General features: G+C 39.0%; 1 protein-coding gene and 1 non-coding gene across 2 annotated transcripts; both read left to right on the top strand.

Annotated features, from left to right (window-relative positions):
- Positions 1 to 34,587: 34,587 nt before the first annotated feature.
- LOC140238483 (arylsulfatase B-like) lies at positions 34,588 to 103,414 on the top strand. Its single transcript, XM_072318388.1, has 9 exons — positions 34,588 to 34,742; positions 42,713 to 43,012; positions 45,623 to 45,809; positions 50,650 to 50,846; positions 55,444 to 55,651; positions 97,760 to 98,009; positions 100,672 to 100,880; positions 101,989 to 102,128; positions 102,971 to 103,414. Exons 2-9 carry the CDS (start codon positions 42,713 to 42,715, stop codon positions 103,094 to 103,096), a joined length of 1,617 nt encoding a protein of 538 aa, XP_072174489.1. The 5' UTR covers positions 34,588 to 34,742; the 3' UTR covers positions 103,097 to 103,414.
- Positions 73,533 to 73,639, top strand: LOC140239360 (U6 spliceosomal RNA). Its single transcript, XR_011901977.1, has one exon. It is a non-coding gene; the product is annotated as a U6 spliceosomal RNA (small nuclear RNA).
- Positions 103,415 to 144,179: the final 40,765 nt, after the last annotated feature.

Below are 144,179 nucleotides of genomic sequence, written 5' to 3' on the forward strand. Positions count from 1 at the left end.
CTCAATGTGTGAGAGTTGGCAGCCCTGAAATGGATATATGCAAGGTAAAGCAATATTGAAAAGAAGTAATTGCAAAGCAATCAGATTGAAAAGTCATATGTTTCTTAGCTTTCGTACAGGGGATCGATGAGTTTGGCTTGCTTGTTGCAGCAAATTTGAACTGGTCGGATGGCCATCTTTCCTTCAGGGAAGACCTTCAAGTAACTTGTGAGGCACAGCTTGTTGGCGTACAGCAGAGCCTCACTCCTTGGTTCCCATTGAACCTGGGCTGAAATGTATAGGTGCAGTAACCGAGGGCATTCTCCAACAGCCACTTGAAATGGTCGAAATGCACCCTGTAGTGTCCCAGCACAGCCATAGCCATCTATATCATACAGTTGATTATGTGTGGATAACCATGTTTCAGTTATGCCGATAACAGTGAATTTCCTTTCAATACCATCCAAAAACATATTCATATTATCAAAATTATTATTTATGCTTCTACAATGTAAATGTACTCAAGAAAATTCATGAGCAGAAGAACTACTGACCTTGAATTGACTATCAAACTGATGATATTCATCTGGAGTAGAATAAGACACAGGCCCATTTTCACACTCTGTATTATCTGTATGAGAAGGTAATAAATATTCTGAAAGTCCATGAAAATCAGTACTGCTTAATGTATCTAAAATAGTAGCCCGATTAGGCATCATATATCATACAAGGGATAAGGCCACACAAGCAGACAAACACACACACCTTACAGGGAGGGAACAGAAGTACAATAAAAAAAGTCACTTGTTCAGAAGAAAAAAAAAATGTTCACAAAAAATAACCTTCATTAATCGGTCAGGGAACCAAGATAATAAAATATGACCCTTTTCAAATCACGTAGTACATGTGTAGAAGAAGAAGAAAAAAAGATATACCACTATGTAAGATTTTTGAGGACGCTAAGGCAAGAAATGAACTTTTCCTTTCCTTGTTCCGTGAGTCCCGTACTGACACAAAGATCCTGAGATCCACAGACCAAGCGTTTACTGTTTTGGGATGTTTGTGTGCCGTGTTGAGCAGTGCAGCGTTTGTTGATGTCAGATCCTTGATGTAGGAGGAGGGGTATTGGCAGAGTTCATATGAAAAGAAAGAGATGCTGTAGAAGAACTTAATTATAAACGGGAGGTGGAAGGGGTGCTGTCAGCACAGAAGGATGCGGTGAATGAAGCTATGGAAATAAATTGACCAAGATGAGTTTCGAAACGTGCACATACACCGTAAGATACTAGAAAAAAATGATTCTGCTCCCCAGGCGAAGCTGAAATGTAGGTGCAGTAACCGAGGGCATTCTCCAACAGCCACTTGAAAGTCTGCCCACAGAGCTGGTCGAAATTCACCCTGTAGTGTCCCAGCACAGCCAGCTTACTTCGCCCTTCTCCTTCAGCTCTCACATAGCTTTGGCTTGGACCTCCTCCATTTCTAGACACCTCGCTGGTCCCGTTCGTTGATTTTTCATCAGTCGCCTGTTCAGTGACCTCTTCTGTGTAGTTCAGCGCTTTTTCCCTTCCATGAGGTCGAAACTTTGGAGTATCCATGGCTGCAGATCTAAGTTGTTATTCTTAAGGAGTACAAAAAGCGCCATTTACTGAATACTTCATTTCATTGATAATTTAGGTAATATTTTAATTGCAAGAAGGTTTATGTTTACTTTTCCGCAGTACATTGATCTCAAAATTCCAATGCAACTTTATGCGTCACTGTTTGGACCTCTTTTCATGCCTGTGAGTGTAGATGATGAAATACGGGAAGAATACTGTTGTAGTTGTCATCACTGTTTTTATTTGTGTTCCAAACTCCTTATGCCCCTTTCTCTCTTTCCTTCTCTCAACCATTAGCTTCTTCCAATTGTCCAGAGACAGCTGTTGAGTACGCTGACAATACCAGTTAACTGCAATACTAGGAATGGTGTTCGTGTAGGTCCCAGATGAGGTGACACTGACTATATACACATGATTGGTTTTGTTCTTGACTTGTACACTCTCCTTTATGATATCTCAGAAGTTTTGTAATATTTCCTTGCTATTTACCATCTTGTACTTTCTACTTCCTGTGCCACAGATGCTTCCAGTGTCTTGAATCATCCCTTTTTCAGCTTCTCTTGGTATCTTGGTGACCATTGGATGGTCTTGTCCACTGCAGATACCTGGTCCACAGGCACAAAATCTCCTCCACTTGTCTCTGAATGTAATACTTTGATAGGGTCCCTATAACATTTAGGGTTGACATGTATTACATTTAGGGCTGTTATTACAGTTTACGTTAAAATGCATTTCATTTAGGGTTAAGATGTATTACATTTAGGGTGGATATCACATTTAGCGTTAAAAATGATTACATTTAGGGTTGACATGTATTACATGTAGGCTCGTCTCTGGTTGTTACATTTATGGTTGACTCAATTATTACACTTAAGTCAAAATATATCACATTTAGGGTTGTTATTACATTAAAGGTTAAGGTGTATTACTTTTAGGGGTGATACACCAGTTAACCCTAATACTAGGAATGGTGTTCGCTGTCCCGGACAAAGTGACACTGACTACACATGGTTACTTTTGTTCTTGACTTGTATATTTTCCTTTATTATTATTTCAGAAGTTTTGTACTATTTCCTTGCTATTTACCATCTGGTGCTTTCTACTCCCCGTGCTACAGATGCTTCCGATATCTTGAATCATCCCTTTGTCAGCTTCTCCTGGTGTCTTGGTGGCTTGTCTACTCATTGCTTTTGTGATGCAACCATGCACACTATCAGCTCTCATGAAAATGTGTCCTGCCTCAAAAAAAAAAAAAAAAGTGTAATTGGACCTTATTCTTTGTAACTAGCCTCAACAAAGGAGAGCATAGAGATCTGTTTCTATTTTGAGTACTGCAATTGTCCGCGTACACAATCAGGTGGGAACAATGAAGAGAGTAAATGAACTGCGCATAAGCATTTGATACATCTGAGGCTTTTCTACCAGCCCCCGCTTCATTTCACGTACGCAGACAGCAGCGCCATTGTTGGTGGGAACACAAAATGTCTTAATGAACAACACCAACTTCTGTGAGAAGAAATAGTCCTTACACTCAAGCTTTGTCTCGCTAAGGGCTTTGTATGTCTACAGTATAGTATGACAACATCCGGGTCTGTTTTGGCCCTTTCCATTGCCAAATGAAGGGAAGTGCGGGCGCCCTCATCAGCCCTTTCTCTGTGTGCTACAAAGCATACGCATTCCTGGCATCCACATATGTAATCATGCTCTTTATTGTTGTGAATCTGGCTGTGATACCGGCACACAGCACATAAATCACAGCTTAGCATTGCAAAAGAAATGTTCATCCTACTAAAGACCCCCCGAAAGAAATGATATGAACACTATTTATACATTTCTACAAAATTCTTTAAATGCAGCTTTCATGCTGACAAACTTGAAGGTAAATACCTTCTCTGGGGAGCGTGGTCCAATTTATAGTGTGATACCTGTGGCCTATGTGATTCTACAAATCCTTGATGAGATTGTGAAACTCCTGTGAATACTTAATCGCTAGAGGATGTTTTCCTCGTTGATCCGCTTTCGCAAAATTACCATGGTGGCGGTGGATCATGGCGAATGCGATTTCTAAATCCTAATGTAGATAGAAAGTACGGATTCGCCAAATCAGGGTATTTTTTTTTTCTTCTGGATCATTTGCTATTGCTTCTACACGTACCTGTAGCTGACTTATTGATCCTTCTTGTGAAATTGTTCACAATCCATATCATGCGAGAATGGTAGGGCTGAGACCAGAAGTTGTCATGCACATTAACTCTATCATTGTTAGACATTATAGAGTTGCACGTTTGTGTGTAGATGGGGGGGGGGGGGGGGGGGTGGAGGAGGAGCAGATGCTTGCCTTTCATGGCCTCCTGCTAATCAGTTGCTGATCGAAGCCGTTTGCAGCGGCCCTGTTGCATACTTCTACTGCCCACTCCTCATATCAATATCATTCTCATCACTTTTTTGCCCGATATTCTTAAACACAAGTTCTAACTTCTCTACAAAGTGTTGATTTTCAGTGAAGTTCAACATTTTTAATTTTTTCTGCATAATATATTTGTATATAAAGTCTCTATTCACCTTACAATACAATGTCATAGGGTTTTTATTCGCTTTAAGTTAGTAGTCTGTCACTTATAACAGGAATGAATCCCTACCCTCTTCCAAGCCATCAAAGAATTATGGAAATCTGCCCCTGTTGTCTGACATGACCAATCATAAATAATAACTAGCAGCACCCGTGGAAATCCACGGGTCTGAGCAGGGTTCGAAATTGGCAATGGTCCGCTGGCCATTGGCCACCCAAAATCACGTTGGACTAGCTAAAAATCATAAAATTCTGAGTTACTAGTCCATCTGGCTAGCCAAAATATTGCTTCAGTGTCAAAATTGATTCTAAGTGGTCCGCCTGGATAGTTTAAAAAAAAAGTTAAGTGTGACCCCTGTGACTGAGGGTCTTTATTTTTTTTTCTCATAATACGATTCTGCACGTTTTTATTGATGAAATGACAAAAATGTTTTCTCATTCCTTTGTTAAATTGTGCTCTCTTCTGCCCATGACCACCCTTCCCAGAAATTTGATATTACATTAAATTTTAGCACATGCCCGGCGATCCAGTCCATTGGTTGGGATCTTCCAGCCACTTGCTTTTATTATAGAACTTGTGTTTTGAGGAGTTATCCACACCCTTGGAAGTCCAATGGTTGCCTTGTTGTCCCTCACCTACCACCGAGCACACACACACACACACACACACACACACACACACACACACAGAAACACGCAGATTTACAGCCCTGCAGAATAAAAAACAAAAACAAACATTCAGGGAAAAATTACTAAAAATGCTTATGAGATTCCCCAACAATCCGGCCCACAGATTCTTCTTGACAAAACAGGGAGATACCCTTGACACTCTGATTTTGATCTGTTCGATCAGGAATATCAAGTTTTGGCATAGGTTGTGTGGGCATTATTGCAATTTATGAGGTTATACTCTTATAGTGACAAAAATGTCCTTAGCAATTGATTTGTCCATTGAATTCTTTCAGCATTTCCTATAAGTATCTGTGATTGTATATTACATGGAAAAGTGCATAGATCGACTGCACGACACCCTTTACTGTCTTCTCCCGAAGCATAGATGCTGTGGGTTTGGTGGAAAACTATATTGTGGCATGATTTCTCATGCACTTGCGCTTAGCAAATATCTCCATGGCAGCAGGATTTTTTCACTTTTTCCCAACTGAAAGATTTGGGCCAGGATCTTTATGGTGGAAATATGTTTTGTCACTTCCAATGCCTTTGACCAATTAGTCAACAACAAGAAAAAAATTTGAGGTATATATATTTGTTTGTAGATAATTACTAGCAGTAAGTTTTCATGCAAAATGGGGGATTTTTCATTCATTTATTTTTTTTCCAACAGAAACAAATATTTCACAGAAATTGAATACATAAATTACATCACAATAAATAATGAAAGAAAAGTTTACAGAATATTTTTAGTACACGGAATTGCTGGAAATGGGGAGGAATGTAAAAAAGAAATGCTTGTAGGGTGCATGCCTCCCACATGTGATACAACAAATTATATATGATTGATGTACTTTTATACATGAAAGTGGAAATGTGGCATGTCAATACACCTCCATGAAATGTTATCCTTTGTGCTTGAGTTGTGAGATGTGTTTATGATTATGTATTTGTAGTATTGTTAATTGACATATTTTCAATTTTATTTTTTTCATAAATCTCTCAATGAAAAATACATTTGATATAACAAAATGTGATCATATATAATGTCATACTGGATGTACAACAAAAATTAATAACATAGAACCTGGCAGTCAATGTGTCAGAGTTTCGATCATAGTGTATTGCTGTAGAGAAATAATTATGGCATGATGAAAAAAAATAAAAGATTGAAAATGTTGACCTCAACAATTTGTGACTATTTTGTCATATCTTATTTGAAACTGAAGTTTGGACAGCTGTGAATGTTCATTTTCTATCAAATTGTAATACATTTTGTATCAAATTTAAAGCTTCATTACAAAGCTATGAATGTTCATGATCAGTTTGCAGTTTCACAGTTTTGTAAGTTCTTTGAAGAAGGCAATCGCATCAGTATTCAATGACAGCAGAATTGCACTTGGATGCAATTATTCCAACACTTATTTCAGAGACATGATCAAGAACATACGAAATACACAAATCACCTTTGTAAGCGTTGCTAGTAAGCTGTTAGATGTAAAAGAAATTTGCAAGTACTACATTTTTTTTTAATAGGGACCCCCTAATTGAGCAATTGAGCAATGAATATACACAGGCGATACTCATTTGAGTCTTTCATTTGTGATACGTTTATGTCTCCTTGTCATTTTCAGAGTGCAATTGTAGTTTTGGTTTGTTCTTTATGCAAATATGGTAAGTTACATAGCTGGGTTTAATGTGTGATGATACCCAAATCTATTACTTCCCCTTCCATTCTACTATGATGACCAGATTTCCCTCCTTACTTATGTCCTTGACCTCCACAAACACCTCTCACCTCCAGTGAGTCACCACTATCATTCCTTGATCATCCCTTGGGTATTCCACTAGCTGGTATCAGACAACATCCAAGCCCATCTTAATGTAAGTCTAAGGATAACCAGACCATGATTCATGACCAGCTTAAGCCAACCCAAGCATACTGTTCTACTGCTGCCCAGTGAGTACTTGGAAATGATGTTGAGTCTAAGCCCTTAAAGTTAGACCCACCTTTGTTTCCATCACAACCAAAGTTTTACCCAATAGAAAACCCTTCATTAGCATCGAGACTCCATCCCCATTCAACAGTTAATTTGTATGTTGGCCAGTTGAGTATAATTGTGATATATTGAGAATTGTAAGAATCATAAAGACTCAGAGATTTGACACTCAGAGCGAGAGGACAAGCTACAGATACCTCTCCAATAAATGCCTTACTTTGAAATATATTCACTATGTCACCTGTGACTCCTTCAACGTACCTCTTTAAATATATCCGATTCCAATTCGCAACATTGAGTACATGTGGACATTATGCATAGATCTCTCTCTATACCATCAGCAGTACAGTATGCAGAGACTCCAACTCTCCAGTTTTCGACGGGAGATCTCCCGCCGAAAGCCCATTTTTGCAGAATCTCCCGTTCTCCCGCTTGACATTAAATTTCTCCCGCTTGAAATGATTTCTTACTTAATTTCACTGTGTGTTGAAAAATAAGCCTTAGATAGCACGAGAGAGCATCTAGAACCCTAGACCGCAAGGAACTTCCTGCTCTTCGCACACATCAAGTTGGAGTCTCCGGTTTGTTAGGGGTTTCAGGCGGGAATCTCCCGACCAGAAGGTGCTTAGGGTTGGAGTCTCTGCAGTATGTAATTTTGTTCCTGACCATAACATGTAAGACACTGTCCTATTCTTTGTGTTGTGTTATCACTTTGTGTGCATTTTATTGGAAAATAAACTGTTTATTGTATGAGAGCATTTGTATAATTCATCTATTTTGTCATTTTTGTTGTGTTTTTCATTAATATCTTTGTTGTGCTGGTTGCTGTGAAGATTGTGAATAAAAAGGGGAATTAGATTCTTAAAAAAATAATAATAAACAAATTAAAAAAAAAATAATGAATTCCTGTATTCATCCTAAGGTGATTTAAAGTCTTGAAAGTAAGCCAAAGAACCATTAACTTTCCAGATACTAGTAGTCACTTTCAAAATGTCATAGGCATTTGGTATAACCAGATTGCTGAGGCACAGCAGTGGTTCACTTGCACCTGGTAAAACTGCAGAATGTGTATAATTAGGATAAGAATATTCTTTCTAGAGAGTATGAATACAAACTTTCGTGAGAATATATTCCATATTAAAAGACTGGAGATGACACTTCCAAACAATATGGCATTCATTGCAAGCAAAACAGTTTTTGTTAGTAAATGCCCCTCCTCCTCCCCCCCCCCCTTTTTTTTTTTTTTTTTTTAGTTATCACAGTAAGGAAAATACAAGAATGGCTACATCTCATACTGAGTAGGTGTACTAGGATTTGCTTTAAAAAAAGCATAATGAACTGTTTTGTAGATGTGCAATTTAGTATAATTATGTATAGCACAATCAACCCTTTATGAAAAGTGGTGCAGTGCATCTTATGCTAAGGATTTCATTGTATGCAGTGTTTTTCAACTGTACATGCGCATGAGTGTGTGTGTGTGTGTGTGCGTGTGTATGTGTGTGTGTGTACTGGCAGAGATATTGCACAGTATTCAAGTAGGACTGGAGAATCACATACACCCCCTTTATGAAAACTGGTGCAGTGCATTGTGTGTGTGTGTGTGTGTGTGTGTGTGTGTGTGTGTGTGTGTGTGTGATTGCATGTAGAGTGTTCAGTGCATTTTATACTTCGAATTTCAGTGTATGAAGTGTTTTGAAAGTATGTGTGTGTGTGCACATAGAGTGATTGGGGTCAGAGATATTTTGAGTTATTTTGAAAATATGGGGAAATTGTGACATTTCACTTGACCTTCATTGTGTAGTACTGTACATCAGGTATATATACCTAACTTGATTAAGTATATGCATTGATAAGTCTCCAATGTGAAAAACAAAACAAATCAAAGCAAAAGTTGTAACGCTCCTAGAGCTGTTATTTTTGCGAGGGGTTAATTTCGAAAATTTCTAAATCACTGTTGAATTTGCGAATTTAACACAACAATAAAATATTTTAAAAATTACAAAATGTCGCCATCACTAGGCTAATAGTGCTTGACAATAGCTTGGGTGCCAATTCACAAAAATCGACATCTTGTGACAATGTTATGATGTTCGTTACGTGCTCATTTCATAAAAATATATGTACACAACAAACAACAGCTTATATTGTATTTTACTCAATTTGAAAGCAGTCCGGCTGCAACACATACTCATGCATTTCAATATGACTGCCATTTATTTTCCTTTAATAGTGAAATGTACACAAATATTTATTGACATTTTCTTATTTTTAGGAAGATCAATAAAACGTGATCTTTACATTTATTCTAGCAATGGTGAATTTTGGTGGGGATGACAAATGTGTCCCAATTTCTGCACTAATGTACATAATCGTCTAGACAATGTTCAAATTTTCAACAAACTCAGCAGATGCTATTGCCAGTGAGACAGAATGTACAAATGGACACAGCATGCCCTCTCCTTCAAAGCCCCCCCTCCCCCCCCCATTACCCTTACTTGCAACAGTGTATGTGTTAGGCAATACAGCTAGTCTGCAAGATTACATAGAAGATGAACGTGCCGCTCTAATGTGAGGTTCACTGAATATCTCATTTGTATCTTTAACTGAGATGAAAATTAATGTGTTTGTGCGTGTGTGTGTGTGTGTGTTTTATATGCAAAATGTGAACAATAAGTTGGAATAAAAATTGTTTCTAGAATAAACCATCTACATCTATGGTTTATTGGGGGGGAAAAAGAGTGATGTCTCCTTATACTTCAGACTTTATTGCAGACATTTTATATGGCAGGATATTTTGTGACACAACTGACCTTCACATAATATGCATAAAATGTGATAACTCGAACATTTTTAAATCACTGCTCCCAATGGTAAGCAATACCTTTAATGTTTATAAGTCTCTTCCATTTTATGACAGAAGGAACATGTTAATTATCATCTACAAACTTAAACTTCAATTGGTGATTTATGTTCCACTACTTCATATAATAATCTGGAATTAAATGTCTTTAAAACAGAGCTAAAGGTTTTCAAGGAACGTTCAATGTGTGATCAATTATTGATGATGGAATCGAAGTAAAAAGCTTTTAAAATACAAGCATTGACCCAAGTTGTAATCAGTACCTGGTAATTCCTAAGATTTTTTTCCAACTTGACTGATGATTGCTTCTCATATTTGTGCATTCTGTAAGTCCATGTTAATGTTAAGATGAAATTCCTCTCCATCAAGATAAGTGAGCGGAGTAGACAATTCAGTAGACACGATAAACCTATTTACAAGCAAAACGCGCTCTGTACGCATCGCACACTCATCCACTGGCCATAATACCAAAATAGCTTGTAGCGGGTATATATACAACCGTATGCTATGATTCCTTCCTATGCGCCCCATACCTGTCAAACTCGGAGTTTCGGAATTGGAACATTCGACCAATCAGATCGTCGGATTGTTCCAATTGTGGGAGCCGATGTCAGAAGCGATCCGTTCCGGCCAGTCGATAAGTTCCACCAGAACTTATCGGAGGACTTTGGCCAGTATATCGGATCCCCCGGATCCAATCGGCGGGATTTTTGCCTCACCTCCGATAAGATCCTCCACGGCCGATTCGATCAGGGTCTCTACTGTACAATGGTTACAAAGTGGTAACACTGAAAACAAAATATATATAATTCGGATTTCAGTGTATGAAGTGTTTTTCAACTGCACATGCATGAGTGTGTATGTGTGTGTGTGTGTGTGTGCGTGAGTGTGTGTATGCGTGTGTGTATGCGTGTGTGTGTGTGTGTGTGTACTGGCAGAGATATTGCAGTTTAGTATTCAAGTAGGACGAGAATCACATACACCCTCTTTATGAAAACTGGTGCAGTGCATTTGTGTGTGTGTGTGTGTGTGTGTGTGTGTGTTGTGTGTGTGTGTGTGATTGCATGTAGAGTGTTCAGTGCATTCAGGGAGGTGAGACAAAATCTCTCACCTCCCTGGTGCATTTTATACTTCGAATTTCAGTGTATGAAGTGTTTTGAAAGTATGTGTGTGTGCACATAGAGTGATTGGGGTCAGGGATATTTTGAGTTATTTTGAAAATACATGTATGGGGAAATTGTGACATTTCACTTGACCTTCATTGTGTAGTACTGTACATCAGGTATATATACCTAACTTGATTAAGTGTATGCATTGATAAGTCTCCAATGTGAAAAACAAAACAAATCAAAGCAAAAGTTGTAACGCTCCTAAAGCTGTTATTTTTGCAAGGGGTTAATTTCGAAAATTTCTAAATCACTGTTGAATTTGCGAATTTAACACAACAATAAAATATCTTAAAAATTACAAAATGTCGCCATCACTAGGCTAATAGTGCTTGACAATAGCTTGGGTGCCAATTCACAAAAATCGACATCTTGTGACAATGTTATGATGTTCGTTACTTGCTCATTTCATAAAAATATATGTACACAACAAACAACAGCTTATATTGTATTTTACTCAATTTGAAAGCAGTCCAGCTGCAACACATACTCATGCATTTCAATATGACTGCCATCTATTTTCCTTTAATAGTGAAATGTACACAAATATTTATTGACATTTTCTTATTTTTAGGAAGATCAATAAAACGTGATCTTTACATTTATTCTAGCAATGGTGAATTTTGGTGGGGATGACAAATGTGTCCCAATTTCTGCACTAATGTACATAATCGTCTAGACAATGTTCAAATTTTCAACAAACTCAGCAGATGCTATTGCCAGTGAGACAGAATGTACAAATGGACACAGCATGCCCTCCCCTTCAAAGCCCCCCCCCCCCCCCCCATTACCCTTACTTGCAACAGTGTATGTGTTAGGCAATACAGCTAGTCTGCAAGAATACATAGAAGATGAACGTGCCGCTCTAATGTGAGGTTCACTGAATATCTCATTTGTATCTTTAACTGAGATGAAAAGTAATGTGTTTGTGTGTGTGTGTGTGTGTGTGTGTGTGTGTGTGTTTTATATGCAAAATGTGAACAATAAGTTGGAATAAAAATTGTTTCTAGAATAAACCATCTACATCTATGGTTTATTGGGGGAAAAAAAGAGTGATGTCTCCTTATACTTCAGACTTTATTGCAGACATTTTATATGGCAGGATATTTTGTGACACAACTGACCTTCACATATAGTCCAGGCTAGAAGGCAACCCAACCTTGTTTTTTGATATTATACAATGTTTTTTGATGGTTTCTTGTCAATTCGAGGGTGATGATTCCAAATCCGATTGATGCCACTCGCGTAACCTTGAGCATTTTCGGCAAAATGCAAAAATCCAAAATGGCCGCCAGATATGCTAATTCGGCCGTGATAAACACAATAATGTGCATTATATACAAGACCAATTATTCCACCCAACTTTGTACATTTCTGTTCCTAGAGTTACTCAATCTGCATTTGCAATTTCATATAGGATAATTTAGCATTTAAAGCTCTTTTTTTTTTATTCAAAATGGCCGCCATACCTATGCTTATGTACTATATGAATGGCAAAACATATGCATGCAAATATAGAACAAATTTACTGTATTTCCAGTCCCGTACCTACGTTATCATAAAGTGTTGCATGTGCAATATGTTGGGTGTCACTGACAATATATAGGGGGCCTACATATGAGCATTTAATATTCATAAACCTTACGATGTTGAACACAATTTCTTATATATTTCATTTTGTCTCAACAAAAGTCTCAACAATATAAGTTCATTAAACGTCTCGCAAGGAATCAATATACCATCATATTCTACATGCAGGCTGAATATTAAATTAATGTAATACTAACACAATATATCAAGGAGAATAGATACATGGTATTTATCAACATTTTCCCCTCCATTTTCAACATTATTTAATAATGTTGAAAATGGAGGGGAAGCTTGAAAGCAAAGCTTGTAATATGCATTCCCCTAAAACCGTATGAACAAAGTACAGAAAAATCCTAAACAGTAAGTGCAGAGATACATGGTTGCAGACAAAAACACATCGGACATTAATGACACAACTAAAAACCCTTTACATTGTAGATTTTTTTTTTTTTTCCAGCAAGGAGTTGGAGAGGGGGGCAGTCCTAAGGCGAGTTCGAAATGGATCATAACCTCCATCACTTTGATATAACTTAATTTAGAAGTGCCGCCTTGATATTATCAAGCAAACCTGATTTTCTTCTTGGATTAAAACAACATCAAAGACTGTTGAAGGCATAAACGAAACTGTCCTAATGCAATACCGTACAAACTGTTCATTAAACATCAACCAAGGAGCAATGTGAGATACCTCTTTCAGTTCTCTCACAGTTCCCAGGTGTTGATAATATACACTTTGACATCATGATCTCATTCAGTCTTGTCTTAAAACTAAAACTGCCATTTTTTATTGTCTTTAAAGAACCCTTTAATTGTATTGTATGTTTAGCAGCAGGCGACATCAGCCCCAAATTTGCAGAATTCTCAGGCTCAAGATGCATATTAGTCCTGCAATTGTTTTTATTGCAACCACATCTGGTGATGTTCAGCACTTCCTCAGGGGTCAGAGGGCGATTATTTGCCATAGAAACAGGATGAAGACATGAAGATTTGCTTGATCACCACCCGTCGAAGCCCTATGGCTTTGTTGCCAGGCCAGAGACAGTGTTGTACTGTGTATAGGTAACTTGGGTGGTATCAGAGATGACATCAGACCAGCATCTGCACCAACCTTTTTTGGGGTCAAAGCTTTCAAGTTACAGTATATTAGGGAAATCTAGGCTTGTGGGATTTCAGGCGCATTGATGGCAGGTTGTTCAAAGGGGCATTTCATGAAGTGTTTTGTCAGATCTTTTCTTTTTGACAAACTGTTATAAGCTATTAAATTCCTTGCATCTGATTGGCTGAGAGCAAATTTGTCAGACAAATTTTTCAGACAAAACACTTCATGAAATGCCCCCCCCCCCCCCCCATGCTATCGTGTTTGGAAGGTCAGGCTATGCGCTGACGGCACTGGTGACACTTGCCATCCTTTCCTTCCAGTGTGAGGGAGAGTGATCGAGTGCCAGTGAAGGAGGGTGGACTTCCCTGCTTGGAAGGCTTGCCACAGAGGGCTACCTTGAACATAGCGTTGGCAAGATGGTTACTAAGATGGAAGGCATGTGTCTGATGATAATCTAATAAAGGTTGGGGCAAAGTCTCCAGAAGATGAAGTACTCCACTATTGTCTTGAGATGGGTCAGTGCTCGGCTCTCAGCATGTCATCCAAGGACTTTCTATGAGACGTAATGGCAAGATCATCTGCAAACTTCCTACGTGAAGTGAATGTAATGTCACCACATATATGTTAAAAAGATCTCTAGTGGAGTTAGTTTACAGCCACCATTAAGGAGGCCATCATTTAGAGTCCTATCACAGCTGGTCTGGTTACCGAGAGCAATCCTGAATCTGCAAATGCTGAAGATCAAAGACAAGCAGTGTGAAGTTGTTATAACACTGCTTTCAGAATGAGGCAGCACTCTACAGATCTCAGTCTCCCTCGACATCATAGGCCTATACTCAAACACATTCACTCCGAAAAAAAAAAAACCGGTGGTAAAATTCATCTACCATATATAATTCATCTGGGTTAACAGTAAAAACTTTGGGGCATTGTTTTCATTTCAGAGATTTGACAGCAGGAAGTGAGGTGGTCCCTTTTTTTCCATTTTTCCCTGCCTCATGTTCTTTCTTGGATGAGGGGACTGAAAAAGTTTGTATAATATCGCTTTTAGATAACGTAGAACAGGACAGTTAATTGGAAATTTCATTTGTGTCATCATCTAGGATTCAGCCTTTTAATTCAGTAAATCAGAATGAATATTTTGATGCTGAACATCTCAATTAGGCAAGTAAGTATCAAATGTTCATATCTAATAATTCCTGGATAAACGATCTTGATGTTGGCGTCAATTCAAGTTTTGGTGGATTTTTCCAAATAAGGGAAAAATGCAGATTGAGGTAGCAAATTTGGATGTTTACATCAAAAAATAAAACAGTCTTTGTTAGTAACAACCTTCTGATTTATAATCAGCATACAAATTGGTAAACAGTGTACCTAAGTGACAGAAAAAAAAGAAAATTTGTTTATGTCACATATTTCATATTGTGCAGGGGTATATGAGTGGCATCCATTTTGAAGTTTTGTATTAAGAAGAATATAATAAGCCTAAAAACAATAAACTTTATGTTTGTTTGCTTGTTTGTTTGCTTGTTTTGCTAGTGGCACTCATCAGATATGCATTGCACATGCAAAACTTGATAAAAGCGTAGGTATGTGACTGAAAATATTCGTCTTCTATTTCTTTGCATATTTTTTGCCATTCATAGTATAGTACATGAGTATAGGAGTGGCGGCCATTTTAAATTAAAAATAAGCTTAAAATACTAAATGTACCTCTTCAAATGAAAAACTTCTTGCATGTGCAAGTAGAATTACTCAAGGAACAAAAATGTAAAAATTTTGATGGAATAATTTGTCATAAAATTGACATAACTGGGATTATCATGGCCAAATTAGCATATCTGGCGGCCATTTTGGATTTTTGCGTTTTGCCGAAAATGCTCACGGTTACGCGAGTGGCATCAATCGGATTTGGAATCAGCACCCTCGAATTGACAAGAAACCATCAAAAAACATTGTATATATCAAAAAACAAGGTTAGGTGCACTTTCTATGGAGCCTAGCCTGGACTAATAATATGCATCAAATGTGATAACTCGAACATTTTAAATCACTGCTCCCAATGGTAAGCAATACCTTTAATGTTTATAAATCTCTTCCATTTTATGACAGAAGGAACATGTTAATTATCATCTACAAACTTAAACTTCAATTGGTGATTTATGTTCACTACTTCATATAATAATCTGGAATTAAATGTCTTTAAAACAGACCTAAAGGTTTTCAAGGAACGTTCAATGTGTGATCAATTATTGATGATGGAATCGAAGTAAAAAGCTTTTAAAATACAAGCATTGACCCAAGTTGTAATCAGTACCTGGTAATTCCTAAGATTTTTTTCCAACTTGACTGATGATTGCTTCTCATATTTGTGCATTCTGTAAGTCCATGTTAATGTTAAGATGATATTCCTCTCCATCAAGATAAGTGAGCGGAGTAGACAATTCAGTAGACACGATAAACCTATTTACAAGCAAAACGCGCTCTGTACGCATCGCACACTCATCCACTGGCCATAATACCAAAATAGCTTGTAGCGGGTATAATATACAACCGTATGCTATGATTCCTTCCTATGCGCCCCATACCTGTCAAACTCGGAGTTTCGGAATTGGAACATTCGACCAATCAGATCGTCGGATTGTTCCAATTGTGGGAGCCGATGTCAGAGGCGATCCGTTCCGGCCAGTCGATAAGGAGCCCTGCCATTCTTCTCGGTAATGTTCCAATTTTACCGTACATTCACTCTGTGCATTAAGCACTTTCAGTTAGCCTTTTATCAAGGTGCTCACAAGACCTTTTTTTTGCAATATTTATCTCGGACCAACCAAGTATCGTATTCTAAATTATCTACTAGTTTTTCAGTCTGAAGGGAAGTCGTAGTGAGCATATCGTATATTATTTTGTACATGTCTATTCATTGGTAAATGATAACTTATTTCTTTACCTTATTCATTGGTGAATGATATTTTTTTTTCTTTACCAAAAGAACGATAAATTAGTAAAATTAAAATAGATTAATAAAAGGACGCTGCGGATCATCGATTATGACCCTTAGCAATCACATTTCAACAACTTTCACAGCATACGATTCACCCTCGCGCGGAAGAGCGATGGGTATTTGTCATTTGGGTTGAATATTTGATTTTTAACAGTAGAGAATATACAAAGCCTCCTTCCTATAATGAAAAAAAAAATAGAATTCAGAGCATAGATTAGAGAAAAGGTAATAGGTTCATTGAGTGGAACCATAACTCTTCATTCCAGAAAATCGGAACATTTGCGAGTATAAAACCAGGTATGGAAGCACCCGGAGCCAGATGTCCACGGGGAAGAGGGATTGGACGGGAGGAGTAGTGGGGTTGAAATGGTATGGGGGTATTAGTTTATTACCTCGGAGGAAGGGATGATAAATGGGGAATTAAAATTCTATTATTTTTTAATTTACACTGATGACTCGTCTAGGATTATATTTCTTTTAATGAATGTACTGTTTTGCTGAATGTACAGCTTGATTTTATTTCTACGATTATAAGTCTGCCCTCCCACGGTAAAGACCAGTATCTCCAATATATGATAGATTACATTCATCCCTGTGCGAATCATAACATCTATCTCACGAAAAAAAAAAAAAAAAAAAAAAAAACGTTTCATACATTCGTACTACCTTACGTTAAATATCAATATCTATTGATTGACGTTTAAAGATTCAATATGTAATCGATTATTAATGATGCGATCGAAATAAAGTTGTTTTTTTAGCTCAAGGATAGGCCAAAATTCCAATCGATAACTTTGACAAATCCAAAGACGTTCCTTGGATTTTTCTCTTTTTTTTTTTCTTTTCGTAATTTCATTTCAAAATGACAAGCAAAACATCGACCCAAAGTATAATCGATACCTTTGATAATGCCTAAAATTGTTTTCTCTAACTTGAGTGATGATTGCTGCTAGTATTTCGGCATTTTTTTTTTTTTTTTGAATTTCATGTTACTTTGGAGATAATATTCGTCTTTGAGAAAAGAGAGTGGAGAGTGTCAAATGCAGCAGATGAAACCAAGCTTGACATCGTCCTGCACTAAAAACAAAAAAGCGAGAGAGCTTTCGACAAAGGCTACGCCTAACCCTGTGTCTGAGGAGCCCTGCCATTCTTCTCGGTAATGTTCCAATTTTACCGTACATTCACTCTGTGCATTAAGCACTTTCATTTAGCCTTCTATCAAGGTGTTCACAAGACTTTTTTGCAATATTTTTCTCGGACCAACCAAGTATCGTATTCTAAATTATCTACTAGTTTTTCAGTCTGAAGGGAAGTCGTAGTGAGCATATCGTATATTGTTTTGTACATGTCTATTCATTGGTAAATGATAACTTATTTCTTTACCTTATTCATTGGTGAATGATATTTTTTTTTCTTTACCAAAAGAACGATAAATTAGTAAAATTAAAATAGATTAATAAAAGGACGCTGCGGATCATCGATTATGACCCTTAGCAATCACATTTCAACAACTTTCACAGCATACGATTCACCCTCGCGCGGAAGAGCGATGGGTATTTGTCATTTGGGTTGAATATTTGATTTTTAACAGTAGAGAATATACAAAGCCTCCTTCCTATAATGAAAAAAAAAATAGAATTCAGAGCATAGATTAGAGAAAAGGTAATAGGTTCATTGAGTGGAACCATAACTCTTCATTCCAGAAAATCGGAACATTTGCGAGTATAAAACCAGGTATGGAAGCACCCGGAGCCAGATGTCCACGGGGAAGAGGGATTGGACGGGAGGAGTAGTGGGGTTGAAATGGTATGGGGGTATTAGTTTATTACCTCGGAGGAAGGGATGATAAATGGGGAATTAAAATTCTATTATTTTTTAATTTACACTGATGACTCGTCTAGGATTATATTTCTTTTAATGAATGTACTGTTTTGCTGAATGTACAGCTTGATTTTATTTCTACGATTATAAGTCTGCCCTCCCACGGTAAAGACCAGTATCTCCAATATATGATAGATTACATTCATCCCTGTGCGAATCATAACATCTATCTCACGAAAAAAAAAAAAAAAAAAAAAAAAAAAACGTTTCATACATTCGTACTACCTTACTTTAAATATCAATATCTATTGATTGACGTTTAAAGATTCAATATGTAATCGATCATTAATGATGCGATCGAAATAAAGTTGTTTTTTTAGCTCAAGGATAGGCCAAAATTCCAATTGACAACTTTGACAAATCCAAAGACGTTCCTTGGATTTTTCTCTTTTTTTTTTCTTTTCGTAATTTCATTTCAAAATGACAAGCAAAACATCGACCCAAAGTATAATCGATACCTTTGATAATGCCTAAAATTGTTTTCTCTAACTTGAGTGATGATTGCTGCTAGTATTTCGGCATTTTTTTTTTTTTTTTTTGAATTTCATGTTACTTTGGAGATAATATTCGTCTTTGAGAAAAGAGAGTGGAGAGTGTCAAATGCAGCAGATGAAACCAAGCTTGACATCGTCCTGCACTAAAAACAAAAAAGCGAGAGAGCTTTCGACAAAGGCTACGCCTAACCCTGTGTCTGAGGAGCCCTGCCATTCTTCTCGGTTATGTTCCAATTTTACCGTACATTCACTCTGTGCATTAAGCACTTTCATTTAGCCTTTTATCAAGGTGCTTACAAGACTTTTTTTGCAATATTTTTCTCGGACCAACCAAGTATCGTATTCTAAATTATCTTCTAGTTTTTCAGTCTGAAGGGAAGTCGTAGTGAGCATATCGTATATTATTTTGTACATGTCTATTCATTGGTAAATGATAACTTATTTCTTTACCTTATTCATTGGTGAATGATATTTTTTTTTCTTTACCAAAAGAACGATAAATTAATAAAATTAAAATAGATTAATAAAAGGACGCTGCGGATCATCGATTATGACCCTTAGCAATCACATTTCAACAACTTTCACAGCATACGATTCACCCTCGCGCGGAAGAGCGATGGGTATTTGTCATTTGGGTTGAATATTTGATTTTTAACAGTAGAGAATATACAAAGCCTCCTTCCTATAATGAAAAAAAAAATAGAATTCAGAGCATAGATTAGAGGAAAGGTAATAAGTTCATTGAGTGGAACCATAACTCTTCATTCCAGAAAATCGGAACATTTGCGAGTATAAAACCAGGTATGGAAGCACCCGGAGCCAGATGTCCACGGGGAAGAGGGATTGGACGGGAGGAGTAGTGGGGTTGAAATGGTATGGGGGTATTAGTTTATTACCTCGGAGGAAGGGATGATAAATGGGGAATTAAAATTCTATTATTTTTTAATTTACACTGATGACTCGTCTAGGATTATATTTCTTTTAATGAATGTACTGTTTTGCTGAATGTACAGCTTGATTTTACTTCTACGATTATAAGTCTGCCCTCCCACGGTAAAGACCAGTATCTCCAATATATGATAGATTACATTCATCCCTGTGCGAATCATAACATCTATCTCACGAAAAAAAAAAAAAAAAAAAAAAAAAAAAAACGTTTCATACATTCGTACTACCTTACGTTAAATATCAATATCTATTGATTGACGTTTAAAGATTCAATATGTAATCGATTATTAATGATGCGATCGAAATAAAGTTGTTTTTTAGCTCAAGGATAGGCCAAAATTCCAATCGATAACTTTGACAAATCCATTTGTCAAAGTTTTGACAAATCCATTTGTCCCATTTGTCCCTTTGACAAATCCATTTGTCAAAGTCAAAATACATTTACAAAAGTGGGAAAACTGGAAAAAGAATTGAGAATTTGCTTTACGTTTATTTAACAGAGTATGGTCTGCCGCACATCCACCAGGAAATGCCTTTTCCACGCACTCGTATTAAGTGTTATAATGTAAGTCAGGACACACAGGTTTCAGTTGCTTTTGAGGTTTTGTTGTGATGGGGGTTCTGGAAGGGGGAGGGGGGATGGGGTGGGGTAGTAACGGGGAGAATGGACGGGGGTATTGAGTAGGGGGGTGGCGAGGGGGTTGTTTTTGTTTTGTTTTTTAACAAAAAAACTTCAATCAATGGATATTGATATTTTAGGTTGGATTGTATGAAAGCTGAAAAGAAATATTTTTGGGGTAAGTGATTCAATTAATAGAATTTATTATGTAATGAAAGAAAAAAAAATTGTTAAGAGATTGAGGAATTAGTAATGTAAAACCAAAAAAGAAGAGATGTTTATATGGATTGTATATATTGATTGTGAAAAAAATGTACCAGAGTGTATCAAAACATGTTCAACCGATGTAAAGTTTTGGTATCAGTGTTGCATCCAATGTTGAAAAGGACTATAAAATTGGTCCGGAGATTTTTGTATCAATTTATTTGTATATTATGTTTCCATTGATGAAGAATAAAATATTCTTTAAAACAAAAACAAAAAATCCAAAGACGTTCCTTGGATTTTTCTCTTTTTTTTTTCTTTTCGTAATTTCATTTCAAAATGACAAGCAAAACATCGACCCAATGTATAATCGATACCTTTGATAATGCCTAAAATTGTTTTCTCTAACTTGACTGATGATTGCTGCTAGTATTTCGGCATTTTTTTTTTTTTTGAATTTCATGTTACTTTGGAGATAATATTCGTCTTTGAGAAAAGAGAGTGGAGAGTGTCAAATGCAGCAGATGAAACCAAGCTTGACAGCGCCCTGCACTAAAAACAAAAAAGCGAGAGAGCTTTCGACAAAGGCTACGCCTAACCCTGTGACTGAGGAGCCCTGCCATTCTTCTCGGTAATGTTCCAATTTTACCGTACATTCACTCTGTGCATTAAGCACTTTCATTTAACCTTTAATCAAGGTGCTCACAAGACTTTTTTTGCAATATTTTTCTCGGACCAACCAAGTATCGTATTCTAAATTATCTTCTAGTTTTTCAGTCTGAAGGGAAGTCGTAGTGAGCATATCGTATATTGTTTTGTACATGTCTATTCATTGGTAAATGATAACTTATTTCTTTACCTTATTCATTGGTGAATGATATTTTTTTTTCTTTACCAAAAGAACGATAAATTAGTAAAATTAAAATAGATTAATAAAAGGACGCTGCGGATCATCGATTATGACCCTTAGCAATCACATTTCAACAACTTTCACAGCATACGATTCACCCTCGCGCGGAAGAGCGATGGGTATTTGTCATTTGGGTTGAATATTTGATTTTTAACAGTAGAGAATACACAAAGCCTCCCTCCTATAATGAAAAAAAAAATAGAATTCAGAGCATAGATTAGAGAAAAGGTAATAGGTTCATTGAGTGGAACCATAACTCTTCATTCCAGAAAATCGGAACATTTGCGAGTATAAAACCAGGTATGGAAGGACCCGGAGCCAGATGTCCACGGGGAAGAGGGATTGGACGGGAGGAGTAGTGGGGTTGAAATGGTATGGGGGTATTAGTTTATTACCTCGGAGGAAGGGATGATAAATGGGGAATTAAAATTCTATTATTTTTTAATTTACACTGATGACTCGTCTAGGATTATATTTCTTTTAATGAATGTACTGTTTTGCTGAATGTACAGCTTGATTTTATTTCTACGATTATAAGTCTGCCCTCCCACGGTAAAGACCAGTATCTCCAATATATGATAGATTACATTCATCCCTATCCAAATCATAACATCTATCTCACGAAAAAAAAAAAAAAAAAAACGTTTCATACATTCGTACTACCTTACGTTAAATATCAATATCTATTGATTGACGTTTAAAGATTCAATATGTAATCGATTATTAATGATGCGATCGAAATAAAGTTGTTTTTTTACCTCAAGGATAGGCCAAAATTCCAATCGATAACTTTGACAAATCCAAAGACGTTCCTTGGATTTTTCTCTTTTTTTTTTCTTTTCGTAATTTCATTTCAAAATGACAAGCAAAACATCGACCCAAATTATAATCGATACCTTTGATAATGCCTAAAATTATTTTCTCTAACTTGAGTGATGATTGCTGCTAGTATTTCGGCATTTTTTGTTTTGTTTTTTTTTTTAATTTCATGTTACTTTGGAGATAATATTCGTCTTTGAGAAAAGAGAGTGGAGAGTGTCAAATGCAGCAGATGAAACCAAGCTTGACATCGTCCTGCACTAAAAACAAAAAAGCGAGAGAGCTTTCGACAAAGGCTACGCCTAACCCTGTGTCTGAGGAGCCCTGCCATTCTTCTCGGTAATGTTCCAATTTTACCGTACATTCACTCTGTGCATTAAGCACTTTCATTTAGCCTTTTATCAAGGTGCTCACAAGACTTTTTTTGCAATATTTTTCTCGGACCAACCAAGTATCGTATTCTAAATTATCTACTAGTTTTTCAGTCTGAAGGGAAGTCGTAGTGGGCATATCGTATATTGTTTTGTACATGTCTATTCATTGGTAAATGATAACTTATTTCTTTACCTTATTCATTGGTGAATGATATTTTTTTTTCTTTACCAAAAGAACGATAAATTAATAAAATTAAAATAGATTAATAAAAGGACGCTGCGGATCATCGATTATGACCCTTAGCAATCACATTTCAACAACTTTCACAGCATACGATTCACCCTCGCGCGGAAGAGCGATGGGTATTTGTCATTTGGGTTGAATATTTGATTTTTAACAGTAGAGAATATACAAAGCCTCCTTCCTATAATGAAAAAAAAAATAGAATTCAGAGCATAGATTAGAGGAAAGGTAATAGGTTCATTGAGTGGAACCATAACTCTTCATTCCAGAAAATCGGAACATTTGCGAGTATAAAACCAGGTATGGAAGCACCCGGAGCCAGATGTCCACGGGGAAGAGGGATTGGACGGGAGGAGTAGTGGGGTTGAAATGGTATGGGGGTATTAGTTTATTACCTCGGAGGAAGGGATGATAAATGGGGAATTAAAATTCTATTATTTTTTAATTTACACTGATGACTCGTCTAGGATTATATTTCTTTTAATGAATGTACTGTTTTGCTGAATGTACAGCTTGATTTTACTTCTACGATTATAAGTCTGCCCTCCCACGGTAAAGACCAGTATCTCCAATATATGATAGATTACATTCATCCCTGTGCGAATCATAACATCTATCTCACGAAAAAAAAAAAAAAACAAAAAAAAAAACGTTTCATACATTCGTACTACCTTACGTTAAATATCAATATCTATTGATTGACGTTTAAAGATTCAATATGTAATCGATTATTAATGATGCGATCGAAATAAAGTTGTTTTTTTAGCTCAAGGATAGGCCAAAATTCCAATCGATAACTTTGACAAATCCAAAGACGTTCCTTGGATTTTTCTCTTTCTTTTTTCTTTTCGTAATTTCATTTCAAAATGACACGCAAAACATCGACCCAAATTATAATCGATACCTTTGATAATGCCTAAAACTATTTTCTCTAACTTGACTGATGATTGTTGCTAGTATTTCGGCATCTTTTTTTTTTTTTTTGAATTTCATGTTACTTTGGAGATAATATTCGTCTTTGAGAAAAGAGAGTGGAGAGTGTCAAATGCAGCAGATGACACCAAGCTTGACATCGTCCTGCACTAAAAACAAAAAAGCAAGTGAGCTTTCGACAAAGGCTACGCCTAACCCTGTGTCTGAGGAGCCCTGCCATTCTTCTCGGTAATGTTCCAATTTTACCGTACATTCACTCTGTGCATTAAGCACTTTCATTTAGCCTTTTATCAAGGTGCTCACAAGACTTTTTTGCAATATTTTTCTCGGACCAACCAAGTATCGTATTCTAAATTATCTACTAGTTTTTCAGTCTGAAGGGAATTCGTAGTGAGCATATCGTATATTATTTTGTACATGTCTATTCATTGGTAAATGATAACTTATTTCTTTACCTTATTCATTGGTGAATGATATTTTTTTTTCTTTACCAAAAGAACGATAAATTAATAACATTAAAATTAATTAATAAAAGGACGCTGCGGATCATCGATTATGACCCCTAGCAATCACATTTCAACAACTTTCACAGCATACGATTCACCCTCGCACGGAAGAGCGAAGGGTATTTGTCATTTGGGTTGAATATTTGATTTTTAACAGTAGAGAATATATAAAGCCTCCTTCCTATAATGAAAAAAAAAGAAATAGAATTCAGAGCATAGATTAGAGGAAAGATAATAGGTATCATTGAGTGGAACCATAACTCTTCATTCCAGAAAATCGGAACATTTGCGAGTATAAAACCAGGTATGGAAGGACCCGGAGCCAGATGTCCACGGGGAAGAGGGATTGGACGGGAAGAGTAGCGGGGTTGGAATGGTATGGGGATATTAGTTTATTACCTCGGAGGAAGGGATAATAAATGGGGAATTAAAATTCGATTATTTTTTAATTTGCACTGATGACTCGTCTAGGATTATATTTCTTTTAATGAATGTACTGTTTTGCTGAATGTAGAGCTTGATTTTATTTCTACGATTATAAGTCTGCCCTCCCACGGTAAAGACCAGTATCTCCAATATATGATAGATTACATTCATCCCTATCCAAATCATAACATCTATCTCACGAAAAAAAAAAAAAAAAAAAACGTTTCATACATTCGTACTACCTCACGTTAAATATCAATATCTATTGATTGACGTTTAAAGATTCAATATGTAATCGATTATTGATGATGCAATCAAAATAAAGTTGTATTTTTAGGTCAAGGATAGGCCAAAATTCCAATCGATAACTTTGACAAATCCAAAGACGTTCCTTGGATTTTTCTCTTTTTTTTTTCTTTTCGTAATTTCATTTCAAAATGACACGCAAAACATCGACCCAAATTATAATCGATACCTTTGATGATGCCTAAAATTATTTTCTCTAACTTGACTGATGATTGCTGCTAGTATTTCGACATTTTTTTTTTTTTTGAATTTCATGTTACTTTGGAGATAATATTCGTCTTTGAGAAAAGAGAGTGGAGAGTGTCAAATGCAGCAGATGAAACCAAGCTTGACATCGTCCTGCACTAAAAACAAAAAAGCAAGTGAGCTTTCGACAAAGGCTACGCCTAACCCTGTGTCTGAGGAGCCCTGCCATTCTTCTCGGTAATGTTCCAATTTTACCGTACATTCACTCTGTGCATTAAGCACTTTCATTTAGCCTTTTATCAAGGTGCTCACAAGACTTTTTTGCAATATTTTTCTCGGACCAACCAAGTATCGTATTCTAAATTATCTACTAGTTTTTCAGTCTGAAGGGAAGTCGTAGTGAGCATATCGTATATTGTTTTGTACATGTCTATTCATTGGTAAATGATAACTTATTTCTTTACCTTATTCATTGGTGAATGATATTTTTTTTTTCTTTACCAAAAGAACGATAAATTAATAACATTAAAATTAATTAATAAAAGGACGCTGCGGATCATCGATTATGACCCTTAACAATCACATTTCAACAACTTTCACAGCATACGATTCACCCTCGCGCGGAAGAGCGATGGGTATTTGTCATTTGGGTTGAATATTTGATTTTTAACAGTAGAGAATATACAAAGCCTCCTTCCTATAATGAAAAAAAAAATAGAATTCAGAGCATAGATTAGAGGAAAGGTAATAGGTTCATTGAGTGGAACCATAACTCTTCATTCCTGGAAATCGGAACATTTGCGAGTATAAAACCAGGTATGGAAGGACCCGGAGCCAGATGTCCACGGGGAAGAGGGATTGGACGGGAAGAGTAGTGGGGTTGGAATGGTATGGGGGTATTAGTTTATTACCGGAGGAAGGGATGATAAATGGGGCATTAAAATTCGATTATTTTTTAATTTGCACTGATGACTCGTCTAGGATTATATTTCTTTTAATGAATGTACTGTTTTGCTGAATGTACAGCTTGATTTTATTTCTACGATTATAAGTCTGCCCTCCCACGGTAAAGACCAGTATCTCCAATATATGATAGATTACATTCATCCCTATACAAATCATAACATCTATCTCACGAAAAAAAAAAAAACCGTTTCATACATTCGTACTACCTTACGTTAAATATCAATATCTATTGATTGACGTTTAAAGATTCAATATGTAATCGATTATTGATGATGCAATCAAAATAAAGTTGTATTTTTAGCTCAAGGATAGGCCAAAATTATTATCGATAACTTTGACAAATCCAAAGACGTTCCTTGGACTTTTCTCGTTTTTTTTTCTTTTCATAATTTCATTTCAAAATGACACGTAAAACATCGACCCAAAGTATAATCGATACCTTTGATAATGCCTAAAATTATTTTCTCTAACTTGACTGATGATTGCTGCTAGTATTTCGGCATTTTTTTTTTTTTTTTTTTGAATTTCATGTTACTTTGGAGATAATATTCGTCTTTGAGAAAAGAGAGTGGAGAGTGTCAAATGCAGCAGATGAAACCAAGCTTGACATCGTCCTGCACTAAAAACAAAAAAGCGAGAGAGCTTTCGACAAAGGCTACGCCTAACCCTGTGACTGAGGAGCCCTGCCATTCTTCTCGGTAATGTTCCAATTTTACCGTACATTCACTCTGTGCATTAAGCACTTTCATTTAGCCTTTAATCAAGGTGCTCACAAGACTTTTTTTTGCAATATTTTTCTCGGACCAACCAAGTATCGTATTCTAAATTATCTACTAGTTTTTCAGTCTGAAGGGAATTCGTAGTGAGCATATCGTATATTGTTTTGTACATGTCTATTCATTGGTAAATGATAACTTATTTCTTTACCTTATTCATTGGTGAATGATATTTTTTTTTTCTTTACCAAAAGAACGATATATTAATAACATTAAAATTAATTAATAAAAGGACGCTGCGAATCATCGATTATGACCCCTAGCAATCACATTTCAACAACTTTCACAGCATACGATTCACCCTCGCACGGAAGAGCGATGGGTATTTGTCATTTAGGTTGAATATTTGATTTTTAACAGTAGAGAATATACAAAGCCTCCTTCCTATAATGAAAAAAAAAATAGAATTCAGAGCATAGATTAGAGGAAAGGTAATAGGTATCATTGAGTGGAACCATAACTCTTCATTCCTGAAAATCGGAACATTTGCGAGTATAAAACCAGGTATGGAAGGACCCGGAGCCAGATGTCCACGGGGAAGAGGGATTGGACGGGAGGAGTAGTGGGGTTGAAATGGTATGGGGGTATTAGTTTATTACCTCGGAGGAAGGGATGATGAATGGGGAATTAAAATTCTATTATTTTTTAATTTACACTGATGACTCGTCTAGGATTATATTTCTTTTAATGAATGTACTGTTTTGCTGAATGTACAGCTTGATTTTACTTCTACGATTATAAGTCTGCCCTCCCACGGTAAAGACCAGTATCTCCAATATATGATAGATTACATTCATCCCTATCCAAATCATAACATCTATCTCACGAAAAAAAAAAAAAAAAAACCGTTTCATACATTCGTACTACCTTACGTTAAATATCAATATCTATTGATTGACGTTTAAAGATTCAATATGTAATCGATTATTAATGATGCGATCGAAATAAAGTTTTTTTTTAGCTCAAGGATAGGCCAAAATTCCAATCGATAACTTTGACAAATCCAAAGACGTTTCTTGGATTTTTCTCTTTTTTTTTTTCTTTTCGTAATTTCATTTCAAAATGACAAGCAAAACATCGACCCAAAGTATAATCGATACCTTTGATAATGCCTAAAATTGTTTTCTCTAACTTGACTGATGATTGCTGCTAGTATTTCGGCATTTTTTTTTTTTTTAAATTTCATGTTACTTTGGAGATAATATTCGTCTTTGAGAAAAGAGAGTGGAGAGTGTCAAATGCAGCAGATGAAACCAAGCTTGACATCGCCCTGCACTAAAAACAAAAAAGCGAGAGAGCTTTCGACAAAGGCTACGCCTAACCCTGTGACTGAGGAGCCCTGCCATTCTTCTCGGTAATGTTCCAATTTTACCGTACATTCACTCTGTGCATTAAGCACTTTCATTTAGCCTTTTATCAAGGTGCTCACAAGACTTTTTTTGCAATATTTTTCTCGGACCAACCAAGTATCGTATTCTAAATTATCTACTAGTTTTTCAGTCTGAAGGGAAGCCGTAGTGAGCATATCGTATATTGTTTTGTACATGTCTATTCATTGGTAAATGATAACTTATTTCTTTACCTTATTCATTGGTGAATGATATTTTTTTTTCTTTACCAAAAGAACGATAAATTAATAAAATTAAAATAGATTAATAAAAGGACGCTGCGGATCATCGATTATGACCCTTAGCAATCACATTTCAACAACTTTCACAGCATACGATTCACCCTCGCGCGGAAGAGCGATGGGTATTTGTCATTTGGGTTGAATATTTGATTTTAGTAGTAGAGAATATACAAAGCCTCCTTCCTATAATGAAAAAAAAATAGAATTCAGAGCATAGATTAGAGGAAAGGTAATAGGTTCATTGAGTGGAACCATAACTCTTCATTCTAGAAAATCGGAACATTTGTGAGTATAGAACCAGGTATGGAAGCACCCGGAGACAGATGTCCACGGGGAAGAGGGATTGGACGGGAGGAGTAGTGGGGTTGGAATGGTATGGGGGTATTAGTTTATTACCTCGGAGGAAGGGATGATAAATAGGGAATTGAAATTCTATTATTTTTTAATTTGCACTGATGACTCGTCTAGGATAATATTTCTTTTAATGACTGTACTGTTTTGCTGAATGTACAGCTTGATTTTATTTCTACGATTATAAGTCTGCCCTCCCACGGTAAAGACCAGTATCTCCAATATATGATAGATTACATTCATCCCTATCCAAATCATAACATCTATCTCACGAAAAAAAAAAAAAAAAACCGTTTCATACATTCGTACTACCTTACGTTAAATATCAATATCTATTGATTGACGTTTAAAGATTCAATATGTAATCGATTATTGATGATGCAATCAAAATAAAGTTGTATTTTTAGCTCAAGGATAGGCCAAAATTCCAATCGATAACTTTGACAAATCCAAAGACGTTCCTTGGATTTTTCTCTTTTTTTTTCTTTTTGTAATTTCATTTCAAAATGACACGCAAAACATCGACCCAAATTATAATCGATACCTTTGATAATGCCTAAAATTATTTTCTCTAACTTGACTGATGATTGCTGCTAGTATTTCGACATTTTTTTTATTTTTTTTGAATTTCATGTTACTTTGGAGATAATATTCGTCTTTGAGAAAAGAGAGTGGAGAGTGTCAAATGCAGCAGATGAAACCAAGCTTGACATCGTCCTGCAATAAAAACAAAAAAGCAAGTGAGCTTTCGACAAAGGCTACGCCTAACCCTGTGTCTGAGGAGCCCTGCCATTCTTCTCGGTAATGTTCCAATTTTACCGTACATTCACTCTGTGCATTAAGCACTTTCATTTAGCCTTCTATCAAGGTGTTCACAAGACTTTTTTGCAATATTTTTCTCGGACCAACCAAGTATCGTATTCTAAATTATCTACTAGTTTTTCAGTCTGAAGGCAATTCGTAGTGAGCATATCGTATATTATTTTGTACATGTCTATTCATTGGTAAATGATAACTTATTTCTTTACCTTATTCATTGGTGAATGATATTTTTTTTTTCTTTACCAAAAGAACGATAAATTAATAAAATTAAAATAGATTAATAAAAGGACGCTGCGGATCATCGATTATGACCCTTAGCAATCACATTTCAACAACTTTCACAGCATACGATTCACCCTCGCGCGGAAGAGCGATGGGTATTTGTCATTTGGGGTGAATATTTGATTTTTAACAGTAGAGAATATACAAAGCCTCCTTCCTATAATGAAAAAAAAAATAGAATTCAGAGCATAGATTAGAGGAAAGGTAATAGGTTCATTGAGTGGAACCATAACTCTTCATTCCTGAAAATCGGAACATTTGCGAGTATAGAACCAGGTATGGAAGCACCCGGAGCCAGATGTCCACGGGGAAGAGGGATTGGACGGGAGGAGTAGTGGGGTTGGAATGGTATGGGGGTATTAGTTTATTACCTCGGAGGAAGGGATGATAAATGGGGAATTAAAATTCTATTTTTTTTTTTTATTTGCACTGATGACTCGTCTAGGATTATATTTCTTTTAATGAATGTACTGTTTTGCTGAATGTACAGCTTGATTTTATTTCTACGATTATAAGTCTGCCCTCCCACGGTAAAGACCAGTATCTCCAATATATGATAGATTACATTCATCCCTATACGAATCATAACATCTATCTCACGAAAAAAAAAAAAAAAAACCGTTTCATACATTCGTACTACCTTACGTTAAATATCAATATCTATTGATTGACGTTTAAAGATTCAATATGTAATCGATTATTAATGATGCGATCGAAATAAAGTTATTTTTTTAGCTCAAGGATAGGCCAAAATTCCAATCGATAACTTTGACAAATCCAAAGACGTTCCTTGGACTTTTCTCCTTTTTTTTTTTTCTTTTCGTAATTTCATTTCAAAATGACACGCAAAACATCGACCCAAAGTATAATCGATACCTTTGATAATGCCTGAAATTATTTTCTCTAACTTGACTGATGATTGCTGCTAGTATTTCGGCATTTTTTTTTTTTTTTGAATTTCATGTTACTTTGGAGATAATATTTGTCTTTGAGAAAAGAGAGTGGAGAGTGTCAAATGCAGCAGATGAAACCAAGCTTGACATCGTCCTGCACTAAAATCAAAAAAGCGAAAGAGCTTTCGACAAAGGCTACGCCTAACCCTGTGTCTGAGGAGCCCTGCCATTCTTCTCGGTAATGTTCCAATTTTACCGTACATTCACTCTGTGCATTAAGCACTTTCATTTAGCCTTTTATCAAGGTGCTCACAAGACTTTTTTGCAATATTTTTCTCGGACCTACCAAGTATCGTATTCTAAATTATCTTCTAGTTTTTCAGTCTGAAGGGAAGTCGTAGTGAGCATATCGTATATTGTTTTGTACATGTCTATTCATTGGTAAATGATAACTTATTTCTTTACCTTATTCATTGGTGAATGATATTTTTTTTTCTTTACCAAAAGAACGATAAATTAATAACATTAAAATTAATTAATAAAAGGACGCTGCGGATCATCGATTATGACCCCTAGCAATCACATTTCAACAACTTTCACAGCATACGATTCACCCTCGCACGGAAGAGCGATGGGTATTTGTCATTTGGGTTGAATATTTGATTTTTAACAGTAGAGAATATACAAAGCCTCCTTCCTATAATGAAAAAAATAGAATTCAGAGCATAGATTAGAGGAAAGGTAATAGGTATATCATTGAGTGGAACCATAACTCTTCATTCCAGAAAATCGGAACATTTGCGAGTATAAAACCAGGTATGGAAGGACCCGGAGCCAGATGTCCACGGGGAAGAGGGATTGGACGGGAAGAGTAGCGGGGTTGGAATGGTATGGGGGTATTAGTTTATTACCTCGGAGGAAGGGATGATAAATGGGGAATTAAAATTCTATCATTTTTTAATTTGCACTGATGACTCGTCTAGGATTACATTTCTTTTAATGAATGTACTGTTTTGCTGAATGTACAGCTTGATTTTATTTCTACGATTATAAGTCTGCCCTCCCACGGTAAAAACCAGTATCTCCAATATATGATAGATTACATTCATCCCTATACAAATCATAACATCTATCCACGAAAAAAAAAAAAAAACCGTTTCATACATTCGTACTATACCTTACGTTAAATATCAATATCTATTGATTGACGTTTAAAGATTCAATATGTAATCGATTATTGATGATGCGATCAAAATAAAGTTGTATTTTTAGCTCAAGAATAGGCCAAAATTCCAATCGATAACTTTGACAAATCCAAAGACGTTCCTTGGATTTTTCTCCTTTTTTTTTCTTTTCGTAATTTCATTTCAAAATAACACGCAAAACATCGACCCAAATTACCTTTGATAATGCCTAAAATTATTTTCTCTAACTTGACTGATGATTGCTGCTAGTATTTTGGCATTTTTTTTTTTTTTTTGAATTTCATGTTACTTTGGAGATAGTATTCGTCTTTGAGAAAAGAGAGTGGATCATCGATTATGACCCCTAGCAATCACATTTCAACAACTTTCACAGCATACGATTCACCCTCGCACGGAAGAGCGATGGGTATTTGTCATTTGGGTTGAATATTTGATTTTTAACAGTAGAGAATATACAAAGCCTCCTTCCTATAATGAAAAAAAAAATAGAATTCAGAGCATAGATTAGATGAAAGGTAATAGGTATCAATGAGTGGAACCATAACTCTTCATTCCAGGAAATCATAACATTTGCAAGTATAAAAGCAGGTATGGAAGGACCCGGAGCCAGATGTCCACGGGGAAGAGGGATTGGACGGGAAGAGTAGTGGGGTTGGAATGGTATGGGGGTATTAGTTTATTACCTCCGTGGAAGGAGTGATAAATGGAGAATTAAAATTCTTTTTTTTTATTTGCATTGATGATTCGTCCAGTATTACATTTCTTTTAATGAATGTACTGATTTGCTGAACGTACTGCTTGATTTTTTTTTTTCAGCGATTGTAAGTCTGCAATGCAGATAACAATACTGCTTCTTTTCCTTGGGAGGACAGAAGTGTGCAGTGCACATTTTTAGGTGCAATGTACATACTTTATGAATGTACCGTTTGCTGTAAGTACAGCTTGGATTGATTTCATTAGAATTGTGCCAACCTCAATTATGTTGATCTTGGACAAGTAATTTGATTGTCGGGAATTTGTTTTACCAATATGGAATCAATAAAAGGTTCCCCAATAAGCCAGTTCGGAGTTCCACTCTGCGCATGAGCAGAAAAAAAGGTCATTCGGACCAACAGGCACGTTGGTTTTTAAAGTCACTGGGATAAGCGTCTGTGATGTATTATTATGTATAATGATTATTCATGTAATCCTTATAAATGCTGCTTGCCAGCACATCCACCTGACAGCAAAAGTGGTATTTGGCAATATCGATAGAAAGAGGTTGTTCTTACATTCAATGTAAGATAATGAAATGGATGCTTTCCAAAGTGTTAATTGACGGATCATTCTGGTCATCTGGTCTATGCGCATTCATTCTTTGTTTAAGCAGGATTGATGAATACCATAAATGTGTAAATCGTTACGTAAAGCTTGTGCATTATGTCGCTCTGAAAACGAGTGAAGAGCCCCTTAACCGACTGAGAAAAAAGAAAGGTCATTCGGACCAATGTGCCCATGAGCTAACTCCGAACTGGCTTATACTCGGGGGAGTCACCGATGACGCGACTTTTCCGCGATTATGATCCTTGATGCAATCGAAAGCCAACTTTCAGCCAATCAGTGACGTCTCCTGAAATCGCTTTAAAAAGCATGTACATTTTTATATATGTCATTTTCCTTGTAGTAGCATACTAGCTGTTTATTGCTTTCAAAAAGGAAGATATTTACCTGAATAACACTACTCGGGATTACAAATTACTGTGATAAAACTATTAAAAGGAGGCATTACAAGTGTGACCCTTTTTTATGAATCAATTACACATTCCTTTTAGGGCGAAGCAAGCAGAGGATTGTAAATTCATAAGATGAAATCAAACAATTTGCGATCGTCTTGTAAAGAAAAGAAAGAGAGCCTTCGTAGAACCAAAACAGCAACAAGTTTGTGAACAACAAAAACAACAACAGTTCCACTGCAGTACGCATACTGGGTAAATTTTTCTTTCGTTGGGTCTGTGTACGTGTACTGTGTTTCACATACTTGTATAAACGGCATACTGCTTGTACTGTAGTATCATAGATGCCGACGTGCACACAATCAGCAGCTCTGTGCCGATGGGATATGTTTATCGCTCTGGGTACGGTCTTCTCGCGAACTACTGATCCGTGCGCGCGCCTTGCCTAAACGTAAACATCGTATGCGTAACAGGCATTTAGCAGACAACCAGTCATGATTTAGCAGACGACCGTCGCGTCGGTATCATCACATGTTGACATACATAGAAATGTACATGCCCAAGAGAAAGTTTGATGCATCCATTCGTGTTTGCTCTGCTCTCTTGTAGCCATTATAAAGCGGTGGACCATCAGAACAGTCACTATACTGGTCAAGAAAATTTACAGCAAGGATTCGTCGATTAGCAGTTTTATTGAGTACGGTATACACGCGGTAATTAGCATGTAAGTAGAGATCATGGAGTATAAAACCTCCTCGGAGCTCGGGCACTCTAGCTCTGCACGGTCCTTGATAACTGCGACCAGCAGCCCCATACGCATAGCATGCGTAATGGGGCTGCTTGTCGCAGTTGGGTATGGTCCTTGTGTTGATGCCCTGTGGTGCATATGGTGCCAGGTAGCCCGACCAGACGCTGTTAATAAGCTACGCGAATACAGCGTATGTACAGCGGCGACTGGGCTGTGTATAGCAGTATAGTTAGGTGCCAGGAAGTTCTGGGCCAGGTGTTGGACGATCTAACGAAGGAGTTAGACCACTACCTACATTATAAATCCCCTCTATTTGTGATTTGTTAAAAAACTAACTCGTAACAGCTAACGTTAGAAAAGGTTTTGGCATAAGTGCTTGCATACTGTATTCATCATCATCATCAGTTGACAGTAGATTTATGTGAATGCTGATTGGAGTTCGAAAATAAATTTTACATCAGGATCAGCACCAAATCCCAGTCAAACTAACGGTAGCAGTGAGATGAGAAGTGTTGTTGCTGTGTCAGTGACAGTGTGTGTCATGTCGTGGGCTATAGGCCTAGATGGTCTAACGTTAGATTCTATAGATCTAACGTAACTTATAGGCCTAGGAACCTACGTGTAACTGTTACTAGTAAATAACGCGACCAGTGCCTGTCGAGTGTCGTCGCGACTTACTGTGGCTGTGGATGCATGCAGCGACAGGGTTCAGGGCTGTGCCTTTCTTCTCACCTCCCTGCCTATAGATTCTAGTATAGGGTCTACCAAAGTTTTGTTTGTCTAGTATCTAGCGATCTCTGACTGGATGTTCACGTCCATCAAAGTGCCAGTTAAATTAGTCAAATGATGAAATGTGCACAGTGCCACAGATTCCACATGATGATGATACAGATCTAACTTTACTATGGCTAGGCCTAACTATCCCGTAACTGTAACCATGTTAGAATCTAACGGTTAGACCTCTAGAATCTATATAGATCTATCGTACAGATTTATGGACAAGATGGCTCACACTAGAGGGTCTACACTACGGTTCGCAGCTGTTTAATAGGCCTAGACCTCTACAACATTTGGATTTTTATTAACAAGTGCAGGGCTCAGGCCCAGGGTCTATCGTCGTCTTTCTTCCGCTCTTCCCTTTCCGCTTCTTTCAGCCTCACCCTGTCTTTTAGTTTTACTGGAGTCTAGCTGATTAGTCTATAGTACTTGGTATCCTCTGCCTCCATCAAGCTAATGTTAGATTCTATGCACTGGTCTACTAGAATATTATAGAGTAGCAGACCCAGTTTGCGGCAGGTTAAAAGGCCTTTTCAAGGGTACTGCCTATTTAGTAGTATTCTGGTAAAACAAACGGGCACGCAACAGAAATTATTATTTTTTGGGTAATTGTGTAGAAATGCACACCTACCGTTCGCTTCGCCGTTTGTCAATCAAATTTTGTGCAGCTATTGGAGATGCTAAATTGAACCATATCAGAGAGTTTTCATGGAATTAGAAAGCCGAAAAGGTAAGAAAAATGAGAAATCGGAGTTGAAAGTACGTCGGAAAGTTACGTCGGAAAGTAGTGCACCGATTTCGCAGAGAACGATGTCGACTACTATAATCGATTCTGGTAGTCTCTAATTAGCCGCTTACTACAATATTGAACTTGACTCGTGCAATACGTGTAGCTCCTACTTTCTTTTTCATATTTTTTCTTACTGTTTAATAGCTCACCTGAGTTGAAGGCTCAAGTGAGCTATTGTGATATTTCTTTGTTTTCATTGCCACTATCATGATTATCACTATTCCAAGTTATTGATACAGATTATTCATACCAGGATTTAGACATCGATCCTTCCTTTAAAAATTGTGGCAAGTATTGATTTTATCATGACAAAGTTGATAATATTATTATCAACTTTGTCATGATAAAATCACATACATGTAATTTGAGTAGTGTTGTAAGGAATAGAATGAGGTTGAAGGAAAAGTGGAAGAAAAAGGTTAGGCTATTAGTAGGAGGGAGAGAGAAAGAGAGAGAAAAGAAGATGAGAAGGAAGTTGAATTCAAAGGGGATTTGTTTCTAGTAATCTACATAATTTATAGGCCTAATTTAATAAGTTAAAGAGAATAGTATTACAAAAAGTGTATGTTATACAATCGTATTGACATTGTGAACTTCTTATAAAGTGCTCATTTTACCTAAAAAGAAACAGAATATTGAAATTAAAATGGTAATATGTTTTTAATTGATAAGTTCATCTTAGGGATAGTAGAAAGTAATTGTTTTCATGATAGTATTCATTTTTCCATTTCATTTTTTAATCATGTATATATACAAAAACTGCAACCCCAGTATTTGCTTTTGTTTTGTAGTAAAAATCCATTTTGTTGTGCAATATTCATGATGGATAATTCCCATTTTTTCATATATCTTTTACTGTTTTGTACACATATTATCCGTCCATCAATGTTCATCAATGTTGACAGATACACAGTCACACGCAGGAGAAAATTAACTAAAACGATAAAAAACAGACGCATCAAGATCACTTTCTTTCTTCCACATTTTACTGTCGAGCCGACTAACATTGTGGTTAAACACCAAACAAGCGGCTGTATCACAGACTACAACAATCGATTATCATCGTTATATCGCTCTTCCACATAATCGATCATCCATCATGCTACACTGACACAGCCGTCGATAGGCGTACTTTTGAGTCAAAATTAGCTACTTTTCTTCTGTAATTGACAATGAAATTTCATGAAACCGTCAGATATGGTCCATCTTGACATTTCTGATAGCCACAAGAAGTTTTCATTGACAAATTAAGGAAGGAAATGGTAGGTGTGCATGGTGTGCATTTGTACATGATTATCATTTTTTTTTTAAAGAGGTACCAAAGGCCTCTTGACACTGCATCACAATTTTGTATGCTGGACAATCACCCTAGAATCTAGTCATAAAAATTAATTTTATGCAGAAAATTTGCAACCACCAAGAGGACCCGGTTTGCGGCAGGGGGGTCCAGTTTGCAGTAGGCCTAGGGCCTACCCCACACACAAAAATGTCCCCTGATTTCTTCAAACATTAAAATTTTGCAAAAACCAAATATTTTTTGATAGTCCAACTAGTTTTCAGCTAGTTAGAACACTTTATTTGGATTCATTATCTCGATCCTTCACGATTTCATAGTTTTTCAAGATCGCATACATTTCATTAATTTCCACCCATTTTGACATGTAAAATAGCGCTATGTGTGCATGTAAATCCCATAGGGGTGCCTCAAACCGGACCCATCCCCAACATTTTGGTCACTGTTGCAACCCTCAAAACTGACGAAGGAAATGAATTTTAGAATACATGTATCTAACACAGTGAGTTATGCGAGGAATCCTTACCATGCCAGGCCTCTTTTCATAGTAAGATTTTGTATAAAGATACAAACAAGGGATGATGGTGGTTGCCTAGCAACAGAACAAAATCTTAACGTTTTGTTAAGAAAGTCATACTTTTTTTAAAACAGCGTGACACAGACGTTTTAAATTAGAATTACGAAGGCCATCATCCGAGTTATTTCATGATTCTGGTATCAAAAGAAAGCTCTTCAGTTGCTCTTCAAATAAAACAATTTAGAAAAAAAAAATACCCTTCTACTTTTGAAGATATGGTTAGATATTCCTAGGGGTGCCACAAACTGGACCCCTGCAGCAAACTGGTGCCTCGACTCTATTGTACTATAGGGTCTACTACTAAAATACTAGGTCCAGCTCCTTCCACATATAGACATCTAGGCCTAAGTTAGTACTATTTCGAGATTAGTGTATTGCATAACAGAACACTTAATAGAATGGCCTAGATAACGTCTAACGAAATGTTCTGTGATGCAGCAGGTTTACACTCTCCTACTAACTTAGGCCTTCATTTGTGCATGTCTAGATCTGGAAGGATTAGAAAATCTACCTTACCCTGAACTGCGACCAGCCCCAATGCTTCGCTCCCAGAGTATATTACTGTGTACAAGGAGCGCCCCGGGGTTACCTAGGGCCTTATAGTTTCACTCTGAATTCAGTACTCGGACCCAGAGGATGAAATTTTGAGCAAAAATAGCACTAAATGATCTAATGTAAAAGTGGAAATTTTCGCGGTGTTGAAATTTTCGCGCATTTCGCGCAACCAGAAACTAGCGCGAAAATAAAAACACGCGAATATTTTTGCTTGCCATACGTTCCTGTGCGTGATGTCTTGATTCCGCGGAATTAAAAACAGGCGAAACTCTTCTGACCAGGCCTAGCGCGAAAAATTAGTCGCGCGAAAATATCCACTTTTACAGTATATTCACAATGTCCTAGAAATGACAAATTTTGCAAAGTTTCGTAATTTATTCACTCCTGATTTTAGGAAAATATAGGGTCAAGACATCTCTAGGTCAACTTCAAGTTAACCCCTCTACAAAAAGGTATTTTTTTAGTGTAGTGCAAAATCACAGTATTTCCGGACACAATTTTCGTAATGGAATAATTGACGTCTTTCACATCTTTTTATTTATGCACCACAATCACTATTCACACACGCAATATTCACTGTACACTTTCGTACTGAAGAGACAACAAAGAAAAAGTTGGAAAATGAGTCTCAAATTTTGTTTTGTACAGTGAAGGGTCTAACAATCGTAACATGAACATTTCAAACAATTTACACGATAAAATCTTGTCATAAATCTTTGCTTCTAAATCTGAGGTGAAATGTGAATTTCTTAGCATTTCTTCATTTTTGTGTCGCATTTTTGGCGTTTTTTGGTCCGTACAACGCTCAGTAAGGCTAGTCTAGGTTAGGAAGTCCCACGCGTACTAAATGTCGATATGCAGAGATGTATGCGCCTGAAATTACTATGCTGTCCGGTAATACCATGCATGTCGTACTTACACTTGACTAGATCTAGACATCTATAGCCTACTGTCTTCTCTCATTATTTTTCTGTCAGATTTGTGTGTGTGTGTGTGTGTTCAATCCTTTTCTTCAAGTAGAAATTAAAATAGAGTACAATCGAGACATAGATCTGTTCTCCTAGTTCCACATCTTCTCTCAACCCTCTTTCCTCCTCCATTGATATGGGTAGGATACCAATTGACCTAAAGTCCAAAGTCTACATTGATCTAGAGACCTTTCTGTAAACTGCAAATTTATAAACTCAAGCCAAGTTTATGCAGAACAGGGTATCATTTGATAAACATTTGATGCCAACTGAATAATAATAATATGAAATATAATATTACAATGCAAAATTATTACAGTAGCCTGCAGTTAAATATCAAATTTTGGACTAATTGATGCACTGCTGCATCCACAGAAATATTGTAACTTGTATGCAGTGAATACTATAGAGGAACAACTTTACAGTGATCCACCCTTTTTTGCATCCACAAAACCAACATGCTAGTTTGGCTTTATAGACCTATGGTTCTCTACGACATGCCCACAGTGCTATAAAACAAGTGGGCAATCTCACAATAAGTGGGGCACATAAACGGGACATTCAGGCTGCAAATTAAGTTTTGCTAATTAAATGCCATTTTATTATTTTCATGTAGCGAAATATGTGTTCTGCCATAATCAAAATGTGAAAAGATAAGTTAGGACCACCTTTTCTTTCTACTGGACCTTGGATCATCATGTTCACAAAAGTGAAGGTATGTAACATGGACAGACATTGGTCCCCTTCAGCAGTATATCTTATTCATAATTTGAAAGAAGCTGTAATTAATATTTTCAGGTACCATGCACAATGAAAGCAAAGTTGAATATTTCCGGGGTATGTACATTATTTTATGAAATATTGTGAAATGTTAACATTGATTAGTCATAACATTATTTACATGTTTAGTTTAAATTCTCTATTAAGCCAATGTGGAAAGCAAGGGCCTTTCAAAACAACTTTTGTTACTTTTTATACTGTGTATGAATTACTTAAAGTAAATGCTCTACATAGAAATACAGTTGTTTAAAGTTACAACACAATGTTAACCATGTAGTCAGGGAGCTTGTGTCATTGAAGGTACAAACATGGACAGACGTCTGTCCATGTTCGTACCTTCACTTGTGTAATGGTTCAAAATTTCTAACAAGAGACATCTGTATGCTCTGATCTGCTAATGGAAAAAAATTATTACATGAAATGAAATTATTTTGACCATGTAAAATTACATCACCTGAAGGATAATAATCATGAGGGGAATCTGATCTTGAAGGTACGAACATGGACAGACGTCTGTCCATGTTCGTACCTTCACATGTGGAATCATCCAAAATTTCTTATTAAAACCATCTGAGCTCTCTAATCTGCTAATAAAAATAGTGTATGACATGAAATAAAAGTATCCAGATCATGTTTAATTCTATTATTAGAAAGATGTCACCATCATCTGTCAAGGAAGGTACGAACATGGACAGACACATGCGTTTACTGTACAGGTTGTCTGTCCACACACGAAAAAATTAATTCACACATATTTTTGAATGATCCACAAAGGAAAGTGATTTCAGACATTGTTAGTATATGATGTCTTTCTGAGGCCATAAACCTTGATGACTCATCTTTCTGTATTTTTTATTAAATTTTATATTCAATGAAGGTACAAACACTGGTGAAGGTATGTAACAAAGTGGACAGACAAGTTTTTGGCTACTGTCAAGTCACGGCAGAAACTTGTGGGACTTCCCTAGGGAGTGGAAGTATACTGATTATGTAGATGCGGGCCTGGCATGTCTTATGAATCCAAGCAACTGCACTGATATGGCTTATTTTTCAAAAAATGAGTCTCCTTAAAATCTGTTACATACCTTTAAAAAGTGGACAGACAAAGCAACACTTACGTTTGATTGCCAATTGCATTAAATTTGCTTTCAAGCTAAGCTAGTTTTGGTTAAAACATTTCAACTTATCCCGTAATGAAACTACTTAATCACCAAAACTCCCTTTCTGCCCACTGGGAAAAAAAGAAATTAACAGGTGAAGGTATGTAACGGGATGGACAGACATGCCTATATCATACAGGCTATAACTGAAATCCATTTTCATTTAATAAATGAAGTAAATCTGAACGGTAGAGACATTTCTTATTTCAAATCTGATGTAGATTGTACAATGGAACTGTTCTGGATTCAGTTTCATTGCTATTTTTTTTAAGATTACTGTTTAGATTTCTGATACTTAAAATGTCCCGTTTTCTATGCCTGTTTTACTGTCTAAATTGACGTTTAATGTGATATAACAAAAAATCCGCCCATTGAATGAACTCAATGTTATCTATACTATCTCTCACACTTATTCTTTTCAAGAAGATATATAAACATAAGGAGGCAAATCTGAATTACTTTTATCATCAAAGCTCAAATATCAAAAGTGGAAAAGGGAATAGTTATTGTGGGATTGCCCAAGTACATGTACTAGATTATATTAATCACCCTTATCATCAAAGTTTTTATTAAAATGATAAAGAAGTTTTTAGGAGTCAAAAGGGGCCAGAGCTTTCGGTCCCAGCAAAATCTTTATCAGAGGCATTTTACCTCTTGACAAAGATTCTGCTCTTGAGGATTGAAAGCTCAGGCCCCTTTTGACTCCATTTGACTCCATTGGCTCGCCACTATTGGATAAGCAGTTTTCAGCAGCTTTTTTCTTTTTGCTACAAACAAGTTTTTAAAAACAAATGTCCAGTCCATATGGTAGAAGAGAATTCAGCATTACATTTTACTATTGGTAATTTTCCTTCAATGGCAAACAGACGGAAATATGTATCAAGATTGTGCCAGTATTACTGCGATTACCTGGGTGTATACCAGTTTTGATACTTGTGTATCATAGAATAATTCCAAGTCTCCAGGATTTGATCTTCCATACATGCAAAGCATTGTGTATGGACGAGGATGAATTAAAGTATTGTGTGAATTTTTCTTCTTGCAGATGAACTTGAACATGACCAAACTGCTTGGATCATCTTCTTTCTGCTCTCTCATGAGACTTGCTAGCCTTGTGTTTCTTTGCACTTGCTTATCAAACTTTCAAGCTGTGGAGTCCAAGCCACCCCACATTGTATTTATAGTGGCTGATGACTATGGCTGGTTTGACATCGGCTACCACAATTCGACCATCCAGACTCCTGTCTTGGACAAGCTTGCGAGCCAAGGGGTCAAGCTGGAGAATTACTATGTCCAGCCAATCTGTTCACCAAGCAGGAGCCAGCTTATGACTGGACGGTACCAGGTAACTATACAAAATCCATACATGTTGATCTAAAGTCATTTTTTTTTTTAAGCCCCCGTCACACTAGAGCGTATCTAGCCAACGAATGCCCAGCGGATCCGAAAATTTGGAGATACGCTCACATCCGCTGCTCATCGTTCGTGACCCGCTTGGCGTTCGCTGTATCCGCTAGCTGTTCGCAGCGATTCGCAGAGATCCGCCGGAGACAAATTTTGATTTTGGACATGTCCAAAATCTTGAGCGGATGACGAACGGAATGACAATACGCTTTGTGGTCGCTTAGCGCCCGCTGATCGAAAGTTGTGGTCGCTCTGCGTTCGCTTCTCATTCGTTCGCCGTTCGTCCAAATTCGCACAGCAAATCTGGACAGCACAGGTACTGTAGCATTTATCAGTTGGTCATCAGAAATGGAGGACGCTCAGAGATTTCAGATGTAATATCTTCTAGCTGTTCATCAACATGAGCATGACCTAAACCAGCTGGCAATCGCCAAATACATCCAAGACAAGAGAAAACGGAGGAGAGGAAAACATCGAAGAACGATGTGGACCAGGGCCTGGATCCGAAGACGAGGGCAGTTCAGGTTGTATAATCAGCTTCTCATCGAACTTCTGGGATATTAAAGTCCCGGCGTTTGCCTCTGGCTTTTTTTTTCGCTGAAGGTCCAGGCTAGGAACAGTTGGAGGCACCAGACGTAATGGAGGATGTTGGACTCCCCACATCATCGTCAACGTGATCATCAGAAGGAACACAGGAATCTTGAGGACTGTCGAGGGTAATGACATCAGCAGCACCTGATGGTGACTTCTCCTTCCTTCTTTTGGGGGCCATTCTCACAATCACAACGTTACTCGACACTGTCACTACTCAAAATGATTTGGGAAAATGTGCGTCAGTCGAGATCCGTCACGTGACTGCCGCAGTATCGCTCTGCATATGTTGGGCATTCGCTCCTCATTCGCTTTGTCCGCTCAGCATCCGCTGGACGGACTGTACGCATTCGCTTTCATTCGCTACTTAATCCGCTCGTAACACGGTTAGCATATGCTCATCATTCGTTAGGCGAACGTTCGAAAACGACGTTTTGCTTGCGGATTCGAGCGGATTCGAGCGTATCTGGACTTTGCCAAATTTTGTCCATCCGCTAGGCATTCGCTGATTCATACGCTGTAGTGTGACTGGGGCTTTAGACCAGCAGTTTCGCCTCACCTCGCCTATACCCTACCATCCCTGCATTTTTCACAAAAGATGTCAAACAGCACTAAAAAAACAGAATGCCCACTATCCTTGATGTGCGTCCCAACACAATCAGAATCTAGATGCTAGTACTTCGTGTTTACAATGATTTCTTTCATGGAATGTTTACCCTTTCAGTGTCCATGAAGCATCCAGGCAGATGAATTAATCCAAAGAGAGTATTGGATAGAAATGTTGTCTATATGCATGACCAAGTGACCATATTCATCCTGCGACAAGATCTAAGCTGTGTCTGTGGGTGATATTACCGAAAAGAAATGAAAAGGAAGGAGAAGAAGTGGGACATTTTGCACTGGGATGGTACAGTGTTGGTTGAAATGGTGCTTCAGCTTTCCAATGTTTTTTGAAGATGAAAAAAAAAAAAAAAGATGATGAGAAATCTTTTATATAATATGAAAGAGCATACAATGATTCCAAGAGGAATTAGAAGTTTATTTGATGAAAATTGATTTTGAAACATTGGTGGAGATATCCCAAACAAAGCGATGCTACTACATGTAAAATATGGGACCCACCTTTCATTAGGAACACTTTTTTTACTTTGTTTTTTTAATATCTCACACTTTGTTTTACTTTGTAATTTGATATCTCATGATTTGATTTACCTAATTTTTGGATATCTCACCGAGATATCCAAAAACAAAGTAAAACAAAGCATTCCTAACTAGAAAAGCACTCTGTGAGCGCAGACCTTCGCCAAGCATGCAGCTCATTTCCACCACTGATCTTGTTCTTCCATAGAGATATCAGTGATTTGCACCCATACATACTATAGCATTGTGTGCTGAAAGTCGCCCGATTTCCCAATATAGAAACCTTTTGTGATGTCATAAACCCTCAGCTGCGCGGCGCGTCTTACCTTGGCAAAAACTAGAGCACAACAAACAAACAAACGGTAACAAAAACAGAACCTCCTCCCTTGGCGGAGGTAATGAAAGGTGGGTCCCACATTTATCAGCCATTCCAACATTGATTTTCATCAACTAAACTTTGAGTTCCTGTTAGAATTGTATGTCCTTTAACGTAACAAAGTATCTAAAAAAAGTTGAAGGCCGAGTCATCACCTCAACCAATACTATACCATCCTTTTAAACATTGCATTGTCTTACCCCTTACTAACACTGCAAAATAAAAATAATGAGGTGATGGTGCTGGCAGGTGTTTCAAATGGTATTTGACAAAGTTGTTTTGCAAATTCACGTTCATATTAAAACTGAAATGTCAAAAGAAGAAATTGTTCTATAAAATGCCTGATTTATTTATTCATTATTATTATTTCTTTTTTATTATTATTATTATTTTTTGTGTGTGCTGTATGATAATGGCCATTTATTCTTCTACCCTATTTCATAGATCCACACTGGTCTGCAGCATTTTGTGATCATTGCCCCTCAGCCAAACTGCCTACCACTAAGTGAGGTTACCCTCCCCCAGAAACTCAAAGAGAGTGGCTATGCCACTCACCTGGTGGGCAAGTGGCATCTGGGCTTCTACAAGAATGAGTGCATGCCCCTTCAGAGAGGCTTTGATTCAGCTTTTGGTAAGAATATTTCATGTTTGTTTGTTTTTTTAATAAAACGCAATTCTTGTTGAACAACAATAAAAAAGGAAAGTGATTTCCATTACCTGGTACCAAGATTATTCTCAATTCTTGACATTATGCTTGAGACTTGTTCAAACAAAGTCCTTGGTCTGAATTCTAAATTCAGAACTCAGACCAATGTTCTCTGAATTCACAAAGGTGTTCGAAATCAAGTCCATGATTTAGATGTAGTCCATAGCCTAGAACAAATATGAAATAGGCGTACCTTTCATCTGTATTTAGGCAATCTAAATTTACATCTAGTCCATGGACTGCATTAAAATTGCCTAACGAATTCTGGCACTGTGGACCAGGAATATCTCTTTAAATGATGCCTATCTGTAACAGTTTGGACAAGAAATGCCAGTGAGAGCAACAAAAGCAGTCCTCATGGATATTATGTCTTCTCTCAGCCTTAACTAGTTGGGGAGCATTTTTCCCGGTGGGCAAAAATCATTGCCATACTGGTACTAATAATAATATGTATGACACATTATACACGTCATTTGCTGACCCCTTGATTTGTACATTCAACCATTGCCCTCACTGTGCATAGCTTTGTAGAATCCAAACTGCCGTGACAGCAGCCAAATGGTCCTTATAGCATCCAAACAGCCCTCTTTTAATTGTTACACAGGAGGTAGTATGCAGAACTATGTGTACATGTAGGACTTGATAGGCACTGAAAATGCTTGGCTCTGTGTATATATATACTGCAAGCGCGTAGCAGTGAGCCCTTTGTGTTATGTGTAAATCACAAATTATCCAAAATGCAAGTGTTCCGCCTGACCATTGCAGACTACTCTTTCCACAATGTTTTGTACTAGGTTCGTGTTCGTAGTATGTGAAGTCTAACACACTTGACAGCAGTATGTAGCCTGTACATAGGGACCACTGAAACCATTCATTTGAAACTTGACATTACATGCAATCAGCAAGGGCAACTTTATATTGTTTTATTTTATAGTGTATGAAGCATGGACTACTGATAAATGCTTGCATCATTGTTATACATGGCTTCCACAGCACAAGTGGTGGCTGTACTAGTTGAGGTGACCGCAATGTGATCACTGCAAGTGCAAAAGCACCTGATTGTGGGTGTGAACTGGATAGTGGGATCGTGAATGAAGTGATTGAAGTAGAACTTCATTTTAGTTTTATTTGGTATATTATAACAGATATAGACTGCTGTTGTTAATCACTAATACTGAAGGAATCTCATCTCCAAGCTATGACCCGAGGAACTTGGTACGTGCATGACATACTAGCACCTGTACAATGTACAGACAAGGTTCCTGCCCACAGATTGCGTGGACGTTTGACGTTTGACTTGAAAAAACCAAGAGACTAAAATCATCTTGTTCAGTAGAATGCCTAACAAGTGCATTGCACTGCTCTGTTATAACACAACCCCCAAATTTCCAACATTTAAGTTTCCTGATAGCAGAAAATATCCAGCAATTTCGAGAAAGAAAAATTTTCAACTGCATTCCATTCTGTTGGTTTGGCCTACCAAGATTGGCTCACAAGCCCAACTGCAGAGGAGAGTGTGCGATGAACCCCGGGGCGCTCCATTGTACAGTGAACATTTCGCGTTTGGGCTGGTCACATTTACGTGTGCGAGGAATATTTCAAGCCTGCAGACTTCAAAATTGACATACCCCATTCAACTGACCTGCTGTGGAACACTTGTAGCAAGTAATTCTAAATCTTCAGGACAGGAGGATGAGGCTAAGTTCGATTTATGTGCATTTCTTCATGATTACCCCGAGTCTGCAGGGGTCGCACTTAACTTTTTTTTTAACTAGCCAGGCGGACTACTTACAATCAATTTTGACACTGAAGCAATATTTTGGCTAGCCAGACGGACTTGTAACTGCATAATTTTACGATTTTTAGCTAGTCCGGCGTGGTTTTTGGGTGGCCAATGGCCAGCGGACCATCGCCAATTTCGAACCCTGGTCTGACACTGACATGGAAAATATTACGGTACATGACAGTGACAATCATGCAGTGAGACGCGAAGCCCAGACCTATGTAGCAGGTCTATGGGTGTAGAGCTCTACTCCTAGAACAAGAATTATGCAGAACTTGCTTAGTCTAAAGAATTAGTCTATGATGGGTCTAGTAAGTAGGTCTACTTTTACTTGTTCACACTAGATTTCTTTGGGCCCTGCGTGTAACAAGGTTCCAGTCATATTTCTCCAGCATTTTTCTTTTGTTATATTGAAATTTCATTAACATGATAGAAGGTTTATTTTGATATTTCATTTTCCAGTATGACAATGCACATTTTTGTTCGTGCAACATTCAATCTGTATTACAAATATATACACATCAGGAGGGATGACCACAAAATCAGGCATGGAGATTTCTTGCTGGAACATATGATCAAGCAGCGTGCACATAAACACCAATGTGTACAAACAGGACACTGAACTGTGTATCCACGTACACGATGCTGATATGAGACTGAGACTACTAGCTGTGACCGAGGCCTGGCAGCACCCCGCCGCTGCATAAGTAAACGTATGTGTGCGTCTGCGAGTTCAAAAAGCGATATCAAACATTGAAGTTTGCACAGAAAGTTATCAAAATACAGTGGAAACTCAATATAAAGAGATCTGATATATTAAATATCTGATATAACAAACGAACTTCTTCATTCCCAATGAATTTATTTCCTTTGTTGTCCCCGCCGAACGAGTTCGAGCAGGGGACTATGAAACGGGCTTCGTACGTGTGTGTGTCCATGCGTCCATCTGTCTGTGTGTGCGTCCGTGTGTGATCAAAATATTCAATTTGCTACTTCTCTGTCATTTATGAGCCAATTTTGATTCTGTTTGCTTTATATGATAGCACTACATGGGAGCTTTGAAACTTCTACACAGAATTTCAGTTGTGACCTTTGACCTTGACCTTTGACCTACTGTATATTGTACATTTTGCTACAAAATGCTACTCCTTCGCCATTTCTAACCCGATTTCGATTCCGTTTGCTTTATGTGATGGCACTAGGTGAGGGCTTCAAAACTTCTACACAGTATTTTGACCTTTGACTTCTTTGACCTTTGACCTTTATTTTTGACCTATGTTGTACATTGGCTACAAAATGCTACTCCTTCGCCATTTCTAACCCGATTTCGATTCCGTTTGCTTTATGTGATGGCACTAGGCGAGGGCTTTAAAACTTCTACACAGAATTTTGACCTTTGACTTCTTTGACCTTTGACCTTGATTTTTTACCTATATTGTACATTTTGCTACAAAATGCTACTTCCGGCGGGGACATATATTACGCACCGCGTAATTTCTACTTTTCCTTGTTTTGTATTGTTTAGTGACTACTGATATCTTATATAAAGCAGGGTTCGAAATTGGCGATGGTCCGCTGGCCATTGGCCACCCAAAAACCACGCCGGACTAGCTAAAAATCGTAAAATTATGCAGTTACTAGTCCGTCTGGCTAGCCAAAATATTGCTTCAGTGTCAAAATTGATTGTAAGTAGTCCGCCTGGCTAGTTAAAAAAAAAGTTAAGTGCGACCCCTGTAAAGAAAAAATGGTCTTGGCCCTAAGGATCTTGTTAAAGGGAAGATAAACCCCAAGAACAATGTGGATTGAGTGAAAGCAGCAACATTAGTAGAACACATCAGTGAAAGTTTGAAGAAAATCGGACAATCGATGCAAAAGTTATGAATTTTTAAAGTGTTGGTGTTGGAACCGCTGGATGAGGAGACTACTAGAGGTTATGACGTATGAGTGGACTACAATATCAAGAAAATATAAAGAAAATACTACAAAAATCCATTTTTCATGAAAATTACAAATTCCATCAACTTGATATTGACATATGTTAAGGGTAGCAATTATTCCCCCTGCTTTCTGAAAGCGGTTGGTCCACTGCTCTTTCATAATTCTAGAAAAGTGAATTTTTGTTGAATATCCTTAATATTTTCTTTGTATTGTTGTCCACTCATACGTCATATCCTCTAGTAGTCTCCTCATCCAGCGGTTCCAACACCAAAACTTTAAAAATTCATAACTTTTGCATCGATTGTCCGATTTTTCTCAAACTTTTACTGATGTGTTCTACTAATGTTGCTGCTTTCACTCAATCCACATTGCTCTTTGGGTTTACCTTCCCTTTAAGTCTGAGTTTCCACTGTATATGCAGTTAAATGCAATCAATAACATTTAGCTTTCGCTTAGTGAATGCTTAGTTTTCGATTAAGGTACCTGTAATTTTGGGCTATGGGACTGACATTTTTAATTTGATATCTCTGTCCGAGAGCAACCTTACACTCTCAGATTTCGCAGGGACATAAAAACCAATGCAATAAACTACAATGTCAGAAATTTTAAATTTTAAGGTACAAATTGTTATGCGCATGGCAGATGGTCATTACAGGGTTAACAACATTTTGCCAGGTGCAGGGAAGTGCTCTTACAACAATCTGCCAGGAGCAGAGAAGTGATGTAACGACAATCTGCCATGCGCATGACAAAATACACTTTAAAAATAAGCAGTAAGGAAAGAGGCGAAGAAGTTAGTGGGGAAAAAAAAAATTGCCATGTAAGATTGTGAGCTTGTAACGTTTTGCACATGAGTATGTGACTGAACATGATGTTGATATGTTGCTGCTGTATGAGAAGTAACCATTCCTGATGTGCTCATTTGAAAGCCAAGCTGGGCATTGTAAATGTATTGACGTTTAGTCAGTATTTCAGGTAAATTAAATTTGCTTACCTTTTGCCAAACTTCTTTTTCTGTGGGGTATATTTTCCTCTAAATCTCAGGTTACATGAGTGGTATGCAGGACTACTGGACCCACTTCCGTGGTGGACCTTTCCCAAACTTCCACGAAGGCAACCACTGGTTGGGTATTGACTTCTGGGATAACAACCGGGTGGCATGGGAATATACTGGAAACTACTCACAGTTTGTCTTCACAGAGCGAGCTCAGAAAGTCATACAGCAGCACAATGCAAGTCAGGTAAGAATCAATTGTGGGCCTCCAATAGACCAATTTGGTTTGGGTACCGGTACTGTTATTTATGGTAATTTCTAACTGGGGGGCTTCAAGTATACCTAACAAAAGATAATTTATACACCGACATACATAGCAACGCACCTGGATCATTGCATAACCCATTGGAAGTGCTTTTCTTCTTCTTTGAGGGCCCCTCAGTTATGGCCACCGTTAGTTACTGTGCTCTGAATTCGGATTCATCTATAAGCCAGTTCTTGGTCCAATTTTCACATGACAGAAAAAGGTCATTTGTACTAACAGGGCATGTTGGGTTTTAAATTCAGCTAGAGATAGGCATCTGTGATGTTATGATTATTCAAGTATCCTTACAGATGGTGCTTGCCAGCACATCCACCTGACAGTAGTATTATAGCAATATCAGTAGAAAAAAAGAAAGAAAAAAGAACCGTTAATACATTCAATGCAAAATAATGTATGCTTTCCCAAGTGTTACTTGACAGACCATTCTGGTCACCTGGTTTAGCAAGTTCATCCTTTGTTTGAACAAGATTGATGAATTCCATGAACTGTTAATGTCGTGTAAGCCTATACATTATGTTGCTTTCTAAACAAGTGAAGTGCCTAGACCAGCTGAGAAAATAAGTGGGTCATCTGTACCCATGTGCACATGAGCTAACTACAAACTGCCTTGAACTCCTGCATGACAAGGTCAGGAATAGACCATTTTCATGACACATTTCATGCATACTTTGTATAACAAAGCTGCTCCTGACAACCTGAAAGCTCGCCCAGGTTTGTGCAATCTACAAGCAGCAGTAACTAATGCATGTCAGCTGGATTCCAACTATTGAAATCCTTTGAGTATGTAAAGATGGACAACATGGCATGCTACTGGCTTACAATTTTGTATGAGAGGAAAGATATTCATGACTTTGAATGAAGTACAGTCAACCTTGCCTAAGTCAAATCTATTTGGACTGAAGAAATAGCTTCAACTAAGGAAAAAAAAAAAGACTTATGGCGCTTTCAGACGAGCCGAGTTATCGTATATTCATACGACGTTTCGATATGAGAGCATTCAGACACAGCACCCGGTTATACGATAATGGTATCGGAGCATTCAGACCTAGCGCACAAGCAATATTTCTTGAGTAGATGTGATTCTCTTCCATGCATAGTACGTAATTATACCCCCGCCAAACGAAGTTTGAAAGGGGTATATAGGAATCAGCGGTCGGTCGGGCGGTCGGTCGGTCGGGCGGTCGGTCGGTCGGGCGGTCGGTCCGTTGCAAATCTTGCGTCGCGAACTACTTCCTCAGTTTTCAACCGATTCCCATAAAACTTGGCACAGATGTTTGCCTTGGGTTGTAGATGTGCAAGACGTATTTTTTGACAGTACCCAAAAGTATGTTGCCATGGTAACGGCATATTATGGGCAAAAATGGGTACAAATCTTGCGTCGCGAACTCCTCCCACAGTTTTTGATCAATTTTTATGAAATTAGGTACAGATGTTCATCTGAATATGTTAATGTGCAAGACACATATTTCCGCAGTGGCAAAAAGTGCGTTGCCATGGTAACGGCATGTTATTGGTAAAATATAGGGCAAAATGCTTCATGGCAAAACTGCTTCATCAGTGTTCTTCCAATTCTCATGGAATTCATATTGAATGTTTGTCTTAGGATATAGGTCAGCATGACACATTTCTTGACAGTTACAAAAAGTATGTTGCCATGGTAACACGCTCACATATTATGAGCCAAAATGATGGAAAATTTTGTGTTGCAAACTACTTCCTCAGTTTTTGCCCAATTTCCATGAAACTTGGTACAGATGTGTGCCTTTGGTTGTAGATGTGCAAGACGCATTTTTCGACAGTACCCAAAAGTACGTTGCCATGGTAACGGCATATCAATGGCAGAAGATCAAGGAAAGATCTTGCGGATTTAACTACTTCCTCAGTTTTTTGACCAAAGCTTATGAAATGTTGTTTTGACCAAAGCTTATGAAATGTTGTTTGGCGGGGGTATAACCAGTCGCTGTAGCGACATTTCTAGTTTATGCAGGCTTTGCGCATAGTATTTATACTCTGCCTTGGATTCATCCGGTAGTTTGCGCCAGATCATGATTACATCACAATCAATCTGTCAACTACCCGTTATAAGTCCGAGCGGCGGATACGTGAGCTCGACGCGCGCTGCGAATAAGCCCCGCCTACTCGTACGACGTATTGATATGAGAGCATTCAGACACAAATATGTTACGTCATATGGATATACGATAATGATTTGAAATGATGTTCAAACCATCGTTTCGATATACGACGTATATTGATACGACGTTTCAATAGAAGAGCATTCAGACACATAAAAACGTCCTATATCCATACATCATATCCATACGAGAACTCTCTAGTCCGAAAGGGGGTTTAGAGGGATTAAAATCAATGGAATATATAGAGAAGAGAACTTGAAAAGACCACGACTTTATGAGGGATCGACTTAAGCAAGGTTGACTGTATATGGGCCTATTTCCTGCAGGGTACATTGTTTTGATGTTTGAATGCAGATAACCATGATCCGTTATTATTGCATGAGTGTATGTTGGAAGTAATTCGTGAATACAAAAACAGAAAGAAAGGGCATGTGAAATGCAGTGACCCCATTTTGAAATTTAATTTATGTCAGTGTTTGCCTTAGGAGTACTTGTAAGTATGAGGGAGAGCTCCCTTCATTTTAGAGACAGTTCTCTTTAGATCAACAATAATTCAGTTAAAGCTGCAGCTGTTGTAACCAACAATTTTTTTTTCCTTTGTGCAATATATAAATCATAATTATGTACAGTAGATCACAGTTTATGTGATTATGTACAGTCAAACCTGTCTATAGTGGCCACCCAAGGGAGACAAAAAGAGTGGCCACTCTAGACAGGTCATCCAACTTTAGTGTGCATTGCCTACATGTACAGTTCTACCTCGATTATCCGGCCATGTCGGGACCGGCGCTCATCCAGACAAGCGAATTGGCCGGATATGGGAGACACAATGTTAATGTACATGTTACTATAGCTGCCATCCAAGCTGCCGTCCCAGTGCACTGGCAGCTAGGCAGGTAGCGTACCCCGCATTGGTGGTGTAATCTATGCTAGCCTGCGCAAAATTGTAGTCCCTTCTTCACAAAAATAAAGTATATCTTTATGTGAAAATCATACATGTTTTACCTCATTAGATATTGAGAAACCTATCATGCACATCTTATGAAGTTAGTGAAATAGATCCATGAAAGTCACTGTTTTTTCTCAATTTTTGGATGAAAAAAAAAAAGTCCTTCAGTACGTGAACATGTCCGGATGATAGAGATTTCCAGAACTGTACATGTATCAACGTTGTATACATCGTGATCTATAAGTACTACACACTTTAAGGCCTCGTATGTGTATACGTAGGCACACATGTGTTTCATGCATTTAACATTGCTGGTGTTTATCAAATTGTTGCACAGTACCTTAGCATGTGTACAGTCGTGAAGAAAGCTGAAATGCATTGTTATGACTGAATAAGTGATGAATGCAGCGGTGGTGATCACTGAACATTGCCCATGAATGACTGGAGCGGCTGTAAAGTAGAAAAACATGCACTGAATTATCAGCTCAGCTATGGCTCCATCGGGTCTGTGACCACTATAGACAGGTTAAATTCTACCGCAGAAAACAAAATTGTGGCCGCTGGTCATGTTAGACAGATGACCGCTATACACAGGATCTTTAACAGGACTCTTCTCTTTGGGGGATTTTTCAGTGGCCGCCGTAGATAGGTGGCCGCTATTAAATATATAATGCAGGTTTGACGGTATATGTTTTCTCTTTACGTTTACTGAAAACATTTGGTTTGACATATCAAGTGTAAGTGCAAATGCCTTTTTCATCTGTACTATGCATGAATTATTCTAGTTTTGTTTATGTCTGTAAGTACATGTTGTAACTGATCTAGAAAAATTATTGTTACAGTAGTACTCCTATATATGAATATCATTTGTTGTCGTTAATCATTCAGTGTTAGATGATTTCTGGGTAAATTGTCCACGGGAAAGGTAAAATAGAAAAGTGAAAATCCCCACTATGCTTTACACACCAGAAAGAGAAAAAGAGACAGAAAGAGAGGATGACCACATACGGTGCTTGAATCGCTGAATAGATGAATGAAAGTGTAGAGCCAAAATTGAACTGACACAAAGAGTTTGGATTTGATAAAACCCTCTCATAACAAAGTGATGTGCAAGTCCCAATCTTTCTATTTCCTTTTTTGTACCCTGATATAGTGAGAGGCCTGATATAGCAAGGTAATTATCGCAGTTTGTAGGTCCTTGTCATAATGATGTTATGCTGTAATATGAATTTTTGAAACTCTACATGAAGGAAGAGGAACTTAGAGGAAATTTGTGGTATAAAAATTCAGAAAAAGTGATACAGATTTCCTGTACAAAATGAATATGTTGTTATTTTTAGTCCAAAATTGTCATCTTGTATGATGAACATTGCTGTCAGCCAGACTGGGACACACATGTCACCATTCACATCTGCCATCTTTCTTCTTTCTTCAGCCTCTCTTTCTGTACCTTCCCCTACAATCTGTGCATGGCCCTCTTCAAGTACCGGAGAAGTACATGAAGCCATACGCTCACTTCAACAACACCCTGCGGGCAACCTATGCAGGAATGGTGGCCACAATGGACGAGGCTGTTGGAAAGGTAGTGGACACCCTGAAAGAGACTGGGCTCTGGGATGACACTGTCCTGATTTTCACCACCGGCAAGTTCATAATCATACAAATATTGACTGCTCATGAGGATGGTGGTGGAAATTATCATTCCCAAAGTGCTTTTCATACCAACCCTTCTATCACCCCAAGGTGTTTAATTTGTTTTATATACCTCATCAATTTAGACTAGGTCTAACAAGTAACTAGCTATGTCTAGATCTGGGGCTAGTCAAATACTAAGAAGGCCTAGGCCAAGACCTAAACAGGCCACAGTGAGTTGCTTGTATTGTTTTTGTACAGTAGTAGACTACACTAAAACTCACACAGCTCCAAATCCTCCAGTTCTGCATTCAAAACATTGAATCATGGAAGAGCACTGGCCATGCCATGTTGAAACGTTCCTGTGCGCTGTGTGAAGTGCCTGTGTTGAACGATGTGCGTAACGTAACCAATTATAGCGTTCTAGTCGTAAACGTGAATTGAAATCAAATTTAATTGTGTAGGGTGCAGAGACTGCACACAAAGTCTAAGAGTACATTATTATCTGTGCAAAAGTCACAGAGGGTTTACATGTATTTTATCATAGGGTTTAGGGATTTCTATCGTGTGTGGCCTTACGCATTTGATAGAAAGTCAAAACCCTGAAGCATTTTTAGATGGAACTGCACCATATCACATGGTATACTTTTGACCAATCAGTGATAAGAATCTGGATTATGAGGTATATGATGTCTATTAAAGAACGTCTTTCCAGGTTTTGAAGGTTTTAAGGTAATGTGAGGTGAAACAAGGGGATGTGTGGTAAGGCACAGTGACACCTCAAATTTTCCTCTGTTGAAACACATCTGGAAGTGGGTGATATGTATGCGTGGTAATGTGAGGTGATCGTAATTGACCCTTGACCAGCTCCACCCCCAACCCTGATATGCTCCCTCTTTCTCTGCATTGAAAGTGTCAAAGGCAAAGTGACCTTTTTTTTTTTTTTCTGGTGATTATAGCTTCTTTATTTGGCATACATCCCGCACATGCCTCTTTCCACATTTGAATCCGCAGTGAAGCCACAGCCTGTCGCATATGAAATTCCAATAACTGGCACATAAGGTCTAACATGGTGCTGAGTTAATCATATAATGGAGTGGCTTGATAAAGTAGTATTGTAGGACACCCCTCCCATGAAGTAGTGACAACTGTAGCTATCATCAGAGTGCCTGTTCCTGGCAATGGTGGCAGAATGGAAAGCCTTTTACCTATCGCTTATCTTATCATTTTTGCAATATTCTAGGTTATGAAAAATTTAAGTATGTACAAAATGTCATATTTTCATATAAGTCATATAAGTTGATGTAAGTGCACTTATCTACTCTCAGACCAAAATTTTATCCATGAAACTTGAAAGTGGAAATTGTGCAAAGTGTGCATAGTCTAGGTTGTAATTGCCGTACACTTTTGATCATTAAAGGGTGTGTACAGTTCTGGTCCAGGTGAGGATTTAGCAATTAACGTTTTGCGAGATATTCAGAAACCACTCTATGAGATGTCAAAGAGCATGCAATTCAAAGGGGTATCAAAAGTTTATTTGATGAAAATTGGTTTAGGAATGGCTGAGATATCCAAAAACAAGGTGAAACAAAGAGATCCTAATAAAGTTGTGGCCTGTCGCCTTTTATTATTATCACTTTTTTGGATATCTCAGCCATTTGAAAACCAATTTTCATCAAATGAACGTTGAATCCTTCTTAAAATTACATGCTCTTAAATATTTCATAAGATGTTTCTCGTTATCTCACTTAGGAATGTTCAAAACATGAATCCCCACCTCAACCAGTACTGTACAGTCCCTTTAAATGTAGAGTACTATTGAGTATTACTGACAAAAAAAACCAAAAAAAAAATCATATCTGATAGCTGAATACATTTTCTACAACATTTGTATCCCCTATAGACCTTTTAAGGATGCAAGAACATGTCTTCCATGTTTAAAGTTAGTTTGAAGTTGAAATTCTTGATATGTTTACATGGCATAGTACATAATAAAAGACACATGCATAAATACAAAATAAAAGATACCAAAAAAAAAAAAAATGCATGAACGCTAATCAAGTCTGATACTCTGTCTAATACAAAGGTTCTATAAAGGTAATGAGTACAATGCAATGAATACTTATAAGTTTGAAAATACATGAAACATGAACATATTTACAACTATTCACATAATAAAATATTTGAGTTGAAGACTTGACATGATAATACATCGCTGACTATAAATTTAGATAAATGAGTCTGATATAATGATACTACAATAAACAAGAATATTTTGGCTTTTCAGTGGTAAATGGGTAGTTTTGGTTTGGAAAAATGTGCAAAATTTAACTTCTCTTCAGAATAATCATATTGCAGAGTTTGGTTGCCTAATAAATGTTTTTGAGTAGGAAAAGATGACTTTTAATGAAATAGAGCTTGAGGGGGCATCCAAGTGGGACATGCATTTAATAAGATGGGGCAAGTAGCATGTGGAGTAGTACAGAAATTATGTTAAAATAATAATAATGATAATAATGAATAATGATAAGGATGATAATGATAATATTAGCAATTGCATAATATAGCACTTCATACAGGTGTTTCTAAAGTGCACTAGTGCTATTACACAAAAAAAAACAATCTAGAAAACATAAAAACATAAAGACAGTGCAAAACCAAAAAAACAAAATGATAGATTCCTCATACAAAGAATACACATATTTGTAATAATCTGACAATAACCATTTTACTGATATACATTATGGTCAAGACAATTCAGGTTGTCCATACTTTTGAAAACATGAATTCATGATTTGTATCATTTTAAATCATGCATTCATCATTAATGCCATTTTCATTTGTGCATTATCAAAAAAAAAAAAAATGAAATGTGTTAGTTCTAATTTCTTCCATAATCGGGCAAACTGTTGTATGTGTGCATGGTAAGGAAAGGCCATACCTGCACTAACATAGAGTTTGTTAAAATTCCAAATACATAACATAGGACACGTATCATTGTATTATATGTGAACATATTATGTAACACACAAGTAGGACAGTAACTTGAACTTTACAAAGCTTTTTAATTTCCAAAGTATACAATACATTGAATTTCCTGTCTAAAAAGATAGAAAAATAAGAAATAAAGAATAAAACATGGACCTATGAGATTTCTACATTTTTATGCCTCCGCCACGAAGTGATGCCGGAGGCATTATGTTTTCGGGTTGTCCGTCCGTCCTTCCGTCCGTCCGTCCTTCCGTCCATCCGTAATGAATTTTGTGGACAAGGTAACTATCGAAAGCTGTTGAGGTATCCTAATGAAACTTGGCATGTATGTGTATTAGGGGGTGAAGTTGTGCCTATCAACTTTTGGGTGCACATGCTCAAGGTCAAAGGTCAAAAGGTCAAGGTCAAATACATAAAATTTCACTATTTCCACCATATCTATTGAATGCCTGAAGATATTTTCTTGAAACTTAGTGTATACATGTATTACCCAATTAAGATTCTCTGGTGAAAGTTTGGGTCATGAGGTCAAAGGTCAAAAGGTCAGGGTCAAATACATAAAATTTCACTATTTCCACCATATCTATTGAATGCCTGAAGATATTTTCTTGAAACTTAGTGTATACATGTATTACCCAATTAAGATTCTCTGGTGAAAGTTTGGGTCATGAGGTCAAAGGTCAAAAGGTCAAGTAAAAATATTAAAACTTCTTTTTTTTCTCCGTACCTTGGAAATTGTTCAAGGTATCTTCATGGAACATAGTATATACATGTACTGACTGGAAGTGATTATCTAGAGAATGTTGGGTTCATGGGGTCAAAGGTCAGGGGTCAAAGGTCAAGTGCAAGACTTCAAAATTTTACTATTACCCTCATATTTATGCAATGCCAGCAGGGTTATTTTTTTACACTTGGTGTATGCATGTGTAACCTAATAGAAATTCTCTGGAAAGTTTTTTTTTCTTCTTTTTTTGCCTCAAAGGTCAAAAGGTCAAAGATCAAGTGAAAGTGCTGAACTAACTTTTTCCTCCAGATCTCGGAAGTGGCTCAAGTTATCTTGAAACTTAGTACATATTATGCATGTTCTACCTGAAAGTAATTATCTTATGAATTTTAGGGTCAAGGGCCAGATGAAAATGGTAACAATTTACTATTCAATTCAGAAATTGCACTTTTTCTCCACACCTGTACCTTGAAAATTACTCAATGCCTAAATGTATGAATGGGTCAAAGTCAAGTTAAAGTCCTTAAATCCCTAGATACATGCTCTCCTATTCATCCAATTAAACCTAGGTCAAGGAAGGTGAACATTCAACACATTTGTGACAAACTTGTCATTTCAATATTTTGCCAATTTTGTGAAAATGTAATCACACATTGTCCACATGTACTATCTAGACCTATTGGGAAAATCATGCATTATGGCGGAGGCATACCAGTCGCCAAAGCGACATTTCTAGTTTCATTACTATATCAGGGTTGCATTAAAAAAAAAAGTACAGAGGAAATCCAAGGCATGGGAAACATTTTTAAGTTTTTTGTAATGAAATTTCAGTGTTCTTAAGAGTGCACTGTACCCCATATGAAGGATTTGAGGATATTGCATTCTTCAAGTATATTTAGTATTTCATTAGCATAATCTGCATTACAAAAGGCTGGAATGTCGAAATATGTGGAAGAAGCATTTTGTTGTTGTCACTGGGTCAGCAGTTATCATTTCCTGTCCATTACACCATGTAATTCATAGATCACATGGTTTGTATTTGCCTGTCCAAATTTCAAACTGAAGAGGATATTTTTACCAATAGGGAAATACATCTCTATGGTTTAGAGGGACCAAACTGAAATTTCAGAGATCACATCCCAAATCCAATAAACACACCTAGGCTCTTTGAACAGGAATTTCAATTTGCATTGTTCATTCTTCTATCACCTTACTTTAAATCAGCCATAGTTGAAGACATAAAGCAGTGAGTATAACAACTTCATTGTATTTTCGATCTAAAAAGAACTACAATTGTATAATTTAATAACAATGCCATCACTTAAATTCATTCATTTCAATTTACATTCATTAATAAATGTGTATATCTATACAGTTTTTACATTGATTGAGGAAGAAAATTTTACTTTAATAAGATAGGGGACCAACACCCAAAGAATAACACAGGCGAAATGTTTTTATTCAGTTTCACAATGCGAAATTTGCAAAATTAAAATACATTAGATCATTTCTGGCTTTAAAGTATATACAGAATAATACACAGTAGTCTAAAGTATAGCCACTACCTTGTTGGCAGCTCTGTTTACAACAGAAAAGAAAAAAAAAATGCTATCTTGTGCTACTTTGTTGCTTCAAGAGAATAGGATCTGTAATAGACATTCGACAAAGAATGTTTTTGATCGACTCTCTGGAGATGTCTTCTTTAATGGGTCACTTGACCTTGCTTCACTAGATTAAAGCGTCATTTAGTGTGTCTAGAAGAAAATTAAGAAATACACATATTGAGTCCATAATTTTCAGAATGAAATTTTGAAGTTTCAAATATTCTCACATGTACTAAGTACTACAGACAAAAGATCTTTCTAAAGGCATGATATACGTAACCCACATTCAAATACTGTAGAACATTTTGCTGTTTTGATATTGCCATAAAACTAAAGCAGTAGGATAATACAGGCTATACAAGGGGAAGGGGGGGGGGGACAAATCACTCAGCACACATTCAAGAAAGAGGACAAAAGAAAACAAATCAGTAGCTCTCAGTTGCAATCAAATTAACTTTATAATGAAGCTCTCACAAATGAAAATCATATATATGTTAACATTAAAAAAATGTGAAGGATTTACAGATAAAAAGACTTGCAAATAAAATATGAATAAAAAGACAGTTAAACTCATACTTGAAATATATGCTAAGAAACTAAACTTGTCTATTTACTCATATGAAGCCTTACACATTTTCACAATATAAAGAGTGTACTATGTGAGTTCTAAGAGGAAGTGGAGTGTTTCACTTGTACACCAAACAATCATTCTGTATTAATCACAGAGCTGCGTTATACACTGTGTCCAATAACTTGCTTCTCCAATGAAGTCAATGACTTCAGTAGCACTATATTCTTTGGGGCGTATGCTCTTTACACCCTTTCCAACTGAAATTCGGACTTTCATGAAATCTTCGCAGCGGTTCCTGACTGAGGAATCAGATGCATGTAGTGGTCTTGTTGAAACCAGGACAACATCTCCTCTGACAATCACGTCAACCTGAATCCTAGTAGGATTGTCATGGGCATCAGAAGCCTCAGAGACCTGAACAGATGAGAATCCAACTGAAGTGATGTGTGGTTACAGAACCTGCACTGGAGATACTTCTGAAGATACTTCTGGGTTCCTGTTGATCTCTGCTCCATGACTAGTGGGTGGATCATCTGCAGCCATATTTTTCTCTGGCATCAGCAAGGAAGGATCGTCCAATGTAACAGCCAGTTGAATCCATTGGAAATCATCATTGGTGACATTGCTTGTTGCCTGCATGAATGAAAGTTCTTATGAGACATCCTCTGATACCTGAACAGAAGGTGGATCAGCATTGGTCTCATCAATCTCCTGTATAACTCTTAAAGATTGATCAGGGGTCATCTGTAGATTCTGGGATCCATGAATAGAAGGATCCATTGCGTTTTTTTTTTTCGAAACCCATCTTTTGTACCCAGGGGTCAAAAATGCTCTTGTTAGGCAGGTCTCTCCCGAAAGACATTCAAGGCAAAAGCAGGAAAATCTTCTTGCTTTAAAGACATATGGTTTGATGCCTACTATGGCATGAATCCGCTGCACCCCAGGAATCATATTTGCATCTGTGCTTGAGGCCCTTTTACAGTTGATCTCTAATATTTCACACAGAAGGAATGTCCTCATGAACACAGTGGCCATCCTTGGTTGCTGCTCTGCTCAGCCTTGGTTTGCATGCTTTCATAAGGGTGCTTCTGTCTGTCATTACAACAGATGTGTTTTCTTTAACCACATTTAGAACCACATGCTTAACCACAACACATCCTTCTCCACCACACAGATTTTTGCAGTGCGAGAAAGCGCACAAATTTAATCACACAAAACTATAGACATTTACAGTATTACAAGATGAAAGTGTGGACTGTGACCTGGCTCTGGTACCAGTGGGTACTTTGTACCTCTTGCATAATACAGGTGTTGACGTTGGCAACCATTCGTATTGAGAAATTATGGCGTAGCACTGTGCAAGAAGTTTGCACCACCTTGAGTGGCTGTACAGTCCCACTCTTGAGTGACAATCTCTGGAGCACAAGCAGGAGATGAAGTCCATTGAGGCTGAGACCGAGGCTACCCTTGTCTTCCTCCTGGCTCTCTTGTCAGTCTGCTGTACGTTCCTTGCAGCTTCAGCCCTCTTGACGCCTCTCCACAGCTGACAATTGTCAGCTGCACCTTCCCATGTGCTGGTGTTGGTGTCAAATATCTTCATGTCGCATTTGCACATGTCTTTGAAGCGATGATGGGGCCTTCTCATAGGACGGTACCCCTTGCAAAGCTCTCCATAACTGCAATTCCATAACTGTGATGATTGTGGATGGAGGAGGGCAGGAACTGACAATGGCAAACTGCTTCTGCTGCCACTTGGCTTCAACGAGATGACTTGGGTTAGTTCATCCTTCAGCTCTTCAACTTGTGCTTTCAGTGATCCACTTTTCTGTGTAAGAGCAACTCTCTTCTTTCCAGGTGCATACATTACATTGCTTTACTTCTTCCACTTGGTGATTCTGTGGTTTTTCAGGTTTCTTCTGCAGGACTGCATCAACTACACTGTCTAACTTTCCTACCCCATATTCAGTGAATTTTCAATCAATGCACTTCAGCTTTCCACCTTCACATAGTGTGAGGTCTGACAGATCATAGCGATTTGCGATTGTCTTCTGATTCTCTCAAACCAATTCCCTGTTCAAACTCCGGAGCTTGAGATCAATGTTGATGCATACCTCCCATAAGCATTGATCTAATTGCTCCTTCTTGTGAAGGAGAATGTTGCTTATCCTCAGTATAATAGTGAATAAAGATTTTCCAAGCTTCGCCCCTTGATTTCCCTTGTGGAACTCCTCTCTGGTGTATTCAACAGTACTCTGCAGAATGTACCGTGGTCAATCAACTCTTCTAACAGACTTGCAGTTGGGAACACATGTTGCTATGTCTGGTCTTTGCTAGAACTCCTGTGCTCTGGATGGAGTGTCTGTAGAGATGGCATCAGATCGCCTATTCCTTCCTTGAATTTTGAGTCTCCGCATTTTGCTGTATTTCAGCAGAATGCATTCTGAACCCCAAGGTGTTAAAGACAAAGAAGCCAGCACATCACACAAAAACAACAAGAAACTCAACAAGCCTGATTATTTTATTTCACCTCACAATATTTATCCACATGATTAAAAAAAAAAAAAGTTATTCAAATGGATATTTTCAAAAGAAATTACTCAATGTCCAGAGCACACAAATTACCCATTTATAGTGCCCATATATTAATGTACAATTTTCAGCAGTAAAGATTGGCAATAGCACACATAGTAATAATGCGGGTATTACACAACCAACAAATGTGATTTTAATGATCTGTAGAATGAGTACTCTCGTAGCATAACGGCAGATCATTCCATAAAGGTATGCCAATGAATGATAAAGAGAACTTTCCATACTTAGTCTTAATTTAAGGAAAATTAAATGTTTTTCTTGTAATACTTATAGTATGCATAACGGCAGATCATTCCATAAAGGTACACCAATGAATGATAAAGAAAAATTTCCATACTTAGTCTTAATCTAAGGAAAATTAAATGTTTTCTTGTAGTACTTATAGTATTTTATGGAATACGAATGAGCAATATGTAAAAGCTGAATGAGTTAGATTACCATTTATAAGATTATACATAAATGAATAAACACACGGTTTATATAATTGAAAAATATTGAGAAGTATAAATTTTGAAATATTAGCACTCAGTTGATGGACTCATAATAGGGCTGAAAGATATGGCTCTTGCATTTTTTTAATAGGTAATATACAGGCACTAAAAATTTGATTCGTAAGTACTCCCGCAAACTTCTATTCCATGTTCAAGATGAGGTTACAATAGTGTCTTATACATCAGTATCAAAATATACTTTGGTACCTTTATAACTCCTTAGTCAAAATAATACACCAACCTTTTTCCTCGGGTTTCTGTTCTTTTCAATGTGAGTTTTCCGACTTAAATTTTTTCAATATGTAGACCAACAAATGAAACAACATCTACTTCTGTAATTACTCTATTAGCTATTGTCATTTCCCCTTCAACTTGACCGATTGATGTCTTCCCCTAACAATAATATTCTTTGTTTTTGACGCTAATTTTCAATTTATTAACATTACACAAATTACCTACATCACAAAAATGCACAATGACTTGAGGCATATCTACTCTACTGTCATTGACTGGGAAATTAAATAGATTATTATCATCTGCAAAATTTGAATTTAAACAAATTAGGTGAATTAGACAAATCGTGAATATTAATAAAAAAAAAAAAAAAAAAAAACAGTGATGGGCCCAAAGCAGATGCCTGAAGAACCCCGCAAGTTTTAAGTTGTCTGGGAGATATTTTCCCATCATAACTAACATACAGCAGGGTGCTACAGGCCTCGAATTAACCGACAGCCACCGACGGCCATGGCCGTCGGTGCCCCTCTCGTTGGCCGCAATGCCTTTTTATTTTTGATCAAAGTTACGGCCAAAAAAAAAATGTGCCCTTTTTCTTGTGGCCGTGGTGCCCTTTTAGAATGAAAGTTATTATTTATGACGTATGATATGCCCTTTCTCAAAGTCTACACTTTAATAAGCTTGAACAACTTTCCTGATCTCAGATATCATACCTTCAGTTCACTCGCGTCCCAATATATCTGATTCAAACTCAAAAGTATCTTTCCGAGATACGAGACGATGTGTACGTACATGTACGCCCAACCGGCTTTTACTGTCCCGACTGCCTCCGCAGCGGCCATAGAGTTACTAGCTAGGCAGCGCATTTATATTAAGGAGTTTTCGATTGGGTGAACGAGAAGGACGTGCCGCCGAGCGCAACCGTACGTCAACGCATCACGTCTGTACGTTGACCCGCTGCTAAAACACATTTCGATTTCGGGCGCCGGCGTCACGTCTCGTGGCGTGTGCAGGAGGCAACCTGTGCCTTGCGTGCATATTTATATATGCGGAATTTGTGACTCGTTTCTGTACTTGTAATATTTATTTTGACTTTGACTATATGCGTATCCTGGGAGGAATTATGTGGATTTTAAAACATGATGCATGGTAAGACTACTAGGCAAATGCACTGCTGCACTAGCTAGGCCAAAAGCACCAAGATCTGTTTGCGTACAGCATTACGTGTAAATGTATGTGTGGGACTACGGTAGGCAGTTGCCAAGTGCGAAACAGTGAAAACGGTCAAATAAAGTAGGTACCAGAGGCTGTAGTTTGTATGTCAGCGCTGCTGCTGTGACGTATCAAGATCATAAGCTTTCATGTAATTAGAATATAAATATTCTCTCGAAAGAAAAAGGAAAATAGGTGAACTGAGCACGGATTTCCCGAGAGTCATCGTGCTATTTCGCACGATACCCGAGAGGAGTGTGACGTCGTAGCAAGGTGGGTTGAGCACGGCGCAACCGATTTGGGTGGACGGTTATAACCGGGTTAACGCGTTCGAAATTTGTGCGATGACCCGAGGGTCGACACTCGCACATGCGCAGTACGTAAAAACTACGTCATAACCGGGTGACGCCTTTCTCAACGTGCAAATCGAAAAGTCCCTAATCAGATAGAGTAGTAAAGAGTGAACACGAAGTTCACCAAGAAAAAAGAAAAATCCCACGATGCCAAGGTGCCAGACTGGGGAATGTGGAGGGGTGGAGAGAGAGAGAGAGACCAATCAACAGAAGAAACCGCACGTACTGGCGCATTCTTGGAGGTCATGAACTGTCTGCGGTCTTGGAGATGAACAGGGAAAGAATGTTTAATTATCAAAGATAGCTCAAGTCTAAGCCCCAGGGCGAAGACCCAGGATTACGAACGTAATGATTCTTTATTTCTTATCACTCTCCTGCGATTTTGAGGTGTTAGTAGTGTGTCAAATTTTTCGTGAAAACACAAATTTGACTACCAGTGACAATGAAAGAATTGTATTTTTTTGTGCAGATTTTGTTTTTTTTTGTCTTTATCCTGACTAATATTCAAGTTCATATGAAATTTCTGACGTCTTTACTGCTGCATCAACAGCTTAAAATAAATTACTGGAAGATTTTTAATGCATTTGAAATGTCAAATTTTGAGGATGCAAATATGTGGATAATCATCGGATGTGGATGATCATCATCCACATTGATTTGTACCCTCTAAATTTGTCATTTCAAATAAATATAGTAGGCAATGTGTCAGAAAATTCTGAAGCTTTGTGAATATGAATTTTTTGGCAACCTTCTATTTGAACTTCAGGCATGGTAAGCTTCTATGATTCAGCAAAAATAACTCAACAGATCAGAGATAAACTTCCTTCGAATTGAGAACTAGCATGCAGATTTGCTGGGTGTGAGACCACAAGAAGCTTCAGCTTTGCTTTGAGATTGTAACTCAGGAAGTTCTCACAAACTCCTGGATCACCCCTCCCTGCCAACTCCAACACGTTGCTCCCCAACGTGCATGGTGAATGCATGGTGTCTCGATGTCACCGTCTGTAGAATGATACCTGAGGCTGCTTTGTTTTTGTCTTGGAATATTTATTCATTTCGTATCATGACATGAGTGTAGTAATCTTTTTGCATGGCGATGTACAAACTTGTGATACTCAACTCGTCTTTTTGATGTTTTTCTTTGAGGCCAAAAGGAAGACAAAATAGTATCATGATGTTTGCAGTTGTTCAAAAGGTCTGCTTTTGATAGCTCACAGACTAATCACCCATGCTCCCAGGCCCTCCATCGAGCAATTCACACGGGCGCGCAAATTCCTTTGCCATGTGGTTTTGCCAGCCAGCTGTCGGAATGTGCTTTGAAGTTACATGGCAGCCTGGCCTGGCTGGCCTGAAAGGATGTCGAGTTTCGATCAATACCTACTGTTGTTTTATTCCTGTTTTAAAAACATGTCGTTTCACCTGATAGAAACGAGGAAATCGGGAATGTGTTACAGCTGTAGGGAAGAGGTTTTTGTTGTGTGTTGCACTTTGTGTGTGTTTGTGTGTGTGTGTGTGTGTTTGTTTTTCTCAGTTTTTTTCTTCTTTCCTTTTTCATAAACACCCAACATGCCCTTTCCAATGTGGCCTTGGTGCCCCTCTGACTGACCTAAGTGCCCTGGCCTCCTGGAAAAAGTGCCCTTCTCTAAATGGCCTTGCCCCTCCAAAATCCTATTTCGAGGCCTGGTGCTACATAATATTTTTTTACCACTTGCCCGACTCGGCAAGCAGGTTTTCAAATTGTTGCAGAACACTTGCCCAAACATGACTTTTGATTGCCCTAAAAGAAAGTCCATAATATAAGAAAAATATAGAGTAAATGACATGTAAGTCAAGGGCTTAGTAGAATACATTCATTTGAATAAACAGCACACATTGATTCGCACGCTTACACACATTTTGAGTAACAAACTATGTTTGATCGTGTGGTGGTATTGCATTGCATTGGAGTTTTATCACATATTAAGTTGGAAGATTCCTGAAATGAAATTAAAGTGCATTGTATCACCAAACAGTCATTATCCTGGGCCTCTTTATGGTTGACTGTGTGGGTTTGTAGGCAGAAATAAGTGAAAAAAAAAGGTGGCTTCAAAACTTTTTGCTTGCTGAATACGGGCAAGCAGTTTTTCTTATTGTTCCAAAACACTTGCCCGACTTTGATTTTCACTTGCCCCGGGCAATTGGGCAAGTGCATATGTAGCACCCTGTATAAACAAATAGTCTTGTAGCCACTGGAGAGGTGTGCCTGTGTGACCCCATAGTATGTTGTAAACTGCACATATATCATGACTTTTTTGTATCAATATGCTTTCCTGAAATCAGTAAACACTTGTGTTATTCTATCTCTAATGATTTTGACATACATTGTAGACCAACAAGAGACAGATTTGTGCTAAAAGCTTTACAAAAACCATGTCCATCGTAAAAGAAATTATTAGTCTCAGAAATATTTAGCTACCTTTGATTGACTGATTTCTCAAAAAACAAAAAAATCCCTATTAGCGATAAAATCAATTTTGGCCAATAATTACTAAGAACATCCTTTTCACCTTTTCTATTAATAGGCATATTTTTGCAATATGCATTGCAGCAGGGAAAGTTTGCTCAATCAAAGACATATTACAGATATAAGACAATGGAAGGTCAATTAAATCTACCTTATCTTGTAACAGTCGTGTTGCAATATTATCAAAGCCAAATGCTTTATTTGTGTCTAGATTAACAAATTGATTTCTAACTTCAAACTGTGTTAAAAAAGAAAAAAGATCATGCCCTACCCTCTCTTAATAAATTCTCTAGAAAGAATTTTGTGTTATTTAAGTAATCTTTTCAGTTAAATCTAGTCCAACATTTAAAATTTAATAATACTTAAAAGCTTCACATATTACTTTATATATTTCTGTCTGAGATGGAACCTTTTCACCACTATCATTTTGTACACACAACTTCTCCACATACTGGGACTTGGGTCCATTTGTACCATGTAACACATTGTTAATTGATTTCCACGTTCAGTTTGTATCCTTCTGACTTTCAAAGAGATTACTGTATTATACCTGTTCACATTTCTCAAGACAGTCATGAGAACGTTCCTGTAATACTTTTATATATTTAGTATTCTGACACAAATGCGTCTTTACACCTAGATACCACCATTTTCTCATTAAAGCAACCTTTATTTTTTAAAACTTTAGTTGACTATTTAATTGTCTTGGTTATCCATTGTTTTCTGTTGTTTACCAAACTTTTACTTTTCTTGACAAAAGGAGCATGTAAATTACATACCTTCAGAAATATTTTCAAATTATTATATGCCCCACTCGCATCATCAGTTATAGACTTTCAATTCTCTGATCGTAAATTGTCATGAAAATTATTCGCGTTGTAATACTTATACTCCTAGACAGTGTAAACTGGTGGGTTGCCTTCTTACACTTTTATTCCGTTCTGGACTTGCAAAAACAGTTAAATGATCAATGAGATCAGTAATAGTTCCAGCATAAATTGGATTTTCAACCATGTTCATTTTGAATTGTAAATATGATCTATTTGGGACAATGATAAGCAATAATTGTTGTGTCCAAAACTCTCAACAAAAGAGGGGTCGGGGGATGTAACATGCCACACTTCAGACAAGCCAGTTAAGTGGAATTTACATTCAAGTAAATCTTCAAATGATAACGTGAAATTATCAATATTCTTACTCTTAGGCCTGTTATATAAAATATTAAATATTCAATGAGTTTGTAATACCCTCTGACTTAGATTTACTATTCAAATCAGATGGGGAAAGTTGGGAAGATTGAAGACAAAGAGTTTGATTATCGTTATTCACTAGCATTAAAAAATAAATGAGGTATCTAGAAAACTTTGCAGATATGACTAAGAGTCTAGCTGACAGTTTAAGCTTGCAGTAAAAGTTTGAAGTGGGTTTAGTCCATGCCATTGAGTCCGATGTGGTAGCTAGGTCATCTAGGTTGCATAATAGCAGTGAAACTATCATTGTTCATTTTCCAACTTTTCCATTGTGCCTAATCATACTGTTGGCAAATTATGCAATATCTGCTGTGAATGTAGTACCGGTACTACAAAATGTCACATTGTGGATGAAACAATGACAAAGTGCAGTGCATGTAAAGAGTCTGATGAGTTACTCAGACCATTCCATTTTATATGTGTGTACATGAGACCTAGGGAACTGGTAGTGTTGAATAAATCAATTTGCATGAAATTTGCACATAAAGCATGGGCTGATGTCATGTGAATTATAAATTCAATTGCTGAAAGGTCACCACCATCTTGGTAAAGAGTTTACATCAGAAACAACCAAAGAAATTATAAGAAAAGGCCCAATGGGCTAGACTGTCTCCACTCCCACCCAAGGTCTTTTTTCAGCTGCGCCCTATTATATAAATCTCAGCAGTGAGGCCTTGTTCGAAGGCTAGAATGGCATTGATATGTTGTACCCCCTAGTCTTCTGCATAGACCCTCCTGCTGTTGGTGTTGAAAACTATGAGCAGAGTGAGCTGATGGCTGAGTGCATCAGTCCAAGGCCAATTCTGCATGGGCTTCTCTCTCATCACTTGGGGGCTTAGCTGTCATGGCTAGGGGTTAGAGGCTTAATTGTCTCCATTTACCTGGGGCTTTGCTCCAGCTGTCCTCAGAAACATTTCTATTTCCTATGCTTGACATTATTACAGCAAGAGAAGGCTTTACAGAAACAAGGCTAACTTTGCCATGTTTGAAATGCATTTGTAAACACCTCTTGGATTTTGTTTGTTGCTTTTATCAACTCTGTCAGAAGTTGATTGGGAAGCCTTGTCACTGGGCAGCTCCATTCCCCTGCCCAGTTTGACCCTGAGGAGCTGAGACATATAGTGGACAGTGGGGTGCATGGGCAGGTCCGAACTATAAATGCGTTTCAAAACAACCTTATATGTTCATCAACTCTGCAGAATTGCAGCAATTAAGGGTGGGAAATATGCTGGAATATTGGAGCTTGGTTTTGGAAGGAGCATTGGTACACTGAAAATCTGAATTCGAGCGTACATGTATGTTTACAGCCAATGTGTCCTTGAAGCATGTGGCCATTCTGTTCCCTGCATTTCTAAATGAAAGAAGCGACCCTACGAACACATCTCAGAGAAGTCAAAGGGCATTGTAACCTTGAAATCCCTACTCTGTGTGCAAGTGTTGCCTTCAAGCCAAGTTTGTGAACCAGACTTAAGTTCTCAATCCTTTTTACTGGGATTAATTAAAATGTTTTATGTGATCATACCAGAGGCACTGAATGCTTCCTTTTCAACAGCTCAACTGAATACAATGATCTCCACTTAATAGGTAGTATGGCAGAGCATTTCTTAACCAATGAACAAGTAAATTTCTTGCTACAGGGGAACTTGATAGGCCTACATCGTACAGCGAACACTACTAATACAAGATATCGTATGTGGCAAGGAAACTTAATTGGTCCCATATTTCCTTCCACGTAAGTCTACATGTATGTAAGATGCTTCTTTTATGACTAGATTGGCTGTTAGGGAAATTACTGCTACGCCATGTACATGAAGGGCCTATAAAAAGATAACTTTTGTGAATCCCAAAGAAAAAAGGAAGGTAATCAAATCTTTTTTACATTGTAGTGAGGTAAAGTGAAATCTATTCGATAAAGCCTTCTCATGTATGATCATGTTTTAAGATTCTGCAACTTAAAGGGTAAACTGTGTCATATTATACATTCAGTCATGTACTGTATACACGGTTATTTTCGCGGACAGATATTTTCACAAAAGACAAGGCCATAGGCATTTTCGTGAGATATTTTCACGAATTGACGCCGACACTTAAGTTAATGCACAATTAACAGGGCACTTAGAGACATTTCCGTGTGTTAAATTCGCGATCCAACTGTGATTCGCGAAATTCAAGAAAATTAATCCCTCACGAAAATAACAGCTTACCCGGTATACAGTATTCATTAGTGCACTCCACCTATTGCTACATGTTGTATCTCACAGTCACACATGCACATAGTATGCACACACATGTGTGTGTGTGTGCATGTGTGTATACATGCACTCACACATGCACATGCACATGCATGTTTGTGTGTGTGTGTGTGTGTGTGCATGTGTGTATACATGCACAGTATACATGCACAGTGTGCTAAAGTATAATGTATGCAAATTAGTGCTTTCATATACGGCTTTTTAATGCCTGCTGATATAGCAGGATATCAACTATAATTAGGGAAACTGCTTGGTCCAGAACTTCTCTTTATATCAAATTTCCCCTTTATTTTCTTTAAACACTTGATGCAGTGTGCCAGAGCTTTAGAAAAATGATAACTTTAAAATGAATTGCCCCAACTTTGTCAAACTTTACTGATATTTTCTACTATTAGTTTTCTTCATTTACTTATAATAATGCACTTTAGTTTCCATCCCTTTTAATGTATCTGACTTACTTCTCATTGTAGCAGGAGCTTGTCATACTGCTAAAAAAATGTTCAATATTTCTTGGTTCCTGCTATTTTTAGTTAGGCTGCCCAAGATATATATTTATATGGTATACAAAAGGATATGCACAATTCAGATGTGCTTCTAACACAACTCTTGGAAAATTGTCTCATATGAATTTCTGTTTTTTCTATGATTGCTGTCTAGAATACTAGACTAGATATTTTGGCTATGAATTCACTACAGCCATTGATGCTGAACTTCCTGTTACTACACATCACACAAGCCTAAGAAGGCACACGCACACTCCAGTGCACACGAGCACACACACACACACACACACAGAGGGTAATAAACCGTGCAAGACTGAGGGCAATAAGGCCGTACAGCTCATGTATGCTTATGCTGGCAGTGCATGCTTGCCGCACACAGTGAATGATATGTACAATCTTTTGTTCAGATGCACACAGACACACAGACATGCACCCACCCACTCACACAGGCGGGCTCGCTGCGTGAATGGGGTTCCTACTGACCGCACGAGGACAATAAACCTTTTTTTAACATGCAAAACGTGCTCTGTACGCATTGCACACTCATCCACTGGCCATTATACCAAAATAGCTTGTAGCGGGTATATATATGACCGAATTTCACGCAATGTCGTGCTCGCTTCGGCAGCACATCTATTAAAATTGGAACGATACAGAGAAGATTAGCATGGCCCCTGCGCAAGGATGACACGCAAAATCGTGAAGCGTTCCATATTTTTTTTATTTTTTTTTTAGCCACAGAAGCAAGAAGGGTATATTATGCACGATATTTACTATAAATGTGTTGGAATTGCCATCCATTATGTCTGATTCCCTGTCCGTCCATCCAAATGTCCAGGAGTCTGGGTCAGATGTCATGATTTAAAAATTGTGCAGTTTATTTTATGGGTACCTGGCCTAGGAAAGTTTTTGTACCTCTTGTATTAGCTGGGTAAATTGGTATATGATTTGTCTGCAAGGGCAGAAAAAAAGCCACAGTTTCTCTCATGAAAGATTTCAAAGGATAGGATTGCAAAATCTTTGCGAACTTTGGTCCTCTGTTGACACTGGCAGCCAAACTTCTTGATATCAAAGTCTCAGTCACTGTGCACGAATAGGAAGAAAGCACACCATCTGATAGCTGGTGTTTGTGATGTAACAAGAGACCCATTCAACACAGGGACTGCACATATTGGAGGCACCACCCTGGAACAGATGGTGGAGTAGTCACATTACAAACTTTACAAAGTTTGAGTTGCCGGTATTCAGACTGCTAAAAGATCTAGAAGATTGGCTGGGGTCCAAGAAATGTCCTGTTTTGTTTCGCCAGAAGTTTGCAGTTATACTGGCAAAACGTTGAGATCTTTGGGAGCTTGATCTGCCCCTGGATCCGCCATGAATTGACTAGCTTGGAACTACTGTCATTAATGTACTAACTCATAGTATTAACTTAGCTCTTCTGGTTCTAGAGAAGAAGAATTTTAAAATCCCTATTTTTTGTTTTTGCGGGGGGGGGGGGGTTGAGGCCCCCTGGATGGGACTAGGTGCCCATTTTAACAAACTGAGATCCTAACTCCCTAGGGATGGTACCTGCCAAGTTTGGTGAGAATCAATCGTGTTTTCAAGTAGAAAATGTACAATTTCGTCCCCAATTTGATCTCCCCCTGCTCCCAAGGGGACATCCCTGGATCTGCTATGAACAAACTTGAAATTACAGTCACTAATGTACTAATTCATAGTATTAACTTTCAAGAGAAGATTTTTAAAGATTCCTTAATTTTGGGAGGTTTGGCCGCTTGGGGCCCTCCTGGTGGGACATAGTGCCCATTTGAACAAATCAAGATCCTATCCCCTTAGGGATGCTACCTGCCAAATTTGGTGAAAATTGGTCATGGGGATCTCAAGAAGAAAATGAAAATGTACAATTAAGGCCCCATTAGAACTCCTTACCCCCCTCCCCTGGGTCCCAAAGGGGGCACCCCTGAAGTTGCCATGAACAAACTTGAATCTACAGTCATCAATGTACTAATTCTAGCATTAACTTAGCTCTATCACTTCAGGTTCTGGAGAAGAAGGCTTTTAAAGATTCATTGATAGGGGGGGGGGGGGCTTGTCGGTCCCCCTGGGGCCCCATGGGTGGGGCATTGTGCCCATTTTAACAAATTGAAATCCTAGCCCTCGAGGGATGCTACCTGCCAAGTTTGATGAAAAATCCATCATGAAGTTTTCAAGAAAAATATCAAAATGTACAATTTGGGTCCCCATTTGGACCTCCCCACCCCCACCCCCGCCCAAGGGGGGCAGGGGGCACCCCTGGATCTGCCATGAACAAACTTGGAACTACAGTCATTGACTATCACATCTTAGCTGTACCACTTTTGGTTCTAGAGAAGATTTATAAGATTCCTTAATTTGGGGGGTTGGGCCCTTCTGGGGGCCCTCTGGGTGGGGCATGGTGCCCATTTTAACAAATCGAGATCATAACTAAGGATGCTACCTGCCAAATTTGGTGAATATGAATGAAAAGAAGAACATGAAAATGTAAAAAGTTGTTTAGATACTTGAACACTTCTGAAATTGCATTAAGTCCACAATATTACTGACAGACAACCCATAACATTTTTGGGAGTACCACAGAGCATGGAAAAGGTGAAGCCAAACTGGCCAAGGGCATTGCGACATTACCCTGTAGACCCACTACTTGCCACCTGAGCCTGACTTCCACCAGCTGCCCTCTGTGTGGCCCATAATATACTGGTAGGCAGCTCTTATGTAAGGTTCTTTCCCCAAGAGAGCTGCAGAGGTCCACACAGACCTGGCTTCAGTCCATACACAAGCGCCTTTCTGCAGTCATACTAGAGGGTTCTTGGCAGAACCCTCTAGTCTTCTGTCCATTCTATTCCACCCCTTGGCACAAGCTGCATCTTGAAGGGCAGTGAAGGATTATGGCTGACTTGACACAGGTAAAAAGGCTCTCCCTTATGTCGTGACATCCCTAGAGAACTTTGTAAGGTGCTGTTAGGTTCTGCATGGATAACATGTCTCAGAATTGCCCTCCATGCTCACGCTTTGGGAAGCAGCAGGAGAAAAGCCTTGTCCATTAAGGTTGGTGACGTCAGGTAGGTGCTTGCTGGAGTCTTTCCCAGTCTGACTTCCTAGACAGACATTCAAAAAAGAGAATAATGAAAGTTTTATTATGCAGTTTCATTGTGGTTGTAGACCATGATTTTTTATCTATACCTCTATCATGAAGTGTTGCTAGAGGCATAATGTTATCTTCATTCAATTCAACTTTTAGCCTGTCTCTCGAAGTATGCTATGCTAATTGGCTATGCCAATAATCCTGAGAGCTTGTGGCCCGAAGAGTCAACACACATTTTCAAGTCACTTGCAGTTACAACTCTGCTAATGCCATTCTCAGTAACCTGATATGTTTCCTCTTGGATCACTTATGACAGTTACCCCACTCCTACCACCGACTCACACTCCAGACCCATGTGATTTACCCCCTCACAAAACCAGAGCAACTAAACACCAGCAACACTCATTCCCCTTCTTCACTGCAAGCTTGGCCAATTCCACTTTGTCATCCATCAATGACCACCCACTAGCAGCACTTGGCTCTGTTTCACGGGCTGACCCGGAACCCCCACGCTGGCTCTGCCTTCTTGGTGAGAAGGCGGAAGCCCTTCTGCTCCACTACCTCAGCAAGTTTTATGCTGAGACAGACGCGATGGAACAAACTGCATGCTACTCTACTGAGATGCTGGCCTTCAGAGGTCTTCCTGGCCTGCATCTTGTTTGCTTTTCAAACAGACCATCTACAAAAAAATTCTTCATTCCTGAACAGCTTGCCCTCAAGGTACTTGTGTTTGGGGACCATATCGCTGGTGGAAAACCCCCCTTGAGCTTCTTGCCTCCGGGGAGAGCGACTCTGAGGAGCAGGAGGAGTGCCGCCCATGGCGCCACGATAGGAGTATAAGCTGACCAAGGGGTTTGAGAGCCGTGGGGAGCCGCCCCGAGCGCACTCGTTCAAGAGAGCCACCCCCATCCCGTCCGCTCGCAGCACTGACCGGCTAGTCGTCCTTGCTGCTAGAGCGGCATCCAGATGGGGTAGGGAGCTATCTGAGGCTTCCTCCACCGGCACTCCGCCGGCTGGACAGCCTCAGAGATTGCCCCTAGCGAGGCAGAGCTCTTAATGATGACGAGCTGTTTTGCCGAGAGCTGCAGTGGGCATTTCCCAGCCAGCTGGTCGGCACGCTAGCTGCCGCTGCCGCTCCCCCCATGCCTGTGGATACCGCGCCATCGTTTTGACAAGCCGCTTCCCGCCAGCAGGGGGGTGCAAGCTGTGCCCCGTCGATGCTTGGTGCTCCGCCAGGGGAAGAAATATTCCCTGTACAGGCGGATGGCCACCTGGTGCCTTTGCTTGACTGCCCGGCTGTCGCCAGCAGTGGCCTAGCTCTGGCAGTAGGCACCCCTGCTACTGATGGGTTTACTCCGCCACTGTCTCAGCTCCCCCACCAGTCCCTGGGCCTGGCGACCCGAGCCCCAGTGGGCTACGGAGCACTGTCTGCGGAGGCCTCTCCCGACACTTGTGCCAGCCCAGCCCGTGTCCCTCCTCTCCGAGCTGTATGGGTCTCTTACAGCATCCAAGTCCGACCCCTCCCCATCCAAATGGAACTCATCGAGACTGAGGTCCCGCCTGGGTTGAGACATCTCAGTGAGGAGGTGGAGGCTTTACTTTTTCAATATCGCAAGAATTTTCATGGTTCGCCAGGACCCGGCGGGGCAGCAGCCCCTGGAATCCTGGCTGTTCCAGGGGGATTGGGAGTGCAACCTGGTATCCCCTAATAGTGAATTTTAAGGATGAGTACGGAAGTATTGCCTGTGAGCCGTCTCCCAGGGGGTCCTCCCAGCATGCGGCGAACGTTTGCTTTCCAGCCCGGGGACATGGCCCAGTACCTTTCACCCGACACCCTCTCCCCAGAGCTCCTGGCTCTTGGGGATTATGTGGACAGTGTTCATCCCCTCTGTGATTGTGCCTTCTTTGAAAAGGATAGGTGGTGGACTCACATGGTGGTCGTGACAAGATCTACCATGCATCTGGCTGCCTACGCCGGATCGAGTGCTGACCAACCTTTCAGTTCAGGGGATGATCTACAGGTCTCCTGAGGACTGCCAGCTGTTGGACTCCCTTCTGATGTCCATTTCAGAACATCTGTGGAAGCAGTCCACATGTGCCGCACTCTTCACCACCCTCCCTTGCCGGGACCTAGCCCTCGAGGCCCTTGGTTTCCCGGCGAGGTAGAGGGCACAGCTCAGGAACAGGATGCCATTTGAGGGGCTGTCCCTCTTTTCTGACCAGTTCGCTCCCTGTATCAAGGACAAGCTAACCCAATGCCAGCAGGCACATGAGCTAGTGGGTCAGCTGCAATCAGTTGAGACTCGGCCCACCCGTCCCCGGGGATCACCCTGACCGCCTCAGGCGTCGGCTCCTCGGCGTGTGATGGTGACCATGCCTTCCCCGCAGGCAGCCCACTGGCCCAGCCGTGGGCACCGTAGACGCAGGGGTTGTGGCAGGCAGCATGGGTCTACCCACTGGCCGTCAAGGGCCACGGAGGCTTTCGACTCCTTCCCCGAGTGCTCCACGGGCGCCCCATAGGGGTGGGCAGCCACCTTCAGGTCTTCCAGCCGGCCTGGGCGGCCACAATGGACGATGCCTTCATTTCTGTTGTTGGCAGTGGCTTCTCCATCGAACTGGCCACTCATGCCTGGAGGCATCGTCTGTCTCGCATGCCTCCGTCCATGCTTCAAGGCATAGCGACAGATCGCTGCCTTTCGAAGGGGGCAGTGGAACGGACCCACGATCACCCGCGGCTCTCCCTTTCCCCCACCTTTCTTGTCCCCAAGTGCTTGGGGAATGTCTGATTGATTCTCAATCTTAAGAAAATCAACTGGTACATCAATACATATCACTTCACGTGGAGATCTTGGCATCTATACTCCGTGCCTCAAGCCAGGTGACTGGAGAGTATAGCTGTAAAGGATGCCTATCTTCACATCCCCATAATCCCAGCCTCCAGAGATGGGGGAGACGTGTACTGCTCCTGCACCCTACCTTTTGACCTAAAGCCCGCATCACACCTGTTTACCAGGTTTGTATTGTGAGTGGTGGCCTTCCTCTGGCAGCAAGGCCTGCGGGTTTTTTGCTACCTGGACGTCTGGCTGCTTGCTCCCAGGCCCTGCTCCCAGGCCCTGCTCGCCAGCTGCTATATCCTCTTAGAACAGTGCAAACTCTGGGGTTTCTCATAAACTGGGAGTTGGAACTTGTGTCAATACAGTACCCAACCTTCCTGGGTGTGGTGATCGATATCCCTCGGCAGCTGGTGTGCCCCAGTCTGGCTCGGGTGGCTACGATCATGGGCGCTGCCTCAGGCGGCGGCAGATGCCAGCCAGGACCTGGCTTCAGTTCTTAGGGTATCTGGCGAGCCTGGTTGATGTGCTACCGAACTGCTGGCTGCACATGCAACTGTTACAGTTCCACCTTCTCAGGCATGGGAGCCCCTGGCCACCTGCCTGCTTCCCGGGCGGTGGTGCCGCCCAGAGTTCTTGAACAGGGGTAATTCTCTGCAGCCCCTGCAGCCCACAATCACAGTGACCACCAATGCCTCCTACATGGGATGGGGCAGGCACCGTCAGGGCCTGCATGCTTATGGGGACTGGTGCTGCTCGGCCACCCTCCCTCACATCAATGTGGTGGTGTTCCAGGCTGTTGCCTTATTCCTCTGGCATTTTCTGCCACTGATCCTTGGCTGGGCTGTGTTGATATGCACAGACAATATCACTGTAGCAGCATATGTCAAGCAGGGAGGCACACACTCCATGTGCCTGAATACTCTAGCTGCAGAGCTGTTAAGGTGGTGCCGACACGTGGAAGTCTTCCCCATTGTGTTGTATATACTGGGTCGGGACAACCTGATAGCAGACTTTCTGTCCTGGGGCCGGGTTCTCCCTTCGGAGTGGACGCTGCACAGGTCATGCAACTGCTGGTGTGTCAGCTTTCCCCACTAAATGTGGACCTGTTTGCCTCAGAGCTGAACATGCAGCTGCCGATGTACTGCACGAGGGTGCAGGACCCGGCGGCCTGGCGGATAGATGCCTTCTTCCAGTAAAAGGACTTTGGGACTTTGCGTTCCCATTGTTCGCTCTCATTCTCTGCATTCTGTGGTAGGTGAGGCAGAACTAAGGGACCGTCCTCATAGTGCCTTGGGGGCCAAAGAGGATGTGGTTCCTCCAGCTGACAGGCCTACTGGTGGGGAACCCGAGGCACCTCCCTGGTCACCTGGAGCTGATCTCCTAGCCAGTGTCGAGGGCCTTGCACCCCATGTTGGCCACCCTCCACCTGATTGCTTGGCCATTGTCAGGGAATCTGGAGCTCAGGCGGGCCTTTCAGAGGGGGCTGCGACTTTCATCACTCGCAGCCAATGGGAGTCCAACCAGGAATTGTATATTTCCCATTTGGCTGGATACTTTAGCTGGTGTGAGTCACACAGGGTTGATCCCAATTTTGCACGTCTACGGGATGTTGCAGACTTTCTGATTCCCCTTTTTGATTAAGGTTTGTTGTCCATGCTGAGTTCGTGGACGGGGCCAGTGTCTCAACTGCTCCCAGACAGGCCTGGTCTGCGCTTTCTTTCTGAAGTGCCCTCCCCCCCCCCTAACTCGGAGATTGCTCCTGCCATGGAGCATCCCTCAGGTGCTGGAGGCCCTTGCTAGGGCACCTTTTGAGCCTCTCGCTGAGGCCTCCCCTAGAAATGTGACCATTAAGATCCTCTTGGTGATTGCCTCTGGTTAACGCTGCAGTTCCCTGGATGCACTGTCGGCGGTGCCAGGGCATGTGCATTGGGAACGCGCAGGGGTACGCCTCATTTCCAACCCATCCTATGTGGCAAAGAATCAAACAGCTAGCTCCCAGCCAGTTGAGATTTATATTCAACCAATGTCTACCCACTCATTGGTAGTGGAGGATAAGGTCTTGTGTCCAGTGCACGCACTCAAGTACTATTGGGCACGCACTAAGGACCATCGCTCTGGTGATAAGTGGATCGTTGCTGCCAACCGAGCCTTGCCCGGATGCCCTCTCGCCTGGCGTGTCACCCCGTGCACACGATGCCAGGGGGATTAGTGCATCTTGGGCTCTGTTCAACAGCATGTCCAATGAGGAGATTTTAGAAGGCAGCTTACTGGCACTTCCCGAACTCCTTCATCTCCTTTTATCTCTGGGACATCCCTGCCACAGTGCCCTTGTTCTCTTAGGCAGCTTTGTTGTTGGCGGCTCAGTCCTGCTAATACACTGCCCTTTTGCAGCCAAGCCTCCCGCTTAGTCCATGTCAGTCTAGCATACTGTAACAAATATGTGGTTGGACATACTGATAATAGGTCATGAGGATCAGGCGTGATCTTATCTACAAGGTACATACAACCACCTATCTGTTTCCTCCTTCCTACCCCTTGCCTTGCAGCATGACATGTCTGTGCATCCTGTTGCAGGTTATTTCTTGGTGCGTCGAACTGGAATAAGTGTCATGGTGGGTGACAGGTTACGTGTGTACGACCCGGGGGACACAGGCGGTGTATAGTCAGCCATTTGTGTCAAAATTTTAGTTTGGTCTGTGGGCAATTATAGGAAATGATAGAATACTGTAACAGGTGGTCGTATGTGCCTCGTAGATAAGAGGATCATGCCTGATTTTCATGACCAGCAGTCATGAGACCTTTTAGGCTTCTCCACTGGCAGAAATACCATCACAGGGTTCTGCCCTCGGCCTCAAGTTCTCACCCCAACTGTTCATGCACCCAGCGACATGCATTATTTGGTACATCAGGCAGCAAGGCCCTCAAGTTTACTGCTTTCTTGATAACTTGCTACTGGTTGCAACATTGCCAGACCACGTCGTGTGCTTCCTGCAGGTGGTACAACTGTTGGGGTGAATTTTGAATTAGGAAAAGGTGGAACTCACCCTCATTCAACGTTCGATATTCTTGGGTGTTGCTATAGATATCCCCCAGGAATGAGCATGCCCAACTCCCGGTACATAGAGTTGATTGTAAAGTAGTACAATCAGACAGTGGCTACACTTTCTCTGTTACCTGGCCATCCTAGTCAACATGCTTTTGGGACTGCAGGCTGCTGATGCATCTGCTCCAGCTACATGTCCTGCCCTACTTAGCCCTCACGGCAACCCCCTTCACATGCCTATTCCTGTTATCCCCCCATGCATGGGCCCTGTTGAGAACATGGAGTGCTTGTTCCTTTCACAGGGCAAACCTACCTGCACAGTGAACACGTGTCACTGTAACCATGGATAACTAAATGCAGGGATGGGGGGGGGGGCACTGCTGCAGGCACACACCATGCACATCGCCATTGAAAAACTGGCGGTCCTGCTGGCCCTCTGGCATTTCCAACAGTATGTCCACTATCACACTGTGTTTGTGTGGCAGCATTTATCAACAAGCCGGGGGAAGGAGCATGAGCTCAATACAGCTGAATGCTCTAATGCTCTAGCTGCTCAGCCTTAGGCATGGTGTTGCTCTGCGATGCCACATCTGAGGCCTCCTTTATCCTGGGTGAGGACAACCCAGTTGCCAACTTCTGACCTTGAGGGTGACATCTCCCCTCAGAATGGACTTGTCACATTCCTGTATTCCAGCTCTTTAATAACAGCACTCCTCACTGCTGTAGGACAAAATCTGGTGTCTGGTATGTACCCTCAAGTGATATCTGTCTCAGAAAGGAACTGTTTGCCCCTGCCTCCAGGGAAATGGTTTCTGCTTCGCTTGTAGCCACCAAGGGCTGATGGCAAACATTTCAAACTCTGTCCTACGTGCCGATGACACTGTATTAGCGCCACATGGAGTATCTGTCAAAGAGATCCAGGCTGCAGCCTACTTGAGCGTGGCCAACACCTGCATATCATTTTACCTAAAGGGTGTACCAGCCACTGAGGCCTCCTTCCAGTGCGTAGCCCTTGCAGTCATGTCTACACTAGACTAGACCTCTAGACTAGAGGATGAATTAAAGCCTTACAATCATGGTGAGTGGTTTGTGCGGCACAGAGATGAACGCAACATGCTGCCTTCCCCATTCTGTACCAAATGTAGTGACATTGAATGAGAATAGTGCTGGCTTAATGGGTCAGCGAATAATACCTGTAGACTGCAGGTCTTCTGACCCAAAATGGCTGCCCGAGCCATGAGAGCTTCCAAATGTGTGCATGCGCATGAGAAGAAAAGCCAAAAGAGCCATGCGTCTTCTGGCCTCTCTCCAATCACCGGAGCTCGCGGTCACAATGTTTGTGCATGATGCTTACACACATCCACGTGTGTCTCAGTGGCAGCATTGTCCCACACGTTCATGGATTTAGCACCAAGTCTGGCATTGAGCAATTGCATGCACAAACTTCGGTCATTCGGGAGATTACAAAATATTGCACCATTTGGGGTGATGATCGTCCAACTTTAAGGGATAACACTTGCACATCAGGGAGTGCATGATACAGGGACACGGCAGGTACACATGGTGAGTGGCTGTTTTTATGCCTCCGCAACGAAGTGTCGCCAGAGGCATAATGTTTTGGGTTGTCTGTCCGTCCATTCTTCTGTCCGACCGTCTTATGAATTTTGTGGACAGCATAACTAAAAAAAAACTTTTTTGGGTATCCTAATGAGATGCGTATATGTGACTGTGCACCACAAAACGAACAAAAAGTCGCACCCCTTGATTTTACATGAGTCAAAAAAGGTGAATCGGGTCAACTAGGTCAACATCTAGTTTTTGTCCCCGCCGAACGAGTTCGAGCAGGGGACTATGAAACGGGCCCCGTACGTGTGTGTGTCCGTGTGTGTGTGTGTGATCAAAATGTTCAATTTGCTACTTCTCTTATGAGCCAATTTTGATTCTGTTTGCTTTATATGATAGCACTACAATAGGAGCTTTGAAACTTTTACACAGAATTTCAGTTGTGACCTTTGACCTTGACCTTTTACCCATATTGTACATTTTGCTACAAAATGCTACTCCGCCATTTCTGACCCGATTTTGATTCCGTTTGCTTTATGTGATGGCACTAGGTGAGGGCTTCAAAACTTTTACACAGAATTTTGACCTTTGACTTCTGTGACCTTTGACCTTGATTTTTGACCTATATTGTACATTTTGCTACAAAATGCTACTCCGCCATTTCTAACCTGATTTCGATTCCGTTTGCTTTATGTGATGGCACTAGGTGAGGGCTTCAAAACTTTTACACAGAATTTTGACCTTTGACTTCTGTGACCTTTGACCTTGATTTTTGACCTATATTGTACATTTTGCTACAAAATGCTACTCCTTTGCCATTTCTAACCTGAATTCGATTCTGTTTGCTTTATGTGATGGCACTAGATGAGGGCTTCAAAACTTCTACACAGAATTTCAGTTGTGACCTTTGACCTTGACCTATGACCTATATTGTACATTTTGCTACAAAACGCTACTCTGCAATTTCTAACCCGATTTCGATTCCGTTTGTTTTATGTGATGGCACTAGGTGAGGGCTTCAAAACTTGTACACAGAATTTTGACCTTTGACTTCTTTGACCTTTGACCTTGATTTTTGACCTATATTTTATTGTACATTGGCTACAGAATGCTACTCCTTCGCCATTTCTAATCCAATTTCGATTCCGTTTGCTTTATGTGATTGCACTAGGTGAGGGCTTCAAAACTCCTACACAGAATTTGACCTTTGACTTCTTCCACCTTTGACCTTGATTTTTTACCTATATTGTACATTTTGCTACAAAATGCTACTTCTGGCGGGGACATATATTATGCACTGCATAATTTCTACTTTTCCTTGTTCATATTTTCTAAAGGAACTACCCTTCTATTCTTAAGTTTGGGATCATAAAATGAATTGGAAAGTGCATTTTCAGCAGTTTTTCTACAACTTTTTTGTAGAGAGATGAGGTATGTCTTAGAGGCCCCTTTTCATTTCTTTAATAACAACCCTTTGCACACTCTTCCCTTTCAAGTCTGATATCTTTTGAAGGGACACAGCAACTGCTTTGAAAGTTGGCATTAATGATGGTCAAAATATGTTAATAGAGCATGCTCAATTTCAACTTAATCTGATAATCCCTTCCTTGTTGTTGCCCCAGTGGTCTACATCCTGTTTTTTATGCCTCCGCCACGAAGTGGTGCTGGAGGCATTATGTTTTTCGGGTTGTCCGTCCGTCCGTCCTTATGTCCGTCCTTCCGTCTGTCCTTCCATCCATAATGAATTTTGTGGACAAGGTCACTATCAAAACCTTTTGAGGTATCCTAATGAAACTTAGAATGTATGTGTATTAGGGGGTGAAGTTGTGCCTATCAACTTTTGGGCACACATGCTCAAGGTCAAAGGTCAAAAGGTCAAGGTCAAATACATAAAATTTCACTTTTTCCATCATATCTATGCAATGCCTGAAGATATTTTCTTGAAACTTAGTGTATACATGTATTACCCAATTAAGATTCTCTAAGTTTGGGTCATGAGGTCAAAGGTCAAAAGGTCATGTAAAAATATTAAAACTTCACCTTTTTATGCCTCTGCCACGAAGTGGTGCCGGAGGCATTATGTTTTCGGGTTGTCCGTCCGTCCGTACGTACGTCTGTACGTCCGTACCTATGTCTGTCCGCTTTCGTTTACGTGATAACTTGAGTAATATTTACTGGAATTTTACCAAACTTGGTCTAAGTATGAAGTATGGGGCAATGATTTGATTAGTTTTTGGGTGAAATTGGCTTAAGGTCAAAGGTCAAGGTCAAATCATGAAATTGCATCCTTTTACGCGATAACTCAAAACTGGATGGAGCAAATTTCACCAAACTTTGTTAGAGGATGATGTATGATGGGACAATTACTTGATTAGTTTTTCAGTGAAATCGGACAGAGGTCAAAGGTCAAAGATCAAGGTCAAATCCTAAAATTTATCTGTTTACGTGATAACTCAAAACTGGATGAAGCAGCTTTCACCAAATTTGGTCCAAGGATGATGTATGATGGGACAATTAGTTGAGAATAGATTTTAGCGACATTGGCAAGAGGTCAAAGGTCAAAAGGTCAAGGTCAAATGCTAAAAATGTTGCTATTTCCCCCATATCTATGCAATGCCCGCAGTTATTTTCTGGAAACTTAGGATAGACATGTACTACTGTGTAAAGACTCTCCAGAGAGATTTTCATGTCATAAGGTCAAAGGTCAAAAGGTCAAAGGTTAGGTGAAAATGTTGCAATATCACTTTTCTCGCAAATCGTTCAGTGTATCTTCATAAAACTTGGTACATATGCATGTACTGACTGGCAGGGATTATCTAGGGAATTTAGGGGTCATGGGTCAATAGTCAGGGGTTCAAAGGTCAAGGTCAACTCCTCAAAATGTTACTATTTCCCTCATATACTAGTTTCTGCAATGATTGCATTATTAGTTTTAACATTCAGTATGTACATGTATTACTTAAAGGGAAGATAAACCCTAAGAACAATGTGGATTGAGTGAAAGCAGCAACATTAGTAGAACACATCAGTGAAAGTTTGAAGAAAATCGGACAATCGATGCAAAAGTTATGAATTTTTAAAGTTTTGGTGTTGGAACCGCTGGATGAGGAGACTACTAGAGGTTATGACGTATGAGTGGACTACAATATCAAGAAAATATAAAGAAAATACTACAAAAATCCATTTTTCATGAAAATTACAAATTCCATCAACTTGATATTGACATATGTTAAGGGTAGCAATTATTCCCCCTGCTTTCTGAAAGCGGTTGGTCCACTGCTCTTTCATAATTCTAGAAAAGTGAATTTTTGTTGAATATCCTTTATATTTTCTTTGTATTGTTGTCCACTCATACGTCATATCCTCTAGTAGTCTCCTCATCCAGCGGTTCCAACACCAAAATTTTAAAAATTCATAACTTTTGCATCGATTGTCCGATTTTTCTCAAACTTTCACTGATGTGTTCTACTAATGTTGCTGCTTTCACTCAATCCACATTGCTCTTTGGGTTTACCTTCCCTTTAATGGAGATTCTCTTGGAAATTTCCGGCCAGAAGGTCAAAGGTCAAAGGTTAAGGGTCAGGTTTAAATGGAAAAAAAGATATATTTTGTACTGTAATTACACTCTTTCTTCATACCTTGAAAATTATACTCAATGCATAAACTTATAATAAGGTTGGTCAGAAGTCCAGTAAAAATTGTCAATTCCCCAAATGTGTGTACCTGCACTCTTTAATAGACAATTATAGCAAACTCAGATCATGGAAAGTGAACATTCAAGATATTTCTGACAAACCTGTCATTTCGATATTTTGCCAGTTATGTGAAACTGTCATCACACATTGTGAAGACATTACACCTATTGGGAGAATCATGCATTATGGCGGAGGCATCAGTCGCCATAGCGACATTTCTAGTTTCTCTGTACCTTGGAAATTGTTCAAGGTCTCTTCATGGAACATAGTATATATACATGCACTGACTGGCAGTGATTATCTAGAGAATTTAAGGTTCATGGGGTCAAAGGTCAGGGGTCAAAGGTCAAGGGCAACACTTTAAAATTTTACTAAATATTTTCCTCATGTTTATGCAATGCCAGCAGGATTATTATTTTTTTTACACTAGGTATATGCATGTTTAACCTAATAGAGATTCTCTGGAAAGTTTTTTTTTTCTTTTGTTTATGCCTCAAAGGTCAAAAGGTCAAAGATCAAGTGAAAGTGCTGAACTAAGTTTTTCCTCCATATCTCGGAAGTGGCTCAAGTTATCTTGAAACGTACTACATATTCATGCATCTTCTGCCTGACAGTGATTATCTTATGAATTTTAGGGTCAAAGGCCAGATGAAAATGGTAACAATTTACTATTCAATACAGAAATTGCACTTTTTCTCCATACCTTGAAAATTACTCAATGCATAAACGTATGAATGGGTCAAAGTCAAGTTAAAGTCCGTAAATGCCAAATACATGCTCTCCTATTCATCCACTTAAACCTAGGTCAAGGAAGGTGAGCATCCAACACATTTGTGACAAACTTGTCATTTCAACATTTTGCCAATTTGTGAAAATGTAATCACACATTGTCCACTATGTACTATTTAGACCTATTAGGAGAATCATGCATTATGGCGGAGGCATACCAGTCGCCATAGTGACATTTCTAGTTGTCCCATTAATCGCACAGCTAGCATGGTTTGGTAAAGATAATGCGCTTGAATAGACAGATAGACCCTATACTTCAGAGCCTCTTATCTCAGTTGACACTTTTCCAAAATGCGTGCTTTCTTTCCAGTATTTACATAGGTTAGGAGAGTCCAATCTAATTGAACTGTACATCATTTTAAAGCATAGAGTCTGCTCTTTCAGAATCTGCTCTTAACTAAAAATCCCCGCCGAACGAGTTCGAGCAGGGGACTATGAAATGGGCTCCGTATGTGTGTGTGTCCGTGTGTGTGTGTGATCAAAATGTTCAATTTGCTACTTCTCTGTCATTTATGAGCCAATTTTGATTCTGTTTGCTTTATATGATAGCACTACATGGGCGCTTTGAAACTTCTACACAGAATTTCAGTTGTGACCTTTGACCTTGACCTTTGACCTATATTGTACATTTTGCTACAAAATGCTACCGTTTGCTTTATGTGATGGCACTAGGTGAGGGCTTCAAAAATTCTACACAGAATTTTGACCTTTGACTTCTTTGACCTTTGACCTTGATTTTTGACCTTATTGTACATTGGCTACAAAATGTACACCTTCGCCATTTCTCACCTGATTTCGATTCCGTTTGCTTTATGTGATGGCACTAGGTGAGGGCTTCAATAACAAAATACTACTTAAATAATATGCATATCTTTAGCTGCAACAAGCTCATTGATGCCAGTCTAAAGATTTAAACTTCCGGCGGGGATTATATCATGCACCGCATAATTTCTACTTTTCCTTGTTTGTTTTGTGATGCAGGGTCACATATGTACTGTATGTGTGGAGGAGGTTGTGCCTATCAATTTTTGGGCACACATGCTCAAGACCAAATGGGTCAAACATCAAGATTAAAATGTATGAAATTTCACAATTTTCCCCATATCTGTTGCTATGCCTGAAGGTATTTCCTTGAAAGTTAGTGTAAACAGGTATTACCCAAGAAAAATTCTGTAGAGAGAGTTATGGAATGTGAGGTCAAAGGTCAAAGTTCATGTAAAAGTGCTAAAATTGCACTTGTTACTCCATATTTGAGAAATGGCCCGCAGTATCATCATGGATCTTAGAACATGTGCATGTACTGCCTGACAATGATTCTCTTTGGTATTTTGGGGTCACAGGGTCAATGATCAAGGATCAAAAGGTCAAGATGAACTCTGTAAGATTCACTATTGAGGTTTTTTCTTGAAACTCAGTGTTTACATGTATTGCCAAATAGAAATTCTCTAAGAAAGTTTTTGGCTGAAAGTCAAAAGTTTCAAAGTTTAAAGGTCAAGTTGAAAGGCTACATGTACATTTCACTTCTTCATCGATATCTCTGAAGTGGTTCAAGATATCATCATGAAATGTACATATCTATGCATTAATTGCCCATCAGTGATTCCCTATGTAATTTAAGGGTCAAAAACAAGTTTAAAATGCTTCAATTTTACTAATTATGCCCCCGCACAAAAGGTGCCAGAGGCATTATGTTTTCGGGTTGTCCGTACGTCCCCAATTGTATTATTGAGTGAATTCTTACCAAACTTGGTCCAGGTATAAAGTATGATGGGGCAATTACTTGATTTTGGGTAATATCGGCCAGGGTTATAGGTCAAAGATCATGGTCTAATCATGAAATTGTATCTGTTTACGCAATAACTCAAGACTGGATTAAGTAAATTTCACCAAACTTTGTACAAGGATGATGCATGATGGGGCAATTATTTGCTTAGTTCATGATAAATTGGCTGGAGGTCAAATCCTAAAATTTCTCCATTTACGAGATGACTCAAGACTAGATGAATCAAAGTCCACCAAACTTGCCTCGCCCCAGCAGAAACTAGAGCATGCACTTTAGTGCACGCAGGCAAACCTCAAATACGCGCAACCTGAACTCCAAAGTTCATTGACCCTGCCTGCCAAAACATCAAAAATCCTTCATAAATTCCCCAAAAATTCTCAGGTCACTACCAAAAGTTAATCGTTTGTTACTTGTGTCATTTTCAAACTTTCCTGCAAGTTTCATTCCAATCCGTTCACTACTTTTTGAGTTATTTTGCACACGGCAAACGAACAAACTAACGAACAACCCAACGGTAAAGAAAACATAACCTCCTCCCTTGGCGGAGGTAATAAAACTTAGTGACTGCTTGCCTCCTCCATATTGAATGATTTTCCTATTACTATGAACAAGATATGCATGTCCACAGCATAAAATTTTTGGAAATTTGAGCCCATGGCTTTTTCATAGCATGAAATTTTCACAGATTTCCACTGGCATTCAATTCATAAAATGTTAATGCACACAGAAGTTATGTCAAGAACTTCTGTGTGCATTAAAATATTGTAAATCTGGGCTCTTGAAAAAATTTGTAAAAATAAAATGCATGCAATTATTTCCCATTTTACTGTGGGTGGATATACATATTCCCAATGTAAGATGACAATTCAATATTATTGGTAAATAACTACTTGTAGTTATGTAGCCTTGAGCCTTGTCATCTAGCCACGAGTACAATGTATGTAAATGAATAGCCCACACATCCTGTGGCTATTGCTGAATATTAGCATACTGCTCAAATGTACAATAGGTAAATCCACATCTAAATTATCCTTTCCACACTGACGTACATGCTGGAAATTTTTGTGCCTGTACCATATTTGCTCAAGCTCTGTGACTAGGGACTTTTCGATTTGCACGTTGAGCCAGGCGTCACCCTGTTATGATGTAGTTTTTACGTACTGCGCATGCGTCAGTGTCGACCCCCCCCGGCTCATCGCACAATTTTCGAACGCGTTCACTGGTCATCACCGTCCACCTAAATCGGTTGCACCGTGCTCAACCCACCTTACAATGTGTATCTATGACGTCACACTCCTCTCGCAATAGACGAAAATCATGCGAAAGAGCATGATGACTCTCAGGAGATCCGTGCTCCAAGTTCACCTGTTTTCCTTTTTCTTTCGAGAGAATATTGATATTCTAATTACATGAAAGCTTATGATCTTGATACGTCACAGCAGCAGCGCTGACATACAAACTACAGCCTCTGTTACCCAATTTATTTGCCCGCTTTCACTGTTTTGCACTTTGCAACTGCATACCGTAGTCCCACACATGCATTTACACGTAATGCTGTACGCAATCACATCTCGGTGCTTAGCCTGGTGCTATGCATTTACCTTGTAGTCTTACCATGCATCATGTTTTAAAATCCACAAAATCCATCCCAGGATACTTATTCGGCATCTATAGTCAAAGACAAAATAAATATTACAAGTACAGAAGCAAGTCACAAATTCCACATAGCATCCATAAGGCACAGGTTGCCTCCTACAAATGCTATGAGACGTGACGCCCGAAATCGAACTGTGTTTTAGCAGCGGGTCAACGTACAGACGTGACGCCTTGACGTACGGTTGCGCTCGGCGGCACGCTCTTCTCGTTCACCCAATCGAAAACTCCCTACTAAATATCTCCCTCTTCTAGCCCCACCCATTCTATTATCTGTTTCAATTTGAATAGTCCATTCCTCCTCTTCCTTCATTCTCTACTGCTCTTCTATGCATGCCCCTTCCCGCCCTATCCTGTTACGCCTTTATAAACTCCTGCAACCCTGGCCCCTCCAACTCTTGGGTGTGTGCTCTATTGTGACTAACCTGTTTGAATCCATCGCAATCTCTGTTTTACACTTGTACAGGGTTACCACCAAAGCCTTATCAGCAGAACACAAGTGTCACTTCCAAATTGAAACAATCATGTTGATGACAGTGCTTTCCCTGCTGGCACTGGAAGATCTAACCAGAAGCTGAAACTCAAATCAAAATATCTAACCAGATTATACACTGAAATTAAGACTGCAGGTACTAGCATGATAACCGCACATCGACTGACCCCCTCAACCCTTGTGACTCCGCTAACTTCTCTGAATCCATCGTACATTGTAGTCACTGTCTTAGTACTTTTACATTCGTACAGGGTTAATAACTTACCACCAGAGCCTCATCGGCTAAACACAAGTGCCACTTCCAAATGCAGGTGATCACATTGATGACAGTGCTTTTCCTTCTGGCACTGGAAGATCTATAAGCAGGAGCTGAAACTCAATCAAAATATCGAACCAGATTATGCACTCAAATAAACGACTGGAACTAGCGCATGATAACTGCACATCGACTGGCCACCTCAACCCTTGTGACTGCCCTATCATGACAAACGTCTCTGAATCCAGCGCAGTCACTGTCTTAGTACTTTTACAATCGTACAGGGTTAACTTACCACCAGAGCCTCCCCAACAGAACACAAGTGGCTCTTCCAAGTGCAGGTGATCGCGTTGATGACCGTGTTTTCCCCTACACTGACACAGGCAGCAGTGGGCATATCAGAAGATCAATCAAGAAGCTGAAACTCAATCAAATATCCAACCAAAATATACATTGACATATAAGACTGCAACTACCAATGGCAATCAACTTCATTCTGAATTACAGAAAAAAAAAATCCAGTACACTCTAAAATCGCTTACTGTATACGTCAATATTTTCGCGTACAGATATTTTCGCGAATCACAGTATCAGTGGCATTTTCGCGTGTTGTTAAATTCGCGATTGATAGTAGTAGTAGGGTCTACTGCCAAGCCCGAGAAACACGTTCAAACACTTGCCAACGTACTCGTAACGTTTTTCCATTTGCATTGTGACTCCCAAACATGAAAACAGAACGACACAGTAGAAGATTTATAAAATGAAACAATTACGGCATTCACATATACTCAATACCTACCAAATGTTGCAACAAATAGGCGACAAAGTTTCAGAGCTGCGCTAGCGAAAGTTTTACATGCATCCTATATACACGGCCCTGTCGCTGTACACAAGTGTCACGCTAGCTACACCTAGCTGCGCACACGGCGTCTGGTCGGGCTACATCCCTGTATGCATCCCTAGGCGTCACCCGTGTACCCAACCACGTCGAGCTGGTGTTTGTTCGCGTAGGGTAACGTAGGGTAGCACGGAGATTGCACATTTTAATGCACGTTTAGCATCGTACTGCACTTCCACAATCGGTCGCACCATAACGTACGTACTAGTAATACGCTTGTATAGTATGTGTACGTACTGGCTGATGTAACAGCCGCGTTCTGGTCCGGCCAGCATTGGATGCATTTTGTCATCAATTTGCACATAAGGTATGACATGGTAATATTTTCGCGTGTCTTTGATTTCGCGATCAGCCCGAAGATCGCGAAAATAAAACCCTCGCGAAAATAACGGCGCATACAGTATTCAATCTCATACTTTGATCTTACTTTCTCACTGGGAGAAAGGAAAGCATTCATTTGGTATCACTATTATGTAATGCCCTCTAACCATGAGCATGTTTCTACGGAGTGTTAAAAATTCAAGGTGGTGCGAGGCGATGTGAGTACTGTAAGATCTGCCTGAGTTTGATGATTCACGCATGTGAATATATGAATGTAGGGTAGATCACCCCATCAGAGTTTCTTTGACTGAAGCCTGTTGTGAGTTATGTATCACAAATTCAAGATTGTTTTTGCAGAGTCCCACAAAAATCATGAAGCAATTGGAAATATTTTTTAACACTAGGCCTACATGTTCACTGCTCTTCACTGGATGACTTGAGAGGGTGGAACAAATTGGATGAGTTTAATCTTTTTACTCACCTGAAAATGGCTGGATATTGTCCATGGCCCGCTTTAACAAATCTAAGTCAAATGAGAGTACATATATTGTGATACATTTAAAGTTCTAAAAACAGGATATAAAAGAATAACTGTATAAGCTGTTATTTTCATGAATGAGGAGGTCACAGACATTTTTACGAGATGTTTTGCGAATTGACACTCCATTGCTATCATAAATGCTCTATTAATGGTGACATTTTCACGTGTTGTTAAATTTGCGATGCAACTGTGATTCATGAACTAGAAATGAATGATGCCTATAGCTGTCGAAAATGGCACAAAACTTAAGGTGAAGAGTGGATGGATAAATGAAAAAAAAAGTAGGAATTCATGATTACCTCTGTCCTCTTGAAGCATTGTGAAATGACAGCAAACCAGCAATTAGATGAGACAGGTCAAGCATACTATAAACTATCCAAAAAATAATAAAAGGCCTACCATGGAGCTATTTGTTTGTAGCTCCATTGGCGTACTGAAAGTCCTGTGTCTGGAATAGGCCACAGCTAGCCGCCCTTGCTATCCATTTCACTTTTCACAGCCCCACTCTTAAGGCTGTCACAGAAAATCCTATGTGATCAAGTGGGTGTTGTTTCTTCTCACCTGGATCAGGGAGGTGCTATAGCACCTCCCTGCCTGGATGCTTTCTCTTCCACAAATGAACTGAAATCTAGCTTGTGAGAGCTTTTTGTACTCCCCACTGGTGTCAACAGGGGAGTTTCTGTTTTGAACACAATCCCCACACCTAATTCCCCAACCAGAGATAAGTGGAGATGCTAGGGCATATAATAGGCTGTGATTGATATAAGGCAGAGGAATTGCCCAGTGAGCTGGGATCACCATCTTTGTAATCTCTTGTTATCTTAACTCTGCCTCCCTCTCTCTTCCCCTATCTATAACCATCCCCCACCCACATCCCCTCTCCCCCTCTCTCTCTCTCCCTGCTAAAGTTTTTGTATACCAGATCATAGGAGGATGAGATAAATCACTGTTGCAAGGTGGAAAGTTGACAGCCCACTCTGCTTGCTGTTCTTTTTCTTGTTTTCTATTTATGAACTACTTGCTGAGTGAGGACTGTATAAATACTCATGTGGCAAGACATCCTTGAGCCCTTTTTACACTTGTGTTTCTTAACCCTGTACTTTCTCTGACCCAGGACTATCGTTAATCCCATACCAATTAATTTTTTCAGCTTTTTACACTTGCTAATAAATCCCGTACACTAAGATCTTGTCCCGGGCTAAAGAGAAAACTGACCTTTTTGCACTCGCATAATTAGTCCAGTACTTTATGTGTTTCAGGCTTCGTCTCCGTTGCTTAGCCCAGGATTATTTCTTCGTTCTGTTTACACTCACTTGCTTGGCACCGCAGTTGCGGGTTAGCACCGCAATTGCGGTGCTCACCATGCTTTTTAGCAGGGCAGATAGTATGGGAGTATCGGTGGGGCTAACCCACTTTGGCAATTAAAAACAAGTGTAAACAGAAAATGGGCTAAGGAAAGTCCGGTACCAACGGTGGGGCTAAGCCCCCCCCCCCCCCTCCCCTTAGCCCACCATTGGTACGGGACTAAGCAAAATTTTGCAAGTGTAAAAAGCCCTGTGGAGAAATTTGAAAGACCTTCTGTGAAGAGGGAAATTAAAGAATGCATTATCTTGCAACTGTTTGTTACTGACCTGTAAACCAAGGACCCTAAACTCCCCCATTTTTCAAAATTCTGGGTCAACTTGTCACATTTTGCTGGTTGGGCATCTCAAAGATTGCTAAAATTGATAGGCCTACTCTGATGGTTATTTTTATTATCATTTTTCTTATCATCATTCTACAATATGTTGCTTTTGTCGGTTGACTCTCCCTTTCATTTTGTTGCCGCTTCTTGGTACACTAGGTTAGGCTCACTGCTTTTCAGTTTTCAACCCCCCCCCCCCTCCACTCATGCTGTTGGTATCATTTCACTTTTTCCCTAATTCTTCATACCTCTGTTGTTCCTTATCTTGTTTGATGTTGCCTCCCTATTCATCCTTATCCTTAATTCACAAGTTGCCCCCTAAATGTATTTTAATAGTTCATTATGTAATATGTGTTTAAAAGGACCAACACCTACTAGCACCTGTGCTACCTTCTTGGTTCTTTTAGCAACCTCATTGTGTACAACATTGCCATATTGTAGCTCTTTTTTTTATTAATAGTCTTAAATTACATAATCATTTATCCATTATATATTATAGATTATATTCAATATGTTTTTTAGATCGTTTAGACAGAGGGTGCTATAGATGTATTAATATTGATGTATAAACATGTATTCAAACTTTCCTGTACATATGTTGTTATGAATAAACTCAAACTCAAACTCAACTCAAACTGACCTTCTGCCTTTTGTCTGTCCACCAATTCTGCTTTAATCCCCCTCCCTTTAATTGTTGGGCTCCCTACCCATCATGGGCCGGAGCCCATGACTTTCAACCCATTCCTTTTGTTTTTCTTTGTTCTGTGTCCCAGCCCTCCCCTGACTGTTATTAATTGTGTGAAGTCCTTATATATGATAAGCCTGTTTGCAATTTAGCTTCTGACAAAGTTTCTACTAGGGTTGAAAGGTCATGTAAGCAGGCCCCTTTATGACTCCATACGAAACTTTAAGTATCTGTTCAAACGTTATGAATGTTTATTATGCAGTCACTACTCATACTGGATGAGAAGACTCCTACTTCCCCTACTTCGCCTGATACGTTTTACTTATATTGATGCATCCTGTCAATCCTTATGTATATAAAGGTTAACTTGTCCTTTAACCTGTTGAGGACGAGTTTCGAGTACCGTATACTTGGGCAAGTGTCTATGGGAAATGCGTGTTGTAGCAAAGTCAGTCGGTCAACGGGTTAAATCCTCCTTCTACTTTGTTCTATGAAAATCTGAGGGACAGAGTGCACCTCCTACCAGAGGGCATATGATCCCTGTTACACATGAAAGGCGGCCTGAGGCCTGCTTTTTGTGGCCGGCCCAAGGCCGGCCTGCAAGAGGCTGCTTTGCGGACCATTTACACATGAGCTTTGGGGCCAGCTCAACCACAACAATCCTCATGGACCCTGCTTACACATGGGCCGGCCTCACGTTGCCTTTCCCTCCTCTCCCCTAGGAGCGCCCTTTAAGTAAACAAATATTTCGCTCAGTGAATTTGGTTTCGATACTCCACCGTGCTCTCGCCCCTGCTGAAGGTCATGTGACCAGTCAACCCGCAGCTCCGAAAGCCGGCCTCGTGCCCAGTACCGTTTACACATATAGCCCTCAGACCACCTCCAGAGGTGGCCGGCCCCACTTTTGTGTGACCGTTTTAATACACACACGAAAAAGCTGACCTGAGGCCGACCTGAGGCCGACCTCAGGTCAGCTTTTTCGTATAACAGGGGTCTATGATCACACACAACATTGCTCAGTGAGACCATAGAGCTACATGCGTGCTCCAGGGTAAACTCCATGGTGGCTTTTTAAAAAAAATTATTACTAATCATACAAGAAATGGATTTTAGAGGAGAGAGGCTGTTACATTAAGCTGGTACGTGATAGGAATGCATGAAATAAAAACTTTAAAAAGCAGAGTGAAGAATGCCACATTCAATAATTCATTATCCTGTCAGTATTTTTCAATCAAAGTTGTCATACTGGTAATTATTGCTTGTGTTTCATTGTTTTAGTGAGTAATTGAAGCATCCCCATCAAAAGGATACATCCCTGCAGCTCAGTGTCCTCAGTTGTCAAATTCATGCTTGATATCAAATCCCAACCAATAACTTTGATATTGCAACTATTTGCATTTAGTTTATGATGATATCAGCACAGATAATATCCTATACCTACTAATACCTATTGTTTCATTGTTTCCAATCGTCATTGCAGATAATGGTGGATCACATGGCAAGCAAGGAGTCAACTGGCCCCTTAGGGGCGTGAAAAACACCTTATGGGAAGGAGGGGTACGAGGCATTGGATTCATCACCGGTCCACAGGTACCTGCAGCTGTGCGAGGCACAGAGAGCCGGCAGTTCATGCACATTAGCGACTGGTTTCCAACACTCATCAGGGGAATCGCTGGTGGCAACACATCTGGCCTGAAGCTGGATAGCTATGACATGTGGGACACCCTCATGTGAGTTAACATTCCTCATAATCTTTCATGTGAGTAGTCAAGGATTTGCACAAGTGTGTACTTACGCACACAATCTTTAGCCTTTTTCTGATTTTGTGAAGTGCAGTATATCATGCTGCAGGTGATTGTCGTCTGCTTTTAGCTGATGTTTCTGAAAGCCCACATTCCACTGACCATCTTATGCTAATCTGATCCCCATACTGCACATATTTGTCCCTGCCGAACGAGTTCAAGCAGGGGACTATGAAACGGGCTCCGTACGTGTGTGTGTCTGTGTGTCCGTCTGTCCGTCCGTCCGTCCGTCTGTGCGTCCGTGTGTGATCAAAATGTTCAAAATGCTACTCCGCCATTTCTAACCCGATTTTGATTCTGTTTGCTTTATATGATAGCACTACTTGGGAGCTTTGAAACTTCTATACAGAATTTCAATTGTGACCTTTGACCTTGACCTTTGACCTATATTGTACATTTTGCTTCAAAATGCTACTCCTTCGCCATTTCTAACCCGATTTTGATTCCGTTTGTTTTATATGATGGCACTAGGTGAGGGCTTCAAAACTTCTACACAGAATTTTGACCTTTGACTTCTTTTACCTTTGACCTTGATTTTTGACCTATATTGTACATTGCCTACAAAATGCTACTCCTTCACCATTGCTAACCCGATTTCAATTCCGTTTGCTGTATGTGATGGCACTAGGTGAGGGCTTCAAAACTTCTACACAGAATTTTGACCTTTGACTTCTTTGACCTTTGACCTTGATTTCTGACCTATATTGTACATTGCCTACAAAATGCTACTCCTTCACCATTGCTAACCCGATTTCGATTCCGTTTGCTTTATGTGATGGCACTAGGTGAGGGCTTCAAAACTTCTACACAGAATTTTGACCTTTGACTTCTTTGACCTTTGACCTTGATTTTTTACCTATATTGTACATTTTGCTACAAAATGCTACTCCTTCGCCATTTGTAACCCGATTTCAGTTCCGTTTGCTTTAAGTGATGGCACTAGGTGAGGGCTTCAAAACTTCTACACAGAATTTTGACCTTTGACTTCTTTTACCTCTGACCTTGATTTTTGACCTGTATTGTACATTTTGCTACCAAATGCTACTGCTTCGCCATTTGTAACCCGATTTCGATTCCGTTTGCTTTATGTGATGGCACTAGGTGAGGGCTTCAAAACTAATCTACACAGAATTTTGACCTTTGACTTTGACCTTTGACCTTGATTTTTTACCTATATTGTACATTGGCAACAAAATGCTACTCCTTTGCCATTTCTAACCCGATTTCGATTCCGTTTGCTTGATGTGATGGCACTAGGTGAGGGCTTCAAAACGGTATAGAATTTTGACCTTTGACCTTGATCTTTTTACCTATATTGTACATTTAGCTACTAAATGCTACTTCCGGCGGGGACATATATTACGCACTGCATAATTTCTGCTTTTCCTTGTTTTGTATTCTGATGAAATCTGATTGACAAGCTCCAGAGACTCACCCCACCTAGGCTCAAATACCAGTGCCATAGGAGAAGAACCCCAGAACTAAGCAAGACTCACGTTAACCTGTCTGATGACTGTTTGATCATCACAAATTGACAAACTGTCAGCTGGACATGCCAAATAGTCACACAACACATGTCTAAAACATACATCCGATTGACTTGACACTTTCCAGACCGACTTGGACACTGACTTGTGACTGCATGGCAGCGACATCAAATGGCCAGCTTTGTGCTATTAGAAAGCTCTGAGCTTGGTTCTCTCATTGTACAATCTTGCCTCATTGGATCTTGCCCAACATGTGTGACACTGACCTGATAGTCAACCAACTCAAGTTGCATTCATCAGACTGTGATTCTGTACTCTTCAGTTAGTGGCCAGAAACAAGAAACTTTGCTTCTGACTAGTGACCAATGAGGAAAAATCTGTGTGAAATAACGGTATTGATGACAACCATTAATGTCAGCTCCAAAAAGACAGAAATTATGAAAAATGAAAGGGTGTGCAGGAACCAAACTGTAAGCCATTATTATGGGGCCAATGGAAAATTGTTGATCATTGTGTTAAAGTCCAATAGTGACTTTAACATGAGGATGCTTGTGAGTATACTCATGCACTGACAAAATTTGCTGTTGGTTCTTTGGAATGAGTGAGCAGAGAGAGGGTTGAATGTAAGGAAAGGTGGCAGAAAGACAAAACATTGTCATGATATGCATGAAGTAACAGCAAAGGGCTAAAGGAATTAAGCAGAAACAGTCTTTGTGAAGTATTGAGCACATTTCCAGAGCAAAATGAAGACTCTTAACCTTTGTGCTTTGTTTGACAATTTGCAGACATGCATGCTGCAGAGTTCTTTCTTTGTCAATTTGCACAGATGTGTGGAAATTGATTGTCAAGGTATTTGAAATATCTCATCCCCTATACCATTTTGTGTCATCATGACCTTCATGTTAATCTGAGCTCATTGCTACACATGAGTGGGCTTGCTAATTTGCAACCAGGTAAAGTTTGAATGAATAAACTGAATGCTGATTTAAAAACTTGGCAAGTTACCAGTATATCTACAGCTCTATGTGCATGGGCTTGTGAGGGACCAAATACTCTGATGCTGATGAGAGCCTGAAGTCTCCCATTTTTTTCTCACACTAAAGGAAAGGTGGGCCATCACCAAGGATGGAACTGCTCCACAACATTGACCCCTACATCAGGGCTGACCACCAGTACGGTTACGACGACGATACAGACATGATCTACCCCATCGGCAAATATCCAGAGATGGCTGACGAGTTCTCCACAGATATGCGCGCAGCTATCAGAGTTGGGGACTGGAAACTTTTGACAGGAATGCCAGGCAAGAAAGGCCAGTCTCCTTTCACTGTTCTTCTTTCCTTCCTTCCCAATACCTCCCCCATCAATTAACCCGCTCTGTGGCGTGGACTTTGGACAGTATGTATAATGCAATAGGGTTTTCTACACCAATTCATACTTGAAGCACACAAATGGTTAAAGCAAAAGGCTCCCCAAACATGTACATTGCTTCAGCAGATGCAGAGAGATTAGTAAAACACTTTGTGAAAGTTCGAAAAAATTGGACAATATGCTTTAACTTAACAAAGTGTCAAGTTTTGCTTAATTCCATGTTCCTTTTTACCTCTGCCTGTGAGTGAAACCCACAGCCGGTGGAGCTTGTATTTCCTTGAATTCCATTCATAACTTGTGAACAGATTTTTGTCCAACAAATTTTCCTCAAGTATTTTTCTAATCTTTCTGCATTTGCTGATTCCACATAATTGTTGTTGGAAAATTTCTCTTAAACAATAAAAAAAATGCACACACACAAATGTAAAAGGCAGGTGACTTTGTGGTAACTGTGTTTCAGGGAGAGTGTGTATGTTTTACAACCATATGTCAAAATAGATTATGTGATGCTTTTTTTGCCTCACTGGTCTGCTGTTGACATGAATTTTTGCTGAATTTTTAGTCCTGGTAGGAACATCAATAGCAAAACTTGCACCATTCACATGAAATGATCGTTGTGTTGCAATACTCTAGCAATTACAATTTTTACATTGAAGGGGCTGTAGGTACTAAATTACTGACCAAAAAAAAAAAAAAAAAGATCCCATGACATGTATGATATCTTTGTGAACAAACCATCAAAGTGATGACATCATGTCATCTCACCCTATGTGCCTGCAACCAATATCTGTCCCACTTAAACTTGTTTACTGTTGAAACTTCGATTGATTTTGTTATTCAGTGTCTGATTATGGCAAAACTTGTACTTTCATTGTGTTTCTTTGATTCTATGGTAAAGCCAATTTGAACATGCTGTTGCATTTTGCCTTTAGTTCTTGATCTCCCTTTCTGCTCCTATGTATGTAATGACAGGGATAGTAAGCTTACATATATCAGATGATTTCATACATGCGTCTTTTATTTTATAATATTTTGACTAAATGATATAGGGATGGATCGATGGTTCCCTCCACCAGAGTGGAATATTACTCCCATCTACCCAGTGGAGGTCCCCAACAAAGTCACCTGGTTGTTCAACATCTCGAAAGACCCGTACGAGAAAGAGGACTTATCCAACCAATTCCCGGATGTGAGTATGATGTACTGCCAATAATGTATTTGTTTATCGCTGGCCCACTTACAAGTAAATCTTTGCATGCTACCCAATTGTACATTTGTAGATTATGAACAAAGCGCACAGAGATATACTTATAAGTGAGTAATGCTCAGCTTTTTTCACTGCTTGATGCTGTCTTTACTGTAAGCTTGATGTGGCAAACATCAATGTATACTGAACTCAGACAGTTGTGCAGAGCTTAATTGCTCGGGTCTGTTTGCTAAAAGAGAGTACCTTTGGCATACTTAGAACTGCAGTGATATGCCATTGTGTCAATATGACACATTCCGATACTATGAAACCATGAAATACAGATGACATTGTTTTGAATAATATTTATAACATATTTACACAATTCGTCCACTAGTTTTTGCACAAAAATATTATGAGAATTAGGTTTTTGGTTGACAATGCAGAAACTGCAACCCTTTCCCCACTAATAAATTATGATTTATTTGTCATTGCAGCATGACAAAAATATGATGCAAATGATACAACTGTTTCTGATTTTGTGTGAAAAGGAAATGTACAGTGTACTATTGTGTGTAGTGCATACATGTAGAAGGAGACAAAGGCCATGACTTCATCACCTGATACAGTTTGTGTACATTATTCACTACAAAATACTACCATTTTGTGAAAAACATGGAACTCTCAAAATGCTATGATCTTAATCTAGGTCAGATCTTAATTAAACCACCACCATTCCATCAGTCTGATTTTACTGGATAATCATTTTAATCATCATGAACGTGGTATGGAGTTGTATTGTAAAGCAAATATGTTGATGAAACTTGTCGCTCTCTCATGCGTAGGTCGTAAAGGAGTTGGTCGAGAAGCTCCGTGTGTACTACCAGTCATCAGTGCCAGTGCGGTTTCCCAACCAGACATTTCAAGCGGATCCGGGATTGCATCACGGGGTATGGATGCCCTGGGCATGAAAATAATAAGGTCAATTGTATCCCCTCCCCCTCCCCCCCAACTCAACCAAGAAGTCTATACCAAAGGCTGAAAATGTATGCGCTTCATCTCTGGTTTCCAAGTCACTAATATGTGCATGTATGCTTGACTGTTTGTAATGATGTCATGAACATTCTCTCATTGTGTTGATGGTACAAGACTACATGTTTGAGCATTTGACAAAAAACTAACACTAGATCTAAACTCTTAATCTCACAACCACTTCCTTTGCTGATCTTCATATCAGTCACTCCACCTGTGCTTGAGACCCAGCTACCACTTCCCACCAAATGACTACAATGTACTTACGCTGGTGGTAATTCATTTTGGATGTCCGCAATTATGCCAGAATGACTAAACAATACTCAGACAAGAGATTCCAACATCCAAGCATATAAAGTGCATCATCTAGCAAGAAAACCTTCGGATGTATCTTTTCTCTACTGAAGGTATGACTTTGAAGCCCTGTGAAACATCTGCCAACTTCTGTGATCACTTCACATAAATTTGGTCCACAGGTTACTATATATAGAAGAAAAGTAAAAAATGCAAGAGTATCTTTGAATTGATGCAAACCTGTATCACTTCCCTTTCTCATCTCTGTCTTTGTCTCTCTAAGATTTATATTCTGTATCTCTTATATACCCTGAGGGACAGTGTATATCAAGGGGGCTGGGCACATCCCCTGACTTAGAACTCTGATTACAATAGAAGTGCACTTCTTTGGTGCCGGAACATGGGCCAAGTGTAACTCTAACGACCAAATAGTTTGGCTTATGAGTGAGAGTTCTGGTTGTCAATTAGATGAAGATCGGTGCATATGGAAATGAGTTATCATTTCTCCCAATTAGTCTTGAATGTATGCCCTCTTCCAGGTGACTTTGTTAATGTATGCTATTATTTTCTCGGGCCCAAATCCGACCAATCATGCAATGTGCTGACCTACTGACCCTACCCGTGTTTTATTAAGCACGTAATGGGAGCATCTTGCACATTCTTGCACACTGAAAAAGAGTACACTATGTTTCACCAGTTTCCATGCCGAGTTAGTTTGAAACCTTCACCATGCACAGCTCCCTTCTGATTGCTCATGAGCTGCTCTGATTTCACAACTTAGGCTAAGTTGAGCAAGTAGTCTGTGGTATTGGCTTTTGCATATATGCAACAACTCCGTGTCAAAGGTTTGATTGCATTTGATATGTCAAGTTAGACACTCAAGTGATGTCCTTCAAGTGTACCACTGAGTCACTGGGTAAATGTCATGCATGACATTGATTCATCAGTAATGTGGGTTAAGTGGTTAAAGAACATTAGTATTTAACCTAGCTTGATGTAAGCATTCAACAACAAAAAATAATAACAATGAAAGTAGAGTAGAATTCAGTCCTTTATTTGCATTTCAGTCTAGAAGTTATTCTTTCCCTTGCTTATGACCCATAGCTGAAAAGACCATCACTATTTGCCTTAAAATGATGGTTTAAAGAGTACCCTATGTAAATGTTGTGTTGTAAATGAAAGAGATGTGGGTATGGTATAACTCAAGTTATTTATGTGCCTATAATCATGTTTAAATAAAAAATAAAAAAATTTCACCAAAATGTTTGTCTCATAATGATTAATTTGTCTTAATCTCTCTTTCATATGCTTTGCAATGTGCCGTACGAGAACATTTCAACTAACATTGAAATGCTTTATAATCTGGTTTAGTGATACCTTTAAATGATTGAAGGTGCTTTGAATTTGAGTGTTAGTGCAATATCAAACAGACCCAGAAACTCATTCTTTATGCATCTTATATAATGACAGATTAAACAGAAAAGCGTTGTTACAAACCCCAGCTCAGGATTTGAAGGTAGTGTGGAAAGTGGGCTCGCACGCAATACTGATAAGATGTACATTTGTACAAGTGTACATGTGTAGCGTTTGTATGAATGGCACTGTGTTGTGTGACATTATTTTTTGCTTTGAAATATCTGAGCTGCATGTCATAATTTTAGTGATACCAGAGTTTCTGAACAGTGTAAATGTATGTAAAACCAAGCGCTCTATATAAAGTGAAAATCTCTGAGTGACTAGATTTACAATGTACTCATTCCAATAATAGTGTTGGAATTAACCATGCAGTAAAGGGATGCATTCGCATGGTGATATCTGTTCAGCAATCTTGTGCTTTTGACAGTGCAATTTTCAAAATGTTGTATGCTGGATCAGTTTTTATTTTTACACATTTATTTGAACATCATTCATTTGAACATCATCGTACAGCTCAGTCAGCAAAGTTTAATATATTATTTGAATTGATTGGCCACCAGTGTTGACTCATTGGCCCGAATTCATGAAGGTGGTACAAATGAAACCATGGTTTAAACCATGGACAAAAACCATGGAACGCCAAGTGTCGCACGAAATATTTCGTTACGAAGTTTGTCATTTCGTCGACAAAATGACCATTTTCATTTAGTTACAAAATGTAATTTCATTACAAAATAATCATTTCATCGATGAAATGACTGATTTCGTAACGAAATGTTCCATATGACACTTGGCGCTCCATGATTTTTGTCCATGGTTTAAACCATGGTTTCATTTTTACCACCTTCGTGAATTCGGGCCATTGTGTCCCAAGGGAATTTTGCTAGAGGTATTTTATACCAAATTTGTCATCAAACAATTAAGACCTTTGCACTACCTGACTCTGCATATATATATATATATATCCTTTCTATAAGGGAGGAAGATTAAAGGGACTGTACAGTACTGGTTGAGGTGGGGATTCATGTTTTGAACATTCCTAAGTGAGATAATGAAAAGCCTCTTATGAAATATGAAAGAGCATGTAATTTTAAGAAGGATTCAACGTTTATTTGATGAAAATTGGTTTTCAAATGGCTGAGATATCCCAAAATGTGCTAATAATAAAAGGCGACATGCCACAACTTTGTAAGAATCTCTTTGTTTCACCTTGTTTTTGGATATCTCAGCCATTTCAAAACCGATTTTCATCGAATAAACTTTTGATACCCCTTAGAACTGCGTGCTCTTTGACATCTCATAGAGTGGTTTCTGAATATCTCGCAAAACGTTTAAAGCTAAATCCTCACCTCGACTAGAACTGTACACACCCTTTAGAAGGAACCGGTTATAATTATCACTTGTATGTCTGCACAGAATCAGAAAGATATTTACAAAAATTTGCAGATTTAAGACACAGGGAGGGATTTCTGAAATGCTAAGTTGAGTTGTGCTTTCAGTATCACACGTAAGAAATACAATTATGCAATGACATTTAACAGGCTTGTGAAAATGCTTTAACAGAAACAAACAGATATACCAGTTTGTGGGAAAAAAAAGACTAAATGAAAGAAATTCTCGTTCATGAAAAATGAACAATAAATAGTCAGAAGTATGATACAATGACTGAGCACCAAACCACAAAAGTGTGTTTTTTAATGGTCTTTTTTTGTGTATGTGTGTTAGTGTGTGTGTGTGTGTGTGTGTGTGTGTGTGTTCTTACTGGGCAAATTCCAGTGTCTCTATCGTGCATCCCCGCTTTGTATAAACTGTACCTTGACATTCTATGTACTCACATTCTATGTGACGCCATTATAATCATTTACTTTGTCTTGTAAATGTGAAACGGTATAAGGGCCCTTGTTAGCATTCATCACCCACTGGATGACATTTGGACCCTTGACACTCCTAGGACAACACAAGTTGTGGTTTTGGAGTGTCCCAAAGTGCTTGAGGTTGATAAAGCCCCACTTCCAAGATGATGTTATTATATGGTGCTCATAACTGGTCTCTGTTGAGTGTATTTCACATATCTTCATCTGGTGAAGAGTATGGAAAAAAAAAAAACGAACAGTCTCCTCATGTAAAGTTTAAAGCAAAAAAGGAGGCAGCATATTATCCACTTAAAACTGTGTGTACATTGTATGAAGTATCAGTGCAAAGTTCAGAAGTGCTAGACATTATAAAGCTCATAAGTACAGTAGTGTATAAAGTCTAACAGTGTTCCAAAAAGTAAGACAATTACTCGATTAGCTTTAGGTGGTGGCCAATATTATGTGCCATTTACACAATTTATGTTCATCAAAGTACTTATTTTTCCTTTTCAAAGCCATACTAGTAGTTAAACGATTTGCAGTACTTAAATTTCAGTCACATGTATTATGTTCATGTATGTGATGTTGAAAGAAAAGTAGAAAGGAATGTATTATCATGTGAGTTTTTCTATTACAAATTTGTTAATGTCACTATTTTTATGAAATAAAGATGAGTTCATATGAATCAATGTTATGTATCTATTTGATATGTTCCCTGTAATGATTAGGCATGCACCATGAAGACTTTTAAAGCAAAAGTGAGACAAATGTGTGAGTGCATGATTGTGTTTGGGTGGGTGTTTGTCTGGAGATAAGAAAAGCATGTGGCCAGTGAATAGACTTCAGAAAATCCTTGCAAAAACCATGAAAAAAAAAATAGAGTTCAAGAATGAACAACAAAAGATACACATGCTCCAAAGAGGCTAATCAGCATTCCTCAAACTATTTTTTTTTTCATTTTTTGTTTTTTTGTTTTTGCTTTTGTTCAGCTGATATGGATAGAAATTTGATCAAGACCACTATTTAACCAAGCAGAATAAAAATTAATCGGAATTCAAAATTGTCTGGGGTACTCTTTTGTTATGAAATTTTGAATTTTTTTGATATTTGGAATGATAAATGGAGCTCAGTGTAACAAGCCTGTGTACCCAACTAAGCTGCAAATGATGACATGATGATACTGTTGTAGTAAATCAATCAAATCTTCTAGAACAATAAAGTAGTGTAAAAGAGAAGGTTATGGAGTAAACTGTACAAGTTACCAAGAAAATAGTATCCTTCCAACAAGCTTATTGATCACAATGTTGTATTTTCATTTTCATGCATACACGCACTAGCAGAGAATTCTTGTCTGTGTACTGCCACAAAGTACCCGACAGAAACATTTCAGGTAGAGCGCCTCATTGAGTTTGAAGTACAGTATACAAATATATACAGTACCTTCCAAGAGTCTAGTCAAAACTGATTTAATGAAGAGGCATAAACAGTAACTTTCCCTTGACACAAACTCGTATGAATCCTACTATACCCTCGGCTTGTTTATTAGAGCCAAGAATGACATTGTCATAATTTGTTTGATATTCCTCATAAGCAGCTCACTATTTAAAGAAACGGTTCCGTGACATTTGCTCCTGCGGCAATATTGCTCCCGTGAAATTTATGCACGCTTAGCCAAACAAATTCTACCCACAAACGTGACCCTAACCCTAACCCTAATCATCTCGTCAAACTAAACCTAAAACCCTGTCACAACCGTAACCCTAAGTCCTTGGAGAAAATAAGACCAAAGTAATTGTCCTAGGATTAATGTGTCACCACAGAAATAGAAGAAGAGAGATAATCTCTTTCCAGGAGGCTGTTGCACGAGAGTGGATTGAATGACAACTTTTCTTAATCTATGAAAACAGGTTCTGGTAGCATTACAATGGGATGTCTAACATTACCCTCTGAAGTCATGCTTGGCACTGCTCTAGCTGCAAATCAAAATTTGGAGACGAAGAAAAAGCTTCCACATTTCATTAAATTACGAGGTGTATTTCAATGTAAAGTTTGAAACAAAAATTAGATAAATGGCTATAACCTCTAACTTCTTTTCCAAATTGTTCTTTAATAAAAGAATCTAGACTTTATTAGAGCAATTTTAGAAAACTGTTTAAATTGTACGCACATTTTCTGTCGTAATGCACAAATGTAAATGGAATGAAAATATGTCCTCAACAAATCTTAATATTTTTCATGACCATGATGCGCACATTTTGCGCATGTTAGTTTCTTTTCTTTCTTTCTTTTTTAACTGATATCAATAGATCTAGACATGTTCGAGACCCTGCATCACAAAACCACCAAAGAGTCTCCAGACATGGATTTTTAGTGAAGGGTAGATTCTGAAAGAACAGGCTCTCGGCTTTTGAATGATGTATAACCTAATACAAAATGGCGTTTCCTATCAGATAAACTCATCAAAATAATGGAAAGAAAGCACTACCTCTAGAAAATTGTTTACAGAGTAAAAAGGCATTGAAATTTAGGGTCTATTCAAGTTCAATTCTCACCAAGCTGTGCAATGAATGGGACAAAAAAAAAACAGGATGTAAAACTCCATTGTAACCACAATGAAAGGATTATCAGATTACGCTGAAATCTTGCACTCTCTATCAGCACATGCTATAAATTACTGATACTAACTTTCAAAGCAGTAGCACCATCCCTTCAAAACTTTTATAGTCGAAAGTGAAGGAAGGGTGTGTAGAGGGTTAAAAAAAAAGAAAAAAAAAACTTGAATGGGGTCCATGGCACATGCGTAATCACGCTCCTCAATGAAATGTCGGAGAAAACCCGCAAATAAATCACAATGTACCGATCCGTAAAGATCTCAAACCTTATAGAATAATGTAGAAGCAAAATTTGCTTTCAGAAAATTAAAAAAAAAAAAAAACCCTGAAGATTGACCACGTCGACCCTTTCACCTATTTTGAGTCCTCGTGTAAAATCTGGGCGATCAACTTTTTGTTGGTTTTGTGATGGATGCACGGTCCCATTTGATCTTCAAATAAAGTACTATACGTTGTCCGTCTTATCATATTCCCGCATGTTTTTCTACTACATTTTGATTATTGGTCCTATTCAAAACACAGGCATTCTTTTTCGCTAGCACACGGAAAGAGAGAGAGAGAGAGAGAGAGAGGGGGGAGAGATAGAGAGAGTTGTGACTCGCAACTGCAGCAAGGAAATTAGAAGGTCTTTTCTGCTGTGAGAGCAGCAGTGATGCTCTCTCCCGGATACCACCCGAAGTGTGATAGGAGCATAACATCTCGACGTGGGCGGTGAGTTTGCTCAGTCGATAGCGCCTTGATCTGCCTCACGATCCGCTACGGACCCCGGTTCGATACCCGGGTCCCACTGAGCAGTGTTGTGTATAATCATACAGTCCCATCTAGTATAAGAGGCAAACCACTCTGTCCCTTAGGACATAAAATGGAGAGAGTCACAACTCATGCACGTAAAAGATCCAACTTCATTCATCGCAAAGAGCAGGGTGTTTAAAGGGATTCTACAGTACCAGTGGTTTAGGTGGGGATTCATGTTTTGAACATTCTAGTAGTGAGATAATGAGAAACTTCTCATGAAATATGAAAGAGCATGTAATTTAAGAAGGATTCAACGTTTAATTGATGAAAATTGGTTTTCAAATGGCTGAGATATCAAAAAAAAAAGTGATATTAATAAAAGGCGACAGGCCACGCCTTTTATTAGGATCTCTTTGTTTCACCTTGTTTTTGGATATCTCAGCCATTTCGAAAGCGATTTTCATCAAATAAACTTTGATACCCTTTAGAATTGCATGCTCTTTGACATCTCATAGAGTGGTTTCTGAATATCTCGCAAAACGTTACAAGCTAAATCCTCATCTCGACCAGAACTGTACAGTGAAGTGGTGCCGCCTTACATCCAACTGGACCCCATGGAAGGCCAGGTATTGCAGCCGAATAATTATGGGCTATCCAGCCATCTTCTTAGATGGAAAATCAAACGAACAAACAAACAAACAAACAAACAAACAAACAAACAAACGTTACACCAGGGTGATGCCTCCCTGATTATACCGAGCATGTGAAGAGAACATGAGGGAAAATGTCACTAGGACAACTTAGCAAGAGGAGCGCCATCACGCGCCCACGCACGCCCAGTATGATCCACGATCCGGAGCAAGGCGCTACTGAGCAGAGCTCAGAAAGAAAATGAATGGAATACAAAGTAATGAAAAATCTGTGCTACATACACATTTTGATTTTAAAAGAAATCTTGTACTTGTGATTTGTAGACCTTATTCGCTTCAAGTTTAGAAGTCACCATGTGATGACTGTCAGGGAACTTTTAATTATGGTTTATGATTTTGATAAGATTTCTGTCATTCTGGTAATTTTAGTTTACCCCCAACAACCCAACTCAATTTTGTGTACTAAAACAGTACGTGTGTACAACGCTATGTGGGGTCTTCTGTACCACTTGACACATAGCACACGAAGGGCGAAACATGGACCGGCACTAGACTTAAAGGGAACATTCAGTCCAAATATAAGTTAGTCTGATAGAGAAGAGTAAAATCTTACGAGTTCAACGGTAAAATTTGATTGTAATCGGATGAAAAAATAAGGAAGTTATGACATTTTGAAGTTTTGCTAATTTCTGCACAACAGTTCTTGTACCAGTGGATATGGATATGCAGATGAGTGAGCTAACCATGTCATATCCTCACAATTTTCCATCATTGTGCGTAAAAAAAAAAAAATAATAATAATAATGACGAAATTTCAATGTTTCTGTCATTAAAACCTATGGATTCCTGGTTGAATAACTTCAGAATAGCGGTCAGCTAGGTATACCAGGATTTGAGAATCGGTCATTAAATTGCATTTGAATGAAAAATGGAAATGTTAAAATTCTATGTACAAACTATAGGACAAGTTGTGAGGGGATGACATGCTCACTTTGCTATTTACATATTCATATTGACCGTTCAAGAACCGTTTCCTGAAAAATTAGCGAAACTTCAATATGTCATCACTTCCTTATTTTTCACCCGATTTCGATCAAATTATAATTTGACTGGATTTCCCGCTTTGTATGTCCATTTCCTTTGATTTTAATGAAACACCCGTTTGGCAAGGACCTTTTGAAGAGGAGATTGTGAACCGTTAATTCACAATTTCCTCATCATAAAGGTCCTCGCCGAACGAGAGTTTCATTAAAATCAAAGGAAATGCAGAGCGTGTACGGAGTCTGTGTCATAGTCCTACACAATAACGGAATTATGGATATACGTCACATTCACATGTGCAAATTCCATCACATCACAACTACCCAACATCGAGCGATTGTAACATCCCCTTTAAAGTCATCGGTGACTAGATCTAAGATGAATGCGAAGAAAATAATTTCTCATTTTGTGACAGATTTGAAAAATATTTATGTGAAGAATTGCGTATAAACGTGGCTATCACTTCCTACGACTGATATTTTTATTGAAAAAAAAAACAAATAAACAAACATCACATCAAGCAAACAAAACAGACAAAATAATCCGGCGTGTAAAGAAGGGATCGTTTCGCGGGGGCGATTCACAGCGCCATCAGTGCTGGTGATATACTACCTCTGAAACGAAACGCGTCATCACCCGGTGATTATTGTCATGAATCTTGAGCGTCTGATTTCCTCGTTTAGCGGGGAGGCGCCTTCGGAGCGGCAGCGGCCCGGCGGGACGTTTAACCCCGAGGTTCACCTTTAGGGCGCATCCACCTCTGCTGGACGCATCTCCCTTACGGAACACGATGTATTCTACTTAAATCTGATTGTTTCCTTCCCCTGACACTGTAAAGCTGATTATCATAATGAGTTGACTGTCCGAAAGATCATGGCGTGATGATGAGGTGGAATGACGATTCTTGACTTTTCTCGTCGTGAAGACATTTCGATGAACTTCTTCTCACTATACACTTTAGCACACCGAAACGACATGGGCTGATAGAGATAATGGAATGTTTGTGGTAAAATTATCTTATTCTCCCTCCGCCCCCCCCCCCCCGATTTCTCTCCTTTTCCCTTTAGTTGTTCCAAACAGTAACTAACATTCGCGACATTGATATAGGTGATGAAGCGCAGGAACTTTCTGATATGAGGCTAAAGATCAGTAGCATCTTATTGTTTGTTGTTTGGTTGGTCGGTTTTTGCGAAACCCACACATTTTATATGCATTTCCACTTTCTTAAATTTCTCGCTCCCAATCATGCAAATGTATACATAGAGGCATCGCGATGTCGCATTACGGTCCATGATACAATGCACTGCGTGATTGGAATGATTATACACCATTGGCGAGTTATGATTTTGATTATCCCTCCAGTAAATTTTACTTAAACAGTTCTTATACTGAATGCGTTTCAGTATTGCGAAAGAGTAATGTCATATCATCCGTCAGATAGTGTGCTTATGAATTGCGATCACCCAGTCTCCTGTGCGGAACAAATCACATTGATAATGACGCATATGGAAAATTGAATTGGAAATACAAATGCAAATCTATTCAAATCAAACTGTCGATGGTTATTATGTACCCTTTTAGAGCAACCATATCAGCATATTTGAAATGTAGGCCTATATAGCATGCTCTGTGTATAATAGACCCTATATCACTGCCCGCAAAACCATGCAGAAATATGAATTGCACTCTCTTCAGTTAGGAGGGCTTGTGGACTCCAGTGCTAGCAAGTGAGACAGCACAATATATTTTTATATTTATGGAAAAGAATATAATGCGATACCAGCGTTTTCGAGTGCAGAATATTTCCTATCACTTAGAGCTGAACTTTTTACTCCTTGCATTTCATCAACCACTTTTGATAAACTGTTTTGGATGGATTTATTTTGTTGCTTTTGTTGTTGTTACTGGCATCAATAGACGCAATGTACGCGGTAATTTATTTTCTCACGAGTGAAACGGGGATGTTCTTGGCTATGACACATGCTTTTCCTACTCGAAGAAAAAAAAAAAAACCCAGAGCCGCCTTCAAGTAATTTTCTTGGCTCCCAGTTAGCTGGTGCCTAATTCTAACGAGAAAATATCTCATTCTTGGGGCCAATTTGCCCACAACGTAGCGCCAACTGAAACCATCAATCTCGACCCCCCCCCCCCCCAATACACACACGACCTCCAATAATTGCTCATGAATTTGTCTTTGAAATTGACGTGATTTTTTTTTTTCTGTCGGTCTCCATTGCAGACGTTGTAGTATCACCGCAAGCACTTCTCGGTGCGTGCGGGCATTGGTACGCCTCATCAAACCTCGTTCACATTATGAATACGCCACCTCGGATACGAAGGCGAGAGAATAGATTACCAGGGTGTGTAACATTATAGCGTCAGGATGACAATGGATCAAACGTATTCTCAATCCAAGTTGATCAATACAAATCGAGAAGAGAAGTCTGGGTGATTGATTCAGTGATCTTCTGTCATTTCTCCACTCTTCAGGCTCGGAGCTGCAATTTTTTTCCTTTTCAACCATATACAGAGCAGAGGTTAGTCAATATTCTTTTTGAGTTATTTCCCAATCTAACGGGAAACCATTATGATAACACCACTTCTCGATTTAGGTTTCGTAAAGAACGTGGTGTTCGATTTCCCCTCAAATGGGCTGTACAGCTGCTATGTGCATGAGATGAGATAATGTACGTGGTGTTCGATTTGTTATGTGCTTGAGATTAAATCTGATGTGCACATTCCGTGAGAAAATTCCAGAAATCCAGTATATGGTGTCCTCACCATATACAGTTTATTTACATGTTCACTTAAGATCCGCACATTATTAATCTTTCAACATATTTTTTTTTTTGCATTAATAGTGTCTTTTATTTGTTTCCTTTATTTACATCTGTTTAAATATCACAAGTCATATTTTTTATCTTAAATAAAATCGTGTATATATATATATATACACTTGAATATCAATATGTTCAAATTGTGTGTCTGTAGAATGTCTCGTGATCATCGTTTTTTTTTTTTTGTTTTTTGTTTTTTTTTGTCTTCTCAATGTTATCACTATCACGATGGTGATAGCCTCTACTAAAGTCTCTCATCCCTATGCTCATTGTGTCCGGTAATATCCATATACTGCCTGTCGACCCGTTGATTACCGAAGCCAGGTGTATTCCAAAGTAGGCACGCATAGTGTATAGTGTTAGCACGTCGTCTCATTGAAGGCTGATTGCTACCATTTTTTTTCCTTAGGTATTAACTGTGCGTAATGAGATGAACAGGAAGTTATAAAACTATATCCAAATGTCGATCATCACGACAGGCATTAATTGGCGCCAAATTGTTGTTGTCATGGTCACCAAACTTGTGATGTCACTTCCATAACTTTCCTCACTTTGTTTTTATGCGAAAAGAAAGAAATATTCATTGTCATTGAGTCCTTTCTCGAAAGAACCTTGATTCTTACAGTGTGGACTCTCGACTATAGACTCATTAAAGTCTTACATGAGTTTATTCGTCTTAGAATATCGAATAAGATTTTTCTTTGATACAATTTGAAGAAACAAATCAAAACAAATCAAAGATGACGTCAGGTCCTTTACCCTGTCAGGTACTGAGTAATCAAGATAATTTCTCTAATCCTATAAACCGTTGTAATGATGTCAATTATTGGAGGATATATTTGTTAAATAAAGCGAAATAATTGTAGGTAGGCCTAAAATCTTTAACGGTTGCACAAAATTTAATTAGAGCGAAAACTGATGCATTATTTAATCAAGGTAACAATTATTTTGACACACAATAGGATAAGACAATAATCCAACGGTGAATCAGGAAACAGTTCTAATTTCCTATAATAAGCCTACATGTACAATAATGAAACCGAATAAATAGACTGTACAATAATCATTATTCCACAATGGCAACCTATATTATTCTTGTCTTGACTCATCGCTTAGTGAAGCCATATATAAACTCGTTCTCTCAAAAATGTCATTGTTTAATGTTTAATCCATTACTTTTCCATGAACGTGCTGGTGCTGCAGGAAGGCTCTTTACCGAGGTATTGAATTCCTCACCAGCGTTAATAGTGTTGTTCATACTGGCCCTGCCTATTAAGTTACGTGTGTACCTCAGTATTCAATTGTCATTGCTTTGCCCATTTGTAATACATAATATTGTAAATTGAGCCATATTAGATCACTCCCCTCCCCTCCCCCACCATACGGGACGCAAGGTAAACTTACAATTTGTTTGGTATTCTTTTGGCAAACACGCAAAAACAGAAAAGGCCAAGTGATTTGCAAACCTGACGCGTGTTCGCCCTTTCGAAAGAATTCACCTCCCATCGGTCTGTGCGGTATATGTTGTTTTTGTATTACTTTGTTTTGGTGTGTGTTTCGTCTCTTCTCGCGTTGTTAGGAAAAAAAAAGTTATTTGTTCACCATATCATTCATAATGGGAACATTATCACGTCATTGTACTAACGTGTTCATATTCCACGCACTACTTGTTTTTACAAGAGTTGATAAGGACAAGTAAACTTGCTCAAAATGTACTCGGCATACAGTGACGTTATCGTGTATAGGCAATGAAATTAGCTACGCTTTGTAGGGGTAACACGTAAATGGGGTCCACAGAATTTTGAAGTATTTTAATGACACGGGATATGAGAATCCCATAATGGGCGGATATCATAATGACTGTTATGTGGTCACTGTTCTAATTTTACTACGTGATGTCTCTACCGGGAATGTTGTTCGAAATGGTCAAGTTTGACTAAACTATATTTTATTTTTCTATCAAATGGGCTGAAAACTTCTACTGACTCTGAGTGAATGTTATATTTTAGAAGAGATGGTTGCAGAAGAGAGAGAGAGAGAGAGCTGGAAAGGACCCCCTCCATGCCACATTATTGTTGATTCAGTGAATGTAGAAACGGTAGAACACATCAGTGAAGTTTTAGTATGGAATCGGACTTACCTTTCCCAAATTATGCATTTTCAGAGTTTTGATGAAAGAACACCTTCTCTCAACTTTTCACTTTGTGATACCGACATGTGTTACGGGTAATGTCATTGCCCTTGCATTCGGAAGGAGTCCTAGAAAATCTGAATTTGTGGAATGTTCTGTACACATTTCTTTACATCGTCCCAGTTTATAGAGTACTGTGACATCATGAACCAGACGAACTGTTTTTGTAGTCTTCTTCTCCAGCGATGGTGGCAACAAAACTTTTGAACGGAAGTTGCGAATTTCCTCAAACTTCAGTGATGTGTTTTGCTAATATTGCTACATTTCAGAAAAAAAAACCAAATAAATAGTTGAATTCCCTTTTAGCAATATTATAATGATGGAAATTGTCTGTGGGTATGTCGTGTTCATTTTTAGCGACTCTGGACTTTAGATGTTGATTCAGAAAGTGATGTTTTTGTGACTCTTAATGTGTATTTTGTCATTATCGTTAATGAATGGTTGTGAGCAAGAATTCAAGAAAGATGCAGTAAAATACTGTTCATACATTATATCCTGTTATGTTTATGTTTCTTTCTGCCTTATTCGCAACGCATCACTCTAAATTCACTTCACGTCTTAAAACAATTAATAGTGGAATATGATGTATCTGAAATACATAGATCAGTATGATCTCGTTATCATGAAACAGCCAGTTTATAGTCACTCAAAATTTGATGAATCTTTTTGTTTTCAGTCATCTATCCATGGATAAGTTGTAGGTCCCATGATTACTTTGAGAACCTATAGCAATGGCTAACAATAGACACAATCTGCTCAAGCGATATTTAACCATGTCGAGTGGCTGGTATTCGAATATCGCTTTGTGTAGATCGTTAGAGGAGATCGTTATCCCTACCCTTTCCTGTCATTCACAATTTTGCGTGAGCTGACCTGAGCCGACCTATGGAATGGTATCACGCAAGGTATGAGATGCTCCAAGAATTTCACAGGATATTTTCGCAAAGGTCTCTACCAAGGAGGAACTGTACAGTGCACTCCCGTTATAACGACACGTTTATAACGAAACGTCGATTACAACGAAGTATGATATTCAGACTGCAACATTATCCGCCCTATGTTTTTCATTGTTTATTTGTTCGGTTATAACGAAATTTTGATGTGACAAAAGAAAACTGTCGGTCCAGGGAACTTCGTTATAACGAGAGTCCACTGTATTGCACGTACACTCTTGGATACGAATTTTTTCACCTTCTTAAAGGCATAATTTACCATTTGCAGATGAAAGCATTAGTGCTTTAAAATAGTTCTAAAATGTGAGTTAGGGATAGAAACAGCCACTGTCGAAATTTGAATCCGTATAATCGATGTTAAGTGTTGTTAAATACACAAAATGTGAACAATAGTTATAATAAAACTGTTTCCAGACTAAACCGTGTACAGTTACGGTTTATTGAGAAAAACCCTGATATCTCCTTATATTTTAGGTTTTATGGCAAATATTTCATATGGTAGGATGTTTTATGATACAACAGACCTACACATATGCATCAAATGTAATATCTTGAATATTTTTGAAATCACTGCTCCCAAAGGTAAACTGGACCTTTAATGCTTGTAGTGTCATCACCAGAAAATGACGAACGAATGGATGAAAAGCGATGTCGGGTACCTTGGAGAGTCATGCATGACAGCTTCAAAAATAACAAGAAAACAAAAACAAGGAGATCAACAAAAAAGGAATGTGGGGGATGAAAAAAAAGAAATTAAAAAGAAAAAAGTAGGCCCTACGTGGGGATCCTCATTTTACCAGCTTTTTTGATAGAGACTAGCTATATTTGATTTGATTTGATTTGATTTGATTTGATTTGATTTGATTTGATAATGGTTTATTGAAACAAACATGCAAAGTAGTAGCCCGAAGGCTAAATTATAATGCATCACATTGAAAAACATATCAATCACATGAAACGGCATACATTGTATGAACATTTTTAACAATAACAAATACCAATTACATTAAGAAATTTAATACATTTCAATCTTAATCTCTTTGTATTACTATACACTGTACTCTATTTCGGAATGAACGAATCTTATTCCATTTCCGTGTAAACAAAACTGTTCCATAATATCTGAACAGGCGAACATTTTTCACTTTCGGATAAACAAGCTCTAATTCATTTTAGTGTTAACGGATGTTATTTCATTTTTGAATTTTTCTTTCCATTTTCGGATTACAATAATTACAATATTGTAATACTCTTATGACACTCTAAATGTAGGTAATAGGTAACAGAAAATTAACTAAATTCAGCCTTTAGATCGTTGTAATATCGGAATTTGTCCAGTATTAGAGGACATATCCCGTACGCATGAAACTGATGCTTTGATAAATGCCACTGAGAAGGTGATTAAATTTCTCCCCTTCTCGACCTATTCGAGTTCGAGAAGGCGATGTCGTCTTCTCAGCCGCTTGGGGTCCGGGAAGACGAGTTGTTAGATCTCGTCTTTACGATTTCCCTGGTCCAGAATGCAAGTAGGCGAGATTCCAGATCTCGCCTAATCGACTTTTCAGATCCGACAAGGCAAGATCCCAGATATCGTGTTCTTGACATAATTGTACCGGGTTCGAGAATGCGAGATCCCAAATTTCGTCTTCTCCATTTGTCGGGTCCAGATATAGGGCGAGAAGCCGATCTGTGAGATCTTGTCTTCTCAACTTCTTTGATCGGAGAAGGCGAAATTTGACTATGAGATCTCGTTTTCTGTGAAACCAATTAATGGTACTGGGAATGCAAAGCGAACATACGAAGAAAACTATGAGAGAGTCAATAACTGAGCAACATTCGAGGCGACTTCGTTTACGACGAAGCTGCGTCATCGATCAGTTTCTATTCTAAGAGGAAGTTGATATCTGCATAGGAGCTAGGAATTGTCATTATGAACGTCAACAATAGCAATTGCCCCCATGGGCTCGCCATATTAGTACAGCTTTATGTTCGCGTTCATCTCGAGTAGACTATTCGGGAATCAGATTTCCGGACATATTATATAGACATTAATGTAGGAGGAATTATGACACCGACAAGGGTAATGACCGCAGCTACGATATCCCCAATAGTTTTGTTCAGATTTTCCTCGGCATATCATTACACAAACCGTGTCCTTGTCACTCTAGCACTGCTTCATCTTTGATATAAAAAGAAAACAATATGTAATTGACTTCGATGAGAGAAATAGGCCTATGACACGATGTCATGATTATAATGATATATGTTGGTCCTAATGTGATGTGATGTGATGTGATGTGATGTGCATGATGTGATATAATCAAACATATATATGATAATAATATAAAGATATGATTATGTTATGATATGATACGCTACGATGCGATACGATACGATACGATACGATTCGATATGATACGATACAATACAATACGATGCGATACGATGCATTGGCCGGCTCACTAGCCACAACCTCGACAGGTGATGATAATCGTACACCATCCATCATTAGAGTCCTCGTTACGTAATGATTTCATACATGTTACTGTATGTGCTATCTGGAATACGAAGCGCGAACTAAGATTTAACAAAAATGTTTTCAATAAATCAGTAAGTAAGATGCAGATAGAGCACCCTGTAGACCTATTAGGGTGACGTATGCTATCCCGAAGGTTTGTTAATCCGAAAATGATACGAGGTTCTTGATTCGAAAATGTAAAGACGTTCGTCCTGTATAGTGACCCTTTGAAATAAACATTTTTTTTTTCCATTTTCGGAATAACAAACTTTCAATTTCAATTTCAATTTCAGTTTATTTTCATATTTCTCGATGAAAAATTACATCAAATATAACAAAATTAAATGAAATACATGACATACATAGAATATTGCAAATATATAAAACATAATAGTGGTCGATCTGTTAAGTTTGGAATCTGTGAATGAATGCTAAAGAAATATGAAGGAACCTACTTAAAAGCGAGCTTGTTGAGCGTAGGTCCCAGTTAAAAACGAGTTTAAGATTGAGAAGGGGAGCACGGAATAAATGAACCTTACCTCACTTCAGTCGGATTAACGAACCTTAGACTAATAAACCCTGGGAATAACGAACTGTAACTCTCTTATTTTACAGTGTTCCATAACGATACACTTCGTATACGTACTCCTGACTTCCAACTGTGTATGAATGCTGGAAATGTATTTGTGTTGTAAGCTATAAATAGCCGGTAAAGGCTCGGTTTGTATTATCTTTGCAGTCTTTCCGTTTATTTACAATATAAACTTATATACTTTTTTTTTCGGAGGGGGGGGGGGGGTCGCTCTACTACAGTTTAGTGAGGCTGGTACTTTACTATATGTACGAACATTTCCGACTTTACCAGACCCATAACAGATTTCAGCCATTGTGAAACTTGTTGTGTTTACTCAGGGCGCTCTGAACCTCAATCGTTAATTCTACTATTTCATACCCCATATATTTGATTGTTAAATTGATTTCAAGTAGGCTACATTTATGATAATGAGCATTCGTTTATTTGAAATATTTGTATTTATACTTATCCTTTACAATCAAGTTGTCTCATGATTAACCATGCAAAGGTTCTGGCCATCTTATCTGATATTCTGCTTTAAAGTACAACACAATGTTCACCCTTTCAACAACAAAATAGTAAAACTTTTAAATTATATCCGGATATAGAGCCCGCGGCGTGGCGCTGTAGCACGGCACGTGCGAGACCTGGAACGGGCATGTGTTGTGGTTTATTCAAGTTTCCCGCTGTTAACTATGTTGTCATCATTTGTAAAGGGCACCGTCCTCCCTTGTCCTTCCTTGCACTGCATTTTATCTTATCATTTTGTTAATCCAACAAAAAAAGTATTGATATTCACATAACACTTACTTAGCAGATTCAAACAATCTGAGATCATATTGTATTGGCATTACTCATGTATTTGCCCTTAAGTATATTCCTTCATAAAATCTGTTATTTACTGAAATCTAGATAATTCAAATTCCCTTTGCATTTTCTTTTGATTTGGATTTTTCTTTTACTTTTTTTTTCTTCCTGTCTGCCAAATTCTAAACGGTGGTGGCTGACAGGAAGATGTGCACCGATGCTTTCTGTTATAGCGTATAATACAGTACTTTCTGAGGCGGATTTTATGTATTATTGCAGCGGTAGGGCAATGCTCTCTGCTGGTAAGATCATGTGTATTCCTTCTTTTTTTGTCTATACTCTCCGCCGATCATTTTGTGTATACATGTCTTTTTATTTTATTTCGGAAGCCCACCGAGACACTCGTTGTATCTTCGTTCACATGTTGTGTGTGTTCCTTGTTCTTCTTTCTCATCGTTATTGACCCGTCTAGCCCAATTCATTCTGCATTCTTTTACTCCCAGTTCCCTTCCTTCGCAACGATCCTCTTTTTATTCAGGTCTTTACGCAACCCATGCACACTGCTATGTGCATCGATTATTTCCCGCGCCTTGTCACATTCCGTCTGCTGGCTATTCTCCCGTTGCATAATAACCTGGCATTCCCTCATTACAGCTCATATCTTAGACAATTTCATCTTTCGTTATGGCTGATCTCTCGAATGCACCCTTTCATTCCGTGCCAAATGACGATTTTTTTGAATTGCATAGGCTCACAACATCCGAATCTGACTCAGTGGATTAGGCACCAATTACACAAGCAACTCCTTATGACAACTTCGTTGCCAATAATCTTAATTCAGCAGTACATGAACTACCTTATGATCTTAGTAATGATTTAAATCTGAACACGTTATGTAATTACAACAGTTAATCAATTCAAAGATATGTATTTTAATTTCTCTAAAGACACGTTTTCTCTGTTGCATTTTAACATAAGAAGTTTGAATAAACATTTTGATGAGTTAAAAATTTTATTAGAATCCGATGCTAGCCAATCACTCTCTATCATTGGACTTAGCGAAACCTGGTTGACTTCCACTACGGAAGATTCCTTTGGAATTGACGGATACAATATGTATGTCAGTCATAGATCGGACAGAAGTGGAGGCGGCGTTGCATTTTATGTATCAAGTATTTACAAATGTATTGTTCACAACGACATTTGTAGAATGGATAACACTGTTGAATCTCTTTTTGTAGAAATTTCTATCCCAGGATGTAGGAATGTGTTATTGGTTATGATATACAGAACTCCTAATTCGAATACTTGAGATTTTGTGACTTATCTTTCAGACCTGGTAAAAAAACCCCAGTTTTTCGAAATAAGGATTGCTTTCTACTTGGTGATTATAATATTGATTTGCTGAAATCTGGAAATGATTATATCTCAAGCGAGTTTCTTGAGACACTTTTGTCTTCATCCTTTCTGCCACTCATTACTAAACCGACTCGCGTCACGGATCACTCTGCTACTCTAATTGACAATCTGTTTTGCAATATCTTACCTCTTCCCGATTCTTTTATAATTCTCTCAGATGTGACCGACCATTTCCCAATCATGACTCATTTTACTTTGAAAAACTTTGAAACGCTTGCTCATGGTGTTCCGGCCACAGAACAGAATTTTACTGAATTCTTAGGCCAGTGTAACCCCAACTCTATTTTTTTAACTCCAACGAATAGATACGAGATTATGGATATTGTATCCTCTTTAAAAAACAAACGTAGTTCCGGTTATATCATGTATCCTTAAGGGTGTTACTCAGTATATCATCAGTTGCAGATCCCTTGGCTCATATTTTTAATCTGTCAATTTCTAATGGTATGTTTCCTGATAAAATGAAATTGGCTAAAGTAATTCCAATATTTAAAAAAAGGTAATAATCTGGATGTCAGCAGTTATCGTCCAGTTTCTTTATTATCTTCATTATCGAAAGTTTTAGAAAAAATAATATACACCAGAATTACCAAATTTTTAAATGTGCACAAAATATTCACAAATTCCCAGTTAGGTTTCCGAGAAAAACATAGTACCATCCACGCAGTTCTTCATTTTATTGATAAAGTCATTAATGCAACTGACAATCATTCTCATTTAATTAGTATATTCTTGGACTTCTCCAAGGCCTTCGATACAATTAATCACAACATTTTACTCCATAAGTTATCGCACTATGGAATACGTGGAAAGGCCTTCGAGTGGTTCAAGACTTATTTAGCTAACAGAAAACAGTTTGTTTCAATTAAAGATAATAATTCGGTTATAAGAGATGTTAAGTGTGGTGTTCCACAGGGAAGTCTCTTAGGGCCGCTGTTATTCATAATATATATTAATGATTTTTCCTCTGTTTTAGAGGTACTTTCCTTTATGCACTATGCTGATGACACCAGTGTTTTTCTTGCCCATAACGATATCGATGTTCTTGTTCAACAAGTTAATACAGAATTGAAAAAAGTGACCAACTGGGTCAGAGCTAACAAGTTGTCATTTAATGTTCAAAAAACAAAATATATGCTATTCAGCAATACTGTTGATTCTTTGGATTCAGAAATAGTTCTGGATGATTGTAATTTAGAAAGTGTGTCATATCTTAAATTTCTTGGTATTTTTGTAGATAATAAACTTTCTTGGATACATATTGATCATATTTGCAAAATCATTTCTCGCAATATAGGTGTTATGAACAGACTAAAATTTTATATTCCTGAAAAGACATTCCTTGTGTTATACTCCTCTTTGATACTCCTTTACCTTCATTATGGAATTTTAGCTTGGGGCAATATTCATCAGACGCTGCTGAATAGAGTGTTATTACTGCAAAAGAAAGCTCTCCGTATCATTTCCAATTCTCCCACTCGTTCATATACTAATGTCTTGTTTAACTGTAATAAGCTACTAAAAATCAACGAATTATTTTTTATACAACTTAGGCCAATTTATGTATATGTATGATAACAGTTTACTGCCACCTATCTTTGGTTCTATGTTAAAAAAAAAAAAAATCAATCCTTCCATAATTACCCCACCCGACGCTCTAACGAGTTTCATTTACCACTTCTTCGAACTATTCTAGCAAAGAATACACTTATTTACACTTGAACTTAATTATTGGAATTCCCTGAACCACGATATAAAATCTGCTCCTTCTATATACTCCTTTAAAAGGAGATTGAAGTTTTTTCTTTTACAATCCTATAATGACGACCCCCAGAATCAGATTAGTTCATAGGCTTATTTTGTTACCCGTCCGCAATATCTTTATTGCCGTTCTTTTTATTGTTACTTTTGCCTAAGCTTTGATTATGATAAGATCTTCTTTAACTTATACCTCGCAGTTGAAGGGTTTGTTCTATTTTCTTCTTTTCTTCTTCTTCTCTTTCTTCCTCAAACCTCCGAGGATCGTTGTCTCTGTTGCACATTCCTGTTTTTTTTTTTGTTACCTCTTCGTCGCGCTATAGTCTTGTTTCCTGTATTGTCGTCAAGTCAGTTTTCTTTCCTATAAGTAGTCTTGTTGCTGTCCCAGTTTTGTCTCATGCTCATTATTTTGTTTGTTATTGTTTTTTGTGTAACTGTTTGTCCGTCTGTCTCTTAGTGGGCTGCTAAACTTTTTATGCCAAACTTTTCGTGCTGCTTTGTTGCTATATTCAGTCAAATTTTGCATCGAGTTTTTAATGCAAGAGGGGCCCACACTCTATAAGCATTTTTCAGTGGGTCCCTCCGTTTTTTCACATAGTGCATATTGACAATTCTTTTATTTTCGTTACCTCTGCAACAATTGCAGTGTATTGATACTGTTAGTTTTTCCCATTATTTCTGTTTTCTTTGTACAAATTTACATGCATTGTTTCTGTCACTAAAGAAAGTGAGATTTATGTTTGTATTACTTTATTGTGGAAAAACGAATAAATTCGAACTCGAACTCGAACTCGAACGATCTGAATGGGATCAACTTTGTAATGTGACGATCATGGACCATATTCAGCAGGGATATCAAAAGTTAATCATCTACAGAACAGTTCCATGTCCATGCAAATGCAGTGGAATCAAGGAAAAACGGTGTTAGCACTTTCGTCAAGATAGCGATCGAAAAAAAAAATGTTTCGAAAGTTATGGAATTTCAAAGTTTCACATACTTCTTAACGATATTGGTCGCAATTGCAATTGCAAATTAATCATGACGCGTGATGCTGTCATCCCCGGAGCTCCAAGCTCTCCCAGTACGCAAAAAAAAAAAAAAAAAAAAAAAAAAAAAAATGTTTCGAAATTTGGTCGTAATCTCGGATGAGCCTATCATACAGTATAACGCAGCCATATTTTCCCACAAAAGTCATTGCTGTTAGATTATATTGACAACACAATAGTGATTTAATGTTAATATGATAGTGTTGTTGTTTTTTCCTTAATCATTTCACATCAATAAGAGGAAATCTAGTGAAGATTGGTGTGAATTCAATAGTCAGGTCGCTTAGTGAAATTACCGTTACACGGTGGATAAAAGCATCAAATTTGGCATATGGATTCCTTTAGGACTATTAAACAATATTAGAGTAGGAGCCCTCTGGAATTTTTCGATTTTCAGGGTGAAAATGCTGAATTTTGATATTTCTTTATAATATGATATATATATATATACTGTATTGCGTAAGTAGGGCAGGTCGCTTAGTGAAATTACCATTACACGGCGGATAAAAGCATATTTTTTTCTTTTCACAGTGATTCCTTTAGGACTATTAAACAATATTAGAGTAGGAGCCCACTGGAATGTTGAGATTTTTAGGGTGAAAAAGCTGAATTTTTATATTTCTTTATGATATCATATATATATTGTATTGCGTAAGTAATAGTCAGGTTGCTTAGTGAAATTACCATTACACGGCGGATAAAAGCATCATTTTTTTTTTCACACGGTTTCCTTTAGGACTGTTAAACAATATTAGAGTAGGAGCCCTCTTTAATTTTTCGATTTTTAGGGTGAAAATGCTGAATTTTTATATTTCGTTATAATATGATATATAATTATATACCGCATTGCGTAAGTAGGGCAGGTCGCTTAGTGAAATTACCATTACACGGCGGATAAAAGCATATTTTTTTCTTTTCACACGGATTCCTTTAGGACTATTAAACAATATTAGAGTAGGAGCCCACTGGAATGTTGAGATTTTTAGGGTGAAAAAGCTGAATTTTTATATTTCTTTATGATATCATATATATATATTGTATTGCGTAAGTAATAGTCAGGTTGCTTAGTGAAATTACCATTACACGGCGGATAAAAGCATCATTTTTTTTTTTCACACGGTTTCCTTTAGGACTGTTAAACAATATTAAAGTAGGAGCCCTCTTTAATTTTTCGATTTTTAGGGTGAAAATGCTAAATTTTTATATTTCTTTATGATATCATATATATATATATTGTATTGCGTAAGTAATAGTCAGGTCGCTTAGTGAAATTACCATTACACGGCGGATAAAAGCATCATTTTTTTTTCACACGGTTATAGGACTACTAAACAATATTAGAGTAGGAGCCCTCTTTAATTTTTCGATTTTTAGGGTGAAAATGCTGAATTTTGATATTTCTTTATATAACATGATATATGTACTGTTGCGTAAGTTATAGTCAGGTCGCTTAGTGAAATTACCATTACACGGCGGATAAAAGTATCAGTTTTTTTTTTCTTCACACGGGTTCTTTGAGGACTATTAAACAATATTATAGTAGGAGCCCTCCGGGACTTTTGTAGAAAAACACTAAAAAGATCAAATTTCAAAATGGCCGACACTTAATTGGGAAAACCTTAACTTTTCATGTAATATGGGTAATACGATGACAATATATTACATTTGTTTTTGTATTTTGGGTTTTCTTTTTAGAACTTTGGCTTGAACATTGCGTTAGGAGCATTATATTCCTGCGTAATGTAAAGTCTCTGAACTAATGGGGGAGAGGTATAAGGGCAAAAGATGAGAGTTCACAACAGATCTGAACTTATACATTGTATGTTATCACTTTTCCTTACTCACGCAATACAATACAATACAATATATATATATATATATATATATATATATATATATATATATATATATATATATATATCATGTTATAAAGAAATATCAAAATTAAGCATTTTTACCCTAAAAATCGAAAAATTCCAGAGGGCTCCTATTCTAATATCAATGAGTATAATAGGTCCTAGAGGATCACTTTCCAAATTTGGTGCTTTCATCAGCTCTAACTAACGGTAAGCCCAAATGTTGACATTAAGCGACCTGACTAAGGAAATGTGATAACATGTAAGTTCAGATCTGTTATGAATTGATTTATTTTGGAATTGGATTTCGTTTCTGTGTGTGTGTGTGTGTGTATCTTTTCCTTAAAGGGACTGTACAGTACTGGTTGAGGTGGGGATTCATGTTTTGAACATTCCTAAGTGAGATAATGAAAAGCCTCTTATGAAATATGAAAGAACATGTAATTTTAAGAAGGATTCATCGTTTATTTGATGAAAATTGGTTTTCAAATGGCTGAGATATCCAAAAAAGTGCTAATAATAAAAGGCGACATGCCACAACTTTATTAGGATCTCTTTGTTTTACCTTGTTTTTGGATATCTCAGCCATTTCAAAACCGATTTTCATCTAATAAACTTTTGATACCCCTTAGAACTGCATGCTCTTTGACATCTCATAGGGTGGTTTCTGAATATCTCGCAAGACGTTAAAAGCTAAATCCTCACCTCGACCAGAACTGTACACACCCTTTAAAAATTGCAGGAGGACTCCTAATGAGGAATCCGTGCGCCAAATTTGATGCTTTTATCCGCCGTGTATGTAAAGCAAGACGATAAAAAAAAGTAGGCAACAGAACAAGCGAATCACCACTTTTTAAGTTGAGGGTCGCCCCCTTTGCCCTACCCCTCCCCCAGCCGGTCAAAGACTTTACATTACGCAAGAATATAAACAATGCTCCTACCGCATTGTCCAAATTCAGGTTTTAAGCCAAACCGAAAATAAAGATATATACTAATATTTTCATCGTATCACCTATCCATAAGTAATGTCACATGAAAAGTGAAGGGTTTGCCATAAGTGTCGGCCATTTTGAAATTTGATCTTGTGTGTGTGTGTGTGTGTGTGTGTGTGTGTGTGTGTGTGTGTGGTTAGTCTAATATTGCTTCCTAGTCCTCAAGGAATCCGTGCGCCACATTTTATGTTTTTATCCCCAGCGTATAGAACAAAACGAGAAAAAAAAAAAGCAGGCAAAAGAACAAGCGGACAACCATGTTTTTTAAGGGGGGGGGGGGTCCCGCCCCTTTTGCCCTACCCTTCCCCCAGCAGTTCATGCACAGAGACTTTACATTATACAAGAATAAAATGCTCCTAACGCAATGTTCAAGCCAAGGTTCTAAAGCAAACCCCCAAAAATGTAATATATTGTCATCGTATCACCCATATGACATGAAAAGTTAAGGTTTTCCCACGTAAGTGTCGGCCATTTTGAAATTTGATCTTTTTAGTGTTTTTCTGCAAAAATCTCAGAGGGCTCCTACTCTAATATTGTTTAATAGTCCTCAAGGAATCCGTGTGAAAAAAAAAATGATGCTTTTATCTGCGTGTAATGGTAATTTCGCTACGCGACCTGACTATTACTTACGCAATACAGTAAATATATCATATTATAAAGAAATATCAAAATTCAGCATTTTCACCCTAAAAATCGAAAAATTCCAGAGGGCTCCTACTCTAATATCAATGAGTAGGTCCTAGGGGATCACCTCTCCAAATTTGGTGCTTTTATCCGCTCTGTAACGGTAAGCCCCAAATTTGACATTAAGCGACCTGACTACAATTGGGAAAGACAATAACATCATCATATCACGTAATTCACAGTAATTAACGTAATGTAAACGTGACTTATTAATTGCATCATTGTCCCATAAAATGTGAAAGCATCGTGAAATGCCGTTTCTTTCTATATCTAATTCTGCAGCGTGTCTGATTGATGTTACGCTTTTCTATTTTTGTTTGTTTCAATAATCTGCCAAAATGGTTTCAAAGCTAACTCACATAGTATGCACTGTTAAGATGACTCTGTTGAATGCACATAAAAGTGGTTCTTTTTGAGCCAGACTGAATTGCTGAACTCTGATTTGCAACTTCTGGAGGATGCTGCCAAGACCTCTTATCGTGTGTATTTTTGTACTTTCACCTTTTCGTTGTCTCTGTGCAAACAGAGGACGTTTGTGACTCTCCCGTAGTCTACGTCCCTCAGCCACTAGAGAAAAAAAATGAAATGAAGAGTAGAAGGGACAGAATGAAGAGGAAGATGGAGAAAGGATGATTTTCATTTTATATGCAACTTCATTGAATCGGTACATTACAGTCAGTCCATTATACACGGAACGAGTCTTCCTCTCTCCTTTGTAGCATGAAGGCAACGCAAGTACCCGTATGTGTGCGTGTGCAGATCGTCTGTCAACTTTCTGATGTGGAACGATGTTATTTTCGCATTGATCTGTATTACGTAAGAGGTGTGTGCGCTTAAAGATGGGAAGTGCCAATCGATTTTCATCGCAGAATTCTTCGGGTGTTCGCGCATGTGGTGCAGGTGCAAGGCAGCCGTATAACTGCATTGGCTTCCCAGGCTGTCCGAGTATTTATGCACAGCCAGCGACTGATGTCCGAGATCGCATCAGTGCATAGTGATGTGCTAGCTGATGTGCACGTGTGTTTACGTTTGAACAGACAAGTCGGTGCACATGTAGTGAACAGTTTGCATTAATTTGACTACTACTGACAGCTCCGCTTATCAATTCTCCTGTGGAGATCGACACTGACCCAGCGTGGATGGTTTGTCTTAGCTCTGGCGTGTACGAATGAATTGAGGTCTGATTGTTTGCCCAATATGATATTATCTCCGCACCGTTTTCGACTGTGGGTCACTGTGGCGCCTAAAAATTAGGGACTATCTCTTCGACAGGTGCGTATCATTGCGTAATTTTGTGGTGTTTGAACGTCCCTTGCGCCTCTTTGTTTTGTGACAATTAACATACTGCAATTCAGCTTTATACCTGTAGCACAATCTTCACTCATTATGGCCGTGCGAGCAGATGCACGCTTATGTCTTCTTCAGAGGGGAAGAAACCAGAATCTCTGCTTTGTATCAGGGAGGTGGACCTGTTTGTATCTAGGATCTGAGGAAATGTTATGCGCTCACATCGCAGGTGTTCAGTCTGTCACTCTAACAAAAGAGAGCACTTCTATTTATGTATACAGTAATCAGTATCCCTAACATAGATCTAGTCGTAGATCACAACTTAACCCTACCTACCTAGATTGCAGCAGTTCGCTGTCCCTAGCTGTTACTATTTTCAATAGCAGTTAGGTGTATGTGCAAAAATTAGACAGGACACGCCAGCAAAATTCGTGAAACACTTGTAGTTCTAATAACTAACAGTATATATAGATACTAGAATGCAAAAATACGTAGGGCCTCTTACCTTAATCCTAAAGAGTTACATTCTAATCTAAAATTACACAAAAATGTATGTGCGCTAGGTGGTTATGAATGTTAGCCTTTTAGAGATGCTGGGATTCTAGTTTTTCTGTTTGTTTGATTGTTTGTTTATTTATTGTTTGCAGTCCTGTAGATTTGAATGGTTTGCATGTTCAATTCGATAAACCGCCAATTAAGTTCCTTAAGATTTCAACATTTCCTTTCAAATACAATGTACATTAAAAATGACTTGTGTAAATAACCACTTCTTTGGTGGCGCATATCTAAAATCGCTGTAATTAAGACCCTGTACAGTGACTTGCAGCATGGAACAGCAAATGCTGTGGAATGTTAACATACATCTATTCTCATGTGAAGGAACATGAGACGCATTTTTTTTGGGGGGGGGGGTGGGGGGTGAAGACATTTTATTCCTGCTAACACCGGCCTGGCTGTTTCATCAAGGAAGTACTCGAGCTATCTCGTACCGATGCGATACCGAGTACTTGGTTACACATACCATGGAGCTAGTAGCTCCATGCCCATACCTTGGGCACAGTTACTGTGTGTTGCTGTGAGATAACACAATTGGGAGTCGTTTACATACTGCATTGTATCAGTCATTTGCCATATTGTGATGTAAGTCAATGAAGACTTCATTCCATCACTCGTATCTGATAATACGAACCAAATTCTGTAGATTCTTATACTTATGAGTGATATTCATTCATCGAGCGACCAGCCTTCGCGAAAAATAAATGTCTTTCCAATATTTGCCCATGACCCTGTAACAGACCCAAATGTTTCCTGCTGGGCCGGTGACCCGTAAGTGGGTGCTGGTGTTAGATTAGATACAATTAGCACAATAAGGCGGTTTGACATTTCAATCGTATACACGGACATTTCCTCCGAGTACCAATAAAACTATAGGTACCTAAATCTAATTGCTATCGCTGATAATAATAATAGCCAGCTCTCATTATCTTCTCTTGATATAGGTCACCTGCCGTGTTAAAGGAGACCTTCAGATGATTTTTTTTTTTTTTTAGACTTCTCTGCATCTGAGCATCCTTGATTATACCTAGGTATAGAGTTTCAGAAATTTAGTGATTGAGATGAGGAATAAGAATGTTTTCAAAGTTCATAGCAAATTGAAGGCATAAGAGCTTGACAAATAAAAATGCATGAACGGGTGCTCAATGAAGCGTAACAAAAGAAAAAAAAAAAACATGCACAAATTCTACGTACAGGTGAACATCACTTGGGCACTAACCTGCGGAAGACAACCCTTGTTCATGCGGAACCCGAGTTCCCGCCACGTAGGCCTACATTATAGTTAGTATCATAACTTGTTATGACCCCCCCCCCCCCCACCGAGCATTGCTGTCATACCCGTTCACATCACACGAGCCGTGACCTTATCTATATACCTCGTTAAAGAGATCGTATAGTTTCGGATGAGATGGAGGTTTCCGAGTTTAACTCTTTAGTCTTGAGAGATAATTAGAGATCATTTATGAAATATTTAAGAGCATAAGATTCTAAGAGGCATTCAAACTTTATTTATGAAAATCAGTTTTGAACTGGCTGAGACATCCAAGAACAAAGACAAACAAAGCGGTCGTAGTAATAAGCTAAACTGGATATAAGACCAAGTGAGGATTTGACCAAACGGGCATTAGACGAAATTGATGGTAGACCAAATGAGTTTAGCCGTAGTGGTTTTAGACAAACTGGGAAGTAGACCATCTGATATTGGACCAAGTGGCAATAAACCAATAAAAAGTTGATCCCACCTTTCATTAGGACGTCTTATTTTTGAATATCTCAGCCATTTCAAAACCAATCTTTTATCAAATAAACTTTGAATTCCTCTTAGAATATTGTGTGCTCGTTGATGTTTTAAAAGAGGTTTCACATTATCTCGCATAAAAGGTTGGAAACCGGAAGCCCAACCTCAACCAAAACTATAAATATACCGTCCCTTCAAAGGGTGAGTACAGTTCTGGTCGAGGTGAGGATCTAGCTTTTAGCATTTTGCGAGATATTCAGAAACCACTCTATGAGATGTCAAAGAGCATGCAATTCTAAAGGGTATCAAAAGTTTATTTGATGAAAATCAGTTTTGAAATGGCTGAGATATCCAAAAACAAGGTGAAACAAAGAGATCCTAATAAAAGGCGTGGCCTGTCGCCTTTTATCATTATCACTTTCTTTTGTATATCTCAACCATTTGAAAACCAATTTTCATCAAATAAACGTTGAATCCTTCTTAATATTACATGCTCTTTCATATTTCATAAGAGGTTTCTCATAATCTCACTTAGAAAATGTTCAAAACATGAATCCCCACCTCAACCAGAACTGTATAATCCCTTGAAAGTTTACTTTTTGTACGGATAGAGAAACAAGAGTTTCCTCAAAATCGGGCGTAAAATGTTTGAAATTTGAATTCAAAATAAATATAGATGGAATCAAAAAATGAAATAGAAATCAATAACACCCTGACATTCTTTGAGCATATAGTGACGAAAACATTCGAGTCCAATCGGGGAGGTGGAAATCCACCTCCCTGGTCCAATGCACCTTCATACTGTGGTACCTGGTATTGATGGATTTCAGTTCGGGAAACCCACTCACAAGGGGGGCCCCTCCTTATAAGTAACCTGTCCCCCTTATAAGTAACTCCGTCCCCCTTATAAGTAACCCCCGGGGCACCCCTTATAAGGAGTCTCCACGCTTTTTTGCAATGCAACGCGAAAATGAAAGGACTGCGGCAATTCGCTTGATTATGTCCATAAAGCTTCACAAGTTTCCTAGTTACTCACGAAATTTGAGCAAAATCGGTTCGAGGCATCATATCTAAAATCATGGATTTAAATGCGATGTCAAACGACCCATGCGAATGCTGAAATGCGAGCGATTACTGGCGTGAGTGTCGCCAGACGCGGCGGCGCGGCAATGCTTGAGTGCAGACGTGGCGACTGAGTACGGAGACTTTCGTTCATTCACACTCAGGTGGCTGTAACGAAAGTCTCCGTACTCAGTCGCCACGTCTGCACTCAAGCATTGCCGCGGCGCCGCGCCTGGCGACACTCACGCCAGTAATCGCTCGCATTTCAGCATTCGCATGGGTCGTTTGACATCGCATTTAAATCCATGATTTTAGATATGATGCCTCGAACCGATTTTGCTCAAATTTCGTGAGTAACTAGGAAACTTGTGAAGCTTTATGGACATAATCAAGCGAATTGCCGCAGTCCTTTCATTTTCGCGTAGCATTGCAAAAAAGCGTGGAGACTCCTTATAAGGGGTGCCCCGGGGGTTACTTATAAGGGGGACGGGGTTACTTACAAGGGGGACGGGTTACTTATAAGGAGGGGCCCCCCTTGTGAGTGGGTTTCCCGAACTGATTTTGCACGATGCACCATCAGCTCACTTGACAGGACGAGGAGTGACGTCACAGCGATATACAATACGCACCATTTTCGATAAACATTATCATGCTGGGATGGGGGAAGAGGTTATCTAACTTTTACTGTGACTGTAGGAATTCCATTATATTTCTGTTCTGGTGATCAAAATGTTGACAAATAAATCGATTAAAAAGACGATTGTAGGGCCTATGTAAATGTCAAAGACGACGACACAAAATAATTATTCCGAGAATGACCAGCGCGAAGTAAGAGGAAAATTTTGACCGATGTGGGTATTCAATAGGGCCTAGTTGTGCGTAAGCATAAAATGTCTATAATGACTGTCGTTGAAATTCTGATGATTCTGATGCGATTTCCTTGATTAGAACAAGGGTAGGGAGCTCTCTAACAGAGTATTAAATTGTGACTGTTATGTCGTGCAAAATACGCTGTATTGTTCAAGAGCGATATTCCGAGATGGGGAAGGAGAATAAAACAAACTTGCGTGTTTGTTTGTTTTATTCTCCTTCCCCATCTCGGAATATCGCTCTTGAACAAGATCTGATTTGTATATGGTAACCTAATGTTCTGCCTTTTTTTTGTTCTTTTTTACAATTCCTCTTCATTGTTCAGTGATTGTGTTATTCTAATTAAGTTAATTGTTGTAAATAGTGTGATTCTGTATAATTTTTCAATAAAACATAAATAAAAAAAATAAAAAAAAAATACGCTGTATTGTGTAAATATGATGCAACATCATTATGTCTGATATTAGAGACTTGACTTCATGCAAGTACCTTCACGTATCAAGCAGTCGTTCGAATGTCCCTTTGCATAGGCGTACCAGTAATTTGTACATACATCTTTCAACAGCACTACGGTTCCCGCCGCAGAATGTGTCAATCCAATTTTTTCTTCGTTTTCTCTTACTGTTATTATTTTCCTCTCAACTATACGTGGGGTCGCTCTCTGCATCTGTGGTAACTAGTTAAAGGGGTTGTATAGTTTTGGTTGAGACCTAATTTCAGGTTTCCAACATTTTTTGGTGAGATAATGAGGAACCTCTTATGAAATGTGAAAGAGCATGTAATTCTATAAGGAATTCAACGTTTATTTGATGAAAATTGTTTTTGAAATGGCTGAGATATCCAAAAAAGAGTGATTCTAATAAAGTGTGGGACCCACACTTTATTACGATCGCTTTGTTTTACTTTGTTTTTGGATGTTTCAGTCATTCCAGACCCGATTTTCATCAGATAAACATTGAATTCCTCTTAAAATGGTATGCTCTGTACTATAACATAAGTATTTTCTTGGTATCTCGCAAAGAGTTTAAAGCCCAATTCTCATCTCCACCAATACTGTACCATCCCTTTAAATGGTCTCCGTTTTCCCATCTCATTATTGCGCGACGTCATTCTCCTCGACGATCAATTCCCAAGAGAGACCTTGCTGAATGTACGGTGTCGTCTGGCAAACCATCAATAATTTGTACGTTTTTCTCGCGGTACTATCCAGACCGTAGATAGCTACTTTCATCATTTAATACTATCGCTGCCGACTGCGTACCAGTAACTTCTTTTACTTCACCACCAGTCTCTTCTCAAATTACCGAATGTCATATCAGCCTCTCAGCTTAGTTCAGTGTTTTCTGGAACACACCCAAATACACGCATTGCTTTTGTCAATTTCATTATTTAGCTCTATACTGCGTTTTTGGAAGTCTCCGTTCTTCAACCACCCGACTCATTTTGAGGGAATGGCTTACGGAATTGGAATCAATTAATGCCATGGTTTTTATTTAGGATGGAACAGGCGCGCCGGAAGCAGTTTTCGATTGGGGGGGGGGGGCAAATATTGAAGGGGGCTTACGATAGACCATTATGTTACACAATATACACATACACACACACACACACACACACACACACACATATATATATATATATATATGTGTGTGTGTGTGTGTGTGTGTGTGTGTGTGTGTACAATGACGTACCGTGGGTCGAGACATTGGGGGGGGGGGCACCTTGTGGAAAAGTAATTTTGAGGGTGTGTATGCTTGTGCGTGTGTGCGTGCGCTGTCAGTTTGCAAACTTAATGGGACTACAATACTTTATACGGAATATGATACATTCAACAACCAGTCATTGAGCAACAATGTAGGTTTTCCTTACGTGGATTATGGAATGACGGTGTGAAACGACAAGCACTGTCAGCAACATCAGGAGAATTGCATAACAATAAAATGCGAGCGAGCGGAGCGAGCGAGCTTGAAAATTTTGACATTTTACAGTCCCAAAACTGCCGTTTGTTGTCGCTATATCTTTCGCTTTGGAAATTAAGGGGGGCGCACCGCTCGCAACTGCTGGCAATTACTGGAAGCAACATTAGGAGAATGGCATAACGATTCAATGCGAGCGAGCGAAGCGACCGAGCTTGAAAATTTTGACATTCTACAGTCCAAAAACTGCCGTTTGTAGCTATATTTTTCGCTTTGGAAATTAAGGGGGAGGCGCACCGGGCTCAACTGCTGACAATTACTGGCAGCAACGTTAGGAGAATGGCATAACGATTAAATGCGAGCGAGCTTGAAAATTTTGACATTTTTACAGTCCCCAAACTGCCGTTTGTAGCTATATTCTTCTTTTTATGCCTCCGCCACGAAGTGGTGCCGGAGGCATTATGTTTTCGGGTTGTCCGTCCGTCCGTCCGTCCGTCCGTCCGTACGTCCGTCCGCTTTCGTTTACGCGATAACTTGAGTAATATTTACTGGAATTTTACCAAACTTGGTCCAAGTATGAAGTATGATGGGGCAATTATTTGATTAGATTTTGGGTGAAATCGGCTGAAGGTCAAAGGTCAAAGGTCAAGGTCAAATCATGAAATTGTATCCGTTTACGCGATAACTCAAGACTGGATGGAGCAAATTTCACCAAACTTTGTAGGAGGATGATGTATGATGGGACAATTACTTGATTAGTTTTCAGTGAAATCGGACAGAGGTCAAAGGTCAAAGATCAAGGTCAAATCCTAAATTTATCTGTTTACGTGATAACTCAAAACTGGATGAAGCAGCTTTCACCAAACTTGGTCCAAGGATGATGTATGATGGGACAATTAGTTGAGTAGATTTTAGTGACATTGGCAAGAGGTCAAAGGTCAAAAGGTCAAGGTCAAATGCTACAAATGTGGCAATTTCCCCATATCTATGCAATGCCCGAAGGTATTTTCTTGAAACTTGGTGTGGACATGTACTACTGCGTAAAGATTCTCCAGAGAGAGTTTCATGTCATAAGGTGAAAGGTCAAAAGGTCAAAGGTTAGGTGAAAATGTTGCAATATTACTTTTCTCTCAAATGCTTCAATGTATCTTCGTGGAACTTGGTACATATGCATGTACTGTCTGGCAGGGATTATCTAGGGAATTTAGGGGTCATGGGTCAATAGTCAGGGGTCAAAGGTCAAGGTCAACTCCTCAAAATTTTACTATTTCCCTCATATACTAGTATATGCAATGCTTGCATTATTAGTTTCAAAACTTAATACATGCATTACCTAATGGAGATTCTCCGGGAAATTTCCAGCCAGAAGGTCAAAGGTTAAGGGTCAAAGGCCAGGTTTCAATGCCCCCCCCCCCCAAAAAAAAAATAAATAAAAAATCTATTTTGTACCGTCATCACACTCTTTCTTCGTACCTTGGAAATTACTAATTGCATAACTTTCCCAAAGTTCCCCAAATATGTGTACCTGCACTCTTAGAAAATTATAGCAACCCAGTTCAAGACATTTCTGACAAACCTGTCATTTCAATATTTTGCCAGTTATGTAAAACTGTCATGGATCACACATTGTGAAGACATTGTACTATACGCCTATTGGGACAATCATGCATTATGGCGGAGGCATCAGTCGCCATAGCGACATCTCTAGTTTTTTTTTGTTTTTTTTTTTTTGCTTTGGAAATTAAGGGGGGGGGGCCAGGCGCAACTGCTGGCAATTACTGGCAGTAACATTCTCTTTTACAATGGCATAACGATTAAATGCGAGCGAGCTTGAAAATTTTGACATTTTATAGTATAAAAACTGCCGTTTGTAGCTATACTTTTTTTTCGCTTTGGAAATTAAAGGGGGGGGGGGCGCACCGGGCGCAACTGCTGGCAATTACTGGCAGCAACATCAGGAGCATAGGCGCCGGAAGTGGGGGGGGGGCAGGGGGGGGGCGGCCGCCCCCCCCCCCCCCAATCCAAAAAGTGGGGGGGGGGGGGGCAAAACGCATTTTTGCCCCCCCCCCCCCCAAAAAAAAAGCCCCCCTCCAAAAAAAAATGAATAAATAAACAAATAAATAAAAATAGATAAAATAAGAAAGATATGTATATAAATGAATAAACGCGAAAAACATAGCTACAAACGGCAGTTTTTGGACTGTAAAATGTCAACATTTCCAAGCTCGCTCGCTCCGCTCGCTCGCATTCAATCGCTATGCCATTCTCCTGATGTTGCTGCCAGTAATTTCCAGCAGTTGCGCCTGGGCCGCCCCCTCCCCCTTAATTTCCAAAGCGAAAAAAAAAAAAACAAATATAGCTACAAACGGCAGTTTGGGGACTGTAAAATGTCAAAATTAATCGTCAAATTTATTCGTTATGCCATTTTCCTAACGTTGCAGCCAGTAATTGTCAGCAGTTGAGGCCGGTGCGCCTCCCCCTTAATTTCCAAAGCGAAAGACATAGCTACAACGGCAGTTTTTGGACTGTAGAATGTCAACATTTTCAAGCTCGCTCGCTTCGCTTGCTCGCATTGAATCATTATGCCATTCTCCTAATGTTGCTGCCAGTAATTGCAGGCAGTTGCGCCCGATGCGCCCCCCATTAATTTCCAAAGCGAAAGATATAGCTACAAACGCCAGTTTTGGGACTGTAGAATGTCAAAATTTTCAAGCTCGCTCGCTTCGCTCGCTCGCATTGAATGGTTATGCCATTCTCCTGATGTTGCTGCCAGTAATTGCCAGCAGTTGCGCCCGATGCGCCCCCATTAATTTCTAAAGCGAAAGTTATAGCTACAAACGCCAGTTTTGGGACTGTAGAATGTCAAAATTTTCAAGCTCGCTCGCTTCGCTCGCTCGCATTGAATGGTTATGCCATTCTCCTAATGTTGCCGCCAGTAATTGCCAGCAGTTGCGCCCGATACCCCCCCCCCTTAATTTCCAAAGCGAAAGATATAGCTATAAACGGCAGTTTTGGGACTGTAAAATGTCAAAATTTTCAAGCTCTCTCGCTCCGCTCGCTCGCATTTTATTGTTATGCAATTCTGATGTTGCTGACAGTATATAAGTTGTGGTTTCACACCGTCATTCCATAATCCATGTAAGGAAAACTTACAATGTTCCTCAATGACTGCGTTGTTGAATGTATCACATTCCGTAATGTATTGTAGTCCCATTATTGCGCACGCACACACGCACAAGCATACACACCGTCAAAATTACTTTTCCACAAGGTGCCCACCCCCAATGTTTCGACCCATCGTACGCCACTTTATATGCATAGCCCCCTCCAATATTTGCCCCCCCCCAATCCAAAACTGCTTCCGGCGCGCCTGATTGCATTCAGGAGAATGGCATAGCGATTGAATGCGAGCGAGCGGAGCGAGCGAGCTTGCAAATTGTGACATTTTACAGTCCAAAAACTGCCGTTTGTAGCTATATTTTTTTTGCTCTGGAAATTAAGAAGGGGGGGGGGGGGAGCGCTACCTACGTCAGGTGTCATGTTAGTAACAACTAGCGGTGGAAGAGGGACGTATGGAAGATTTTTTTTTTCTCAAGGGGGGGGGGGGGGGCACACGTATAAAAATTACAAAACAAAGAAGAATTTTTAAAAAGTTGCTTTAAAAGGAGGGTTGGCATGGGCCAGTTGTGCCCGCCTCTAAATCCGCCAGTGCTTAAAGCTAACATTTTGATATTTACACGATTTTCCATAGCCAAAGGCCTCTAAAAACTGCAACGGTTACCGTTGAATGCGGTTGAGATAATCTGCTCACACGCAACGAAAAACGAATGTGTAAACATTAAGAGAGTTAGAATTACATTTGTATTAATTCATTCATTTATTTCATTTGTTTTTATTTATTTCTTTATTAATTTTTATTTTTATTATTATTATTATTTTTTTTTTTTGGGGGGGGGCTTTTTTTTTTTTTGGGGGGGGCAAAAATGCGTTTTGCCCCCCCCCCCCCCCCCCCCCTTCCGGCGCCTATGGGATGGAAGCAAAGTGAGGAGGCGTTGGGGACATTCGTGGACAGCATCCTCCTAATAATGCTTTTTGTTCATGCTTTCATACTCATACGTGAAACCAATGATCGAGGAAAGCTCAAAGGAATAGCATGTTGTCATAATGACGTTCGTGTGTATGCTTCATGTGTATCAGCTCTATACAAGCACGTGCATCGGCGTTAACTTTGTGGATTCATACTGTTCGTATGTGCGCTGTTGATTGGAGGTCATTTTGACTGTACATGACCAACACGATAATCGTCTCATCTCATCTCATCTCATCTCATACTATAGTATTGTAATGTTAATTTTCATAATTCTGATCAGTTTTGAACGCCAGACGTCAAACCTCAACACCTTGTCTTCAGCAAGCGGCTTCTTGCTCACTGTCAAATGCGAACCTCGCACTCGGGAAGAAGTATAACGGATAGCTCCTTACTTACAGAAGTTACAGGCTAGCAGCAGGAAGGTAGTTACAGGGATATTGGATTCACACCGCTGAACAGAATTAATCTTCTGAGCCCCATCACTTTTACGTACCAGAAATTTTGAGGTGATTTCTGTGTTCGCTGACCCCAGTCATTGCACTCTGGTGCCTGATTTTGTCAAGAACAAAAGAGTCTGTCTCGAGCATTGAGAATTTAGGGTTTCTGGGACGAATACTGAACTGGGGCTTTCTATAGGTCAGTCGGTGGAGCACCGGCCTAGTTATCCAGAGGTCTCGGGTTCGAATCCCGATGGAATCCCATTATCTTTGATCAATTTTCCACTAATAATCATTCATTTCTGGTCAGTTTTTCTGTTTGCGTTTGTTACATACTCAAAAAGCTACATCACTTCGGTGATCCCTCGCATTTATCCCCAAGTTGAATTATCCTTCGGGTTTATGCCAGGTTCAAGTGTGTACGTGTGTGTCACACACGTACACACTGCTATAGCTTCTGACCATTCGAGCATTGAGAATTTAGGGTTTCTGGGACGAACACTGAACTAGGGCTTTCTCAAAGAGGTTCTATAGAACCTTCTATAGAAGTTCTATAGAACCTCTTTGGGCTTTCTATAGCTCAGTCGGTAGGGCACCGGGATAGCAATCCGGAGGTCTCGGGTTCGAATCCTCATGGAATCCCATTTTCTTTGCTCAATTCTCCACTAAGTAAAAAAAAAAAAAAAAAAATGTGATATACGAATTTTACCCAACAGAAAGAGAACAAGTGAAGAAGAATAAACTCTAACCTTTTTATCAAACCCTTTTTGGGGGACTTTATAACACACACACACACACACACAAAAAAAAAAAAAAAAAACATGAATTTAGGCCACGAAAGCAGGCACTCTAGGGTACCTGGTATACCATGGCTGGTTCCCGTATATTAGTTGCTCCCACGGGAACCTGGTATACCAGGTTCCCGCAAGGAGCGGGTTAAAGCGAGCTGCTGGTTATTGGCGAGGACTGATTTCTGATCACAATAATGTAGGCCCTTACCCTAAATTTGTTTGGAGGGCGGAGCTGCGATTATTTGCAGGTGGGTACGTGAAGCAAGTTGATTATAATTCTATACCAACCACGAGAGACACACTGAATCTATCCGAGCTTTTATGAGTTTTTGTCTTTGTTTGTTTTTGTGTTTAATAATACTAATACTTGGGATACAATACTCATACGCACCCGAGACATGTTGCATGCCAGTTTATAATGAAATGACCAGCCTATAGATATTGAAAAAACACCGATATAATAATAATAATGATTATAATGAAAATAAGGATAATAATAATGATAATAATAATGTCATTATTATTGATAACAATGATAATAATAATAGCAATAATAATGATAATAATAATAATAATGATGATAATAATAATATTAATGATAAGAACAAGGATAATGTCTTAATACTAACAACAACAACAGCAACAACAAATAAGCCAAACTGACTACTGCAGTGAATGTCCATGAAGAGAACCAATAACCCTTAGAACTAACATCTCCAATCTCCCTCTTTTATGCTACTGCTCGCATTCCAAACAGACAAAATCGAGTTTGGCCCACAAGACAGTGTCTGCACTGCAGCATGGTATTTGTACATGATTCATTTCAATGATGATCATATAGTGATGATAGTGAATAATGATCGTAGTTTGCTGAGTCATATTTTCCAAAATTTGCGAGAGGCCAACTCGATTCACTATGCGTGGCATTGCTCTACGTATTATAGATGTGCCAGAGCTCTGTTAATATATTTGATTATGCAACAGAGGCCGGGTTGAACGTGATATGCTCCAATGGAAAAAGAAATAAAAGTCTCTTCATGGGATACGTTTGTATAGCCAAGAGGAAATGAGTTTGGAATGCGGTGTTCAGAGTAGATAAGCTCAAAGAAAATCTAATCACGTTAACTATTTTTCAATTACTCTGTCAAACTCTATCGTCACTATAAAGAAGCAACAATAACCTGTCAATATGTTAGATTTTATGCAAATGTATTGATACTAAGTATTTCACAAGTCTCTTTTTTTTTCAGTGAGAGGAATTCTGTTAATTTCATTCATTTGAATGTGCAACCTTAGCATAAATATTTTCGGTAGCATTTGCAATCCTTGCCAAACTGGATGTAAAGAACCTCTTTGCTTGTTTGTTTTTAGCTCACCTGAGCCAAAGGCTCAAGTGAGCTATTGCGATCGCCCTTCGTCCGGCGTCCGTCGTGCGTCGTGCGTCGTGTGTCGTGCGTCGTGCGTCGTCCGTCGTGCGTAAACTTTTTGCATTTTCATCTTCTTCTTGAAAACCCCAAGACCGATTTTCATCAAACTTGGCAGGTAGCATCCCTAGGGGGTTAGGAACTCAATTTGTTAAAATGGGCACCATGCCCCACCCAGGGGGCCCCCAGGGGGCCCAAACCCCCAAAATTAAGGAATCTGTAAAAATCTTCTTCTCTAGAACCAGAAGTGATAGAGCTAAGTTAATACTATGAGTTAGTACATTGATGACTGTAGTTTCAAGTTGTTCATGGCAGAATCAGGGGTGCCCCCTTGGGACCCAGGGGAGGGGTGTGGGGAGGGGTCCTAATGGGGCCTAAATTGTACATTTTCATCTTCTTCTTGAGAACCCCATGACCAATTTTCACCAAACTTGGCAGGTAGCATCCCTAAGGGGTTAGGATCTCAATTTGTTAAAATGGGCACCATGCCCACCCAGGGGCCCCCAGGGGGGCCCAAATCCCCAAAATGAAGGAATCTTTACAAATCTTCTCTAGAATCAGAAGTTATAGAGCTAAGATAATACTATGAGTGAGTACATTAATGACTGTAGTTTC

This window comes from Diadema setosum, chromosome 15, assembly GCF_964275005.1.
Source record: "Diadema setosum chromosome 15, eeDiaSeto1, whole genome shotgun sequence".
In the NCBI taxonomy this organism is placed as follows: Eukaryota; Metazoa; Echinodermata; class Echinoidea; order Diadematoida; family Diadematidae; genus Diadema; species Diadema setosum.

Bases quoted from the DNA above. Each gene is read 5' to 3' on its own strand.
- LOC140238483 (XM_072318388.1), top strand. From the start codon at position 42,713: ATGAACTTGAACATGACCAAACTGCTTGGATCATCTTCTTTCTGCTCT. The intron at 50,847-55,443 runs GTAAGAATCAAT...TTCTTTCTTCAG, and splicing joins AGCAGCACAATGCAAGTCAG to CCTCTCTTTCTGTACCTTCC. The intron at 100,881-101,988 runs GCCAGTCTCCTT...TAAATGATATAG, and splicing joins AGGAATGCCAGGCAAGAAAG to GGATGGATCGATGGTTCCCT.